General features: G+C 49.2%; 2 protein-coding genes, 2 long non-coding RNA genes and 1 pseudogene across 24 annotated transcripts; 2 read left to right on the top strand and 3 right to left on the bottom strand.

The window, feature by feature from the left end:
- Positions 1-19,364: 19,364 nt before the first annotated feature.
- On the bottom strand, positions 19,365-57,815 carry Tnk2 (tyrosine kinase non receptor 2). Of its 21 annotated transcripts, none has more exons than XM_076548729.1 (16): positions 57,512-57,691; positions 38,853-39,033; positions 36,549-36,619; positions 34,314-34,535; positions 33,377-33,529; positions 32,645-32,922; positions 31,991-32,117; positions 31,470-31,616; positions 31,291-31,385; positions 26,968-27,162; positions 24,519-24,610; positions 23,830-23,874; positions 21,781-23,141; positions 21,591-21,686; positions 21,295-21,422; positions 19,365-20,145 (listed from the first exon to the last, which is right to left on the bottom strand). In XM_076548729.1, the coding sequence occupies exons 2-16, from the start codon at positions 39,013-39,015 to the stop codon at positions 20,139-20,141; spliced, it is 3,180 nt and encodes a 1,059-aa protein (XP_076404844.1). In that variant the 5' UTR covers positions 39,016-39,033; positions 57,512-57,691; the 3' UTR covers positions 19,365-20,138. The 21 variants fall into 21 exon arrangements, with proteins under 21 accessions (XP_076404844.1, XP_076404845.1, XP_076404835.1 ...); XM_076548730.1 differs by lacking the exon at positions 57,512-57,691 and adding an exon at positions 56,841-56,988; XM_076548720.1 differs by lacking the exon at positions 57,512-57,691 and adding an exon at positions 45,079-45,202.
- Positions 56,252-57,118, top strand: LOC143268109 (uncharacterized). Its single transcript, XR_013043715.1, has 2 exons — positions 56,252-56,432; positions 56,882-57,118. It is a non-coding gene; the product is annotated as an uncharacterized LOC143268109 (long non-coding RNA).
- A 1,177-nt stretch (positions 57,816-58,992) lies between the features above and the next one.
- On the top strand, positions 58,993-63,009 carry LOC143268108 (uncharacterized). The gene is made up of 3 exons (XR_013043714.1): positions 58,993-61,321; positions 62,445-62,561; positions 62,660-63,009. It is a non-coding gene; the product is annotated as an uncharacterized LOC143268108 (long non-coding RNA).
- Positions 63,010-65,920: 2,911 nt separating this feature from the next.
- On the bottom strand, positions 65,921-69,629 carry LOC121821812 (ADP-ribosylation factor 1 pseudogene; annotated as a pseudogene).
- Positions 69,630-84,096: 14,467 nt separating this feature from the next.
- Positions 84,097-106,855, bottom strand: Tfrc (transferrin receptor). Its single transcript, XM_006974515.4, has 19 exons — positions 106,675-106,855; positions 101,449-101,506; positions 100,361-100,562; positions 100,009-100,207; positions 99,034-99,183; positions 98,737-98,836; positions 97,610-97,723; positions 97,164-97,262; positions 96,710-96,849; positions 94,796-94,953; positions 93,489-93,608; positions 92,569-92,654; positions 92,162-92,225; positions 91,653-91,720; positions 90,821-90,879; positions 90,600-90,681; positions 89,198-89,419; positions 87,771-87,911; positions 84,097-86,824 (listed from the first exon to the last, which is right to left on the bottom strand). Exons 2-19 carry the CDS (start codon positions 101,479-101,481, stop codon positions 86,582-86,584), a joined length of 2,280 nt encoding a protein of 759 aa, XP_006974577.2. The 5' UTR covers positions 101,482-101,506; positions 106,675-106,855; the 3' UTR covers positions 84,097-86,581.
- Between the last annotated feature and the right edge of the window lie 31,660 nt (positions 106,856-138,515).

Below are 138,515 nucleotides of genomic sequence, written 5' to 3'. Positions count from 1 at the left end.
CATATCCACAGCATACAAAAGGTTTATTCCACAGCAGGTGAGCATTCCCTGGGCTCTGTGCCTGTGCTGAGCAGTCCCTGAAGGAAAGTCCCCCTGGGCTGAACCTGAACTGAAGGAAAAGAGAAAGTCCCATTCTTTTCTCTTTCATGATTTATGCCTTGATCTGTAGAGTTGAAAACTCAAAACCCCACCATTATCTAAAAACAAACCTGGGTTGGGCAGCGGGAGGATTGATGCCAGATGGTGCAGCACTGGATTAGACATCTGGAGGTCCACTCCAGCAGCTGTGGGGACATCTGGAGGTCCACTCCAGCAGCTGTGGGGACATCTGGAGGTCCACTCCAGCAGCTGTGGGGCATCTGGAGGTCCACTCACTCCAGCAGCTGTGGGGACATCTGGAGGTCCACTCCAGCAGCCGTGGGGACATCTGGAGGTCCACTCCAGCAGCTGTGGGGACATCTGGGGGTCCACTCCAGCAGCCGTGGGGACATCTGGAGGTCCATGACCCCAGCTCTTGATGTCGGGTCTCTGCTCCCTCCAAGGGATCCACACCACCTACCCATGCTGGTCTGTCAGTGGGGGTCCACTTAGAAGCAAACATACCTCGAGGGCCCGGGCAGAAGTAGAATGGAAACTGTGAATATAATTTTAAATGTTCTATTAACCACATTAACTGTTTAAAAAAAAATAGGTGAAATCAGTCTTAATAATTCTTCTTTAGCCCAGTCTATCTAAAATATTATCATTTCAACATAGTATTATTTCAATTATTATCATTTCAACACTCATGATATAAAAATCCTGAGTGAGACATCTTATGCTTTTCTCACAGGGTGTCTTTGAAATCCAAGTGTATTTCACTTACACCACTCAGACTGGTCTAGCTGTATCGGATCCAAGTGACAACAGCAGCGGCCAGACAGGACGAAGGAGACCTTTGCAGTGCCCACAGCTGGAAACAGCTGGACGTGGTGCCCTGAGGACTGAGCATGTCCCCAGCTTGCTTAGCCATCTTCCCCCAGCGACCCAGGGTCAGGTGGAGGCTCCTCCCTTGGTCCCACTGGGACTTCTCAAAGGGCTGCCACTCTGGGGTACAAAAGGGCCCTGCCACCTTTCTCCAGTGGACCCATCACTGGAGAGTGATGCACCCCTGGGGAGTATGCACCCCTCACCCCCAGGCTGTTCACGGTCTTCTCTGCAGCCCCTCGATGTGAATTTGTTCAAAGTGAATCCATCTGTCGGCCAAACCAGGCTCTAGGTATAGAAGACAAATGTGGCTCCCGCCCCTGGGGCGCTCGGTCTCAAGGGAGCTTCTCCCCACACCTCCCACCCCCGAGCCTTCTCCCCTCTTCCCTTCTTGTATTTTCTTCCTTCCTCTCCCAGGCCTCACGCCTGATCAGCGCCGCCCCCCCCCACCAGCCATTCTACTTTAGGTTTAGTTTCTATTTCAGAGTTTGGCCTGGTCCCTCCTCATCCTGGGGAGGTTTCTGAGGTGTATGAGTCACTTGCCTCAAGGATCGCGGGGTGGCAGAGATGATGGGGTCACCAAGAGGATAAGGAGGAAGTCTGGACTGCACGCAAGGTCACAGTTCTGGAATGACCCACACCGAGCTTGTCCCAAGAACGACACTCCCCTAATGTGGGGAAGGACAGAAAGACTCCCCATCTCCCGCCAGCCTTTTGACTGAGGTCCAGGGTCGTGTGTTGGTGTCAACTTAATATCTGACAAGTACCACACACCCGGGGGAAGATGTCAGCGGATATTGGAGCAGGGAGAAGAAGCAGGCCGAAGCTGCAGGCACACTACCAATGGTGTCGCTGTGGCTCCACGCGGTGGCTGGGTGAGGGGCTCTGCAGGGGCCAGTGGGCAGAGAGCGTGGCTTCCGCAGCCGGCCATCGCCATAAGGAAACATTCCCTCTGAGTCTGTCCACGTCTTTACACTTTCCCAGCGGCTCGGCATGGCTCATGGTCAATAGCTAAAGATGTTGGAGGAGGTGGTGGGGACCTAAGCCAGGGCCTGGCACGTACTAAGCCCAGGCTGACAAGCTGAGTCTCCTCCACCTCCCGATAAACACTGTAGTTCTCTTAAAAGAGTTCAAGGGTTCACTGAGCCAGCGATCTTGCTGGGTCTATGGTACACGTGCAGCCTGGGGAGTCTGAGAAACCTGCCCTTGCCTCGTGTGTGAAGACAGAGTGTTCCAGGCAGCCACAGCCTAGAGACCCAGTGTTCCCAGCCATGACACCCGTGAGACAGCCGTGGGAAGGGACTTCAGACTACCAGGCCCTCTGCAGCCCTGTGAACCCTGTCACATGTTTGTAGAGTGGTGTCCTCCTCCTGGTACCTCCCGGGCAGTGACAGGGCAGAGGCATGCACAATCTTCCCTAACCATCAGGGCAACTGGCCACTCCTCTCTGCCTCCTCCTCCCCTCAGGTTCAGGCTTGCGTGGTAGTCTCAAGCCTCTCTCCTCTTCCTCCTGGTTTTCTCTCAAGCACTTACGTCCCCTAGCGTGATCTTCAGCATTAACCCCAACTTCATGACTGCTTAAAAGTTCCGGACCAACACAGCCAACCCTGCACTTTCACATACCCTCAGCCCGGCCAAACACGGCACCCTGGGGAAGCATGTGTTATCCCCAAGGAAGATGCACAGACAGCACACCCCAGTAGGAAAGCCCCAGCAGGGCACCCCCAAGCCAGGCATTCCCCAGCAGAGAACCTGTGGGAGCCCAGCTCCCACCTTTTCCAGGGTTCTTTTTTTTTTTTTTTTTTAAGATTTATTGATTGATTATGTATACAGTGTTCTGCCTACATGTATGCCTGCAGTCCAGAGGAGGGCACCAGATCTTATTATTACAGATGGTTGTGAGCCTCCATGTGGTTGCTGGGAATTGAACTCAGGACCTTTGGAAAAGCAGCCAGTGCTCTTAACCACTGAGCCATCTCTCCAGCCCTTTTCCAGGGTTCTTATGATGAGGAGAGATGGATAAGAAACTTTTAGATAGAAAGATAACGAAGAAGAGAAAGACAGAAACACAGGATAGCTTCAGGAGGACCTGGATCAAAACCCAACGGCCTCTTCTGTATTGGAGAAATTATTTTGGCCACTCCACATAGTTAAAAGGATATTTATTTAATGGCGTAACTCACAAATTAAGTGAAAGGTAGGTCGCAGGGTCTGGGGAAGGTGTATCACAATCCAGCGGTGTTCTCCGGAGCTCTGCACAGTCAACCTCCACCGTTCAGGGTCCCGGAACAGAGAGTGCACAGAGAGAGCGCTGGCCCATCCAGCTCTCGGGTCCCCAGGCGCCTCCCCTCGCCCCGCCTCGTAGGCGTGACAGTTGCCAGAGTCTCAATGGGGGTTGGAACTTCCAGATCCAAGCTGGAATGGCTACCCACTACATCTCCCCCTTTTTGTCTAAATAAGAAGGTTCTAAACTAATACAAGACTATATACAAAGGAATGGTTATCAAATATTGTCCAGAAATAATGAGGGATAATGACCTAGATAAGATGGAACTACAACCAATGCAAACAATATCAAGCAAGAAACACATACTAAAATCCAGAGAAGTATAGAGCATAGGTAAATGGCATGTTATAAAGATCATTCAAAGGTGTCCTATCCTAAAGAACCTGAATCTAATACTTAATATGTTCTATCTAAGATATTATATATACTAAGTTGTAACTATATATATATATATACATATATATATATATATTTCTATTCTTGTTTGAGGTATTATGTTTTTGTAACTCATTTAAAATTGTAATGGATAATTAAAAATAGATTAATAATTAGTCATCTAGGATAATCATATTTGTAGCCATGTTAGTTAAGTCTTCTAGGTATACATAGATATATTTCAGATAGATAGGTAATCTTCAAACACTTCATAGACCTAGAGAATATGGCATTTAAATAACTTAAAATTCTGTTGACGTGAGACATAATTGCTCCTGGCTGCACCAATTTGATCCGGAGAGAATGTTGGGCTTCTAAGACATTTCCATTTGGAAGTTTATCTTCTTGGCACAAAATGGCCTACTGGGCAAAGAACTGCCCTTGCCTTGATGGCTGACAGTACGAATGCAATGCTGTCCTTTCTGGACAAGCGGGACACAAGAAAAGCAACCATTGTACTCTGCCAAGACAGGGTAAGATGGTCTTTCAGAAGTCCTGCTTCTAAAAATGGTCTGTCAGATACTCTAGGCCTGTAGCCAATTTGGATGCACCAACAATGCTGAAAAACATTAGGTGACTGTCCAGGCTGCCAGCTGTCTTGGTCTACTCTTGCAAGATTCCCAAAAGTTGCTTGCATCCATCTACCATTTCTCAGGTACCATTATGTTCCTTCTCAGGTCTTTGATGTGGTTAAAGACTAGATAGTTATAATTTCCTCAGTTATGATAAAAGATAAGTTAGATATAAAACCTTAAACTCACAAATATAAGATAGATAGGACATCTTTAATATTGTAACTGTAATTCTTGCTCGATAATTGTTTTGTTATATGTAATTTTACCATGTTAAAGTTAAAACATTCCTTTTTAAAAAAAAGGAAGAAAAAGGGAAGTGCTGTGGATATCACTCTATATAAATAAAACACTGATGGCCAGTGACCAGGCAGGAAGTATAGGCAGGACAAGGAGAGAGGAGAATTGGGGAAACAGGAAGAAGGGGGGAGAGACACTGCAGCCACCGTCAGGAGAAGCAGCATGTAAAGACGCCGGTAAGCCACCAGCCACGTGGCAAGGTATAAATTTATAGAAATGGGTTAATTTAAGATATATGAACAGTTAACAAGAAGCCTGCCATTGCCATACAGTTTGTAAGCAATATAAGTGTCTGTGTTTATTTGGTTGGGTCTGAGCTACTGTGGGACTGGCGGGTGACAGAGATTTGTCCTGACTGTGGGCAAGGCAGGAAAACTCTAGCTACACTTCTGCCTTTTCAAAGGGCTTTTTATAACAATGCCAAGGAGGGGGGCAAAAGACCTCCCCCTTGCTAGATCAAAGCAAGCCACACAGCCAAGTGCAGACCCTTCCAAACACGTGGTAACCACACCCATGGTCAAATCATCCCCTTATGCAGCCCTGCTGGGTAAAGCAAGCTCAGATTCTCGGACCCTGAGTAGGTTCTCAGTAGGAAACCTCTGTGGGTCTCCACAGGAATCCCCAAGCAAGGTGCTCCTAGCACAGCACTCCAGCTCTCTGGCTCAAGCTTGTGGGAGACCCTCCAGCAGGGAATGTGCTTCCCTTGGCCTCCCGGCTTAGCCCTCTCCTCCGCGTCTTGGTGTTTCTCGTGGATACCTGCCAAACAGCCATCCTTCAAAACCTGGCTCAAGGTCAAGTTCATCATTTAAAGCACTGCTGTGGTCGAATCCTGGCGGCTTGTCAGGACTGCATGGAGCACTGTTTTAAAAAGGTCTGGCTAAGGCTGTCGTCGTAGAACTGGCCACCACGCCTGCCGATCTGAGTTCATGGAATCCCTGGTAGGAGGAGAGAACAGACTCCCACCACAAATTCTGACCTCCACACGTGCACTGAGACATGTGCACCACCTCACCACCAACCCAGAGAATAAACAAATAAATGTAGGACTGGAGAGCTGGCTCAGTGGTTAAGAGCATTTATTGTTCTTGCATAGGATACAGTTTCAGTCCTCAGCAACCTTTTGACAGCTGACTCCCAGTCTCTAGAGATCTGGCGCCATCTTCTGGTCTCCTAGAGTACTGCATGCATGTGGTGCACAGCCATGCATGCGCAAAAACACACACATTAAAATTAAGAAATCTTTAAAAATAATAATAAGTTTGACTGTCTCCAAAGAGACCGGCATCTCTGAGATGTGGTTTGACTGTCTCCAAAGAGACCAGCATCTCTGAGATGTGGAGCCCAGCAGTGGACTGTTTATCCTCAGGGTCAGGAACCACATGGAAGTATTTGGGGCAAGCTAGAAGAATCCCATTGCTCTAATTTAAGATGTTGCCATAGCTCAGTCTGGGAGGAAGGGACTGGACCTGCCTGGACTGAGTCTACCAGGTTGATCGCAGTCCTCGGGGGAGGATTTGCCCTGGAGGAGGTGGGAATGGGGGGTAGGCTGGGGGGAAGGGGAGAGGGGAGAGAATAGGGGAACCCGTGGCTGATATGTAGAACTGAATGGTATTGTAAAATAAAATAAAAAAAGATGTTGCCATAGCTCTTTCAACCTGAGTTTCCCCGTCTGTGAAAAGGAGCTTGTCATGGTCGTCCCCTGGGGATGTTCTGAGAGAGGAGGTCAGCATCCAGCAGTGGCCGAGTGGCTGGGTCTCAGCTGCCCTCTTTCAAGTCAGACACTGGCAGTAACAGGGAAGGTGTGGGTGGTAGCCATGCAGGGCCACAGGGCCCTTGGGGGGGGGTCTCCTGGCGCTCACATGCTTGAGGAGGACATAGACAGCAGAGAACAAAGACATCTGAGTCCCGGTCTTAAAGGATGTACGTGCTTCTTCTCTTCCTTCCGGAAGAGGATGTGAGAAGAATGCTCAGCAAAGATCAGAGGAATGCCCAGGGCTAGTGAAGGACCGAGGAGGAAGGTTGCTGGCAGCGTGCCACCTGAGCTGGACACAGTTTCTTCTGCTTCCTGGGGCCCACGTGGATTGTGAGAGCAGCCGACGGACGTACGATCTGGCTGCGGGCCTCTTCGGGTCCCTCTGCGGTATACGGACAATCGCCTCAGGGTGAGGCTGAGGAAGGGGACCTGAGACTGCTCCATCCACCCACCAACCCAGGCTCCGGAGGCCTTCAGAGAGGATAAACTAAAGAGAGGACACACACACACACACACACACACACACACACACACACACGCACACGCACACGCACACGCACACGCACACGTGCGCGCACACACACCTGTGCACCCGCACGCACATTGAACATGGATAACATCACCCCATGGGATGGGGCTCTGGATAAAACACACAACAGGAAGTGAGCAGATGGCCGGCATCCATCTCTTTCTGTTTCTTGACGGTAAATGCTATGTGACCAGCCACCGCATGCTCTGCCCACCAGGAGTGAGCTTTAACGCTCAAAGCTGACCCTAGGCATTTACCACAGCACCGAGGAAGGTAACCGATAGCTCAGATGAGGCGCCCGGAGGAGGCCCAGCAGCTCTGGGGCCCAGTGACCCCAGCTCCCTTCTGCCCACAGGAGTGAATGGGCCAAAGCGCAGTTACCCTTGACTGTTAGAAGGACCTGGAACAGAAACCAAGGGTCTGGCTGAAGGCCACCCTGGGTCCAGACCTGGCTTGCTCTCAGACTCATCAGCTGTGTGACCCCTTGAAGATGTCTGGGGGCCCAGAATTTTGGTTTTCTTAACCAAGGGGTGAGAAGGGCACTGGTATTTTAAGCTGCTGAGAGAATCCAGTAAATAGATGCAAAGTTCCGAGCGCAGGCAGTCGGAAGAGAGTACTCGTTCTTGGGGAGGGCAGTGGCCACCCCTAGGGGACAAGTTGGGAAATTCCCAGGCTATTTTTAGTTATCCCAATGCCAGAGACGACAAGAACAGAGCCCAGGGACCCCACAACACAGTCGTGCCTGAGAAGAAATGCCCAGCCGCCTACGTGTCAACGGAAGGTTTGGACGGTTTTTAGACAAACTGAATTTTCCAGGAACTCAACCATTGTGCAAACCGAGGGAGTTGTGTGTTTTGTTTGGCGAGTCACCAAGAGCTGTTGACTTCATGGAAAAATCTCACCCCTCCCTACCGCACGGCCGATGTGGTAGGGAGGTGACGGTGCTGGTGCCAGGCGTCCACGTCGGATCAGCAGTCTCTTGGGCACACCCATCGGACCTTCTAACTGTTCTTCACCAGGGCTTCCCACACTCTAAGGTGCACTCCCGGGGGTCTCGTGGGAACACAAAGTTCCCGGTGGGAGGCTGGAGGTGGGACACGGCCCTGGGAGCTGCCCGGGTCTCCACAGCCCGGTGTAGCGCACAGCCCGGTGTAGCGCGGTAACAGGTACAAGACAGATTTCATCAAAGGCGCTGCTTCCTCTCTTCCTCCTCTGGGTGACAGGCACCATCTTGGGTCCAGTTCCCCAGTCCAGCAGACAGACAGAGAGAGCAAAGCGCAGGCGGTTGGTTGGTGGGGTGTGTCTCAGAAACACAAGCAGGTCCACACCAGGTCCACACCTGCAAGATCCCACAGAGGAGGAGGTGGAGCTGTGAGATTGTCACAGCCTAGGCCTCAGTTGGTGTCCTCCCTCTGGAGTGGCCCTGGGGTGGCCTTCGGAGAGATCTCAAACTGAAGCAGGCGGCTGAGGCATCTACCGGTGTGGTAGTTTGAATGTAATTGCCGCCATAAGCATTATTAGGAAGTGTGGCTTTGTTAGAATAGGTGTGACCTTGTTGGAGGAAGTGTGTCACTGTGGGGGCGGGCTTTGAGGTCTCATGTGCTCAAGCCATGCCCAGTGACACAGTTCGCTTCCTGTTGCCTGCAGATCAAGATGTAGAACTCTCAGCTCCTTCTCCAGCACCATGTCTGCCTGCATGCCACCATGTCCCACCAAAATGATAATGGACCAAACCTCTGAACCGTAAGCCACCCCAGTTAGATGTTTTCCTTTCTAAGAGCTGATGTGGTCATGGTGTCTCTTCACAGCAAAAGAAACCCAAAGACAACCAACCACTGAAAATCAATGTCTAATTTCCTCCCACCCTGGGAACTCCAATTTGGTTCTCTTTGTGTGTGTGTGTGTGTGTGTGTGTGTGTGTGTGTGTGTGTGTGTGGTGAGGTATGTGTGTGTGGTATGAAGTGTGTATGTGGTGTGAGGTGTGTGTGTATGGTGTGAGATGTGTGTGTGTGGTGTGAGGTATGAAGTGTGTATGTGTGTGGTATGAGGTGTGTATGTTGTATGTGTATGTGTAGTATGAAGGATGTGTGTGTGTGTGAGGTGTATGTGTGTGGTGTGAGGTGTATATGTGTGTGTGGTGTGAGGTATGTGTGTGTGGTGTGATGTGTATGTAGTGTGAGGTATGTGTGTATGTGTGTGTGGTATGAGGTATGTGTGTGTGTGATGTGATGTGTGTGTGGTGTGAGGTATGTGTGAGGTGTGTGTATGTGTGTGTGGTGTGAGGTGTCTCTCTGTGTGTAATATGTATGCTGGCATGCCTGTGCAGACACAGAGGCCAGAGGAGGGGTTAGAATCTGCTCTATCATCCTTCACCTTATCTCCTTAAAACAAGGGCTCTCCCCAAACCTGGAGCTAGACCCTTGGCCAGCAGGACCTGGTATACCCTCCCCACAGCATTGGGTTATGGACATATGTGTGAACATGCCCTTCTTTTTTGTTTGTTTGTTTGTTTGTTTGTTTGTTTGTTTTCTGAGACAGGGTTTTTCTGTGTAGCTTTGGAGCCTGCCCTGGAACTCGCTCTGTAGCCCAGGCTGGCCTCGAACTCACAGAGATCCACCTGGCTCTGCCTCCCGAGTGCTGGGACTAAAGGTGTGCACCAGCGCTGCCCAGCACATGCCCATTTTTTTATGTGGGTGCTGGGACTCAATCCCCAGCCTTACGCTTGCACAGCAAATGTCCCGCCCCTCTAGGGTCCCTTCCCCATGCCCGCTTTGGCTCTCTGACCTCAGCTGAGGGCCGTCAGCACTCAGGCAAGTGAGGGGAGGGGTCAGATGAGGGCTGGGGCAGCACACCTGGCAGCCACTAGTTTAGCATGAATGTTATAGAGAGTCTTATTAATAAAAAATAAACCTGGGCCAGGTATTGCTTGAAGCTGGAAGATCAGAGAGAGAGAATAAGCCACAGCTACCTCACCTGGCCAACTTCTCAGCTGATCCTGTTTCCTCAGACTGGAAGCTTCTGTGTCCTCATCCCAATGGCTCTCAGCTGAACTGCTGCTTGAAAGCCTGAAGCTTAACCAGCTAAAAGCTTCTAGTTTGGTCCTCACACCTTATATACCTTTCTGCTTTCTACCACCACTCCCTGGGATTAAAGGCTTGCTTTCTGGGATTAAAGGCAAGAGTCACCATGCCTGTCTGTATCCTTGAACACATAGATTTCTGCCTCTGGAATGCTAGGATTAAAGGTGTGTGCTACCACTGCCTATCCTTTATGTTTAATATTGTGGCTGCTCTGTCTCTGACCCCAGATAAGTTTATTAGCATGCACAATATTTTGGGGGAACACAATACCACCACACACTAGAGCCATTTACTAATTTTTAAAATAGTTTATGGGGACAGACTATATCGCCCATGAAATCCCATCACAGCATAGTAAGGGTCTTTCCAAACAGGTGACAGGGAAAGGTGACATGGGACTTAACAACCTGAGAACCTCTGTGCAACCAATGGCAACAGCTCCTCGTAACAGAAGTGGGAGTTCACCAAAGGAACAAGAATTCATCATATCCAGGCACTGGGTTAGACATCTGGAGGCTCACTCAAGCCGCTGTGGGGGGGGGGGGGTGTGTTCAGGCCATGACCCCAGTTCTTGATCTTAAGTCTGAACCTCCCTCCAAGTGATCCACACCACCGACCCATGCTGGTCTCTCCGTGGTGGTCCAGTTAGCCACAAGGGGCCTAAAGCTCCAGGGAGAGGGGCTTTTCTCTGACCAGATAGATAAGACTATGGCTCAGAATCACGGGGATCCCCTCTGATTTCTCTCTGCCTTCCCTTTGCTGGGCCCCAGGGGAAGAAGTGCACAATAGGGCAGAGACAGAAGCCATCACTTTGGGGCCAGACAGGTAGGAAGCCAAGCTGGACTCCGGTGAAGGACCGCGACAATGGAGCTGCCCAAGTTAGGGACCTCAGAAAGGTGTGTAACCCAAGGCCAGTGCATGGCTCTTACCCCATCAGAGGGGCTGAGACGGGAGCCCGCATCCCTGATTGGCCACTGGGTGGCACATGTGTGAGACAGATCCAGAGAGATTAAGCAGACCTGGAAATGAAGAGACATTGGAACCACAGTTCACAGAGGCTGAGAGGAGGCATGTGTGGTCAGGGGTGTGGGAGATGGTTCAGTGATGGGGTGCTGGCCATGCCAGGGTAAAGACCCGAGAATGGACCCCAGATCTCATGTAAGACTCTGAGTGCGGGCCAGAGTGGCCTCCATGCCCGATGCCCTGAGCTCCATCCTGGGGACACACATGACGCAAGGAGACAGCTGACTTCAAGCCGTCCTCCACACTCATGCCATGGCGTGCCTACGTACACACACACATAGAGAACTCAATGTAATTTTAACAGATTTTTAAAGCTGGGCACAGCTGTATGCAGCTATGATCCCAACACCGAGGAGGCAAAGATAAGGGAATCCCTGGAGCTGAGTGACAGTCAGCCTAGCCAGATGGCTGGGCTCCACTCCAGGTTCAGTGAGAGACCCTGTGTTTAAAAGAAAAAAATGTGGAGAGACACTGAAGAAGATATTGACCTCTGGCACCCACCCACACATGCACACACACCTCCAGACACACACGTGAACACATACAGAGAAATGTGTGCCCTGAGTTACAATCACCACAAATGAACACACAAGAAAAGCCCTCTCCATGGGTCTTAAACGTGAACTTGAGTCTCAGAAGATAATAGGCAGGCACAGTGTCTACGTCCCAACTCAAAGCCACTTAATTTACATAAAGCCAGAGAAGTCTGGCATCTCACAAGGACAAACGTTTGACAGATAACTGCTCTAGATGAAGCAGATGTCCATTCCCCAACAGCCATGATGCCCATGCTCCAACAGAAGAAACACTCTCAAAGTGAACAGAAAGAGAAAGTTGCTGGACAGTGGTGGCGCACGCCTTTTATCCCAGTACTCGGGAGGCAGAGCCAGGTAGATCTCTGTGAGTTCGAAGCCAGCCTGGTCTACAGAGAGAGATCCAGGACAGCCAGGACTACACAGAGAAACCCTGTGGGGGGAGGGAGGGAGGGAGAGGGAGAGAGAGAGAGAGAGAGAGAGAGAGAGAGAGAGAGAGAGAGAGAGAGAGGGAGGGAGGGAGGGAGGGAGGGAGGGAGGGAGGGAGAGAGAAAGAGAGAGAGAGAGAGAGAGAGAGAGAGAGATAACAAATAAATGAAATATTAAAAGAAGTATAATCAATGGGAAGGGACTCCATGGCTATGGGGCAGCTGTGAACAAAAGTCATTCCTGAGTTAATAGTTGTACATAGTGCATGTGGAGAGTTGGACTCTTGCAGATCTGGAGCCCAATTATCTCAGGCTCTCTTGAGCTCCTTTCTAGGCAGTCATCGGCCTAACATCTGTATGATTGTGTGTCAACCACATGAAACCTTTGGTGATGTAGGAATAGACCACTAGCTTCCACCAATGCAAAAGCTAAGAATGTCTGCAGACAGCATCTGAATGCTACCGCAGAGGTCTCCTCACACAGCTATAAGCTGCCTACTTGAAGGTGCCTTGATGTGTGGCTTTTAAAAAAAAAAATCTGTAACTATATTTAAGAAAAAAACAAACTTCATGAAACTACTTTTAAAGACAGGACTGAGAGCTGGGGGACAGGAGCACATGACTTAAATCCCAGCACTCGGGAGGCAGAGGCAGGTGGATCTCTGTGAGTTCGAGGCCAGCCTGGGCTACAGAGTGAGTTCCAGGACAGGCACCAAAACTACACAGAGAAACCCTGTCCCAAAAAACAAAAACAAATACACACACACACACACACACACACACACACACACACACACACACAGCAGCAGCAGCTTGTAATTAATTCATACCAATGCCCTTACTTTTATAAGATAATACATACATATGTGCACAGATAAAACTAACATCAAACTTCAAGTAGTTTTCTCACTGTGCTCTGCTCACGGTCCCAATTCCACAACGGGGGGTTACGACAGTCATAAAAAGAACAACAAAGACAATACAGTGGACACCCATGCACCCCAGCGGAGTGGTACCAGGACTTCCTGGAGAGTGACTGCATGCTCCGGAGCCCTCAGCATCCCAGCACACGGCAGGAGGCCACGTGGCTCAGAACATCCCTCCTTCAGAGCCTCCGAACCTGTTCACAGAAACAGGCAGGATTCTAACGTCCTTTCTCTTTACCGGAGACCCTCGCTGATCCCCGTCTGTTACTAGATGCTGGGAAAACCCATTCCCTCCCAAGTTTCCCTGGGTTTAGTCCCCAAAGCACCCATGGCCCTAAGCAACAGGGTTTGGACTCTTTTTGGGGAAGGGGATTTCAAGACAGGGTTTCTCTGTGTAGTTTCTGTGCCTGTCCTGGAACTCACTCTGTAGACCAGGCTAGCCTCAAACTCACAGAGATCCGCCTGCCTCTGCTTCCTGAGTGCTGGGATTAAAGATGTACGCCACTACCACCGGCTAGGTTTTGACTCTTAATTTTTTTTTCTTTTTTCTTTTTTTTTTTTTCTTTTTTTTTTTTTTCGAGACAGGGTTTCTCTGTGTAGCTTTGTACCTTTCCTGGAACTCACTCTGTAGACCAGGCTGGCCTCAAACTCACAGACATCCGCCTGCCTCTGCTTCCCAAGTGCTGGGATTAAAGGCATGCGCCACCACCGCCTGGCTTTAATTTTTTTTTTTTTTCAAGACACAGTTTCTCTGTGAAACAGTCCTGGCTGTCCTGGAACTCACTCTTTAAATGGTTTTCTGGGCAATGACTTCATATAATCAAATGTAGCTCAAGAATGCAGTGTCTCTGTTTTCGGATAGGTGGCGCTGCCGGCACAAAGGTGCAGTTGCTTAGGGGTTCTCAAGGTGGGCTGCAAATATCATTCAAGCAACCCTTGATGCGCACAGAGCATCCAAATATATGGTCTGGGAGCAAAGTCACCATCTAATACTACCAAAAACGAAGGGAGACTTGTCTAAGAGACGTTTTAGAAATGGAATACATTTAAAGAAAAACCTCACGATTTAGTCCTGGATCTCATCATTTCGTCCAAAACTTGTCAGCCCTGGGGCGGCCTTTGAGAAGCACAGGAACAATTCTCCAAGTCCAAAGTTCTGTAAAAATTAACCTGCTTCAAATTAAAAACACCTTTTGCCTCCAAAGTGCAAGGGGGCTCGTGCTAGATTTCTCTTTCCTTTGGGCAACACTCGCTCCTGTTAAGCAGACCCATCCAGCGTAAAGAGAGATTCTATCGTCTCTGTCTGTAAAATAAAGGGAACCCAGCAGCTTCAGGACCGAGGCCTGGCATTCACCAGGATATGGGAAGCACCTTCAATCTACACCCCCAAACAGGAAGAGATGGGGCTCGGGAACAAGCCAGTCCACACTGCATGCAAGCTAGCAGGTAACCTCTGAAAGAGGGCTACCCCCACCCCCCCCTCACCTTTCTGATGTTTTTTTCTTATATACCAAGTCAGCAGTCACGTTCTGGGGAGCCACCTCGCTGTGCACACAATGACTACAGAGCATTCACCATCTTGCTGTGATGATGTCACCCTTTCCCAGGGGCACAGACTCTCTATTCAGCTTGTGTTCTGTCAGCAGGGCTGACAGATTGCCCAGCAAATCCTGAGTTGATTCCCCAGGTTGGTAAACCCAGATCCACTTCCGGGACACACAGAGATGCTGCACAAGCTAGCAGGTCGATTAGGCGGAAACCAACAGGAAGGCCTGGAGTTTAGGAAACACAGCAAGAACAGTGCACTGCTTTCCTGATCACACACACACACACACACACACACACACACTGAGCTGCAGCTGCAGCTGCTCTGGCGTCCTGCCCTGCAAAAGCCTTTCTGAAACACACTCTTAGTGAGAGTCTTACATCCTGGCAACTCACACAGCAGTCTTTTTTTTTTTTTTTTGTCTTCTTAAATGCAGTTGAAAATTGATCTATATGATATTTCTGGATGTAACAAAAGAACATTCTGTTGCCAAAAAAGGGTGTGGGGGGGGAGTTAAGGGAAAATGGGAACAATAGAACTCAGCTTGGTGCAGAACAGCTGACGTTTGATGTTAAGCTGCTGATTCCTAGGAACAGGCAGGATTCGTTCAGTGGGTGCTTTTCTGTGGCCCATGCATTAGACAACATGCTCCATCTTCCTGGTCTCTGGTCCCACAGCCATCTTCTCCAGGTAAAGTAGCTCTTCCCTCCAGAAGCTCAGAAAGGTGAGATAACATTTTTATTATTTTATGCCTATGGGGGTTTCCCCTGCATCCTCTGTCTGTACACCATGTATCTCCCTCATGCCTGCAGAGGCCAGAAGAGGGGATCGGATCCCCTGGAACTGGAGTTACAGACGGTTGGGAGCTGCCATGTGGGTACTTGGAATTGAATCTGGGTCTTCTGGAAGAGCAGCCAGTGCCCTCTCTCCCTTTTAAAGGTTTTATTTGTTTATTAAGAGTGTCACTAGGTAGCCTTGACTGGTCTGGACCTTAGTATGTAGACCAGGCAGGCCTCAAAATGCACCTGCCTCTACCTCCTGAGTACTGAGATTGAAGTTATGTGCCACCATGCCCAGCTTCCTTTTTAAAATTATTCCTGTGTGTCCATGTGTGAGTGTATGCACATGAGTACAGGTGCCTGTGGAGATCAGGAGAGTTTTGGATACACTGGAGCTAGAGTCACAAACAGCTGTACCAGCTGGGCACAGGCCACCAGTCAGTCCCTTTCTCAGTAACAGGATGGTGGGGTCTGAGACTCCATCCTTCAGAGCTTCCACCCACTGCGGTCTAGAGCCCCAGTGACTCTGAATGCTTCTGTGTGGTTGTTTTTAAATAGGTTCTTGTCATGTAACAGGAGCTGATCTTGAACTTGGTTCTGCCCTGAGTGCAGCGGCACCACCATGCCTTGTCCTGTCTTTAATGAATCCCAGCTGTCAGTTTACTTTTCATGATTTATCTTCTTTTTAAAGTATATACAATCTGTGGAATTCAAAAGGGGCTGCCTGGATCTAGTAGCTTCCTAAAAAAATCAACAAGAAACTGATTAATAATCTCACTTTTTAAAAGATCCAAGGCCAGGCGGTAGTGGCGCATGCCTTTAATCTCTGTGAGTTCGAGGCCGACCTGGTCTACAGAGCAAGTTCCAGGACAGCCAAGACTACACAAAGAAACCCTGTCTCAAAAACCAAAAATAAATAAAGCCAACGATATTAATAGGTATGTCATAGAAACAGAACATGAATGGCTTTCGTGTGTGTGTGTGTGTGTGTGTGTGTGTGTGTGTGTGTGTGAGAGAGAGAGAGAGAGAGAGAGAGAGAGAGAGAGAGAGAGAGAGAGAGAGACATGGGAAGGTCAGAGGTCAGCTTTCAGGAGTCAGTTCTCTCCTTCCACGATGGGTTCCAGGAATCAAACTCAGGTCTGCACAGTGAACGTCTTTAACCTCTGAATCATCCAGCTGGCTGCTCCTTTCTGTCTGTTTTTGAGACAGGAGCTCAGGATGCAGCCCAACCTAGGCTGACCGGGAACCTGTGACGATTCTCCTGCCTTGGCCTCCTGAATGCTCAGCTACAGGTATTCAGCACCATCCTGGCTCAGCTTACTTCCCACTGATGAGAATTCGAACCCAGGCTCACATGCTTGTGCAGTGAGCACTCTTATCACATCCTCCCCCCTCAGTCAAATCTCTTAAAAACATGTCCTTGCTTATTTTTATGTGTGTGAGTATTTTGCCTGTGCGCATGTGTGTGCACTGCAGGTGTGTGTGGTGACCACACAGGTCAGGTGTCAGATGCCCTGCGGGTGCTGGGAACTGAACCTGGGTCCTCTGCTGGAGCGGTGAATAGTTCTAACCACTGAGCCTTTGCTGCAGTCACCCACTCACTTTTTAAAAGTCTGCTTACTCCTAAGTGAGAGACGGAAATGAGAACTAGCGCCACCATTTGCCACAAGGCAGTCTGGGAAGGATCAGGAAGTTGTTGACCACATGGCCAGCTCTTGTTGCTGGTGTAACCACTGCACAATTCCGCAGCCTCCATCATCACCCTGGGGCTCGCTGCTCACCCAGTGCACTGCCAGTGGAGAACAGCCCACACATACAACCAGTGCACTGCCAGTGGAGAACAGCCCATACATACACCCAGTGCACTGCCAGTGGAGAACAGCCCACACATACACCCAGTGCACTGCCAGTGGAGAGCAGCCCACACATACACCCAGTGCACTGCCAGTGGAGAACAGCCCACTCATACACCCAGTGCACTGCCAGTGGAGAACAGCCCATCCATGCATACACCCAGTGCACTGCCAGGGGAGAACAGCCCACACATACACCCAGTGCACTGCCAGTGGAGAACAGCCCATCCATGCATACATCCAGTGCACTGCCAGTGGAGAACAGCCCACACTTACATCCAGTGCACTGCCAGTGGAGAACAGCCCACACATACACCCAGTGCACTGCCAGTGGAGAACAGCCCATCCATGCATACATCCAGTGCACTGCCAGGGGAGAACAGCCCACACATACACCCAGTGCACTGCCAGTGGAGAACAGCCCACACATCTACCCAGTGCACTGCCAGTGGAGAACAGCCCATATACCCAGTGCACTGCCAGTGGAGAACAGCCCACACACACACTCAGTGCACTGCCAGTGGAGAACAGCCCACACATACACTCAGTGCACTGCCAGTGGAGAACAGCCCACACATACACCCAGCGCACTGCCAGTGGAGAACAGCCCATCCATGCATACACCCAGTGCACTGCCAGTGGAGAACAGCCCACACTTACATCCAGTGCACTGCCAGTGGAGAACAGCCCACACATACACCCAGTGCACTGCCAGGGGAGAACAGCCCACACATACACCCAGTGCACTGCCAGTGGAGAACAGCCCATCCATGCATACATCCAGTGCACTGCCAGTGGAGAACAGCCCACACTTACATCCAGTGCACTGCCAGTGGAGAGCAGTCCACACATACACCCAGTGCACTGCCAGTGGAGAACAGCCCACACATACACCCAGTGCACTGCCAGTGGAGAACAGCCCACACATACACCCAGTGTACTGCCAGTGGAGAACAGCCCATCCATGCATACACCCAGTGCACTGCCAGTGGAGAACAGCCCACTCATACACCCAGTGCACTGCCAGGGGAGAACAGCCCACACATACACCCAGTGCACTGCCAGTGGAAAACAGCCCACACATACACCCAGTGCACTGCCAGTGGAGAACAGCCCACACATACGCCCAGTGCACTGCCAGTGGAGAGCAGCCCACTCATACACCCAGTGCACTGCCAGTGGAGAACAGCCCATCCATGCATACACCCAGTGCACTGCCAGTGGAGAACAGCCCACACATACACCCAGTGCACTGCCAGTGGAGAGCAGCCCACACATACACCCAGTGCACTGCCAGTGGAGAATAGCCCACACATACACCCAGTGCACTGCCAGTGGAGAACAGCCCATCCATGCATACACCCAGTGCACTGCCAGTGGAGAGCAGCCCACACATACACCCAGTGCACTGCCAGTGGAGAACAGCCCATCCATGCATACACCCAGTGCACTGCCAGTGGAGAGCAGCCCACACATCTACCCAGTGCACTGCCAGTGGAGAACAGCCCACACATACACCCAGTGCACTACCAGTGGAGAACAGCCCACACATCTACCCAGTGCACTGCCAGTGGAGAACAGCCCATATACCCAGTGCACTGCCAGTGGCTGTGACTGCTAAGAACTGCAAAGAGATGAACCAAATTCCTATGAAATTTGTCAAAGAAATTCAAGTTTAAGAAAGGGGGATTTGTGGGGGGTGGCTAAAGAGATGGCTCAGTGGTTAAGAGCACTGGCTGCTCTTCCAGAGGTCCTGAGTTCAATTCCCAGCACCCACATGGTGGCTCAGAGCCATCTATAATGGGATCTGATGCCCTCTTCTGGTGTGCAGGTGTACATGCAGATAGGGCATCATATTCATAAAATAAATAAATCTCAAAAGAAAAAAAGGGGGGGGGATGCCCAAGAACAGAAGATCAAGGCAGCTAGGGCAAGGAGGACGGGGCAGCAGGCAGCTGGGGGGGGGGTACCCTACTGTGTACTCTCCAGTACCTTCTGAATTCAGAACTATGTAAAAGATTATTCAAAGAGACAAACTTCAGAAGCTTGGGCCTAGTGAGGCCCTGGATGTTGTTATCTGTTCCTGACCTAGCTCCAGGTAACTGAGCTATCAGACTGTCTCCTGAAGTGTGTCCTGCCCTACAGAAACCGCGGAACAAAATCCCCAGAAGACTGTGACATTCCCAGACCAGATGAAGCAAGCTGGGCCGGCACTGTGAAGGTACAGGAACAGGCTCTCCCAGGCTGCAGTTCCTCTCTCTGCCTATAGGTGGCGGTAAAAGACTGCTTGCTCTGGACAGCAGAACCCCGTGGAGCCCGGCAGACACAAGCAAAGACCGGCAGGCATGCGCGTGTAACATAAAATAGAAACGGAATTTATTTCTCTGGAAGAAGCAGGTATCCGTAGCTGGGGGCAGCAACTTTGGCAACAGAGGTTGATGGGAACACATCGAACAGCAACAGGAAGAGCAGGGGTCAAACAGGAAAATACTGGTGCCCCTGGGGTCTCCTTCCGATCCCGGGGCCTTGCGGGGCCCTCTCTCTGCTTCTGAGCCACTTTGAGGCTGTTTCCGGGTACAAGATCCTAAGAGCAGCCAAGCCCACAAGTTCACAGTGAAGCCACAGGTCACATTCTGTCCAGTACTCCAAATGCCTACAGGGGCGCCCTGGAAAAGGGCCCAGCCCTTGGGAGGGCCTGCTGGATGCCGGCCTACCCTTCTGCGTGGCCAACACATCCTTCTTGCCCAAGTCAAGCCATGCTTCCTCGGTCTAGTTCCCCCAGGGCAGAGCCTGAGGCACACTCGAACCACCAGCCCAGCCTTGATCTGGAGCCAGAGGCAGGTCACACGCGGGGCCGGCCAGGCGGTGGCCCGTCTTGCCTTCACAAGGCTCCTTCCCACCTCTTGGCTGGGGCACGGAGGGCTGAACCAAGGTGTGCAGAACAGCGCTGGGTGGGTGAGTGAGGTGGGCGAGGTGGGGCCCCCGGCCCCCTGGGTCTCTCGGTGTCCACTGGGAGCAGCCCGCAGAGGTGGGTCCTCCAGGCCGGAGACGGGGCATCTCCCCACCCTTGTCCCACAGACAGGTTCAAGTGGTTCCTTTAGGGCAGACCGCCGCTCTCCGGACGACTGTCAGCGTCTGAAAGATGGAAATGGGAAAGTCAGGGTCACTGCCTTCAGGTACCACGGAAAAACCTGGCATTCTGGGCAACAGTTTTAGAACTTACTCTCGAGTGTCTTTTTTTGATCAACTCTGACTTAAGAAAACAGTAGTGCTGTGTCCTGGGGTATCTCAGGACAACAGGAAGTCCCAGCTCCGCGGGATGCAAATGAGGGACAACCAGCAGCAGACACTTCAGCAGAGTGACCGGACCGCACAGTGTGGGGGAAGGCCACAGGCCTCTGCCAGTGTGCTTCTGATAGGTTCTGATTCGAGTGCAGAGTTACACTGTGTAAGAGCAGCACAGACTGGCAGAGCCGAGGCGCCTGCCTCCCAGCGCCCAGTGGCATTTTGCTTCCTGGGATGATACGGGCTTCACTTCCGCCCATTTCACCCCTTTGGGGCTTGATAAAGGTTTCAATTACTGTTAATCTGTGTGCTTTATTTTATATGAGTACACATATATAGACTTTTAGTCAAGCAATGAGGTCTTCTTTGGATGTTTATTCCTCCAAAAACATTAACATACATGGAGATGGAAGTGAGAGGGTGTGTGTGTGTGTGACTGCGGCATTGCACATGCCACAGAGGGTGTGGAGAAGTCGGAGGACAAGCCCAGGTGGTGGTCCTCGCCTTTCTTCTTGGGACAGGGTCTCTGTTATTTGTTGGCTACTGCATGCCAGGCTAGCTGGCCCCTAATCTTCTGGGGCTCTCCCGTAAGAGCAATGGCTCAAGTTACATGCCCGTATTTTACACAGGTGTGGAGATTCGAACTCAGGTCCTCAAGCTTATACAGCAAGCACCTGATTCGCTGAGCGATGTTCTCCCGGGACAAACCAGCACGTTAGACAGAAATATGATAAAGGAGGTAAAACTACTTGGTTAAATAGCCATCGTGAAGCTTGTGGGCAGCTAGGCACTCGGGAAGCCGGCCTGCACCGACCAGGTGCCCAGGTGACTCCTCCATTCTTCCATTCTTGAGAAAAGCCCGCCTCTGGGGCCCTGCACCTGCCCTCTCCCCTACCAGCTGGGGACTCCCTGCCTATGTGTGCTCTTAGGAGGGTAGACAGGCTTTTCCTAACAGCGGGACACCCCGAGGACAGCCCTCCTGCGGAGGATGGGACTCACTTGTGGTGGGCAGGGCCACAGGAACCCAGAAGGTGGCAGCCAGCTTGCTCCAGGTTCCAGTCAAACATCTCCAGCACTTTGTGGCACTCCACCCGTGGCCGGAGACCCAGCCCAAAGAGCTGTTCCACCTGAGGAGCAGAGGGTAGTGGTGCCATGGGACACCCGGGGCGGAGGGGCAAGGGGTCCCGGACCAGAGTCGGGGCACAGGGGCTTAAGAGTCAGCAGGGAGGGTCAGGTTCAGCAGAACCAGCTTTCGGGGCCCCCTGAATGCCAGGGCAGGCAGGCAATGATGGTACCTTCAGATACTGGGCAGCCCTCTGCACGCTCCAGCTGTGGCTCTGCAGGGCCGCCTGGCACTCCTCTGTGGTCACCCCATGCACCATGGCCTGCAGCTGGGCACACCCGCCCATCAGCACCACTCGGGCCCACTCCTCTGGGTCCCTCAGACCCCTGCCCTTCCCCCCTTGAAGTGAGCCTGGCACTCACCATCTGGATCTTGTCTGCTGGCCGGGCAGCCTCTTGCCCATCCCCTGGGCAGCCCCTCTGCGGCAGCCGAGCGGTGGCCCTCGGGGCCGGGGGCCGAGCCCCCGGGTTGCTGTTATTGGTGGAGAAGTTGGCCTTTGGGTCTGGGGCAGCCTGAGGCATGGGTCGGACCGTGGCAGTGGGGGCGGCGGGGGCGGGGGTACTGGGTGGGGGCAGCAGGAGGGGGGGCACAGGCTCTTCGGGGCTCTGGGTCTCCCGAAGGAAGCGCTGATAGCGCTCCAGGTAAGCAGGGCGCTCGGGCAGCAGGTAGTAGTGAGTGCTGCTGACCTTCCTGCCATCGCGGACAATGGGCAGGATGCAGGGGCCAGCCCGCGGGCCGGGGGCCTGGATCACTTGTGGCGTGGCATACTTAGGGTCGGAGGCGAAGCTCTGGGTGGTGGGCATGGGCTTTCCAGGCGAGCTGGAGAGCCGGTGCGGTAATGGAGAGCTGCCAGGCGGCACAAGGGGGCTCGGGGTCCTTGAACCTTGAGGGGACAGGGGTTCCCGGGGAGGCACTCGGGGAGGGGAGGCAGGTCCAGGCCACCGGCTCGCCTCTTCCTCACCCGGGGGAGCCGGAGATAGCTCCACACGTGGACGTGTGGGCCGAGGGGGGATAGGCACCCGGGGTGGCACCTGGGGCTTGTCATCGCCTCCTGGGGTAGGGGAGGGGGTCAGCGGGCCAGCGGGGACCTGGAGCTGCCGCATACACTCCTGCTGCAGGGCCTGGAAAATCTCCGCCGTCTGGGCCAGGCTGGGTGGCTTGGCGCCGCCACCCTGCGGGGGAAGGAACAGGTTGTCCTCCAGGGCAGGGGGCAGCTGCGCCTGCGCCTGCTCGGGCACAAAGGCGTAATTGGTCTCGCCCTGGCTCGGCCCGGCAGGGAGCCCTGCGCCCACGAGCGTGCTGTTGATGGAGCAGACCTCAAAGTCATCCTCATCTTGGGCCACCTCGTCGTAGGCAGGGGGCGGGGGCAGCGGGCGAGCGTCCCAGTCTACCACGGGCGTGGGGTGTAAGGGCCGGGGCAGTGCCCGCGTCGGGCTCTGGGGGGGCGTCTTGTCCAGCAGGGAGCAGGCATCCATGGCCAGCTGTGCCAGGGAGGGTGCACAGGGCCGCGGGGCTGGGACCGCGGGCTCCTCCCCGAAGTCGATGAGCGTGACCTCGCCCCCGCCGCCGCCCCCGCCACCGCGGGCTGCCTTGGTGCCCGGCACGCGGGCCGAGGGCTTCGCCAGCCACAGCCCCCGGGGCAGGGCCGGCTTCCTCAGGCCCAGCCTCTTGAAGTCGCTGGCCAGGGGGTCTTGGTCCTCACTCACAGGGTCGTATGTCGGCTCTGTGATAAAAAAGGGAGACCCCGATGGGGAGATGGTGTCAGGTGTGAACGGGCAACGAGGGGAGGTAAGATGTGCAAAAGAACACCAAGAATTCCCCACCAACTCCGCACTGCCAACTCCTACAGGTTCGCCTCTGCACCCGAGAGCACACCTGACCCTGCTCAAACCGGACAGAGCCAGCTCTCTGCCCTCAATGCAGGCTGGAGGGACCCCCGACCCTACCTAAGCGAGAGCAGGCCACACCCCACTCACGCCAGTCTCTGATATCCCCTCCCTAACGCGAGCCCTGAATTCCTTGCTCCGGGCCCCCGGTTAGTAACCCCTCACCCCGACTCTAGGGTGGCACACTGTGAGAGCAGGGGTGGGCCAACGGGAGCTCCCCTCAAAGGACAGAGCTCCTGAGAGCCTCCACCACATCCCAGACACCGCCTCTGCAGGTCTGAAAGAGCGTAAGGCTGGCCGAGCCACAGCAGGGCAAGGTCAAGGGGGGGGGACCCCAGGACCACACGTCTCTGAGGGTACGGATGGGGGAGGCAGGCATGCCGGGCCAGATCAGCAGCAGAAGCTCACAGCACACACCCGCCTCCCCTGCCGGCCGCTGGGGCTCTGTACCTTCCAGAAGAGGAGAAGTGAGAGGAGAGGGAGGGCAGGGGCGGGGGCCGAGGCATCCTGAGCAGCCCCACTTACTCTGAGTGAAGATGGCAGGCTGAGGTGGGCGAGGTGGAGGCTCCCCTGTAAGAAAGGCCATGCGGACAGAGGAGGCAGAAAGGAGGTGACCAAGCAGGACAGAGATGGGACGGGAGACAGAGCCCGACAGAGGGAAGAGTTGAGATGAGAAGGGGGGGGGGAGGGAGAGACAGGGAGGGAGAGAGAGGTGAACAGGAGTGAGCGAATGCACAGAACCCAACTGAAGCTGGGCGGTGGGAGGGGATGGGGAGGCAGGATGGAACCATCGTTCCAGAGTGACAGGCACGGGACCTGGGAGGTGGATGGGGCTCCTGGCTGAGAGATGGAGCCCAGAGTGGGGTGTGGGGTGTTGGCCTGGCAGAGAGGAGCATGATTAAGGCAAGTGAGGGGAGCCAGGATCTGAACAGGCCGGTGAGGAAGGAGGTGGAGGAAGCAGACTGCAGGGCCAGTGTAGACCAACCCAAGGATCCCCACCTCAGCGGCGGCGGCTGCGGCGGATACAGCGGATACAGCTGCCTCTCCTCTCCTACCCCACGCCTAGCCAGAGCCAGGGAACCAGCTGTCCCTCCTTCTGCTCTGACCCAACTGTGCCCAGAGAAGAACAGCAGGCTCGGGGGGACCAAGGCAGGGACCTCTCCTCGGCAGCCAGCGAGGTGGGAACACCAAGGAATGGAAGTTAGGGCTCTTACTTTTCACCCTTCCCAGATGCTGGGCGGGTCGGGAGGTGCTCAGCTCCACACTCAGCAGGTCAGGAGGGTCCATGGGGTTTCCCAGATACAGTCTGTTGGGAGAGAACCAGGTCAGAAGGTGGAGGGCGGGGCTGGCAGAGACGCTCTGGCAGAGGGATGTGGGGCCCATTCCCTAAGGCCAGGCCAGAAACAGCAGCAGCAAAAAAACCTTCCTGAGTGTTCAGGGGACAATGCAAAGACGAAGGCGGACTTGAGAGGAAGCTGAGACACAAGCTCCCACACTCCTGGTCTGGGGTACCGAGTGTCCCTTCAACCCGAGGTGGCTCCCGAGGGGAATGCACACCTGACCCAGGCTGAGAAGCCTGTGCCTTACAGGGGCACACCCGCTGGCATACTCTTGTTCTTCAGACCCTCCTGGGAGACGGGAGAGAAGCACCTGCTGCCAGCCCCTAGGAGGGTGGGCAGGAAGCAGCTTCCTGCTGAACCACAGGAAACGGGGAGGAGGCAGAGCTGCCGGGCAGGCACCCCACTCACCCCAGCCCCTACGCCAACCGCCAACCGCTAACGGTCAGGATCTGGGATCTGGGACTTAAGTCACCAAAGCTGATTAAAGCCTGGAAGAATGAGGCTGGGCTGGCTAAGGCACAGCGGGAGTGGGACAGAGGGTGCAGGCCTCTGCAGGGAGGGCCTGGCCTCCCCTCCCTTCCTCTCCCCTCCCTGCACTTTCACAGGCCCTTACCTGGTTCCTGTGAGACAGAGGACCCAAGGAGAGCCCTCTCTAAGGGCCTGATGTTCTGGAGTGTGGGGTATGGGAGAAGAAAGGCCTAGTTCACCACACTCTCAGGAGGAGGCCGCTGGAGAAAGGGCCACAGAGGCATGGAGGGAGCCCTAGCAGGAGAGCTGACAGCCTACCTGGTGTGGGCAAGGTACCGTGAAGTGCCTAATTCTGTATTTTCCCCAGATGGCTCCCGGTGGTCTCTTTCCCTAAATGAGACTGTGAATCCCAACCCCCCCCCACACACACACACAAACACAAGCAGAGTGAGCTCTGGGGACAGACTGGAGGCACGCTGCTCCCTAAGTTCCCCCAGGCCTGTGCCCACTTCTGGGCAACAAACTCACTCCTGCCTGGACCTGTACAGACATGAGACCTGACCTCACAGGTTCAGGGCTCCAGAACTCTGGAACCCCCTGAAGGAAAACGCTGCTTGGAGGCAGGTGTCTCCCCGTGTGCCAGAAGGTGGTGCCTCCTCTGTTGGGTGACAGGGAACTTTTTAGCAAGCAACAAACGAGTCCATCCTTGGGATTTCCTGAGCCTGGTTTTACTTACAATGGAAAACTACGCACAGACAGACACACGGCCCCACAGATGTGACAGGGCAGTGCTGGGCAAGAGAGAAAGCTGGAGGCCCAGCAATACGCACCCTGCACACCCCCCCGCCTCCCCTCCCCCCCACACCTCGGCCCCAGTGCACCCCTGGGCACGCACAGCCACTCTGGGCCCTCCTCCGGCACTGACACCTTGTCCCACCCCAGCTCCAGAGCCTACTCTCGTCTGGTAGGTGGCCTTCTGGCACAAAAGCAAGAGGTGAGTAAGATGTGCGGAGCCCCGGGAGGATGGTAAGGCTGAGGACCCGCAGCGGGGAGCGAGGGCAGGCAGCGAGAATGCAGAAAGGATCTCTGCTCACGCGCGTCCCAGACACCTGCACATCTATTCTCAGGTAAAAGCCGCAACACACTGTGCGGGGCCGTGAGGTCTGCAGCGTGCGGCTCCCCTCTGCAGAGACAGCATGCAGTGCCGGACCTGACCCCCACGCCCTCTGACCCAGAGGACAGGAGGAGGCAATCACACTGCACAATGGCAGAGGAGAAACACCACAATCCAGACATGTATGTGGTTCAAGTGCCACACCAGAGGCAGGGTCCCTGAGGACAAGTGATAAATAAGGCCCAGGGATGGGAAAAGCTTGCCTCTGTGCCCCTGCGGCCGGCAGCCTGTCGTGAGCGAGAAAAGCAGCTGAGGACGGACGGGAAGGGCTGTGCGCATGTGCGTGGCCGGAGGGCCAGCATCTGTATACGCCTGGGTTAGGAAACCGGAGTACGTGTGAGCATCAAGGTGTGGTGACCCCTTTCTGCAGGTGACCTCACTGCCCCAAAGCTCCCCACTACAGGAAAAACTGGGACCCCACTTGGTTGGGAAGGCCAACAAGGTAAGGCCTTAACCACCCCTGGCCTTGGGAATGACTTTGGGGATGCTCTTTGCCGGCCCCTAGTGCTGCTTGCTTTGAGCAAGCCCTTTAATTCAGAGCCTCCTTACAGCCTTTACCTTTTTAGTAACGGACAGCGCCATCTTTGGGATCTATGAGAGCTTGTGTGTGGTGTGGTGAGGGGCCCCTCATCTCAGGAACCCAGGACCAGATCAGGTCGGTGTCTCTGTCCAGGTACTTACTCATCAATCTTGTCAGGGAATCCCCAGCAGTGGCGGGGGTCACTGTCACCGTGCCCCGTGTGGATAAAGCTGTTCTGTAGAGGCTGGCTGATGTCCTGGGCCGACAGGCCGGCCACGGAGGTCACCACATTTCGAGGGAAGGGTCCCACACACAGCGTCCGGGTGTTCTGACCACGCCACCAGTAGTTCTCAGCCCTGTGTGACAGAAATAACGCAGTGAACACCAGGTGTGGAAGAGGAAGTGACCCCAGGCAAAGGGACCCCTCTCATCCCAAGGTCCCTACTCATGGACGCTGGCTACCTTGGCAAAAGGTAAGCACTGAAGATAAGACCTCAAGCTCAGCCCACACACCAGTCTACTCTGCCCGACAGCAATCCCATAAGCTGCCACTCCCTGAGGAGGGCCTGGCTGTTTGCTCAGCCTTACCCTAAGCTCCTCTGGGTAGGTCAGGTAGCTTTTCCAACAGTCTACAAATAAGGAAACAGATTCCAGCGAGTGTCGCACATGACTAGCCTATTTACCAGCATGATCGCAGCAGACCCAGTATCCAAACCAACTGAGTCTGCAAAAGCAATTCACTCTCACGATACACCTGTTTCCTTCCTACAGTGGGGGCCTGCCTTGGTCCCGGGGCCACTAGATTCACTCTTAAGCAGGGTTCTAGAAATTTTAGGTGATACATGGGCCAAAGGGAGCCCCATGACTTTGGGAGCATGCCTTCCAACTACTATTCAGCCCTCACATGCAGACCTTCAAGATGTAGGAGTACATGGAGACCCAGGTCTTCTCTTCTCTGGGGCCTGGCACCACCTGTGGGCAGGGCTGTGGGGATCCAGCCTTGCCACCTCCCCATCTTCTCAGGGTGAGGCCTACTCTCTTGTCTCACGAGAGGGGTCTAGGAGGGAAACTCAGATTTCCCTGGTGTGGCAAATCTTGAGGATCTTGGTCCCTCACTCCTTAGACAAGACAGGAGCAAGCCTGTGTCTGATCCGGTCTAAGCCCAGGCTGAGGCCCACAGAGCAAGCCAGCAAGCCGGAAAGAGCAGAGCTCTCTCTCTGGACACTCCACATGCCCCGCAGCTGACTGCTGGGGTCCCTGCGTCTGCTGCTCACACCAGAAGATGTGGACAGTCTGGGGGAAGGCATCGGTGCTAACGGTCACGCTGCTGGGACAACATACCCACACCACCACTGCCTGCCCTGTCCCCCCACCTTTACATCATCTGTCCCACAGCCAGAAGGGCCTCCCGTGGAACAGCCACAGCAGAGGGGCTGGGGGGGAGCGCTGGGCAGGGCCACGGCGGCCTTCTGGTCACTAAGGCTGCCCCGCTGGCCCACCACCAGCCACAGCAACCCTGTGATCACTCCCTGCCTGCAGGCTAGGAAGGGCAGGGAAGGAAGGAGGAGGACAACACCCTGAGAAGGAACAATCTCCTCCGAAAATAGCAGAGCCTCTCCAAGGGGAGAAAGGCTCCGCGACACACAGAGCTGCCCATGAAAAGCACAGGGCGGCCATGCCTGCCCAGCACCCAGGGCTGTTCTCCCAAGGCCAGCGGCTCCTCCACGGGGCAGCCCTGCCCTTCCCTGGCTGCCAGCCCTCATCTCTGCTCTGCCCACCTCCTGAGGTGTGCTCTGTAACTCAGAGAGGCCCCAGCAGAGCTGGGAATGTTACCCAAACATTCTGCTCACAACACACACACACAACCCTACCTTGTCCCTTCTGAGGGCAAAGCCCGACCGGGTGCCTTCCACCCCTCCAACCACAGGAAGTGGGGGCTGGAGGGCAGGCCAGGCCAAGAACCTACAAATGGATTTCAAAACCTCTGCCCCCGCCCAATACCACTTCTGAAAAAAAACACACAAAAGGGCAGTCAGCCGTCCTACCTCCAAGTAAGACCCTTGAGATAGGCCCATCATCATCTGTATCCCCAAGTCTGTCTTCATGTTTATTTTTAGGGTTTTTTGTTTGTTTGTTTGTTTGTTTTTGGACAGGGTCTATGTAATCCTAACTGTCCTAGAATTCACTCTGTAGACCAGGCTGGCCTCAAACTCACAGAGATCCTTCTATCTCTGTCTCCCAAGTGCTGTCGGGGAGGGGGGGGGGAGTATGCGCCACCATGCTCCACATACCTCCCAAAGCTCAGCTCACACAATACCGAGGTGTCCTCTCTCTGCCCCGTACCCTGAGAAGGACTGAGCTTACGGGAATCTGAGAACTGGGACAAGCTGCATCCTAGAGTTGCAACTAGGAAGCGTGCTGAAGACAGCTTCGGAAAAGAGAAAGACAAGGAAGACAGGCCAGAGGCAGAGGAAGAGAGAGCCGCGCGGACAAACCCAACCCAAAGAGAGGCCCTCAAAGCCCATGCACCTGGAGACATGGAGACCAAGGGGGCAAACAAACAGAGCAATCCGGGGGTGAGAAGGCAGAGGAAAGCAGCCCCGGTAACCACAGACACACAGGCCCACTCCTAAGGCTTGCTGGCTGCTGCTGCAGCCTCACCACCCCCCCCCCCACACACACACACCTCCCACCTCCCGAGCAGTTCCAGGGACCAAGCTGGAACTGACAACTCAGAGGGACGCCTTCTAGGAGCTGAACCATGGGCGGTGGCAGTACCAGCAGCTGAAGCCATCGGGGGCAGGAGAGCCTGGAGCGGAAGAGCAGGGCAGGGTGCCCCCAGGACAACCTCCCAGGAAGAGACGCTCGCCCGGCTCCTCCCGCGGCCTGCTCTGCTCTCCCTGACCCAGGGCACCGCTTTCAGGGACACACAGGAAGCTCCTGTGTTACCCCCAGGGAGCACAGGCTCCAAGTGGACGCAGGAGACAGTCTGGCAAAGAAGACTTGAGGGCCACAGGGGCACAGAGGGAGCTTTCGGCTCCTGGACGTGGGAATGGTTACAGGCCAACTTCTGGCGCGAAGGCTCCGCCGGGGACCTCCAAGGAGGCCCCTACCCACCCTCAAGTCTTCCTGTCTCCAGCCTACTTCCAGAGCGCTGTCTCTTAGGCCCCTCACTCGCCCTCAGGTCCAGACCCCCATGTGGTTCCTTCCTGCCTCCAGGTCTCTCCTAGCAGCTCTTTTCTTTCCTGTATCTCTGCCATCTCCCGTCCTCTGTACCTGCTGGATGTGACGTCATTCTTGTCCCGACACGAGGGAGCCCCGGCCTGTGGCGGTGGGACAGGGGCCACCGTGGACACAGGCACACCTAGCACACCCAGCTCCAGGGCCCATTCCACTGGCTCAGGCTGGGACTCACCCCACTCACCGACCCCAGGAAAGCACAAGATAAACCTGAAGGACCCCCGCCGGCAGTGGCGGCGGCACCTTACCCATTCTGAGTCAGCGGAAGGGAGCACAGGGAATCTCCCTCCCTTTGCCACACTTTTCTTCCTGGTCCTCAACACTCACCCACAGTGCTGAAGCACAGACGCCCTACCCCGCCCCCCCCCCCCCCCGACCAGTCCCTCAGACACTCTGGGGATGAGATGACTGGAGGAAGGACCAGCAGAGGGTAGGGCCCGGGGAAGGTTCTGGAACTAGAACCATGAGTGATGCAGGTAGGAGGCTGAGTCAAGGGATGTGGCTGACAGGCGCTTCAAGGTGGTCAGACACACAGCAGTCCTCACCAGGAAGGCCTGGAATGGAGTGGGGGCGGGAGGTCCAGGCAGTGGAGGGAGGGAGTCCCGTGACTGGGAAACCCGGGGGGGGGGGGGGGGGGGGGGGGTGTTGTTCAGTAGGAGGCATGGAAAGCTGCCAAAAGGGCTAGGCGGGGCAGGGGAGGCTGCTTGGGGTCTGAGGCACCAGGGTGAGCAGCCAAATTTCCACGCTCCTGGGCATGGCAGCTCACACTCACAACCCAGTACCTGGGAGGTAGAGGCAGGAGGATAAGGCATTTAAGGCCAGCCTGAGCTACATGAGCCCTTCTCTCAAGAAACTGGGAGTCAGGGGAAAGAATCCTATGTGGAGTCACCCGAGGGGAAGAAGAGAGGCACTCGAGAATTCTGGTGCTGGCCTCCAGCTCTGAGGCCAGCCTGGGCTGCAGCCTGGTCCTCCACACAATGGCAGTTTGGCCCTCTTGAAGCCAGAGCTGGAGCCCAGTGGGAAAGGGCGGCGGCGGCGGCAGCGGCGGCGGCGGCGGCGGGGTGGGGTTAGGCAGGGAAAATCTGTCCACACAGCTCTCAACAGTGTGGGGTCCGTCACCTCAACTCTGCCCGCCCCTGCCTTCATGCTGTCAAGGGACTCCTGGAGGCAGCAGGGGCCCGTTTATATATAGCCCTCCAACTGTGCCCTCTAAGAGACGACCCCAGTGTAGACCACAGCCTTACCGTCCCTCGATGACGGTGATGACGTCATTCATCTGGATGTGCAGCTTGTCCGGCTCCTCAAAGTCCTGAAGGGCCCGCATGTCAGTGGGCTGAGCCTGGGGGGCAGAAACGGGCCACTGTCCGGTCCAGGCTCGGCCTCCCATTACCCCCAGCCACTGTGGGCAGATCTGGCCCCTCACCTCCAGCAGGAAGTCCCGAAGGGCCACAAACGTGGGTCTGTCCTCTGGCTTGTGGGCCCAGCACTGGACCATGACGTTGTAGATGTCCTGGGGGCAGTCCTCAGGCCGGGGCAGGCGTTCCCCTTCCTTGTCAATCTTATGCAGGATCTGCCAGCCAGGGTGGTGCGGGGTGGGGGGGTGGGGGTGGTTAGGGGAGCAGAGCACTCACCTCTGCGCTTTCTACCTGCCCCGACCTGACCTACAGCTCAAGATGCTGCCCGACATGCCCGTCCACCATGGCACAAGTTCTGGGGAGGCTCTGTCCCCAGAGTCTGGGACCTTTATTTCCAGCCCCCACCCCATGCTCCCACCCCCATATTCCTCTCCTGTGACATTCTCTCGGCAACCCTTGTCTTGGCTAAAGCTCTCAGAAAAGAATCCGTTCCAACAAGGTCAGGCTGGGAACTGGGGAGGGCTTACTCCCCCACACCCCACCCACGGAGAGCCCACCCCTGGTCCCCTCACCACCCCGGTCCCCTCACCTGGCTGCCATTGAGGCCAATCCAGGGCTCCTGGCCATACGTGAACATCTCCCACAGTGTGACCCCAAACATCCAGGTGTCACTGGCATGAGAGAAGGTCCGTGTCTTCAGGCTCTCAGGGGCACACCTAACAAAAGATAAGGTTTTTGGGGACCCCTACCGGTTACCCCCTTTAGCTACCTCTGGCACCAGGAGACCCTATGATCTAAGCAAAGGATCAGCCCAACCAGGGCCCAAGGCAGGCCAGGTACCACCACACTAGTCACAGCCCTCAAGGGGCAGCACAACTATCCCTGTCTGCCGCCAGCTTGACCTAACACATCTACTGACCATTCTTGTCTGGCTACTCTCTCTCCATATGTTTGAAATTGAACAGTGAGTCCTCCAGGAAGCCTTTTAGTACCCTACCAAGTACCACGCCCTTTGGATCTCACGAGCAGTTACCCTAGTACCTTCCAGTATCCCCCTGGAGAGTTCCTTGATGGACGTGCAAACATGTAAGTACACAAGAAAGGCATCCCGGCCCAGAACAGGTAAGGGCAGGCCAGGGCAGACACAGTCCTGTGGTGGGAACCGGAGTCCCCACAAGTCTGGGGGTCTACTGAGACTGGGGTGGAGCCCAGGCCCTACAGGCCAGCAGCACCTGCCCCTCACCAGGCAAAGGGCACCTTGCGATGTTCTTGCATGACGTAGTGGTCATCGTTCTGGGGCAGAGCCCGCATTAGTCCGAAGTCCCCGATCTTGACCAGGTCACGGGTAGCCAACAGCAGGTTCCGAGCAGCGAGGTCCCGGTGAATGAAGCGCTTGGACTCCAGGTAGCCCATGCCCTCGGCCACCTGCACGGCGTAGCGGCTCAGAGTCCCCAAGAGGAAATGACCTTGGTGTTTCCGGAGTCGGTCCAACAGAGATCCCAGAGGTGCCAGTTCCGTCACCTGAGCTCAGCCATAGGACAGAGAACGAATGAATGTGTAGATCTCGACCCCACTCCGAGAGCCAAGAGTTCCAGTCCTTTCTGGAGGTCTGCCATGGCCATACTCAACGCTCCTTCCTGACCTGTCTGCTGAGAGCCACGAGTTCCACAGCTTGCTAGGCCTGTCCCTCCAGCCATCCCAGGAACTTGAGACCCCCAAAGGGGCTCAGACTAGAAATTCCAAAGACCAACTCCAGTTAACAAGCACCAGAAAATCTAAAATGACAGTGCTGGGCAGGACCCTGGGAAACCCCTTGGCCACACGTGGTGGGAGACCACAGCAGGCAGGAGGAAGAGCACTCCTGGAGGCCCAGAACCTACAAGTTGCTCTCTGACACCGCCCCCCACCCCGACACCCCCCACCCCGACACCCCCCTCCCCGACACCCCCACACACACACCCTCCCAAGCACTCACCATCTTCATGGGCGGTGTGAGCACCACACCGTACAGGCGAATGAGGTTCCGGTGGTCAAGTGTATGCATGGCATTGACCTCCCGGATGAAGTCGTCCATGGCCTCTGGCTGGCTCAGCACATCCGGCTTCAGGCACTTTACCGCCACGCTCACCTGCCGGACGGAGCAGGAGGAGCAGGGAGTTAGTTAGGCCTTCCACGGTCCCCAACAATGAGCTAACGGCTGCTCAGTGCAAAGATCCCTGTCTCAGACCTGTTCACCTGAGTGGGTGAACATGTCACCAGTTTACATACTCCGCTCCTGGCATGGGGACAGCAGCTGACTGGCCTCTAAAGGTCATTAAATGCAGGCCTCCTCTTTCTAGGAAAATTCCCAAGTTAGCAGTGACAGTGAATCAAGAGAGATGCGCAGGCTGGGCGGTGGTGGCGCACGCCATTAATCCAAGCACTCATGGGAGGCAGAGGCAGGTGGATCTCTGTGAGTTCAAGGCCAGCCTGGTCTACAGAGCGAGATCCAGGACAGGCACCAAAACTACAGAAAGACCCTGTCTCGAAACCCCCCCCCCCCCAAAAAAAAGATGAGCAGTCTGGAGACAGCAGTAATTTGATTAACTAATGTATCCACAGAACTGCAGGTTGCCACAGCAGCCTCCCTGGGGAAAGGGGGTGTATCTTCAATGAACCACCCCAACACCTGCGAGGGGAGGGGAGGGGAGGGGAGGGGGGAAGCAGCGCGAGGCTCTGTTTCAGTCCGCAGTCTGGGGCCGCAGACCACCGGTTTCCCATTTTTTTCAGCGGTCAATCTTTCACCGTAAGCAAACTATTTTTAGACTTGAAAAAAGAAACCACCGTTCTTGGTTAAACCTGAACGTGGCTGGGCCGGGAGGTGAGTCAGCGGTCTCCTGCAGAAGGGGGGATGGGATGGGCCCCGAGCTCACCGTCCTCCCCGCAGGGGCATCCCATTCGCCCCTGCGCACCACGCCAAAGGAGCCGTCCCCCAGCTTCTCCAGGAGGCGCAGGTCCTTCTCACTGATGAGGCAGGTTAGGCTCTGCAGGGTCCCCTCCCCCGCCAGGCCCCCCGGGGTGGGCGAGGGCTTCCGGAAGGTGCTCTGAGACTGATGGGGCGGGAACTCGGCCTCCAGCCGCTTTCCACTGAACACCTGTTTGAAAGCAGCCAGGAGCCAGATGGAACTCAGGGCCCCAGGGGCACTGGGTCCCACCCCACTGGCCGGCCTCAGACGGCTCCTGGCCTGGCCGAGCTGCCCAGGAGCGGCCTGTAAAAGGCCCACGCTGCCTCCAGTGTATACCCACAGCTGAAGCCTCGGGGCAGGGGTCAAAAACAGATACCAAAACAGCTGGTGGCCGCAGGGGCCCTGACTGGTCTGTGAGGACAGACACAGCACAAAGCCCTCTAGGTACACCCCAACGCCCCACCCTCGGTCTCCAGCTCCTCCCCCACCCTACCCTTCCCTTCCTGAACCTCTTATCCATCCCAGAGTCTTGCCCCAGCACACAAAAAGAGGGTAGGAGCCCGAGGGGCCCTCCAAACACCTCCCTGTCCATTTTTAGCCCTGGCCCCTTCTCCGGGTTAACCATTTGGTGCTGTCTGTCTACTCTCTCTGGGGAGTCGGCTGCCCTTCATCCTGCCCTGGGGAGAAGATAATTTTAGTCTGAGGTTGAACCATGAGTGTGGTGTGTGTGTGTGTGTGTGTGTGTGTGTGTGTGTGTGTGTGTGTGTGTGTGTGTGTCCTGCCCTGGGGAGAAGATAATTTTAGTCTGAGGTTGAACCATGAGTGTGTGGTGTGTGTGTGTGTGTGTGTGTGTGTGTGTGTGTGTGTGTGTGTGTGTGTGTGTGGTGCAGATGAAGCCAGTCTTTGCTGGAGAAGGGCCTGGGAAGACAGCTGGGCTTCTGGAGGGGTGCCTAGAGGCAGGGGCTGAGAAGGAAGGAAGACTAGAGGGTCTCTAAGGCCTATTTTTAAGAAAGAAGTGCCAAAGGTCAAGAGACAGGAAAAGGACCGTGAGCAGACCTGGCCATGGTAGTCTGGCCTGTCCACCTCTGCTGGGGCATCCAGAGCTCTAGCCCCAGGCTACACACTCTTCTCACCTCCCTACGAGTTAGTCGGCCGGCCTTCCCTGCGTGTGCTAAGGGGCAACTCGAATCTGAGGACCTTTCTGGACTCTGTTCCTTCTTCCCAGTAACTAGACTTCCTAATATTTGCTAATAACACTCAGCTTACAAGATCTACCTCGGCCACTGCAGCCAGGAGGGATCCTTCCCACAGCCCTGCAGGGTAAACTGTGTAATGAGGCCAGTACTGGTTTCCTGAAGACATGGCCGTTTGGAGAGGGTCACTGATCACCCAGAGACCTACTAGGAATCGGGGATAGATCCAAAAATCCCACACTGCTTTTCCCTTCTACCGTCAATCAGCCCGACACACTCATCCTTCACTAAAACCTGGGCAAAGGCCCAGGCTTGTGTCCCCAGAAAAGGCCACAGGCTCTCAAGAGACAGCCCCTTTGCCAAACTGCAGCCAGGAAATTTCTACTGCCCAATCCCTGACCGGCTGCTCTGTCTGTCCTGCTCACCCCCCACCCCAGTTCTGAGGCCAGGAGTGGGGCGGGAGGCCCCGGCTGCCCTGCTTCCTCTCTCATTGTCTTCCAGACAATGGGCAAAGTTCCACTGAGTCACACCAGGGACTCACAACACCGCAGACCTAAATTAGGATGGGTGGGGGAAGCTGTGGGGGAAGGAAGCTGTCAGCAGAACCAGATGACCAGAGGAACCTGGAGACCAGGGAACGTGGGGGACATGGGGCAGGCATGGCAGAGCCGAGATGTCCAGACTGTCCCGGCCACCCACCCTGGACGCTGGCCGGACTGGCCAAGGAAGGAGTGTTGTCAGTAAGTCCCCGCTCCCGCACACAGACAGACTGTGAAACCCTCACTGCACACAGGCTCCTCACGTGTCCGTCTGTGGCGCAGACAGACACTTAGCCAGGCAGCCCCACAAGGGCCCCCCCAGATAAAAGCCTGGAGGAGGGCGGGCTGGACAAAGTGTGAGGGAACTGGTGAGATTCTACCTGCTGGGGGACAGGAGAAGGTTCCTAGGCTGCCGGCAGGGTGAAGCCTTTGGGGTGCCCCCTCCACTCCCACACAGCTTGCTCACACACCTTGCTCATCCACGACTTGCGTTTGCACACGGCCTTCCTCCTCTTCACGGCCTCCCACAGACGCCTCTGACCTGCAAGGAACGACAGTGAGCCGGGGCTGTCGGAGAACCCACACTCGCCCCCAGAGACTGCTGTCCGCCTGGCAGGCGGCTTCCTCCGTCCCTAGGGTAGGCCCACCACCAGATACCGCTCAACACCACACCACACCACCAACTAACTCAGTCAGCTGCTCCACCAACCAGGAATTTCGTTCACCCAATCCATCTCTGCACTCTTACTTCCGGAGGATTCTCCAACTGGGGGGAGGTATTTGTTCATCATGGTGGCCAATTACCTCTCCAACTCTCCAGACACATCAGGTAAAGAAATAGACAGAGTTGTCTCCACTCTAAGGCTTACCCCATGAAATCTCCTTGCGCTACTGACATGAGACCCTGAGCTGGCTGGTTTCATGTCCCCACGACACAAGCTAGGGTTATCAAAGAAGGACCTCCATTGAGAAAATGCCTCCTGAAGATCCAGCTGTAGGGGATTCGCTTAGTAAGTGATTGATGGTTGGAGGGGCACCCCTGGGCTGGTGGTCCTGGGTTCTATATGAAAGCAGGCTGAGCAAGCCATGAGGAACAAGCCAGTAAGCGGCACCATGGCCTCTGCATCAGCTTCTGCCTCCAAGATCCTGTCCTGTGAGCTCCCGTCCTGACTTCCTTCAGTGATGAACAGTGATGTGGAAGCGGAAGCCTAATAAACCCTTCCTCCACAAGCTGCTTTGGTCACGGTGTTTCATCACGGCAATGGTAACACTAAGACAGAAATCAACTATCCAGGCCAAAAGTGGCTTAAGTTAGTGTCATTTTATTAGCTTATAAAACATTTGGCTATTTTGAGTCAAACACATTAAGGTTTCTTTCTTTCTTCCCCCCACATCCCCTCCACCCCGAGACAGGGTTTCTCTGTGTAGGTTTTGGTGCCTGCCCTGGATCTCGCTCTGTAGACCAGGCTGGCCTCGAACTCACGGAGACCCACCTGGCTCTGCCTCCCAAGAGCCGGGGATTAAAGATGTGCACTACCACTGCCCAGCCTCACATTAAGGTTTTTGATTATGTTTTTTGAGACAGTCTAGAGTAGCCCAGGCTGGCTGAATTTGCTATGTAGTTGACGGCTGGGCTACTGACCCTCCTGCCTCCACCTCCTGAGTGCTAGAATACTGGTGTTTGCCACTACACCCGTGTTAGCGGTGCCGCTCTCCAGCAAGTGAGTCCGCCGCAGCCCAAGGAGTCCCAATGTTCCACAGAGAACTCCAGGACTTCTAACTGGGCAACTGGTAGTTTTAGATTAGAAAGAACGAAAAGATAAAGTTTCTGTGTGTTAGCAAGCCATCTGAGAGGTGTTCTTTAAAAGATTTTTAGATTTTTATTTAGGTATCGCGTGTGTCCGGGGCTATGTGTGTGCCTTGCGTGAGCGGGTGCCCATGGAGACCAGAAGAGGTGTCAGACCCCCCGAGCTGGCGTTACAGGCAGGGACAAGCTCCCTGACTTTTCACAGCACACGCTTTCGAGCACGGAGCCACCTCTCCGGCCCCAGCTAAGAGCTCTTGTCTTACACCTTCCTCCCGGTAGATCTTGGCATGGACCCCACTGGTATTCAGAATGAAACAGAGGAGACTCCATTCTACACTTACAAAAGAGTCACAGGAAATACATCCCACGTGTATCTGATCACACACAGTGGGGAAGGGCTGGGAAGCAGACCCGGCAGGCAGAAAAGGCCTGCAAACCCAGCTACCGGGGAGGCAGAGACAGGAGGAGCAGGTTCATGGTCTGCTGAGGCTACAGAACAGGTTCAAGGCTACCCTGGGTAACTTACTGAGATTCTGTCTCAAAAAAACACCAAGTACAGAAAGGACTAGAGCTAAAGTTCAGTAGTGGAGCGCTTGTGAAAGGTCCTGGGTTCGACTCCCAGTACCTCTTTGGAAAAAAAAAGGGGGTGGGGAGGTAGGGAGTCTGGTGATGTGCTCACTGGCAGAGTGCCTGGGTAGCACAGGCAAGACTAAATTCAATACTCAGCCCTGGGGGAAAAGCCAGAGAAGGTGTATGGAATTAACCCTGAGCGGCCATTCCCCTCTAATTCCAACTCACACACTGACAACTACAAACCATTCCCAGGGGACCCTGGGACCAGCACCTCTGCTGACACCTCCCACTCATCTCAGGGGCCATGACAAAGAGATTCTTCCTGTGCTGGACCACGCTAAAGACACACAAGGCAAATGGTCAGAGGCTAAAACAAGGCCCACAGGCTACCTACCAGGCCGGCCCATGCCAATCTTTTCCAGATCTTCGTTCTTGACATACTCAAAGTGGGACAGGCGGGTGATGTTGAGGTCATCACGGAGCCTCAGGAAATACTGCTGTAGCTGCACCTCGGACAGCAGCTCCAACAGCCAGCCTGTCCCCTCCTCCGGCTGCATGCTGCTGCTCCCCAGCCTCTGTGGGAAAGGAAAAACAGCTGAGGGGCCAGGGGATGTGAGCCGACGGCAAGAGACCTGCACGTCGATGCCCTTGGTTCGCCCACGTTCGAGTGAACTCAGCACTTGCTCCCTAACCCAGCTGAGATGGGGCACTGATGGGGCAGCTGATGGGGCACTGATGGGGCAGCTGAGATGGGGTCTGCCCCAGACCAGAGCAGTCAGGAAGCAAGTCTTCTTCCCAAATCTGTGCTCTCTGGTTGAGGGAACTAAGATCAACCTCTACGCCCAGGGACCTCGGGGAATCACAGGCCCTTTGAAACACAGATTAATAGTATCAGCCATCTTACTCCTAAATTTTCATTTAAAAGTTGGGGTGGAGTACAATGGCCCTTTGAGATCCGTCCACTGGACCCCTCATCAGACAGACCCCACAGAAAGATCTCAACCCAGTTCTCATTGCCTGACGTCACCAGGCCTTCCCCACTGATTCACGGGCAACATCCAGGTGCCTAAAGGTCCGTAAGAAGAAGACAAGAGTGGGAGACGTGGACCAGAGAGGGTTTTCAGACACCCAGTAAATGGTACCAGATGTCTGAATTTGTATGACTTCCTATCCTCAAAAACATTTTTGGGATGGTAACATTTGCACACAGTAAATAATCAAAACGCATAGGGGTCCTCGTTCCCTCTCTGGCTGCGCAGCTACCTAGCTCCCAGTCCCCAAAGCCAGCTGCCAGTCCCCAAAGCCAGCTGCCAGTCCCCAAAGCCAGCTCCCAGTCCCCAAAGCCAGCTGCCGATGTCTTCTTTGATTTTTCGACACAGGGTTTCTCTGTGTCACAGCTCTGGCTGTGCTGGAACTCGCTTCATAGACCAGGCTGACCTCGAACTCACAGAGATCCGCCTGCCTCTGTCTCCTGAGCACTAGGATTAAAGGCGTGCGCCACCACTGCCTGGTGCCTCTATGTATCCTTTTAAGTGAAAATATCCACATGTTACCCATACGACTGTTTCTCATTTTTCAATTAACAGTTCATCTTCTCGACTTTTAAATTTGAATGACGCAGAACAGTACAACTTTGAAATATGTGTGAGTGCACACACAGTCTATAAATAAAATGTACCTGCAGGCTACAAGCAGCCAATGCTGAGGGACCTGTCTGGTCTATACTCTCCTGGGTCCAGAGGAAAAGGCCAAGAGCACCTTCAAAGCTACATCGCCAAACCCATCCCTGTCCAAGGCACCTGACAGTGAAGAGCTCTCCCAGACCACTCTAGCCTCACCTCAGTTCCTGAGGAAGAAGATATGGAAAAGGTGGCCAGCTTGTCTAGTGAGGGGCCAGGTGACCTGCTCCTGAACATGGCGCACTCTCAACACAGATGTGGTACGTGAAATGGGCCCAGCAAGAGCCTCCTGCCCCCACAGTTCCCCGGGGTCCTGCCGACAGAGTACCAGGAGCTCAGACTTTCCCTGCAGCTCAGGGCAGCAGGAAGAGGAACCGATGGGAAGGACAAGCCCTCAGTTCAAAGCCTGGCTCTCCCACCGAGGAGAAAGGCCAGGCAGCCAGCTGGGCGGGTGGGTGGCCTCCAAACTTGAAGCTGTAACCCTTTATTTGGACGACTCTCTAAGGGCTGTACCCTCACACAGAGGATATTTTTGTTTGTCACGGTGGGGGAGGGGGCTGGTGACATTTAGCAGGTAGTAAGGGGATAAGAGCATGAGTTATTCTGCAACACACAGGACAGACCTGAGCACGCAGATTCCACACACAACTTAGGTCACACAGGTGAAAACCGTTAGGATGATCCAAACCTAGACACAGATTCCATTGTACATTTAAACATGAAAATGCTTTTTTGTTTTAATGTGGCCTGATTTTCCTGGAACTGTGGGAACTGTTTACTGGGTAAACTGAGGAAACGTCTACTATTCGGAATATAGCAAAAATGCCCGCTATCTGGATAAAAAACAGTGAGGATTATCTCAAGATGTCTCTCAGCGGCTCTCCTGGGTTTGGCCTCTTTGCCCCCTCCTAATTCATGACAGAATACGCAAAGTGTCACAAACGATGTCCCTCCTCTCTCTCCTCGTAGTACAGTTGGCACCATGTTTACCGACTCTACGTATATACTTAATATGTAACATTTCTATTGATTTTATTTGTGAAGGGAAACAAAAAATAATATATTAATACTTCAAAACTATCGTTATGGGGCTGGAGAGATAGCTCAGTGGTTAAGAGCACTCATTGTTCTTCCAGAGGACCTGGGTTCAATTCCCAGCACCCACATGGCAGCTCAAACTCATCTGTAACTCCAGTTCCAGGTTTTCTGACCCCCTCTTCTGGCCTCCTCTGGCACTGTGCACACACGATGCACAGACATACAATGCAGGCAAAACACCCATGTACATAAAATAATAATATACATAAAATAATAAAACGAAAAACCTAGAGTTACTATGGCAACTCTAAACATTGAGCCGCGCTGACTCGTTCATCCTCAGCCAAAGCATCCGCCTGCAGACAAAGTGTGTCGAGGAAGCGGAGCTGCACCACGCGTCCCACAGTAAAGCCCAGAGGTGCAGTGAAGGATCACTGGACCCGGCGGGCTCCAACCAACGTCCACTGCCTCGGCCCCGGAGCAAAGTGGCCCCGCTGGCCATGTGGCAGGGCTTCAAGATGAGGGGCAACAGGCCCCCGCCAGGAGAAACAGCCATGGGTCCTCCTCTCCTCCCACACCCTCAAACCCTGGGGCTCCAGGCCCCCCATTCCCTTCTCTAGACTCCAGGTAACGGCTAAAGTCACACCCTGAACAGTCGGGAGGGCTCAGCGAAACTCAGGGGCCCTCCTGAAGCTACTTAGAAGGCACAGTCCAGCCTGTCCCCCTTCCTTGACAGACCAGCCAACACACCTCTCTGCTCAGCAGGACACCCCCCTCCCTGGTCCCCAACCCAGGGACAGAGCAGCTGGGAGGAAGGGAGGGAGGGAGGGAGAGAGGGCATGACGCCTAGGAAGAACACTGGCATCCTGGCGAAGACAAAGGAGTCAGGTGGGGGGGTCTAGTCCCGCTTCTACTGCTGAGCCCAGTGTGACCTCCCCTATGTCCCCTTCCTGCCCAAGCTCCTTTGTCCATGAAGCACGGGGCATTAGCGCAGTGACTCCCAGCTCAGACGGGCTCCAGTTCTGTGTGTGGAGAATCTGCACCAGCTGTGCATGACACACGCCATGGCCTGCGTGTGCGCACGCACTAGACTGACCACACACACACACACACACACACACACACACACACACACACGCCCAAGACCGAAGGCAGCAGCACTTCAGCCTACACTCCCATCAAGCCTCGGGAAGGTGTTCCTCAGCCCTGCCTGCTCCTCACGCCTCTCTGCACAGTGCTGCTCCTGGGGGGCTAACCATTCCCACAGCCAGTCCAACGCCCGCCCCCAGGCCCCCACTCACTGTGTACAGACGTCGCCGAAGCCTGGCCAGGAGAGGAAAGGAGAGCTCGAGGCCGGGGAACCGACGGGCCGCCGGCATCTCCACCAACTGAAGCCCCTGAGCAAGTCGAGGGAGCTATGGCCTAGATGTGAAGTGGGCGGGCAAGGGCCTCCGCTTCGGAGTGTTCTGCTCTGCCCGGAAAGGAAAGTGGCCAGGCAGTGGGGGAACCTGTCCTAGAAATCCCCCAGACCCCACACACCAGTGGGGAATGGGAAGAAGGATGGAGGGGTGGCCTCGCTCCGCAGCTGGTCGCAGGCAGGGTCCCCTGTCCTGCCTCCTCTCCTGTGCAGAGCTCAGAGCTCTAGTCCTACCCCTCGGCTTCCCCCACTGCCTGCTTGCCCGCCTGTCCTCCTTCTTCCCTCCCTCCCTCCCTCCCAGCTGAGCGGCTCTGACACTGGCTGAAAAAAGACCTTTCTGAATCCCTGCCAGGAGGACAGCAGGAATGGGGGGGGGGGACTCTCCCTCCTAGCATGGCCCCACTGACTCCCCACACACAAGGCTCCCCCGTCTCTGGCTTCCACTGCCAACCCTCACGGTTGCAGACCACTCCTGGGATTTCAACGTGGGGGCTCTTACCAAACCAGCACATATAAGAAGATGATACACGCCCCCAGAAGGGCTTTTCTGGGTCTATGGGGACCTGAATGTAGCCTGAATTGGGGGCTTGGATTCAGTCTTTCCTGGATCCTGCTGCAGACAGATCCTTCAAAGACACCCCCCCCCCACGTCCCAACCTTGGCTGGGTGTCTCCTGGCTCAGACCCTACTGTGGTCCTGTTACCCTGGTGCCCGACGGAAATAGGGAGGCCGGCAGCCGGCCAGAGCGGGACAGCCCAACCGAGAGAGGGGGGTGGTGAGAATCTCCACCCCTCCCTTGGGACTGAGTGCCTTGTGTACTGCCCACAACAACCAGGGTGCCTACTCCCCAGCTTAGCTGGCAAAGATCCAGCTAACGACAAATAAACAAACATGTCCCAAGCCCTCTACTGAGATACTCCTACCCCAAGGCTGTAGGAGCTCAGGCTGCAGGATATATCTTGTCCAGCAGCACCGCACACATAAAACAGCCTCAGCTCAAGGGACCCGGAGGCACTCCATCAAGCACCCCGGGGGCCCCCATATTCCTACAGCTGACAGATGGTCCTTTTGCCCCTCAAGGGTGCCAGCTGCTCTACACCCCCTCGCCACGGCTCCCAGATACACCTGACAGCTGCAGGAAGTCCTCTTCTGCTCCCCAGATCCCAGCACGCCGCCCCCCCCCCCCGGCATGTGTAAGGATCCCCTGTTTCTTGTACACTGTTCTCTTGTCCCTTCCCCAGCTGGCTGCCAGCTCAGGGAGCCACAGCTGGCTCATGGGAGAGGCAGCTGAGGGCGAGAGTTTGGGGAGTCAGCATCCCAGACGCTTTCCAGGATCTCTTCCAGTGTTTGAACTCCCTAGCTAGAAAGACAGCCATTTCCTATGCTTGTGGGGTTGGGGGGTACCCCCAGCACTAGCCCTCCCCCACTGCAGTCAATCATACAGAGATTGTGGATTGCCAAGCACAGCCTCCCTTCAGGCTTAGCAAATGATCAGGGTGAGAACTGAGGTCAGAGCTAACGTGCAAGGCAAGGTCAGGCTGAGGATACACGGACACTGCCTCTCTCCACAGGTTGGCTGACCACACCCTCAGACTGGAGAAGGCTACAGCCCATCCTTCCCCGTAAGATAACACCTGAAGCAGACCTGGGTCTGTCGGTAAATTAAACAGGTTTATTTCCTCTACCGCAAGCTGAGGCTGATCAGAATGGCCAATGTAAAAACTCTAGCCACCCCAGAAAGGCATGCCCCAAATCCACCAGAGCCCCATGCCTGACCCTTTCCTCGGGTGTCTAAGTAAGAACACTTGGCAGCTTACCCAGAATCCAGCTATGGGAGACTCGAAGAGGGGCAACATACATACATTGCAGGGTCGGAAGCCAGATCAGTTAGTTCCTGGACCTCTTCTTCCTCGCCTGGGAAAACAGCCCTGACCTTTCTGTCTCAACTCCCAGGCACATTCCCCTTCTCCTGCCAGCTACTGCCCTCTCCCGGCTAGGAAAAAAAGTGCTTCATCTCCAAGGGGGAGGAAGCGGCCCCGCGAGAAACCGTGCCATTTCCCAAAGCACACAGGGATATCAGGATTGATACACATACTCAGCGGGCCAATACACGGGACCGCCCAAAACACAGCCTCTTCCCATAAAAGAGTGTACCCCTAGGCTCCATACCCGCAATGCAGAGAGCCCAAAGGGTAGCTTATTTGGGCCCCTAGGGATCCATGCTCACTAAGTCAGATACCAACATCAATAATTCACCACCACCATCACCTCAGACATATCTGTCACACACACAGAGACACACACACACCCCTCTCTGCACCCAGCCTCCTAGCCCTAGGGATCTGGGAGGCGGAGGGGAAAACGGAGAGAAAAAAAAAAGACAGGCACCCTGGACTCTTCCGAAGCTCTTGCTGCAGAGCAGAGCTGGGCCCACAAATCACAAGCAGATGGGGCCTGAGCTCCAGGTATCTCGCCATCCCCGTTACCTGCGGTCCCTCCTCGCCCCCGGCCAGGCGCTGGTAAGCAGATCTCTCCCCCATTGGACCCCAAGTCCCACGGTTGGGGCAGGGAGGGAAGCGGTGCTCCGCGCAGCCCCCGCCCCTCCAGCGGCACGGGCGGCGGCGGCGGCGGCGGCGGCGGCGGCGGCGGCACCCGCAGCGTCACCCCCCTGCGTCCAGGGGGGGCGGGCCGCGAGCATCCTTCAGGAGGGGAGGGGCTGCTGAAGCGCCTCGGCAGGAAAGGCTCCAACCCTGGAACCTGCGTGAATTCCAAGGACTCGGGTCCACAGCCAGCAGGTTGTCACAGCCTCCAGTTGTCCAGCCTCCTGTGGGCACCCCCCTCCCCGCAGCCTCCTTCCCAGTTTCTAGTCGTCTCTGTGTACAGTTGCCCCTCGGGCAGCTAACCAGCAAGCAGGGGCAGCCGCGACCCTTAGGGAGCCAGTGCTCCACCCTCTCTGACTTCAGAGCCACGGCTCCTCTCAACTTCAGGACGCCTCCAGGACTCAAGTTCCCGAGCCACCCATCAGGATCTCGGGGATCCAAACACTCCGGTATTCAATAATACAGGGGTCACCTAAGAAGCCACAGAAGCCTGTCTCCTACTTCACCGAGCCCTTCCCAGCAATCTCGGGGATTCAAACATCTTCCACCCGCCTCTACGCCCAAGTCTACTCCACACCAAGAACGCTTGACACCCACCAGCTGGGCACACCGACAAGTTCTAAACTCCCTAACCCACTCCTCATCCAGTCATGGAACTCACATCCCCGTCCATCTATCTGTCTGTTCATCCGCCTCCCCTCCCCACACCCCACACCCCACACCCCACAGGCAGGCTGACTGCCCCAGACTCAGGCCATCCCACTGCCCTTAGCTCTCCGGGCACGCACAGGACCTGGGCACGCTAAGCAGACCAGTGCGCAGGGGCCAGACTTGTGACTTCAGAGTTGGAGAGCCAGAGCTGGGAAAGGTTGCTCTCTGAGCCCTGGGGTGAGGTTATAGCCAGCCAGGTAGGAAACGCCAGTTCTCCCTCCAGCCCAGGTCCCCAAGGTAACACACACGCGCTCGCACACGCATACACCCCCTCATTCCTATGGCATCTGAGGCATCCTCTGACTCCTTCCAACCATGTATTTAGAGCTCACAAGAGCTCAGGGCACTCTCCTCCTCCCTCCTCCCTAGGATGGGACAGAGAGAAGAGAGATGTTTAGATACCCCTGCAATCAGTCCCAAGGCAAAGGAAAGAGAGCCTAGGAGGGCATTTGTGAGTTCCCAGCAGGCTTGCTCCTCACACAGCCCGTCTTGGAGCAGCTATGGCAGGAGGGGAATCTGCCAGGCCCCGGGTTCTCGTCTACGTGGAAGCTCCTTGGTATCTTATCATAGCGATGGCAGAAACTAGTCTTGGGAATGAAAAGCGGCAGCTCCAGGGGACGGAACAGCTACCAGAATCCAAAGTCAGCAGGCTGCTGACACAGCAAGGCTGAGGACACCTTGCCCATCCCTTTTCGCCCAGGCAGGCTGAATGCAGGTCTGATTCAAAACCATTCTCCTTCCTGCTCTCCATCTCATCTCCCAACACTCTACTGTCCCGGGCTCCCCAGAAGCCAAACACCTCTGAGGGCTGGGGAATCCAGTCCACACAGGCACCCTTACCTCGCTTCACTCTCCCCTTTATATCGCCACACCACAACGAAAAGGAGCCAGCCCACCTGCCCAGCCTCTCCAACAGCGCCAGGGAAATCACAAATCCACACTGAGAACCAGACGTGACAACCAACTTCCTGCCGAGAGGATTTGGGGTTCCCCCCCCCAAAAAAAAACACCTACCAGATTCTTGGCTATATCTGCCAACCCCACAACCAAGATTCCCCTCGCCCCTCTTCCTCTCCAGTAAGCACAGGAGGAGTAACAACATGTTGGGAAAGAAATGGAGGCCACGGCTCCTCCCCTAGCCCCGGCCACGGGATTCTCTGGCCTCCCATATGAAACTCACCAGGTCAGATCTGCTCACCTCACCTCTACGTACGCAGGGCCCAAGCTTCTGGACCAAGGCCAGACCGGTTCCCCTCAAGACCTCAGCCCGGAGGGTACTGTACCCAGCAACCCCACACCTTCAGGTCAGCGTGGTATGACATCACTGCTCCGAGGAGGCAGCTGGCCAGAGGCCAAGGAAGAGAAGGGAGTGATTCAGACACACACCATGACTGTCCACACCCTCTCCATCTCCAGGACAAGGGGCCCACTCACTCCCAAAGCGCTGGCCAGCTGAGGTCCTGCGGTTGGCCAGGCTGAGTGGTTTTCCCTAAGGATATTGGGCCCACAGACCAAGGCTAGACTGAAACCTCTCCATCTTCCTTCTTTTCCTTTTTTTTTTTCCAAGACAGGGTTCCTCTGTGTAGCCCTGGCTGTCCTTGAACTCAGAGATCCACCTGCCTCTATCTCCCAAGTGCTGGGATTAAAGGCATGCGCCACCACCGCCCAGCTCACCTTCCTTCTTTATTTTTAAAAAATATTTCACTTGAAATCTAATTAATGAAATAATGTTTAAAGGAAAATTACAGAATATTTTAAAGCATACACAGTATTAGGAGGTGCATTTCTAACTTTTAAGACAGACTGTCTTTATAATTACTTCATCCTTTTTGAATAACATTCATTCTCCGAACTCTTCCCTGTATTCCTTTTTTTTCCCACTGTTATTTTATTTTTTAGAACCCACTAAATCCAATTAGCGCTGCCCACATGCTCATGGGTCTGAGGCCATCCACAGAAGCATGGGCAACCAACCAGCGGCCACACCCCAGCGGAAAAAGACCCTCCCTCCCGATCAGCTGCTATTATTACTCTCCTTAACTGTATTTCTGAAGATCCGAGACCTCGCCCTTCCTTCTTTTCTAAGAATGACTAATTTCCTCATCCCTAGGTCCCACTGCCCCCTGCCTTCACTGCCAAGCGCCTGCACCTCCCAACTCCTCCGTCAGAATTAACACAGTACTTCCAGCAGGATGCTGCAGGCTACCGTGAGCGCGGCACGGCCCAACCGAGCGAGGCTCCACCCCTGCTAACTCCCGCTGGGCATGCCCACCACTCCTCCTGACAGCAGCAACTGCAAGACCTGCCCAGCATCCCAGGGGCAAGCAGCACAAACCAGCCCGGGGCCGGAAACCACACCCCCACCAGCAGCCATGACTCCTCCTTCCCCCAGGCCACCAACCAATCACACACTTCAGCCTCCTCAGCACCCCGCCCCCCCCCACCAAAGGGACCCCACATTGAAAAGTTCTCCTTTGTGATACTCAGTCTCTTCAACAAGATGAACCCCTACGTATCTTTAAGACCCCAATCAAATGCTGTCATTTCTCTACGTCCCAAATGGCTGCTCTACCAAGCCCCTTCGTTTTATTGAAGGAATGCATATCAATAAGAGAAGAAAAACATGCGAAGAGCCCAGAATATTTTTAAAAATGATCCATCATGGGTCTGGATAGATGGACGGCTCAGTGGTTAAAAGTGCTGGCTGCTCTTCCAAAGGACCATCGTCCAATTCCTAGCACCTACATGGTGCTTACAACTGCTTGTAACTCCAGTTCCAGGGGATCTGACGCCCTCTTCTGGTCTCTGTGGGCAGTGCACTCATGTGATGCACTGTGCAGAGATATATGTGCAGGCAATTCACCCATGCACATAAAATAGTATCCACCATATTCCAGTCCTTACAGAGTTAGTATCTGTGTAACTCTTTGGTTAGTACACAATTCTCCCGAGATAGCCATTTGCACAGGCTTCTAATGTGGTTAGTACCTGGTAAAAATAGCCAGAATCCAGCAAGAGACATGGTCAAGAGAGCTAAAAAGGACGTTGGCCTTCGGACAGACAATGGAGAAAGATGGGCTCTTTCCCCGAGAGCCGCTGCACCTGGCTGCCCAGTGGACACCGAGGACAAGTCTGGTCAACACCCCCTCTCTCCCTGCCTTGGCTTTCCCTGTCCCCCCCTCCACACGATGTAGCCCTGGCTGGCCTTGAACTCTGCCTGTCTCGACCTTCCAAGCGCTGGGATTTACAGTGTGTTACCACCAAGCCCTGCTCCTCCTCCTCACCGTTTTCGATCCAGAGAAGAGAACTCCTTCATGGGAAGAGAGGCTGTCAGTCATTTCAATACTTCTGCCCTAGACCCACTGAACTACTTTGCTGCTAACATAACCATTTCAGACCCAAGGGCAACTCAGCCAGAGAGAGTCTGAACCAGACTTCACAGAAGAGTCTTCTTACCAGACTGCAGGGAAGCAGATTGGGGTTCAGAATGCCATGTGGTCAACCCTGTGGAAGCCTCTATCTATCAGGCTCCCCAGTCTTACTGGGGGACTGGAAAGGGGAGAACTTAAGAGTGTCAGGGGGAGACAGTAAGGTACGGAAGCATCAGACGTGGAAGCCCTCCCGTGGTGAACCCCCTCCAACTGAGGGGGAGAGAAGAATCTACATCCTCAGCCTGCATTGAACACCCACCCACCTGCTGCTCTTGCTTATGAAGTAATGGGCTGTGTGCTCCACCAGCTAAAGAGAAGCACATCAACCCTGCTGTCCACAGGTTTCCTAGATCCTACAGTGCCCCTACGGTCACTACCTTAGCAGTGTGTGACCAGGGACAGATCCCTACAGCTGCCAGGCCCCAGTCCATATGTGACACACACACACACACACACACACCGCTGCCCCCAGGGCTCGGATACCAACCTGCAGACCTCTCACCCACTGTCCTGTCCAGGCACCCTGATGGCACCAAGACCCAGCACTGGCTCCAGGAGAAAGGGGGGCGGGGTCAGAGGACAAAGCCGTCAGCCACCGCCAGCTCTTCCAGGGCTGGGCAGGGCCACCCAGCTGGCCACCCTGCCTACTTCTGGCTCTAGCTTTGCCCACCCCACTCCTTCAGCAACAGCCCAGAGCTGAAGAGGCCTATTGTTGGGCCCTCGCAAAGTACCGGGTAAGGCAGAGGACAGCAGCAAAGCTGCACCAGAGCCGTGCACCGTGGAACGCTCACCGTGGAACGCTCACCATGCACCGTGGAACGCTCACCGTGCACCGTGGAACACTCACCGTGCAGCGTGCACCACCCACACCTTCAGACCAAAGCCCCAGCAACCCCAATGCGGGAGTGGGAGCCACTGCAGGCTTGAGGTCCCAGGAGAGTCTGGGAGTAGGAGAAGCATCCGGGTACTTCAAATCCCACTGCATCCTGCCTGTCTGATCACAGGCAAACTGAGATTCTGAATGGGCAAGGGATGTGTCTGGTCCAAAGCATGAAAGGAGTCTTCAGGGGTGGCTACCAAGAGAAGAGGTGAGGGAGAACGTAAGAGGCAGCCCCGGAAAAAGAGGTGTGGAGGGAAGGGCTAAAAATGCTCAAGGGCAAGGTTGTAACTAGTTAACCTGGTGTAAGAACTAACAGACCTCTTTTTTGTTCTTCTTTTTCGAAACAGGCTTTCTCTGTGTAGTTTTGATGCCTGTCCTGGATCTCACTCTGTAGCCCAGGCTGGCCTGGAACTCACAGAGATCTGCCTGGGAGTGCTGGGATTAAAGGCCACCGCCAGGCTTAACAATACCTCTTGTCTACCTTCCCAACACAAGCCACCAGGTGACCGGCCTGCCCTCCACTACCTGGCAGAGTCCCTTCCCTCCCCACAGAGAAACACACTAGGTCTCTGTACAGTATCCCAGGAGGCATTACTGACAACAGGGAGAACCCCATCTCCAACAAGGAGAGCACACAGAAAATGCCAAGGGGACGGACGGCTCCCTTCTCTGCCTGCTCCAGAAACCTGGGGCCGCCATGCTGGCAAAAGACAAGTGATGTCTTCTGGACTCCGACCAGACCAAGAGCGATGGAAAAACACCTAAACTAAGGCTTCCAATAAACGGCCTGCTCAAGTCACCACAGAAAACTGTCAACAAGCCACCCTCAACAAGCTACCCGACACCAGAGTCCCCATAAACTTCTTCCTCGATTAGAAGCAGACAACAAAAATGTACCAAATAATCAAGGAAAGCCTCTTTGTGGGAGAAAACAAAACGCACACAAAAAAGCAACTAGGAAAAAAAACAAAACAAAACACAAACAAGCTCTGCAGAAGAAAGCTCCAGACAGATAACTCGCAGGAATATGCTCAAACTGATAAAGTGTATCCACAAAATAAGAACAAGATTTTTTTGTTTTTTAAACCAGGGAAACAAAGTATCAAAAACAATTGGGCTATGGAGATCACGCAACCGTTAAATTGCATGCCCGCCTCTCAGCCTGGCCACCTAAGGGCGATCCTCAGTCTGACCCCAGCAAAGACATCGGGGAAGAAGTATCAACTTCACATGTTATCTTCTGACCTTCACATACTGCCTGTGTGGGGGGGGGGGAGGGGGAAGGCCGGGCAGTGGTGGCGCACACCTTTAATCCCAGCACTCAGGAGGCAGAGGCAGAGGCAGGCGGATCTCTGTGAGTTCAAGGCCAACCTGGTCTACAGAGCCAGATCCAGGACAGGCACCAAAAACTACACAGAGAAACCCTGTCTCGAAAAAAACAAAACAAAACAAAACAAAAGAAAGCAAGCAGACAGTGGGCTAGGGAGATGTCCGAAAAGTGCAAGGACCTGAACCTGTACAAAGAGTCTGAATCTCCCAGAACCCACTTAAAACCAGGCAAGGGAGCAAACTCCCAGTGCCCCTACCGCAAACTGGGAGTAGACGGGGAACCCTTGGACACTGTGGGCACACACAGCATGGCACAAAAAGAAACCACTGTCTCAAAATGAGGTAGAAGACTAGGGTTATTCTTTAATCTTCACACATGGACTATGGCACACGCATGCATGTCCACACTCTCACTCACACACATACATGAAAAAAAAAGAAGAAAAATAAAGCAAACCAAAGTCAACAACAGATACCGTCCCAAATAACAGGCAGGCTCACAGCAGGCATTCCTAAGTACAGATCACTGTATCTTAAATCTAATATACTCAAAGTCACAAATGTAGGTCCTAACTTCACAGATACAAGGTCAACTCCAAGAAATTTTCTGCATTTTTTTTTTCTTTTTTTGGTTTTTGAACACTGTTTCTCTGTGTAGCCCTGGCTGTCCTGGAACTTTCTCTGTAGACCAGGCTGGCCTCCAACTCAAGAGACCCACCTGCCTCTGCCTCCCGAGTGCTGGGATTAAGGGCTGAGTGAATTTCTAACAAGCTCCTGAGCGATGCCGTAGCCACTGGTCCATTAACTACCATCTGAAAGCAAGGCTCTCTAAGCTCTGGAGCAGGGGGTTGTCTAGCTGTGCATTAAAATTCCCCGGGGTGCTAGAAAATGTCACCACTAAGGCTCCATTCCCTAGGATTCTAATCAAATTGGTCTAAGCAGTCTTGAAGACTCTTCGAATGGATCTGAACTTGGGCTGAGAACCACAGCTCTAGACAAAACCTGTAATTGTGCCAATCATTTGTCCTGGCCAAACCAATCCATTTCCAAATACTGCATCCTTTGTTGACATGGCACACTTTCTTTTTAAATGGACATTAGTGTTTTGCCTGCATGTATGTCTGTATGAAGATGCCAGGTCCCCTAAAATTGGAATTATAGACAGTTGTGAGCTGCCACATGGGTGCTGGGAATTGAACCTGGGTCCTCTGGGAGAACAGTCAGTGCTCTCAACTGCTGAGCCATCTCTCCAGCCCACACATGGCACACTTTTTAAAAATACTCTACACATCATGAAAATAAGCATACGCTTACAGACCTACTCATTCAGATAATTCTAAATGCTAAGTCTCATTAACATCAGTGGAGAACTCATATCAACATGCAGAGAAAATGATTCTGAGGATTTCCCCCTTGTTACATTCCCACATTTCTCCTGAATTTTCTAGATAACTTTTTAAAATGTAGATGTCTAAGTCTCAGGGAGTCCCGGCTTTCTGGGAAGAAGACAGCTTTCAGTGAGCCCTGGATTATCTAATGAGACAGTACAGTTTCAACAGCTCCTCATGCGCACAAAAGACCGGAATGGCTTTAAACTTCAACACTCTTACGGTTTGGATGGCAAGTGTTCCCAGAAAGGTTCCTGTGTTCAAGGCCTGGTCACCAGCTTGTGGAGCTCCGGAGAGGTGGCTGGATCATTTAGTGTCTGACCTAGTCAGTGAATTAATCATGTCACGGGGTCATAATGTGAGGACGTTAGCTAGAGATGGGCCTGGCTAGAGGGATGAGGTCACTGCCCCCTTCCTGCCTATCTTCCTACCTCCATGAAGTTGGAAGTAAAGCTCTGCCATGCCTGACTGCCTCACTAGAGGCCAAGAAGCCATGGACCCAGCCAAGCCCAGACTGAATCCATCACTGAAAGTGTTTCCTCCCTCAGCTGCTTTCCTTGGGTATTTATCACAGTGATAGCGACTAAACGTAAGTGCAAACGATTGAAACCTAAAATACAATGGCTCACACCCTCAAGATATGGAAGGGAAGCAGTTTCTGACCTAGATCTCTTTAGCCACGTAACCACCAACGGAGTAAGTGTAGGCCGATGTGGTCTCCATCAATGGCTCAGGTTCATTCCTTCCTCTTCAGGACGCTAGAGGATGTGTGCTACCAAAACCATCAAGAGGAGGAAGTATGGTTTCAACAGGAAATGTCACCCACGGGCTCTAGTGTCCCAGCACACGGTCCCCAGGCAGTGGGGCTGTCTGGGGACCTTTAGGAGAGAGGGCTTGGCTAGAGAAAATGGGAGAATCACAGTCCCGACTCCAGTCCTAGTGTTCCCAACTTCTTGGAGCAAGCCACATCATATGGAAGGAGATGCCTGCCCCATCCCCACCCCCACCCCCACCCCACCGTGCCTTCCCCACTCCCAGGACCAGCTGTATCTCCTGAACAATTGCAGCAGTCAGCCAGGCAGTGGTGGCGCTCCCCTTTGATCCCAGCACTGTGGAGGCAGAGGCAGGCAGGTGGATCTGAGTCTGAAGCCAGTCTGGTCTACAGAGTGAGTTCACCGTTGTGGGGCATTGCCAGATGCCCTGTGTCAGTCAACGATTACTGGGTTTTGTGTTTGATTTGTTAATGTGAATTACATAAAATTATATATGTGTATATGTGTGTGTGTGTGTGTGTGTGTGTGTGTGTGTATATACGACACAGAGAAACCCAACAACCGTTCTGATTAAAACTCTCACCAACAGGCACAAAAGAAGAGTTTTCAAACTGATGCATTTTGTACATGAAAAAAAAAAAAAATCCCACAATTACTAGCACACTCAACGGAGAAGGACTTAATGATTTCCTCGGGGATCAGCACTGAGGTGTCTATTCTTCCACACCAGCTGATACAGTCATTATGACCAGGCAAGAAAAGGAAACAGACTACAAGCACAGAGATCAGAAAGGAAAAATAAAACTGCCTTTGCTAGCCGATGACATGAAGACTACCAAGAAAATGCTGTGGACTCTCCAAGAAAGCGAAAAGCTGCTAGAACTCAGTCAGTTTGGGGAGGTTTCAGGACCCAGGCTCTGCATTAACAGTCACCATGTGTGGTACCCATCTGGAGTGTCAGCACGGAGGCAGGGCCGAGAACTGAAAGCCAATCTGAGTTTCATTTCTGGATCCCACAAGGGGCAGCAGATAACCTAATCCAGACAGTTGTCTGACCATCACACGGGCACCAGGTTGGTTCAAAGTCATCCTCAGCTATAGAGAGAGTCTGAAGTCAGTCTGGGATACATAAGATCCTGTCTAAAGATTAAAAAAAAAAAAAAAAAGAAAGTGTAGCAAGATGGCCCACTGGGCAGAGGCATTCGCTGCCAAAACTGACCACTTGAGCTGGATTCCTGGACCCGCATCATGGAAGGACACTGACTCCCAAAGGTTTTCTCTGGCTTCCACACGTATGAACACACACATTAATAAATGTAAATAAAATTCAATTAAAACAGCAAAGAGAGAGGATGAGAAAGGGAGGGAAAGCAATTAAAATTCAGGCCACAAACTACAAGAAAACATCTGCAAAATTATGCGTCTGATAAAACATTTATATTCTGAATATATTCTTAAATTCTTTAAAATACGAGAAAAAAAACCCCAACAACCGCACAATGGGTAAGTAATGTGACTAGATACTCCATCAAATGAGCACATGAAGAGACGCCACTATTAGTCACGAAGGGAATGCTAACTCAGGCCATATCAGATTCACGCCACAGACCTCCTAGATGTCTAAAGATAACACCATACAATGCGTGGTAGGTTTAGAAAACTGTCCAACCACTTTGAAAAACAGTCTGTCTAGTAGGTTCGGGGTGGGGGTGGGGTTGTTTGTTTGTTGAGCTGGGGTCCTGCTAAATTGCTCAGGCTGGCTTTCAGCCCCTGGGCTCAAGTAAGTCTCCTGCCTCAACATCCCAAGTAGCTGGGGTTACAGGTACATACCATGGCCAGCTAGTTAGTTAGTTTTTGTTTGTTTGGTTTTTTTGTTTTGTTTTGTTTTTTGAGACAGAGTTTCTCTATGTAACAGTCCTGGCTGTCCTGGAACTCAATTTGTAGACCAGGCTGGCCTCGAACTCACAGAGATTCACCTGCCTCTGCCTCCCAAGTGCTGGGATTAAAAGGCATGCAACACCACCACCCAACTAGTTATTTATTTTTAACATTATTTTCTCATTTGTTTCAATTTTTTAAATTTATTTTTAACTGGTTTGTAAAAATGCAAATATGGTAGTTATTAATGGAGTTATGTGATAAGTCTTGAAGTCCCTTGAAGGTTAAATGTTCACCTACAATATAATGCAAGCATTCCAGGCCTAAGAACTGACCTGGGATAATAAAGCATACATCCACACAAAGACTAACACATCATCCAAAGAGGATCTATCTGTAATACTAAATCTGAAACCTACCCCTCACCGGGTACATGGATATAAAGACGATGCCCATTCGAGACTGATGAGCCATGACAGGGAATGAACTAATGATACATGTAACAATATGAGTAAGCTTTGAAATAATGATGCCGAACCAAAGAAGCCAGACTCTAAAAGGTCAGTATTTGATTTCCATTCCCACAAATGCTAGGTACTGCCAGCCAGAGAGTGCCCAAGAGCAGACCAGTGGCTCTCTTTCCGTTCATGCAAAAGTTCGGGAAAGTCAACCTAAAGTTAAGTGTGCAGACGTAGGCTCACACATATGCTGAGAGCTGACTTCTCTCTCCACTGAAGCCAGTGAGGCAGAACCACTCTGGTCATTCCAGGAGCACGGGGCACCATGGAGACACAGCAGCTAAACTTCCGGTGTCAGGCTGTTTGAGGCACGGGATGAAGCCGACAGACAGGTTGGGCTTGCCAGAGCCGGCAAACTGGCTCCTCCACCGGTCCTAGCCACCACCACCCCTCCTTCTGCCCCCACAGGGGAACCCTATCTCCACCCAGGCTGGTTCAGAACCGGGGTATGGGAGTCATCTGACTCACAGGCACACACGGTGGGCTGGGGCAGAGAGATGCCCGGCTCTGAGACAGCAACTCTGGATTCATCCCCACTGGTGGGGCGGAGATGCCAAGACCTCTTGACAGGGACAGACAGACTGTAAGCTGTCAAGTAAGCCCACCTGGACCAGGAAGGGGCTGGAGGCTTCCTGTGTCAAAAAGAAACCAAATCTAGCCACTGGCCCTAGCCCCTGTCGGCTCCACCTCTAGGCTTAGCCAAGAACAACCCCCGGGGCTGGGTAGGGGTGTGAAGAGACCTTAATAGGATACCACAGCCTCCTATCTGCCCCCTTTCCAGAGCGAGGTCAAGGCCTGGGGTACGGAGGAGGCAGCGGCCGCTGGTACACTCCATTCAGAGATGAAGACCTCACCAGTTGCTCTCGGCTTCTCGACCCACCCTTGGCTTTGGGCCCACAGCATAATCAACCGTGTCAAAACCGTGTGGCAGGCGCAGGTCAGGCTCGTGCCCAAGTCACTACTGGCTGCCACCCTCACGTGACCCACAGGACTACAAGATAAGGCACTGATAAGGCAACACGGCTCACTTCCCTTTTCTGGAGGGCTTGGGGCTACCGATGGGAGTTGCGCAACATCCAGCTGTTGTACAGAGGCACACCTACCTCCGCCGGGCCGACAGACGGAGGGGACGACTTCTACCCCGCCACTTTAGCCCTGGGGCTACCCTACCCTCCCTTCCCTCCGCCACTCAAACGGTCTCGCATCCAGTCTAGACTTGAAAAAGGTGACTCCTCCACTACAACAGCTGCTAGACACAATCGTGGGGCGGGTGAGGGGGAGAGGGAGGGGAAGGGGGAAGGGGAGGGAGACGAGGAAGAAGGATGCTCCCCCGGTTGCTCAACCTGAGAGTAACAAGCGCCCGTCTGGAGCCCACATACTCCAGCTGGGAACACAGCTGACCTTTTCTCACCTGAGTTTTCAGCTGCCCCGAGACAGACAACAGCTTCGAGGATGCTCAGACTTGAGGTAGCAGAGAGGATCCTGCAGGCCAGTGCCTGCCCTCTGGCAATGGCTTCCAAAGGTCAGGTTCACAGCGGTCTTCGGCTCCCCAAGCCCCGACAACCTCCCCCAGCCCCTACCCCCTCCTGCATTACTCTTGGCCCCGGAGGACTCCTGATGCCAGCCAGCGAGGGAGCTTGCAGATTACCACCTCCTCCGCCGTCTGCGCCTGCGGGTCCGGTGTCCCTCTTGGAATTCCTCTCGCCCTGGGGACCCTTTACCGTTCAGATACGTTTCCTGAACAGCCCACGCGACCTGGCCCTCCTGCACCCCGGGCAGCCAATTTGCTTCCTGCACCCCCAAGCGCCCCTCTCCTTCAGGCCCCCGGGGCCCCACGGGCCTGGCCCTTCCCAGCACCTCGAGTCTGTCCCCACCTGCGGGGGATGCTCCCAGGACCACCGCCTCCCTGCCTAGGTGCCCGCCGCTCTCCCAGCTGCGCCCGTCCGAACTTTCGAGCTCCTCCGTGTGCGGGCAGGAGCCGTCGGCCAACTCGGGCAGCTCCTCGGGCTGCCGCAGAAGCCTGCGTGGGCTGCCCTCCCCGCGCTCCTGCACCCCGGCACGGGCCTCGCCGCGCTCCTGCACTGCGGGGCCGCCTCCCCCCTTCTCCTGCTGCTGCCTGCGGGGCCCCAGGCCCTCCTCCTGCGCCACCGGCCCGCCGCCGCCGCCGCCGCCGCCGGCCGAGCCCGTCCAGCGCGCCGGGCGCCTCCAGTCCGCGGCGTCGGGCGGCCCCCACACCACCCCCAGGCTGGGCTCGTGCCCGCGGCCGCCCCGCTCCTGCACCCCCAGCCCCACGCCGCCCTCCTCCTGCACGGCCGGACCCACCCCGCCCTGCTCCTCCACGCCGAGCTTCAGCCCGCGGAGAAGCTGCGGGCCCCAGCTGAGCCGCCCGACGCGCGCCGGCTGCTGCTCCGGCAACGCGGGGCTCAGGCCGCCGCGCTCCTCCTGCGCCCCCCGCCGGCGACCCCCCGAGCCCGCCGCGCCGCGCACGCGCCTGCCCCCCAGAGGCCGCGCGCTCCCGCCCCTCCAGATGGTGCTGCCCTGCGCGCCCCCGCCCCGCGGCTTCCGCCTCGGCCCCGAGAGGGCTGCGGGGGCCCGGCGTCCCGCCCCCCGCCTCCGGCACTCGACCTCGGCCACCCGGGCGCCGCGCCGCAGGTGCTGCGGCCCCGCGAGCCGGCGGCCCTCCAGCCGGGTTCCCAGAGCCCGCGCGCGCCTGCGCCGCCCCGGGGGGGTGGGGCCCACGGGAGTCGCTCCGCCCTCTTAAAGGGTCCTGGCCCTTTATGGCACACACGCACACGCACAGGCACAGGCGCGCGCGATACTGAACGAAAGGTGAAGCTCAAAATGAGGAGATTGAAGTCCTAGAATAAGAATCTGAATTTAGCAAGAGGGAAGGGGAGGGGGAGGAAAAAAAGACACATTGAGACAGGGGCTCACGATGCAGCCCAAGCTGGCTTCGAACTTGTGACGCTCCTTGGCTGCTGCCTCCTGAGTGTTTGAAATTCTAAGTGGCGTTTCAGCGGCTGCGCGTTTACCCTATGGGAGTGAAAATTCACTTCTACCTGTTCCTCAGTTGTTTCTGCTTTAATCTAGCAGCCAGGCAGGAGAAAACAAAAACAAAAACAAAAAAACAAATGGACCATTACCTGCATTCTTTCCCTGGGACCAAAGGACAAGGGAACCTTGGGTAGAAACTGTCCCCAAGCAATGCCATCATCCTCCCTTCCCACTCCTCCCTCTTGGGTCCTCTCTTGCCTTGCATGTGCATAGCCCTCCTCTCCCCAGAAGAAAAAAAACAGAGCAAGATCCCCAATGCCAATGCAGTGTGATCCTAACCCAATGGAAGCAGGCCTAGACAGTAAGACCTAGAACCCACAGGCTCAGTGCCACTGAACCCCACGATTGTCTCCACCTCATCTATAAAGTGGCCATAATAAGAAAACTAGGATGAAGGGTCAGCCATCAGGGCAGGGGTAAGCAGCTGTCCCTTTGTGTGGGGGACACCCCTTGACTTTCCACTCCTTTTACAGCATTCTAAATTCTCAAGAAAAGCTGGCCCTAAATGATTAAGATGTGGACAGATAACCATACTTTAGGTTTACAAATTCCACATTCGGTGACCCTCAGATAAAGGCAAAATATGTAAGGCCACTCCTTATTCAGCCCAGTGTTTCACCTAACAAAAAGCATCAAAATGCTGTGAATTTGAACTTGCAGAAACGCAGTATGTCTAAAGAATTACAGGAACTAAACCCCAGGCAGTCAAGGTCGGATGTTCCATAGCCAGAGGAGAGAGAGAGAAAGAGACAGAGACAGAGTACAGACAGACCCTGGGTAAGTTCTTCCTGCTCTTTACCAGACCAGGACCTGCCCCTTTTCTCTTACAAAAGCTCTTTTGTGCCGGTCAGGGGTAGTGCACACCCTTGATCCCAGCACTCAGGAGGCAGAGGCAGGTGGATTTCTGAGTTCGAGGCCAGCCTGGTCTACAGAGAGTTTCATGACAGACAGGGCTATATAGATAAACCCTATCTCCAAAAACCAACAACAACAACAACAATAATAATAGCTCTTTTGCGCACTTAATCGTTTTGGGGGGACAGTAGTTCCACTCATCTGATCAGAGGGTAAGCATTTTAATAAGCTTGATTTTTCTCCCCATCAGCCCTCCACTCTGAGTGTTGACGGCTTTCAGGCTGGTGGGCTTGGTCCTGCTCTGTACTTATTTGTCCAGCATGGAGATCAAAGGTTATAGCCAAGGAGGTGGACAGTTTGCACAACCGGAAAGGAGATGAGGTCCACGTAAGCTAGTCAGGGCCTAATCTGCGTGGATTTGGGTCATGGTGGCTTGCTCCGTGAGGTGGACAGAGAAACATGCTGAATCATTTAATCTCAGCTCATTTGGTGGAGACTTGCCCTGGAGCTGAGGGGTGAATATTCTGTATCTCAGCTAGGGTCTTCCCCCTTGTTGGGGGGGGGGGGGGAGAATTCAATGAGTTTGGTAGAAGGAAGCAGAGGGATTCTGTCCCCAATCTCCCTCTCGCAGTAATGACAGTGGCTAAGATTTACAGAGCCTATGAGCTTAGCCTTGGCTCTGCATTATTCTCATCTCCGCCCACAGCAATGAGGCTGCATTGCATTCTCGGTTTCCAGGGATAGCGCTGAGACCTCCTGTGATGAAGCGCGGTCTTCTGAATCACTCCGTCGACAGCAGTAAAGCCAGAAATCACATCCAACTGTCTGACTCCATCATCCGTTCTCTGAACCACTCAGGCACAATAAAACAACGCCAGTGCAGGAGCTATATACCTCGGGAAAACACCGGGACTCACGAGATCTTCGTGGTCAGTAGATGCAAACAACCGATTTGGCCAAAATGCCCCTGCCGGTAAATCCAGCTCCAAATCAAACAGGGCAAGGGGTCAGTGCAGCTCCACCCCAAAGGTCCTGATGAGGGATTCCTTCTCTCAGGGAAGCTCACCCTCCCCTTCTCCCATCGCCCCTCCAATCGCCCTCCAGAGCAAGATCCGCGCCCCTCACACATCCCTAGAGCGTGGTTACCTGGAGCTTCAGATCTGAGGGTACCGGAAGTCCTCCATCCCGCCCTGTTCGCCGCCAGAGCCTCTAGTGCGGGAAGGGCACTGGGAGATTTCTCTGAGGCCGTCTCTGTCTGCGGATCATCCGACCATGGCAGTACAAGTGGCTGGAGACTGCTCCTATCACCAGGGTAGCTAAGAGCATAACGGAGGAAACGAGCTTCAGATCAGAAGCCGAGGGAGGGCTCGGGAGACTCGGGAGGTGCCTGACCCAGACTCTTCCCAGGCCTGGAACTTGAAGGGAGCTGCCGGCAGCCTAGTGACTCGGCAGGGAGAAGGGCTTGTCGGGTCTAGTTCAAAATAGAGGGTGCCAACCTGCTCGAGGGCTGTGTTGGTGGTTCCCTGAAGAATCTCCGCTGAGACAGTTGCCCCGCGGGGCGGGCAAGAAAGCAAAAGCAGGGTGGCAGGCACCCTGGCTCACACCTGCAGACAGACACGCAGCCAAGACTTGGAGGAGGCTGTGGAATCATTGCACCAAGGCTTTGTGTTTTTTGTTGTCCCACCCCACCCCCTGACTTTTCTGATTAGAGTAAGGTTGTAAAACGATTGTACAGCAGCAGGCGAATTAAATCCAGTAAATATGGGTTTGTTTGTTTGGTTGGTTTTGGTTTTTCGAGACAGTGTTTCTCTGTGTAGCTTTGGTAGCTGTCCTGGATCGCGCTCTGTGGACCAGGCTGGCCTCGAACTCACAGAGATCCGCCTGCCTCTGCCTCCCGAGTGCTGGGATTAAAGGCGTGCGCCACACACACCCCCCAGCCTGGGTTTGTTGTTGTTGTTTAATCAAAGGACAATAAAATAGAAATACCAAGGTTGGAGAGATGGTTCAGCTAGGTTAAGACCACTGACTGCTTTTCTAGAGGACCTGGGTTCAATTCCAAGCACCCACATGGTAGCTCACAACTGTCTGTAGTTCCAGTCCCAGAGGATCTGACGCCTTCACACAGACATACATGCAGGCAGAACATCAATGCACGTTTAAAAAAAAAAATCATTTAAAAAAAATAGAAAATACTCAAACAGAGCTTGTTTTGACTTTTTATTTAAAATACAAAATGTACAAAAATGGATCCAGAGACATCCAAAAGCTTACATCTTTCTAAAGGGCATTCACATCAGGGTCCCGGAGTGTAAGCAGCTCCCAAGTCAGCCTTCCTGAAGCCGTTTCTTAATAGAGGGATTTCCTAATCTTCCAGCATGCCTTTCGTATTCGTGGCTTATTTTTGACTTCCTGACGCTCTCCTTTTCCCACCCCAGCAGGTTATAAACTCCACCGCAACATGAATTTTTGTTCTATGCACACGCGGTTGGAATAATGCCCAACACAACGGAGATGCCAGGAATGTCTGTGGAATGGATGAGCGTGTATCATAGGTAGTGAGCGTGGTGTTTTTATGACATTTTTGATTCCTTGTACATACCTGTATGTGTTCCGCACCTTGATGTAAAAATCTGTTTCTTTCTGTGTGTAGGTCACCATGAAAAACTTTGGACATCCACTGCCATGGCACGGATAATCCAACAGCTATGAATGAAGGGAATGGTATACCGGCTGGAGCAGGGGTTCCCAGTCACCTGGGCATCTTGTTGAGAGAGGCAGGGTTTGGATTCAGCAGGTTGGACAGGGAAGCCGAGGACTGACATTTCTATCAAACTTTCAGGTACTGGTCCACGGAGGGAGGCGGGGAAGCATGTATTTTTATTTTCAATTGTTTTAGATTTATTTATTTTATGTGCATCAGTGTTTTGACTCTGTGTATAAATATGTACCACGTGTCTGCCTGGTGTCTGAGGCGGTTAGAAATAGGCATTGGAAGCTGGGCGGTGGTGGTGGTGGTGGTGGTGGCGGCGGCGGCGGCGGCGGCGGCGGCGGCGGCGGCGGCGCACGCCTTTAATCCCAGCACTCGGGAGGCAGAGGCAGGCGGATCTCTGTGAGTTCGAGGCCAGCCTGGGGTACAGAGTGAGTTCCAGGACAGGCTCCAAATCTACCAGAGAAACCCTGTCTCAAAAAAACAACAACAACAAAAAAATGGGCATTGGATCCCCTGAAACTGAAGTTATAGAGGTTTATGAACTGCCATTTTGGTGCTGGGAGTAGGAAATACCGTAAACTGCTGAGCCACCTCTCCAGCCCATATCACACACACACAAAAATAATAATAATGTAAGCAATACCGCATACCCTAGCATAATTAAATTATGATCTCTGGCATAGAATTCAGCATCTCACGCCTCAATGAAACATTTCACTATCACCATTAGGATAAAAATTTACACTGTATCAAGCTGATAATAGAAAAATAAATAAAACAACCTCCCACTCCCACTCCAGAAAAAAAAAAGAATTCAGCATCTCTGGCTTCTTTTTTTTTTTTATGCGTATGTGTGTATGCATACACACAAATTTACACACATGGGGACTCGAGGGACAACATGTGGAGTTGGTTCTCTCCCTCTGCCATGTGGATTCAGGGGTGTATGGGTTCCTCAAGCTTGGCAAGCTATGCCTCTATTCCCAGAGCCATCTCACTGTCCATCTCTATGGCTTTTAAAAGCTCACCAGGTGGTTCCAGCATGTTACCAGAAATGGACAGCGCTTGGTGAAGCTGGGTAGGGAGGTAGAGAGACCAGCTATTTTGGTCTTTGTACCCTATGCCTGGAAGTCCGAACTGAGTTCCCTGGGAAGTGAAATGCTGGTATCAGAGTCAATGATTGGACTGGACAAAAGCAAAGGATTTTGGAGTCAGGAAAGGGCCACTAGAAGAAGGTGAAGGAATCTGACGATTCCACAGGTGCGGAAGTATCTGCTAACCCAGGCCATATCCTCCCAGAACCAAGAACAAACGGTGCCCTCACCTATCACTAGGTCAGAGCTCCTGGGAGCCGCTCAGCGGGCCCTGTTCACACACCCCCGGGGAATTCAGTTTTCAAAACCTTACTAGGGCATAGGGAGGAGCAGTTTGCCGCCAGCTTCTCCCACGTGCCTGCCTCCTCTGCCCAGATGGAGTAAGAGCCAGCAGAGTCGAAAGATTATAAACCCTGAGGTCAACATGGGCTATGTTCGTAAAGGAAATACCGAGGAGTCCTGAGTCCTGACGCCCCCTGGTGGACATCTAGAGTTAGGCTGGTGCTCCACCAGCTGTCCAGTTGTGGTCCAGTTGCTTGCCTGACTTACAGTAAACTGGGTGTGGTGAGCCCTGCCTGTGATCCTAGCACTGGGACGTAGAGGCAGGAGGATGAATTTAAGGTGATCCTCTGCTACACGGGGAGTTTGAGGCCAACCTGGACTACGTGAAACAGTGTTTCAAACAAAACAAAACTACACGATCAAAAACAAAATGACAAAAGACTGCTGGAAAGTCAAGACTAGCAGCCCCCACTGTTCCGAGTGGCAGCGGTGAGGTATTTTTTTTTCTCACCTGTGCGCCTTCCTGAAGCTCCTCTCTTTGCTCGGCTTTTCCTCGATTAAAATGGAGACACTACACAAGCTTTTGCTGCGTTTCTCCTTCTGCCCCAATGGTGCCCGTCCCAGGCCAGCCCGTTCTTAGAGTCTCTTTTGGCTTCCCTCTCTAGTTGAGGAAGCTTGTTTCCACTATCCACCCTACTACATCTGAGGTAACTAGGCTCACACATGTAGCTCTCCCTGCAAGACACCCTTGGCTACCTCCTGGTACCAGTGTTCAGCTGACTGTGAGGCATTTCTCTTTGGTCACGTGGGGTCTGAGGAGTTAGCAACATCCCAGACACAAATGCAGCATCTCACCCCACCCCAGGCTCTCTCACTGACCCAGAAAACAGACTGGTTTCTGTTTGTTTGTCTGTTTTTGTTTTTGAGGCAGGGTCACACTCTGTAGTCCAGACTGGCATGGAACTCACAGAGATCCTCCTGGCTCAGCCTCCCAAGTGCTGGGATTAAAGGCGTGCGCCGCCACCACCGCCCGGCTCAGACTCTGGTTCTTGGCAGCCTCTTTTAGCCATTTCTTCCTCCAGCACCACAGCAGTGCCCCAGTTCCACAGGCTTCGAGCCTTCGAGTACTTTGTTTCAGTACACCTCGAGAGAACCTGTGTCCCAAGCCCTAGCTTTCTCTAGGGCGGTTTTCATTCAAATGGTAGCCACACACCTGTGACGCACCAGATGTGACATGCCAGATGTAACGTGGAGAAGATGCTTTCACCAGCCCAGCCAGCCTGTTTCTCAGATCCTCTCTCAGAGGATGTGAGGATTACAAGAGATAATACAGTGACATCTACACCCCTGAACTGTCATTACCATGAGTGTTCTCTAGATGACCTTGCTGACTTCAGACGCTGGGCCTCCTCGTTAATTGCTGGTTAATCTTCCTAAAACCTTGGTTTCATCACATCCCCGCTCTTACTTAACGACTTTATGGCTGCTCCCTAGTCATCCCTGTGTGTTTGGTAAATCACAGCAAGGTAAGACCTACAGGGATTGATTCATCACAGGAAATTAGGTACCCAGAGGTCAACCGTGTGAAAATCGAAGCCAGCACAGGTCTGTGAGTTGCCACACTGCTTCCAGAAGACAAGGCGATCAGTGTGTCAGAAATCAGGGAGGGGATGGTGAACAGCAAAAGTGAGGGTGTTGACCTATGACATCTGTGACAGGCATGTCCCTAATAAGACAGCAGGTTCCTGGTTCCTGGAATGTCGCTTTAGCCATCCAAGATGACTTAGTAGCTTCAAGTGGTCGGGTGGTAAGACCAAGAGGAACATTAGCTGGGGCAATGAGGGCAGATGCTCAGGTTTGGATAGCTGTCTGCAGGGTAAACAGAGTGATGCAGGTTACCAGAGGCACCTCTAGGTTATTGAATGAAGAGGAAAAGATTGCAAAGGTGTCCTGTCTGCCTATTGGTTGATTACTAATTGTTTACTGAAATCAGTGGAAGGGTTCATGACGATGCCCAAGTAAACCAGTTCCGAGGTTTGCTGCTGTGGAATCATCCCTTTGTGCACTGTGAAGATTTGTCACCCGGATTGGTTTATTAAAGGGCTAAATGGCCAATAGTTAGGCAGGTAGAGGTTAGGTGGGACTTCCAGACAAAAAGAGCGCAGGGAAGAAGGAGGGGAGAGTTACCAGGAGACGCAGAGGAAGCAGAAGATGAGCATGCTATGCTGAGAAAAGCTACTGCCACTGCCACATGGTAGAGCGTAGAGAAGAAATATGGGTTAGGGCTGGAGAGATGGCTCAGTGGTTAAGAGCATTGGCTGCTCTTCCAGGGGACCTGAGTTCAATTCCCAGCACCCACATGGTGGCTCACAACCATCCTTAATGAGATCTGTTGCCCCCTTCTGGTCTGCAGGCATACATGCAGACAGAACACTAAATACATAATAAATAAATACATCTTAAAAAAAAAAAAAAGAGCTGGGCGGTGGTGGCGCACGCCTTTAATCCCAGCACTCGGGAGGCAGAGCCAGGCAGATCTCTGTGAGTTCGAGACCAGCCTAGGCTACCAAGTGAGTCCCAGGAAAGGCGCAAAGCTACACAGAGAAACCCTGTCTCAAAAAACAAAACAACAACAACAACAAAAAAAAAATATGGGTTAATTTAAGTTGTAAGAGCTAGTTAGTAACAAGTCTAAGCTATTGGCCAGGCGTTTATAATTAACAGTAAGTCTCTGTGTGGTTATCACTGGGAGTGGCTTGATCATATATGAGATCTCAAAGGCCACTGCCACAGTGACACACTTCCTCCAATAAGGCCATACCTATTCCAACATGGCCACACCTCCTAATAGTGCCACTCTGTGTGGCTGGTGGGACAGAAAACCCTGCCTATAGTTTCCCTGCTAAGTGTAACAGCTCCAGCTTCTTAGATGCTTAGTATATACAAAAGAAAAAATTAGAAGTCATCCTTGGTCCATGTGGTGGTTTGGAAGAAAATAGCCCCCATAGGCAATGGCACTATTAGGAGGTGTGGCCATGTTGGAGTAGGTATGGCCTTGTTGGAAGAAGTGTGTCACTGTGGGGGTGGCCTTTGAGGTCTCATATATGCTGAAGCCACTCCCAGTGACAGAGTTCACTTCCTGTTACCTGCAGATCATGATGTAGAACTCTTAGCTCCTTCTCCAGCACCATGTCTACCTGCATGCCACCATGTCCTTCCATAATAATGGACTAAACCTCTGCAACTGTAAGTGGGCCACCTCAATTAAATGTTTTCCTTTCTAAGAGTTGCTGTGGTCATGGTGTCTCTGCACAGCAATAGAAACCCTAAGACAGCCAGTAAATCAGACTCGCTCAGACGGAGGGAAGAAGCTACTTCACAGGTAGAGCGAGCGCACTCAGAGATCTGGCCCCGAGTGGACTACCCTCCCAGCTTGCATATGTTCATGCAGGTGAGACTCGGGTCTCCTGGCAGCATGCCCAAGTGGATCCAAGAGCAAGCTGGAAATTCTGCGGCCCAATCATTCACCAATCAAAAACAAGGCTGGGCCCTGCACCCCACAGAGGTCTCCAGCTCACCCCTGGGTGACCATGTGAGCATGAATACAAGCACCGTGCTATAGAATGCAGGTGACTCAAAGACAGGCCAGTCACGAGGGCGCCATTGTGACCATGCTGTGGATGGTAGTTAATTCCCACAGGGAAATAGCTAATCCCGTGGACTAGCTCCAGGCTATACAGCAAAAGCTATGCTAGGCACAGTCCCCCTTCTGTATATTCAAGTTTTCTTGTCTGCTGTAGCAGAACCCCAGACCTTAGCACAACTGACTCCATGATGGAGGTACCACTCAGGCTGTAAAACCCAGCATGTAGACAGCACCACCTGCCAAAACTAAAACAAAGACCTACTCCATCAAAGGCCACATAGTTCTGGGAAAGTCTCAAAATGTACTAACCTTGCTTTTTAGCTTCTGTAGTTCTGCTTCTGGCTAACTGTTCTTGTTAACTGAAGCATGGCAACCCAGAACATGATTTTGTGCTTAAAAGCTCATCGTGAGAAAGGCTTAGGGATACCCTGGGATACTGAACACCTGGCCAGCTAATAAAGACTTCCTATTGGCTTAAATCCATGTCTGAGCATACTTCTCCAGTGAATACCCTACAACATCTAGCATTGCTTTATTTCTATTTATTTATTTGTTTGTTTGTTTATTCACTCATTCTCATCTATTTATTTGAGACAGGATTTCTCTTTTTGTAGTCTTAGCTCTCCTGGAACTCACTGTGTAGATCAGGCTGGCCTTGAACTCACAGAGACCCTTCTGCCTCTTTCTGCCCCTCAAGTGCTGGAATTAAAAGCATGCTGGACCATGACCAGCTTTTTAGCATCGTCTTACAGATTTGTTTTCATTTGTGTGTGTGTGTGTGTGTGTGTGTGTGTGTGTGTGTGTGTGTGTGTGTGTATTTGCCTACAGAGTTCAGAAACGGGCGCTGTTATCCCCTGGAGCTGGAGTTGTCTGGCAGTTGTGAGAAGCCTGGCAGCTTCCACCGCAGAGAGCAATGAGCCTTCTTGACTGCTGACCCTTCTCCCTGGCCCCTGGTTGTCTTGTCTTTTTAATTATTATTTTTTTTAATGCATGGAGTTTGGTTCAAAAAAACAACCAGCAAACAGCTTCCCATACCAATCTTCAGCCCATTGGCTCCCAGAGGCCAAGCACTCAGACCCCAAAATCCCTTTTGGGCACCAATAGTGAGTTGACTTTGCTTTTTACAATAGAAGAAGAAGAAGAAGAAGAAGAAGAAGAAGAAGAAGAAGAAGAAGAAGAAGAAGAAGAAGAAGAAGAAGAAGAAGAAGAAGAAGAAGAAGAAGAAGAAACAGCAGCAGCTATATAGTAATGCATGAGCATACCTAAAACTGCCTCAATGGACCACAGAGTCACATCATTTGCCACATGAAAAGAGAGCAGAAGACAGAGAGGAGGATGTGAGGAAGGAGCAGTATGGTTCCCGAGCTGGCCAGACAGCTAGTCTGGTCCTTCATAGAGCCCAGAAACGCTGGTGGCACAGGTGATCTGAATGTCCCTGTCCCCGTGGTGCTGAGAGGGGAACCCCAGCCTAGCCGTGATTTGGGCCACGTTCTTGGCATTGTGAGGTCCTGCTGGTTGGCAAACACCAGGAGAACAGCATCTTAGAGCCCGTCCTTGGCCAGCATTCTCATGGACCTCATTCACACACTCTCTGCCATTTCTGTCGAAAGATCAAATGTTGAGTGTTCTGGAAGTAGGGGTACCACATTAGCGGGACCTTGTCCTGAAGTCACCCGCATCCCACACAGTGAAGATGATGTTATTGTACTCAGTGGCCTCCAGGTGGAACCCAGCAATGGGAATGGTGGTCCCTATTTCAGCCAGCTTCCATTTGTACAGAGCTGCTGTATTTCCTGCGGTAGTCAGGCCTACCATGAGAAGGTAGGTGCATTTCATTTTGCCAAAATGGCCCTTGAAGAAGTTTGCAAAGATATTCCCCATGCTTGCTATGGTGGCTGTTCTTGGTTGTCAACTTGACTGTATCTGGAATGAACTACGATCCAGAAAGGCAGGGCACACCTGTGAGAGATTTTCTGCTTGGTTTGAAGTGGGTGAATCCACTTCTAGTCTGGCCCTTTGAGGTAGGAAGAAGACCCACACCTTTATTCTAGATCTTGAGGCAGGAAGACACACCTTTAATCTGGGCCACACCTTCTGCTGGACAAGGACATGGAAGAAGGAAGCTTGGCTGTGCCTGCGTGCTCTTGTTAGCACAACCATTCCTTCACTGGCATTGGAGCGGACTTCTTCAGGATTCCATCATCCATTTCCCTGAAGACCAGGGAGACATCCACCCTCGAGGGACGACTGAGCAACTACTAGATTCTTGGATTTTCTGTTCACAACTAGCCATTGTTGGGTTAGCTGGACTGCAGTCCATAAGGCATTCCAATGAATCCCCTTTTTGAATAGAGATTCTGTGACGCTAGAGAACCCTGACTAACACTTGTGGACAGGTGGAGGCAACATTCATGAGGGACCTCAGAGGCTGCTCTGAGCCAGGCTGGGGCTCTTGTCCCAGGTTGTCTTTGTGAGGCTACTTGAACTCTAGGTAGCTGAGAATGACCTGGAACTTCTTAACCTCTTGCCTCCTACTTCTGAGGGCTGGGTGTACCATCACACCCAATTTAGGAATCACTGGGGCTGGGTACCAGGGCTTCATACATGTCAGGTGAGTGACGCCCAGCCCTGCCCCATATAGGACAAACTGAATCTGGGCTTACAGAATGAAATACTCTTTTACATTTTTTTAAAGGTTTATTTTATTTTATGTTAATGAGTTGTCAGAACACAGTCCAAGAATGGAGTCCTGTGAGAATGTTGAGTGTTTGGGAGAAAACTCCAAGAAAACAAGAGTCTTGTGACCTCAGTTTCTTCGGGACACAGAATTATTCTTGGAATGTGTTTTCCTGCTCCTCCAGGTGTAGCGGACAGGAGTGAGTTTACCTCAGCTGTTGTTAGTCATGTGGCTCTGTGGGAAAACATGTTTTTGCCACGTGTGGCTTGTCCTTGTGACTGCACACCTCCTCACTCAGGTGGTTCTTCTTAACCCTCAGAGTATGAATTGTTGATGCTCTGAATAAAGTGGGCTATTGAATGAGACTTTAGTCCGCCTCATTTTCAGGCCCCAGTCTCCCAGGTTCATACCACCAAACGCATCCGTAAACATCAAGTGTTTTGCCTTCGTGTATGTCTGTGCACCATGTGTATGTCTGGTGCCTAGGGAGGTCAGAAGAGGGCCTTTGATCCTCTGGAATTGAAGTTAGGGACGGTCGTGAGCCGCCATAAAGGTTCTAGGAATCAAGCCCAGGTCCTCTGCAAGAGCAACAAGTGTTTTAACCAATCGAGCCAGCTCTCCAGACCCAAACACACACTTTTGAAAAGAATAATTTTATTTGATTATTTGGGAATTTCACATCATGAACCCTGATTACACTCACTTCCAGATCCTCCCATGCCCACCCCCTTACCTTTGTGACCTCCCCGGCCCCCACCCCCTCAAAAAAAAAAAGCCACGTCCAATTTGAGTTACCCATATACTGGGTATTTATTTTTGACCACTGGAGCATGGTCAAACTCACCATGGCCGGCCCCTTGCAGATAACTGAGTCCTACCCCGCCTGTACCCGTGACAGATGCCATCAATGTGGAGCTACACTTCAGCATCCTCATCCCACTTTCTAAGAGTTCTCTTTGATGACTTCCTGTTTAGGCTGTTACTTTATTTGGGGGTGGGGGTGGGGCTGGGTTAGGGGTTATCACAGAAGCCTTCTATGTCCCTCTTTCTCAACTGTGCATCTGCAGTCATCAATATCACACCCAGAGTCGCTTCCTTGCCCTTTACAGTCAGCGGGAGCAAGGACCGCGGACATCCATATGATCTCCGGCATCATCACGTGCCGTGGACCACAACATGGTCTCCGGTGGCGGTACAGAACACAGACATCAGCACGGTCCTCTGCTGCAGCACAGGCCGTGGACACCATCATAGCCCCTGGGGGCAGCACAGGCCAAGGACATCAACATGGTTTCAGGTAGCAGCACAGACCACAGATATCCTCATGGCCCTTGGTGGTTGACATTGGCCACAGACATCAACTTGGCCCCTGGCTGAAACAGGACCACTGACCCAGACACAGCCATAGGCCACAGCACTGCCCACAGACACCAACATGGCCCGCAGGTTGCTGCACAGGCCACTCCCATTAACATGGCCCCTGGCTGCTGTAGGACCCTGGACGTCCACATGGACCTCAGGCTTCAATATGGTATCTGGGGCAACGGACCACAGATACCAACAATGTGGCCTCCAGGTACAGCACGGACCATCGAGGTCTCCCGAGGAGGTCCAATCCAGAAAATGGACCCTTCTTCATCTTGGACATCCTGTCAGTGCCCAGAACCAGGGCAATTGTGTGGATGGGCAGCGTGTTGGGGGCCAAGTCTGCAAAAGATCCAGGCTTCTGTATACCACCCTGTCGAGCATACTCAGCAAGGACATGTCCCTCATCCACTGCAGCCTTCTCTTACACAGTCACCCCAGTCCAGTCTCTAGGTCAGCCTCTCTCCACACGTTCACCGCTCCGCTCTTCCATCCTTTCCACCTCTCCATTCGATACTTGTTCATCATAGTTGTGTTAGGAACTGCAGTGTGTCACATAGTATCTGCTTTTGCCCAAATGGCTTCTGCTTTGTTTTTTGAGACAGGGTTTCTGTGTGTAGCCTTGGCTGTCCTGGATCTCACTCTGTAGACCAGGCTGGCCTCGAACTCACAGAGCTCCACCTGCCTCTGCCTCCTGAGTGCTGGGATTAAAGGCATGCACCACCACTTCCCAGGGAAATAAACGCACTTCATGGCTGTGGTGGTCTGAATGAAAATGTCCCCCCACCCCCACCCTCTAGGCTCATAGGGAGGTGTGGCCTTGTTGGAATAGGTGTGGACTTTTTGGAGGCAGTGAGTCACCTGGGGGCAGGCTTTGAGGGTTCAAATGCTCAAGCCAGCTTCAATGCCATGCTCTCTTCCTGTTACCTGCTGATCCAGATGTAGAACTCTCAGCTCCTCTCCGGCACCATGTCTGCCTACACGCTGCCATGCTTCCTGCCATGACAATAAGGAGCTAAACCTCCCGACCTGTAAGCCACCCACAATGAAATGTCTTCCTTTATGAAGTTGCTGTGGTCATCGCGTCTCTTCGCAGTGGTAGAACACTAACTAGGACCATGGAAGACGGTTTGTTTCAGTTTCTGTTCCCCACATACCCTCTCTATAGAGGTGATGGGGAATAGAACCCAGGACCTTGTATTGTACACTCTACTACTGAGCTATGCCCCTCGCCCAGGAGAGGAGTTTTATGTTAGAACAAGAAATGATCTGTCTCAGAGAGCATTAGCTCAGCCCCGCTTCCTACATCAATGAAGAAATGGACGTCCTGAGCCTTAGGGAAGGATTCTCAGTCACGTGATTGAACTTGGATTGCAATCTCCACAAACCAGACACAAATCCGGAGCTCCTTCTCTCTACCTGTCTCTGTTGTTTTCTGTGGTGGTTGGAACTGAACCTCAGTGAGCTGGAATATTTCCTGTGTCCCTCCCGGCCCGTGGTCAGGACAAATCTCTCTCACCCACGACTCATAGCCGATTATAAAATAATCACTCAGAGGCTTATATTAATACTAACTGGATGGTCTATGGCGGGCTTCTTGCTAGCTAGCTCTTTCAACTTAACCCATTTTTATTCATCTATAAGTTGCCACGTGGCCATGGCATTATGGTCTGCTGGCATCTGCTGCTCCTTGGGCAGTGGCTGGCATCTCCTCCTACCCTTCTTTCTCCTTCCACGAGCTCTCTTGGATTTTCCTGCCCTGCCATAGGCCAATGCAGCTTTATCTATTAGCCAATGAGAGTAGCAGATATCCACAGCGTACAGAACGACATCCCACAGCACCTCAGGCTTCACATATGCTAGCCAAACGCTCTTCCAGAGGAACTACATCCACAGTCCTACTGCCCACCTTCTCACTCAACTTTCTCTAACACACACACACACTCACACTCATGTGCATGCCAAAGCTAAACTACAAAAAAAATATACAGAATGAGGCACTAGGGAGTGTGGGAGCCCGTTCTCGGGTTCCTCGTGGCTTTACCCAGCAGGTCCGAATAGAGGATGATCAGGACCACCGGCCTGAGTGCAGGTGTCTGAGATGGTCTGCACTTGGCTGTGCTGGGGGAGGAGGTCTTTTGCTCCACCCCTTGGTGTCTCTATAAAAACCCTGGACCAGAGACAGTCCGGGCCCGTTGGAATAGGTTCCAGGCCCTCTCGAGGCTATCCTTTATTTTCTATCTGTTTATCTCCGCAATAAATCCTTCTATCTAATATTTCCTGCTGCTCGCACTCAAGAAAACTCTGGGGAGCTGTGGGGTTGGTGGGTAAACACCCCACAAGGGAGATACATCAGAAAGCAGTGCTTGGAGGACCTAAATTTGAGTCACATGATCCATGTGAGTAGGAGGAAGCCAGGCACAGTGGCATTAAACAGTAATCTCAGGGATGGGGAGGTGGAGAGCGGTAGATCTCTGGGGCCCCGCCTACTTGATGAGTACCAGGCCAATGAGAGATTGTGTGGGAAACAAGGTGGGCATGCCTGAGGAACACCGGAAGTTGTTCTCTGGCTTCCGCATACACACGTATGCACCAACACACACGCACACACATGAGCACACTGCACACATACACATCATGCTCATACACATATGAGAACTGTCCTCCACAGGCTCAGGCATTTGAACACTCGGTCCCCAGTTGGTAGCACTGTTTGGGACGTCCTAGGAGGTGCAGTACTGCTGGAGGAAGGCGGTCACAAGAATGTCACTGTGTCGCTGAGGTCGGGCTCTGAGGTTATGTGGCCTCCCCCACTTTTAGCTTGCTCTCTTTGTGCTCACAATTGGGGATGTTCTCTCTCAGCCTGCCCCACACACACACCCCCGCCACCTGCTGCCATGCCTGGTCATGATGGACTCTTACTGGGATGGTTCTTCTTTTTTTTTTTTTTTTTTTTTTTTTTTCGAGACAGGGTTTCTCTGTGTAGCTTTGTGCCTTTTCCTGGTACTCACTTGGTAGCCCAGGCTGGCCTCGAACTCACAGAGATCCGCCTGGCTCTGCCTCCCGAGTGCTGGGATTAAAGGCGTGCGCCACCACCGCCCGGCTCGGGATGGTTCTTCTTGACTGTCACCTTGACTACGACTGAATTAACTAAAACTCAAGGGCTAGGCACACCTGTGAGGTGTTTTTTTTTTTTTTTTTTTTTTCTTAATTAAATCCTTTGAGGTGGGAAGATCCACTTTTAATCTGGACACACCTGCTCCTGGCAGCCTGTATAAAGGATGTAGCAGAAGGAAGCTTGCTCTTTCTTTGCCTGTTTGCGCTCACTCTGGCTAGCACGTCCGTTCCTCACTGACATTAGAGCCTCTTCGGGGTTCCAGTGCACACTGAAGGCCAGCTGAGACATCCAGCCTCATGGACTGGACAACTACTGCACTCTTGGACCTTTCATTGGGTAGAGAGCCATTGTTGGACTAGCTCGACCACAGCCTGTGAGCCCTTCTAATAAATCCCCTTTTTCTCTCTCTATAGATTCATTCTATAAGTTCTTTTCCTCTAGAGAAACCTGACTAGTAGACTTACTCTCTGAAACCAAATAAACCCTTCTTTCTTTTTTTTTTTTTAAAGATTTATTTATTTATTATGTATACAGAAGAGGGCACCAGATCTCATTATAGATAGTTGTGAGCCACCATGTGGTTGCTGGGAATTGAACTCAAGACCTCTGGAAGAGCAGTTGGTGCTCTTAACCACTGAACCATCTCACCAGCCCCCCACCCTTCTTTCTATAAGGTGCCTTGGTTGTGATTTTTTTTTAAATTTATTTATTTATTTATTTATTTATTTATTTATTTATTTATTTATTTATTTATTTTTTTCCAAGCTGAGGACTGAAACCAGGGCCTTGCGCTTGCTAGGCAAGTGCTCTACCACTGAACTAAATCCCCAATCCCAAATTTATTTTTACATACATTGGTGTTTCACCTGCACATCTGTCTGGGTGAGGGTGTTGGATCACCTGGAACTGGATGGAGTTACAGACAGTTGTGAGCTGCCATGTGGGTGCTGGGAAATGAACCTGGGTCCTTTGCAAGAACAGCCAGTGCTCTTAACTGCTGAGCCATCTTTCCCAGCCCCTGGTCATGGTATTTTATCACGACAACCAAATAGTAATTAAAACACACACACACTTTTTAAATGAAAAAAGTAGGGGGAAGGGAAGTCAAATATTTTAAGAGACTCCTGGGAGTTTATAGAGAGAAAGTATTTATGGCTTAGTCTTTACTTAGAAGACAAACACTTTTCTGACTGAAACACACCTCCCCCCCTCCCCCCATACACTCTATCCTCACCCCCCACACCCCTACCCACACACATACAAATGTACACACCCCACCCACACACCACAACCTCTCACTCTCCCTATTCCCCACCACACGTACCTCATTTCCCTGACACGCACATCCTATCTCCCCCCACACACACACACAGTGACTATGGTTTTATTTATTTATTTATTTATTTATTTATTTATTTTTATTTATTTATTTTTTTTTTTTGGTTTTTTTCGAGACAGGGTTTCTCTGTGTAGCTTTGCGCCTTTCCTGGAGCTCACTTGGTAGCCCAGGCTGGCCTCGAACTCACAGAGATCCGCCTGCCTCTGCCTCCCGAGTGCTGGGATTAAAGGTGTCGCCACCACTGCCCAATGGTTTTATTTTTCAACTTGGAATCTTTATGGAGATTTACTTTGATGTAGGAATTCAAATAGGCATACACCACCTTCCCCTCGGGGTAACCGTCAGCTCTGCCTTGTGTTAGGTTACAAACTCTGGAAGCACCGTTAAGTGAGGCAGAGGGGGATGACGTCACAGCTGAGGGAAGCCATAGAGAGGCTCACATGGGGTCTGTGGCCGAGTGCAGTCTTTGCCCGGCACTCTTGGAATGGGGAATGCCAGTGGACACCTGTAATCCCAGCAGTACCCGGGAGTCTGAAGCAGGAGGATTACCACAAGTTTGAGGCCATCCTGGGCTACAGAGTGAGACCTTGTCTAAACAAATAGGAACCTTTATCTCTAGACTTCTTTTCCCTATCCTGCCTATAGATGACAAGAGACTCACCATGTGCAGCTGGAAACTGAAGGTTTGGGGGGCGGGTGCAGGGGAGGAAATCAACAAACCCTACTCAAAGCTGTGAACGAATGATAGCCTCCAGAGTGAATGGGCTAGGCAGCAGGCTAGCTCCCTTGGACCCAGATAACCAATAAACAAAGTTGCAATTCCCTAGAACAGTGGCTCTCGATCTTCCTAATGCTGTGTGGGGACCCCTTAACACAGCTCCTTGGCTGGAGAGATGGCTCTGTGGTTAAGAGCACTGGCTGCTCTTCCAAAGGTTCTGAGTTCAATTCCCAGCAACCACAGGGTGGCTCCCAACCTTTTATAATGAGATCTGGTGCCCTCTTCTGGCCTGCAGGCATGCAGGCAGAACACTGTATACATAATAAATAAATGAATCTCAAAAAAAAAAAAAAAAACCACACACACACAGCTCCTCCTGTTGTGGTGATCTCCAACCATAAAATTACTTTCCTTGCTACTTCATAATTGCAGTTTTGCTACTCTTATGAATTGTAATGAAGTAAGTGAAAGGGTCATTCAACCCACAGGTTGAGAACCATTGCCCTAGATTAAAAAACCAAGTTTCCCAGAAACTCCTCTCTAGAGAGACAGATACATGTAAGAGTAAGACCTGCAGATACCAGTGCCCCGTGAAGTGTCAGAGCCTGCCAATTACTCCACTGAGGGGTTCTCAGGGAGACAAATGCAGATTACTCTCTCTCTCTCTCTCTCTCTCTCTCTCTCTCTCTCTCTCTCTCTCTCTCTCCCTCCCTCCCTCCCTCTCAGATAACCAAACTCCACATACTTGGGGGTAGGGGGAGGAGGTTCACACCTTTGGAAAAGGAAAAATGAACCAACTCAGGGAAATCAGCGGCTTTAAGAACAGGAGAAAGCAGCCGGGCAGTGGTGGTGGCGCACGCCTTTAATCCCAGCACTTGGGAGGCAGAGGCAGGCGGATCTCTGTGAGTTCGAGGCCAGCCTGGTCTCCAAAGCGAGTTCCAGGAAAGGCGCAAAGCTACACAGAGAAACCCTGTCTTGAAAAACCAAAAAAAAAAAAAAAAAAAAAAAAAAAAAAAGAAAAAGAAAAGAACAGGAGAAAGCCTCGAAACTATATTAATATTGAGTGATGAAATAAAACTGCATCTCTGTGACAGGAGAATACGTGGGTGTCAAAAGCAATATTCAGAGAGAAAAGCGTTCTTGAAAGTTAGAATTGCAGTAGCAATACTTTCAAGAGGGAGTTAGAAAATAAGGTTGAAAAACTCTCCCTGGAGTAGTTCAAGTCAACAGAGACAAGGCTCTGAGGAGTGAATTAACCGAGTCAAACAGCCCGGCATGCGAACAGGGCACCCCAGAAAAGCTACGGTCATAGAAGACGTCGTAATCGCTCATGGAAAATGTCTCCAAGACAAACGGTCGTGGTTTTTAGGTTTGCTTATTTATTTTTATGTGTGTGGGCGTTTTGCCTGCAGGTTCCTATGTGTTGCATCATGCATGTGTGGGTCCCGTTCCTCTTGAAGGTCAGAAGAGGACATTAGATTCCTTGTGGGCGGTTGGAATCAAACCCGGATCCTCTGGAAGAGTAGCCAATGCTTTTAACTGCTGAGTCATCTTTTCAGACCCAGAAAAAATATTTTTAGAGAACTACCAAACCAAAACAGGTGTGTGTGTGTGTGTGTGTGTGTGTGTGTGTGTGTGTGTGTGACTCAGGGTTGAGCGTCTGTTTAGTGTAAGGCCCTAGGTTCAATCCCTAGAACCTGAATAGTTAGGAGTCAGAAATGTAGAGGACTTTTCAATAATATAATAAAGAAAATAGCACCAATTACTTTAAAATATTACCTTCAAGGTAAAAGTATATATCCAGCCAAAGTTCATGTTTAATGGAAGTCTTCTTTTAAAGATAGACAGTCAGGCATGCCAGCCTGGGCTAGGCATGCTGGTCTGAGGTTAGCCTGGGCTATAGAGAAACCTTGTCTCAAAACAACCAACCAATCAACCAAACAGAAGACACACAAGATCTATAATGTTTACATTCCATTCCTCATGGCCATCTCTCATATTCCAATGAAACAACACAAACACGTCACGACTCTATGGCTATGTACAGGGACCCTGTCTCAAAAAAAAATACTGCCGGGCGGTGGTGGCGCACGCCTTTAATCCCAGCACTCGGGAGGCAGAGCCAGGCGGATCTCTGTGAGTTCGAGGCCAGCCTGGGCTACCAAGTGAGTTCCAGGAAAGGCGCAAAGCTACACAGAGAAACCCTGTCTCGAAAAACCAAAAAAAAAAAAAAAAAAAAAAAAAAAAAAAAATACTGATGCGGTGGCCCACATCTGTAATTCCAGATGAACTTCAGCCAAAACCCCATTATTACCTGACCTCTATAAGCCCCTACTTTACTTTACTTTATTTTATTTTGGCTTTTTGAGACAGGGTTTCTCTGTGTAGCCTTGGAGCCTGTCCTGGAACTCACTCCATAGCCCAGGCTGACCTCGAACTCACAGAGATCGGTCTGCCTCTGCCTCCCCAGTGCTGGGATTAAAGGCTTGCGCCACCACCGCCCGGCTAGCCCCTACTTTAACTGGAGGGCATCCACCAGACCCCGGAAAGTCTCCAGTGCAGTTACACTTGTAGAAGGCCGCTGAGGAAGGATGGGAGAAAGGCTAACGGTAAAGCTCTTAGGACCTAAGTTCTCACCTTCCCAGTGCTGTGACCCTTTAATACAGTTCCTTGTGTGTGGTGACCCCATGGTAAAATTCTTTCATTGCTCCTTTATAACTAATTTTGTACCGTTCTGAATCATAATGTAACTATCTGATAGGCAGGATATCCAATATGTGACCCACCCCCCAAAGGGATCGAGACCCACGGGTTGAGAACCACTTAAAAGTTTTAGGTACTTTTCAGCAAGCTCCTTTCTCAGGGGACCTGGCCATCCTTTCATTCAAGGGATTCTAGATCTGTAAAATGACTTGTCTGGAAATTGGTTCACGGGCTGAGATTCCCTCTTGTCACGGCTCCATGTAGCCTTTTCTTTTATTTGCTGGAGAATTTACTTGCTTATACAGATCAAACAAAAAATGCAGTAGGCCTCTTCCCTATTTCACACTTAGAAACACCATGACCGATTAGTCAGTACCAAATGTCCACAGGAGTCATGCCACCATCAAAATCACTTTTCCTGTGCTGGCCACCATGGGTCAGGCCATTATGGATATTGGCCTATGCTGCCCACTATGAAAACTACAATCATCTTGCCTTTGGCCATCCAGGGCAGCCAGCCCACCTGGAACCCGCTACCTCAGGGTCCAATTAAACCCATTGCATTGAGTTCATCGAACTGAGCAGCAGCATCTCTAACCCTAAGGTCTGGCACAGGAAAAGGGAGACAACCAAGCTCTTCAAATGTGCTGGTGCAGGCTGGAGAGATGGCTCAGTGGTTAAGAGCACTGACTCTTCTTCCAGAGGTCCTGAGTTCAATTCCCAGCAACCAGAGTAAGTTCCGGGGAAAGGCGCAGAGCTACACAGAGAAGCCCTGCCTTGAAAAACAAACACGTGCTTGTGCCTCTCACCATTTCCTATCTTATAGGATGAGTGAAGGGCGTGTCTTCTGGGCCTTCCCATTATGAAGGATTAGGTTTTATACAGCATACCACTCTAGCATTGCAATTTCCCTAAACCTTAAAATCCCTTCATCATTGGTCCCTGTCGGGACTCCTGGGATTAAAGAAAAATAAGGAAAGCTGCCTGACCAAGGTGTCTCTGAAGATTGAAGAAAAGGAAATAGAGCATGTCCTGAAAGGCAAAGCTTTCATTGGTAATATCCTCGCTGCTGGACTGCCCTGAATGTTTCCCTCACCCCACCTGCAAGTCTCCAGCTGACGTTTGGCAGACTGGGCAGTCTCCATTGTAGTGTATGGATTCATTGGCTTACTGCTTTTACTCATAAAAATGACTGAGTAGCTGGGTATGATGCCTGTAATCCCAGCACTTTGGAAATAGAGGCAGAAGGATCAGGAGTTCAAGGCCATCCTTTGCTACATAGTGAGTTTGAGGCTGGCCTGGACTACATAAGACACTTTAAAAACAAAACCAATGACCCTTTTAAAGTACTATTCGGTACCGTTTCCACTTATGCACCTAACCAATGTGTCTGCAAGGATATACAGACTTGTGTTAGGATAAAAAAAAATCCCTTCATCAAGCTGGGGCTGGGATGGTGGTGGTGCACACCTTTAATCCCAGCACTGGGGAAGCAGAGGCAGGCGGATCTCTGTGAGTTCGAGGCCAGCCTGGGCTACAGAGTAAGTTCCAGAAAAGGCACAGAGCTACACAGAGAAACCCTGTCTCGAAAAACAAAACAAACCAAACAAAACCAAACAAAACCAAACAAAACCAAACAAAACCAAACAAAACAAAACAAAACAAAACAAAGCAAAAAAATCCCTTCATCAAGCCGGGTGGTGGTGGCCCACGCCTTTAATTCCAGCACACAGGAGGCAGAGCCAGGCGGATCTCTGTGAGTTCGAGGCCAGCCTGGGCTACAGAGTGAGTTTCAGGAAAAGGCACAGAGCTACAGAGAAACCCTGTCTTGAAAAACAAACAAAAACATCCCTTCATCAACACTAAGCCTAGGGATACCAGGCATCTCCAGTTGATTTTCCTTAATCAACCAGTTAAAAAAACTTTTCATACCATTTTTAACTGTGCAAATTTCCACATTAAACCTAGACTCTCCACTTAGTGGGTCCTTATCAATAAGCTCAGTCTGACCCAATTTTATGTTCCTTCCACATTATCCCACACCCTTAAATGCATTCCCACACGTTTTCTCCAGACTTCTGCTTGAATGCATTAGAAAACTCGTTAAGCTCCTTAGTAGTACAGCACACCTCCTCATGGACCACACTTTCTACCTCCCCTCTAGGAGCCTGCTCGGCCTTAAGTCTGTTTATAGGTCCAGAGGCAACTACTGGTGGCCCTCAGTGACATGAGTATTGTCTGGCATCTCCTTCAGGGACAATCACTGCTGGTCAGGCAGACAATGAAGGGTTAATTCCCTCAGGTAAAGGCTGGGAGGGTAATACTTCAGGGGTTGGGCTTGAGGATAGGGATTATCCTGGGGTGAGATAAAGCATTGAGAATTGGGGAGTCTCCGGCCTCAGTGGGGTCTTCCAAGCCTGTATCCTATTACAGCATCACGTTCCTTACCAACCAATATATGTACTTGAACCACTGACACCCTCCAAGGCTGGAACTTGAATTTTAATTCAGCCAATCTTATTGAGAGTTTCAGTTTGATTTTTCTGAAACGAGCTATTGTGGCTTCTGTAGAAGTTTCTCCTTCAGGGCACATTTAGACACCTTTAGACTGTTTATGTGTATCTGGAGCCTAATCAATTTTATCAGCGTTCATTGGTGTTCTTCCTCACTGTATCTTGAGATGCTAAGAAGCTAGTTAATTTTATCATGGAGCTCATGCTTTCCTTTATCATTTTATCCAGAAATGCTGGGAGCAATCAGCCAGCATCGTTATTTTCCCAAAAACCGTCAAAAGTGCCATGCGTGCAGCCACCCAATTCCTTGCTTCTCACAATAGGCAAATCAGGATAATCAAATGCATTTGTCTCCATGCTTTGTTCTCCAAGCTTCTAGGAGAGGCTTCAGTAACTGTTGGTGTAGGCTTCCTGGAAGCTTGCCAGGAAGCTTACCTGGCATACCAGAATGCCTCAACAAAGTAGGAGAGAAATTCCAAACGCTGTCCCTCCACCTCCACGTGAACACGCGCACACACTCTTTCTTTCTACATCACTAATGAAACCAGCAGCAGCAAAGTAACTGAACAATGGCTAACTTCGATGTCAACTTGGCAGGATTCGGAATCACCTTTGGGTGTTATCCATGAAACCATTTCCTGAGGTTGCCTGGAAGACCCAGCATGAATGTGGGTAGCATTATCTTATGGATGTTGCCCAAAACTGATTTATAAAAAGGATAAAGGATAAAGCCAGCTGTTGCTACAATTCTTCCCCTGGGGAAGATGAAAGCATCTATCCCTCCTAAGGTCCGGACCACAAACTGTGGTACCATTTCACCAAAGTTCACTCTGGAGAACCATTGAGTTTATTTGGTTTGATTACAGAGCACAGGTGAGAAGTTACTGGAGTACGGATGACCCCCAAATGCCACACCTGTCTTCACTCAGCTGAGATGACTTTCCTATCGGTCCACAGAAGCCCCCCTTCCCTAGTCTTTCCCGATGAGCCTCTCCCCAAGGCCACCTGGAGTTAAGGCAGTTGCAAACAAAGCCTGCAGGGAGCTGCTGGATACTCAACGACCCTTCCCACCCCTTTGAGAGGATGCCCAGCTGGGGTGATCTTTTCCGAGTACAGCTTAATGCTACAAGATGGTGGCTGTCCTGAAAGATACTCCTAAATGCCACCAGCTAAGCACCAGCATTCACTTTTGAGACAGGGTTTCCCTGTATAGCCCTGGCTGTCCTAGAACTCACTGTGTAGACCAGGCTGGCCTCGAACTCATTCATATCCTCTTGCATCTCCCTCCCAAGTGTTGGGATTAAAGGCGTGCACCCCCATCACCAGACTTTACGAATTGTAGACTAGAGGCAATATGACGGGACACCTCCCACTCTTACCATGCCTCCCTTTCCTGTTATGATAGATTGCCACAATAGCACAGAGCAATAATGTGGCAAAAATTTTAACACTTTGGGAACTAGACCGGCTATTAATGGAATGGACTTTTAGAATACCTATTTCTGTTTTATGTATGAGTATGTTGCCTGCTTATATGCCTATGGACCACATGCACTCAGTATCTGTGGAGGCCAGAAGAGGGCAACAGATCCTATAGGGCTGGAGCTATAGGTACTTGTAAACCAAATAGGTACTGGGAACAGAACCTGGGTCCTCCGCATGAGCCGTCAGTGCTCTTAACCTGAGCCATCTCTCCAGCCTCCAACTTTCAGACCAATTTGTGTTGCTTTGGGATCTACCTAAATACACTCAAGACAAGGAGCTAAGTCAGAATGTCTACTGATATTATAAATGTCTTTGCCTGGTAATGATGCAGTTCTCTGCGTAACTACCCACTCTGGTGGGAGGCTGAAGGGGGACAAAGATGTTAGGAGTCCATGGGAATCTATGCCCAGCTTCGCTATGAATGAAGAGTCTGGCAATTCAGTAGATCCAAGCATTTTATTAAGTCAGGTAAGGAATCTCCACATTGTTACATACCGGCTTATCCACTTCTAAGGGCATGTCTACAGACAGTTGAGCGTAGGTTGGCAAGTCCCAACGTCAAAGGACATTCAAAAGCTACCACAGTAAAGGTCATGCAAACCCTAAAGCCGTGAATCATGACAACAGCTCACTCTATTCTTTTCAAATTCTACATTTTAACCAGAAAGAATCTGATAGGTTATTACTATCAGATACACATTTTACCCAAGAATATTAAACCTCTTACCAACTTATAGCTTTGATTAGAAAACAGCCCTTATCATGGTAAAGGCTATTTTTATGACTTATGGCAAAACCCATGCCCTTTATTCATGTGCCTTGAAATACCAATAAGGTTATATATGATGATACTCAAATATTGGTACAGAAAAACACTGTGAAGATGAAGGAGGTTAACTCAGTGAGGCTGTAAAATAGCCTGGTCGTGTAACTTGGGTGAGTGGTGCCGAGAACCTTGAGACCCTACCTAGTGAGTCTTATGTGGCAGCTCTGAACTGCCCCATGACAAAACTGATTAGGTGCAGATGGCTAACTAGTCCTTGCTAACGTGATCTTAAATCTTGTTCATATAAGCAACATTTATAGCTACCATAGCGATGAGCAGTACATCCAGATCCTTGTGCAAGCTTTGTTTCCCAACACCCTTTACCTCCTACTCCCTACCTTCCAAAATCCCCTTACTTTAAGCCAACAATGGATTCAAACCTGCTTGAACTACATTTAGGAAATAACATGCAAATAAAGGGAGATAGTTCAACTCATTTATCACCAGCATACATTACAAATGTATGCTTCTATTCCATAAACAGAAAATCTTGAGAAACCAGAGATAACAAAACACCCACATTAAATTGGGGGGAAAAAGGATCTTGGAAATGATTTTGTTGTCCAGCAGTTGAATATACCCACCAAATGCTTAATGACGTTTCTGCAACTAAAGCTAAGGAGTTACGAGAAGTTGGGAATTCATGTTAGATACTAACGATCTTCAAGCTTTGAAGATGTCATTGCATGAAGAAAATTATGGGAAACACTGTTCCCGATAATTATGTACACCCTTAGTGTAACATATGGAGATCACTGTCTCCGATATAGACACTGTGGTAGGCAAAAACTACCTTGTTCTTTATACATTATGGAAGACACTGCTCCCGATAATGTGAGTTAAGTTTGTGACAAAGGTACTGGAAATTTTGCAAAATTGAGTTTGAGTTACATCTTGAATAACTGAGCTGTAAAATTCTGCATATGTAAGTACTACCACAGCCTTCAAATGGCATTTATCTTTTAACTTGGCCACAACTCACTGCACCTAGGAGAACTATCTTTTTTTCTGGACAGTTAAAAGTCTGACTGGATTAGGAATCCCTCGTTACATCCAATTCTCTTCTAGTTCTTGTCTAATAACCCGTTGGCTTGTGACTTTCTCCTAAATCGGCAAGTGCTGACCATAAGTGCAAAACTTCCAGTATCTGTTGGGTCTTATTAGCAGATGCTGCTTTATTAAAAGAAAACGACAGTATAACTGTCATAATTATGGAAGGCACTGCTTCCGATAATTATCTTCTATAAAAAAAACACTATTTATAGTGAACTCTGTCACTGATAAATAAACAATAAATATCTCAGTGCCAAAATGATAGAAAGCTTCTCCCAAAGACTTAACACTTTGGCCAAAACTTGGCAGTGTGTTCTTTAAAGTCTGACAAACTGAGTCTAAAACTTGTTCTTTTTCAGAAAATGTCAGGAAAAAAACAAAACAAAACAAAACAAAGAACTAAACACTACTGGGCAGATGCCAGGAGAGAAAATGTGAAGTCTTTGGCTTCTGGTTTCCTCATCACAAATAATGTAAGGTTAACCAGTAAGGCCTATTCCTGTAGTAAGCAGACAAACTCTCATCAGCAGAAGGACCTATGTCAACCCCCTGGCAGACATACCCATCTCTTCTGAAAGTAACTGTCTAATTTAGGAAATGGAAACCAGATAATCCTTAAGGGCACACAGCTCACCTGGAGAATCCCAGTGAGAATCAGATGAAGATGGGGATCACACCCAGATACCCCGTTGACCCTCAGCATCCCTCTTCCTCAGACCTCAAAAAATACTAGCTGATGCCCTCAGGACTAGAGCAATGTTCTTACAACTGGTTCCGACATTTTCATGACCATAATGCAAAGAGGAAGTTATTATAAAGGACTCAAAATTCTAAAGATAATCTGAGACGCTATCATAAATGGAAAGTGTTATCCACTGGAACTTGAAGTGTAGGTCCAACCCTGCACTAAAAGCTGCTGCCTAAAGACATTTAGTATCAAGATTGGGTAGAATTCTAACATTAGATTTGAGCTCTAATGAAAATTTAGCACAACCAGTACAAGTCTAGAAACAGACTACCCTGCCCTTTTACTTATGTTACATTTAAAACTCATTGTCAATATCCCAAATGTCACCAGAGAGGGCATTTGCGACTCCCTGAATAGTCCAAGTAGCTAGGGCCAACTGGTTTCTGAAGAGTGTTTCATCAAAAGCACTAATATTTCTCTGACGCAACTTCAGGTTCTCCACTAAAGCTGGCAGAGTGTGAGGGCCAGAGCCAAAGAAGATGTGTCGGAAAGGAAACTCTCTTGGAGAGACGTAGGGAGACAGGAAATGATATTCCACCTACAAGACAAGGACAAAACAGCTTACACAGTGCTGTGACTTGAGACTACTCGTTCTCCTTTAAATTGTCAAACTCCCTCTACTGAGACTATGGGAGAGCAGTTACATTACTATCTATCACCTAAGTCCAGACTAAGTTTCAATTCCATTACTAAAAAGGGTATGGAGATTTTTTAATTAAAAAATTTATGTACCCAAGCAGGGTGCACCAACTGCTTGCCTTGGGAGGCAGAGGCAGGTGGATCTCTGAGTTTAGGCCTGTATGAGTTCCAAGACAGCTAGTGCCACACACAGTCGGATCGGTCCTCTGTCACCTTTAAAAATCCTGGGATCTACTTAGGTAACTAAGCTTGCACAGTAGCTGCTCTTACCTGCTGAGTTGTCTCTTTGGTTTTGGTATGGTTGGTTGTTTGAGACAACGTCTTGCTTTATTATAGGTATGGTTGATTGCTATGCATATCTCCAAATCAGATCTACTTGCTTCAGTGCTAAGATTAAAACCGTACACTACTACACCCAGCCTAACTAACATCAGTCTTGTAATACATCCAGTTTCTTCTGATTATGGCCAAAACTCATTAAAGATTTCTTCTGAAAAATTGCTAGGGATGGATTGGAGAGATGGCTCAGTGGTTAAGAGCACTGGCTGCTCTTCCAGAGGTCCTGAGTTCAATTTCCAGCAACCACATGGTGGCTCACAACCATCTTTAATGAGATCTGAACTACAGGCATACTTGCAGGTAGAACACTATACATAATAAATAAACCTTAAATGTTTTTAAAGCATAAAACACAAGATTAAATGTCTCTTGCTATTTCTAGGTTAGATATTACTTTGAGCTCATGATACAAATTAAAATCTGTGTTCAATTCTAAAGCAGCAAAGGCTGCGACTGCTACCCACAACTACCTATTTTAGTTCCTTCTTTCCTAAGAGTATACTCACTTTCATAATACGGTCATTGATTTCCCTCATGACAAATCTGTTTGTTTTCTCAGCATTGTGGAAGTCAGTCGTTAGTCTAGATGTAGCACGGAAAAAGTCTCCACGAGCAGAATACAGCCACTGTAGACTCAGACCCATGGCCTGTCAAAAACAGGTTCAGTTGTTCATTAGATGCTATGATTCTTTAAAGGTAGGGGTCACATACTCTATAGCTCAGGGTTAGCCGGCACTCACTTTGGTTGCCCAGGCTGGCCTAGAACTCCAGGCAATCCTCCTACCTCAGCTTCTGAGTGCTGGAATTAGACACGAGCCACCCCACCCACTGTAGAAATTGTATTTCTAAAAATGTCACTGTATATAACTTCCCACTTTAGATTCGACAATTACTAATTCTCAAAGGACTTACATGTAAATTCAAGACCCAAAAAGCTACATTTTTAAGCCCCGTGCATCAGAGGCTGTATAAACCATGGTAATAAATTCATCTTTGAGCCAGACAAGATAATTCAATTGTCTATTCTTAGCCTCATATAGAACCTAATAATTAAGAAAAGCAGGCTGGAGAGATGGCTCAGAGGTTGAGAGCACTGGCTACTCTTCCAGAGGTCCTGAGTTCAGTTCCCAGCAACCACATGGTGGCTCATAACCATCTATAATGAGATCTGGCTCCCTCTTCTGGCCTGCAGGGATACATGCAATCATTGTATATATAATAGAAAAAAAAAAGGAAAGAAACATAAATGGTTTCCAGTTTAATTCCCCACGGGGAAAACGTCCAACACTTTGATATGCACTTGAAAATTTTTTTCTAAGTTCCATTTTCTGAAGTTTGTTTCAAGAAAGCTCCAGTCACTGTTTAAGGGGTTTAGAAGATTGGCTCCTAGTTCTGACAGAGGCAGAAGCAGGCGGATCTTGAGGCCAGCCTGGTCTACAGTGAGCTCCATGACAGCCAAAGCTACACAAAGAAACTCTGTCTAGAAAACCAAAAACAAGTTATCTGGCCAAGAATTGCAATGGTATCTACTGGTGTAGGATGATAATCTGTAGGTTTCTCTGTGTATCCCTAGCTGTCCTAGAACTCACTCTGTAGACCAGGCTGGCCTTGAACTCAAAAAGATCCACCTGCCTCTGCCTCTGCCTCCCAAATGCTGGAATTAAAGGCATGCGCCTCCCCGTCGGTCTAGGAAAATCTTTTCATACTCTAAGGGAAAGCAAAAGGCTGCTGGAACTGGTGGTACACAGCTGTAATTCCAACATTTGAAGGTTGAGACAGAGGATGGATCCAAGTTCAAGGCCAGCCTGGGCTACAGCAAGATTCTGCCGCAGAAACCAACCATAGACAGTTGAATTGGTAGATGACAGTGGTTCTTCCCAGGAGCTGATGGAAGCAGCAAGGAGAATAAAAACACTATAAATTCGGGGCTTACCTTGATGTCTGCTCTGAACTGGTTCAGATCCTTCACAAATGCCAGTATTTTGTTGTTATACATTTCATAGTCCAGGTTCAGTTCAATTTCATGGGTAAGTTTAATAATGAACTGACCAGCCACTTCAGCTGCTGCACGAACCATTTTGTTCAGCTGAGGAACTTTGGCAATCAATTGATCATAGGTATCCAAAGTAGTGCCCAAATAAGGATAGTCCTCATCCTAGAAGACAAAGAAAGGCTGTTTATTGTACTAGGGGGAGCTGAGAGAGCAGAGGCCTTACCTTCTGGGTTTACCATCAAGGCAACAGAGCATGGAGACTCAGCTTCTGTTCCCAGAACCCACATTGACCTACACACACACACACACACACACACACACACACACACACACACACCAGGCCAAACATATGCCCACAAACACAATAATTCTTAAAACAAATCCAGTAATGTCAACCTCCAAATGCAGGTGTTTCATTATTCCCTAGACTTTCCAAAGTCCACTTAGGTCCTAGCCTCTATGGATCAATAACGGACAATTTCCACTCTGGCTCCCCAGATGCCGGGATCTCCTCATCCTCGTCCAACGGCCATTTCTGACTCTTGCACAGCAGGACAAAACCCTTCTGTTGCCTTGGCTGGGCCGTCAGTGCCTTCTCAGCGGCTCTCATGACAATGGGGTCAGTTCAACATCGTCTCACAGTTAACTTATGCTTTGTTTGGTTGTTGCTTAAAAGAACATTTCTGGGGCTGGAGAGATGGCTTAGTGGTTAAGAGCACTGACTGCTCTTCCAAAGGTCCTGAGTTCAATTCCCAGCAACCACATGGTGGCTCACAACCACTTGTAATGAGATCTGGCGCCCTCTTCTGGCCTGCAGGGACACATGCAGGCAGAATACTGTATACATAATAAATAAATATTAAAATTTTATATATATATAAAATTTCTGGCTGGACAGTGGTGGCACATGCCTTTAATCCCAGCACTGGGGAGGCAGAGGCAGGCAGATCTAAGTTCAAGGCCACCCTGGGCTATAGAGTGAGTTCCAGGACAGGCTCTAAAGCCACATAGAGAAACCCTGGGTTAGTAGAGAGGTGGGGCATACGAATGTCTTGTGTGTATAATATATGCTCTGTATGACAAATGTGTGTGGCAAAAAAAAAAAAAAAAAAAAAAAGAACATTTCTCAATACCTAGAATACATTCAATAGGTATCTAAGAGTGTTGTTCAACAGATCTTTAATGGAAATATATCTGTGCACTAAAAGAAACTAAGTTAAGCTAATGGCAAGTCAATTATAATTAATAAGGAAGCATAAAATAATTACAAGTTGAATAATAACTGAGAAATTTGGTTTCAAAGTTATTATAAGACCTAATGAAAACACTACTGACTTCTTACCTCACAAAAACAAAAAGAAACTGCTGGGATTCCAGAATATGCCAGAAAAGGGAGAGCAGCATTGTCAAGGGAGAGCGGCTCACTGCAAGGAGAACAAGAGCAAACTTTAGCAAGCATTCTGAACAGGAGCCCACCAGGTAACACCCCTCCCCTGATAACCAGGTCGCTGTAGCGGAGCTAGCCAGGCTAAGTAAGGGCAATGTTCATTCACTTCCACTTACACTTTGTTAATCCAATTGCTGTCTTGATAGAGAGATTTCCCATTAATAGGATGCTTTACCTGTGAAATGAGAAATAGCTCATTAAAACCTAGTTTTTCTGTACTTAATTCAGGCTCGCCACTAACATTCTTTTGTCTATAAATACTTAAAATCTCAGCTACCCACGCTGTCCACACCATCAGTCCCTTAGGCAAGGCTGAGTCTCCCGAATGCCGGCCTTTCTGCTTTCTTGTGATAGTCCTTTAACTGCATCTTATATGCGGCAGATGCATCATTTTAAGCCCCTCTAAGCTGCATGGATAGGCCCGTCTTCTTTCTGTTCACTTCTTTGTCGCACATCTGAGACTGCCAGACTAACCCAGCAAGTGTACTACTATCTTGTTGGAGACTGGAGCAAGATCAGTATCTAGTTCTTTTCCTCCATCTTTAATCACCCCGGGCATTCTCTTCAATGTAATTGAAGAGATTCAATATTCTCTGTAAATATTCTCTACAGCATATTCTTCCCTCATTCAAAACTGTAATTACCTTTTTCCATGGGTATTTTCTCTGGTGTTATTAAGTCCTTCTGAACCTCCCTTAGCAGTCTACTTATAATCTCCTGTGAGGGCCTAAAACAGGTCAGGCCTGAGGACAATAATCCTAAAGATGATGTATTCTGAGAATCTTTTAGATACTCCATCTCACAGTTCAGCAGACTGAGGTTCGGTAAGCTGGGCACATGAGTAATACTGCTACAGAATTTACTTTCAATTCCTATCATTGGTTACTGATAACACGGTGTGTTTTGTTTTGACAAAAAGTCATACAATTGTATAACTAGTATACTCACATCCTGCATTGTCTTCCCAATAAGGGTATATAACAGAGGGCTGGCAGAAACCTTGAAGTTGCTAGTACCTGTAAAGAAATTACATTTTTAACATTTTTCCCTTTCTAGACAAGCAATTTTCATCAATAATTCTACAAGTATGCCGCCGGGCAGTGGTGGCGCACAGCTTTAATCCCAGCACTCGGGGAGGCTGAGGCAGGTGGATCTCTGTGAGTTCCAGGCCAGCCTGGTCTACAGAGTGAGTTCCAGCACAGCCAGAGGTACACAGAGAAACCCTGTCTCGAAAAAAGATCAAAGGTAGTCAGCCTTAAAATGTGTATTCCTTCAGTGGTGATACTACTATTGATCTGAGAATCATGTTGGATATATGATCTAGAAAAGGCATTTATTTATGCAGATTCTATAGTTTGATGGATTGTTTAGACCTGGCTATGGCCAATGTACACTGCAAACACATACCAAGTGCTACTTACAGTCAAGTCTGCTGTTCCCTTGGAAGGGATACTTACCAAGGACAACTTTATCCAGATTAATGTAAGTGAAAGCTTTCAAATGTAGAGACGAAAGGTATCCCTAGAAGAGAGGAGACAGTATTACATACTTGTACCTAATTAATGTATACATTAAGAAGCATCAACCTTTCACAGATAGGTACTGATCTACTTTCCTTTTTTTTTTTTTAAGATTTAATTATTATGTATACAGAAGAGGGTGCCAGATCTCATTACAGATGGTTGTGAGCCACCATATGGTTGCTGGGAATTGAACTTGGGACCTCTGGTAGAGAAGTCAGTGCTCTTAGCCTCTGAGCCATCTCTCCAGCCCAAGGATCTACTTTCAAATCTACACTGAGACCTAGGTAGCTCTCTCTCTGGAGGACAGCTTAGACTCACTCTGGACACAGAGTATGGCGTACCTCGAGCCACTCGGTGGCGCCCACAGCTCCGAAGTCTCCTGCACTCCAGCTAGCAAAGATTATGCTTCTGCTGGGCTTAAAACCCCCTGGAAGGAGAAGAAAATCACCTTAGGGGGGTTACAGACGGGTGGATGCCTGAAGATCAAGTCAAGATTCAAAACCCAGTAAGGACAAAATCCTGTGAGTCAGTGTAGGACAGTGTCTGTGTGTATGTCTGTAACACTGAGTACATGGCAGGGCGCACAGTATTGGTGGTTACTCCCTGAAAGCTGATGAGTTGCCGTATTGAGTACTCTTTCAGTACAATCTGCCTAGAAGCGAGTTACTTAAAATACGATTTACCTTATTCTGAGACAATCTCCCTTGTCCGGGCTCACTTTAAATTCACAAGCAACATCCCTGCTTTATTTAGGCTCAAGCAGATATGACTTCAATGCCACAAAAGGCGTTAAGTTTTAGGAAGTCTCTAGAGTATGAACTTTGTGACAAATCCTTTAGGCAGTACATGTTCCACAGGCCACCAACTGCCCTGTTTCTATTTTCTACATTAACATATTCTGTATAAAAGCACTTTAGACCTCAATTAAGAAATGTAAGATATTGGGTTTGCATGCATGTGTCCCAAGGTACATGAGAGAATGTCTTGGAAGTAGAATTATGAAGTTGTTAACCTTAGCACATTATATAAAGATATGGGGGTTATTTTCAGGTAAACTCAAGACCCATGTTAGTTTGGTTTATCTTTCAATACACATTGGGCTAAGAATTATGGCTTAGTATAATACTAAATACTACTCAGTGTTTCAAAGAATTAGATGATCACTAGTTCAATAATGACACTTAATGGAGAAACATTACAGGTTAAAATTCAGCAATGTAGAATGTAACTGATAGAATTACATAGAGCTTTTCTATTGTACCTCTTGAGACCATATCTGAGAATAATTGAGCAAGTCTCAGCAGAAGACCTGTTCCCACACTGGACTTCGCAGCACCAGGACCCCAGGCATCTCTCTGGGCTCCTACTACAATGTAACGGTCTAAAAAAAAGAAAAAAGACAACACACAATCACACTTTTTATTCTGAGACAAGGCCTAACCAATTTAGGATTCTCTAACCTCAACGTCCTAACACTGGGATTATAGGTGTGCTACCATGTCCAGCTTTTTTAGGTTTTTAATTTCAAAATGGTTCTATTAATGAAATCTACAATAAGCATGTCAGGTGTGAAGGATAAAAGCCTAACTTCAGATGACTTAGGATGCCAGGGGTTAAAACAGGACAATGACTCCCTCCCATTCATGCTACTGCTCTTTAACCACATCAGCAATTTCCTGTCAACTGAGATCCAAGGACTGCCCCTATTAAGGAAGGGTGGCTGTGTTTAATGTAGGTTAATGTAATCCCTGGGACTGTACCCTGTTCACTAATCTATTAATACTAGTTATGCTGTTTTTATGCTACATGGACAAAACTAGATAGTTTCAGGCTATAGCTCCTAACACATATATATATGACACCATATATATATGATCCCTTAAGAAAACCACTCATAAAAAAGAAAAAGCCGGGCGGTGGTGGCGCACGCCTTTAATCCCAGCACTCGGGAGGCAGAGCCAGGCGGATCTCTGTGAGTTCGAGGCCAGCCTGGGCTACCAAGTGAGCTCCAGGAAAGGCGCAAAGCTACGCAGAGAAACCCTGTCTCAAAAAACCAAAAAAGAAAAAAACTGCTTACTTATGAAGCAGAGCTTCTATCTATAATGGTTAGTTTCAACAAGCTGATATCGCAAGGCCTTGATATCTTCTAATACATTTAATCTAAATAATCAACTTTAGTGAGGGAGACAGCTCAGTAGATTAAATGTTTGCTGCCAAGCCTGAGTTCGATCCCCAAGCATTAATGCCCAGGACCCACATTGACACAATTCCTGCAGTTTTTCCACTGACTTCCACTGCTGTGGCACCCATGCATCCACACACACATGAAATTTAACAGACATTTTAAATGACTAGAGGAAGATACCTGATGCTTAACTCTGGCCTACACATATGCATACATGGCCATCTATGTGTGTATGTACACAAATACACAAACTTCCCTTTAGGGCAAAGGAGATTTAGCACCTCACAAACCCCAGCCAGGCCAGCATCCCATCCCTGCTCCCTCCTCTAAGACACCCCTAGAGTAAGCAGACCAGAATGGAAAGTACAAGGCAGAGTCTGTACCTGGTTCCTCAAAACCTTTAATAACTCCAAAGATGTTAAGTATTCTCGTTTCTTTCAGCGCATTGTTCACAGCGAGCTTCACATTTTTGTTCTGTCTCAATTCCAGCCTACATGAAGAATCTATGTTCCAATTAGAAGGACAGTTTCCTTCCATGTTCCTAGAAACAGAAAAAGAAGCATTAGCATTCTGAGCTAGCCTTTCTTTCTCTGTTTTACAAAATCTGTTACCTGTCCAGAAATGTTCTACATTAAAAGCTATAGTTTGCTATGGATATCGCTCTATATAAATAAAACACTGATTGGCCAGTGACCAGGCAGGAAGTATATAGGTGGGACAAGGAGAAAGGAGAATTGGGGGAACAGGAAGAAGGGGGAGACAATGCCAGCCACCCGCCAGGACAAGCAGCATGTGAAGACGCCGGTAAGCCAAGAGCCCCGTGACAAGGTGTCGATTTATAGAAATGGGTTAATTTAAGATATAAGAACAGTTAGCAAGAAGCCTGCCACGGCCATACAGTTTATAAGTAATATAAGCGTCTGAGTGATTATTTTATACGTGGATTGTGGGACTGCGGGGCTTGGTGGGACCTGGAGAGAAGCTCTCCAGCATCAATAGTTAGTCTGCATTTAAAATACATAAAAAAAAGATGGATCTATAAGGAAGGTCTCATAGGAATCTGTTAGTACATTTTCATGTTTCCCAACCCTTTAATCCCAGCACTCGGGAGGGCAGAGGCAGGTGGATCTCAGTGAGTTTGAGGCCAGCCTGGTCTACAGAGTGAGATCCAGGACAGCTAAGACTGTTATACAGAGAAACCCTCTTGAAAAAACAAGCAAACAAAAACAAAAACATTCCTGCGTTGATTTTAAGTATCTTCACCTAGCCAACTCATGTCATTCAGTACTGGCTGTTCCAACATGTCCGAAGCATCTAGTGCTTCACTGAGCCCTCGCTACATAACAAATAAGTGGCTCCTTATTTGTGGGCCCCTCATTCATTAATATATTTTTTTAAGTAAACTGAAAACAAGATCAGAGGGGTTAGAATAACTTGTTCCGTGTTACACAATGAGCAAGAGCTTGAAACTGGATATAAAATAGGTAAGTATGAAGTCAAAGAAGTATAATGATATACTTTTTTGGAGAAAGGATCTCTCACTCACTCACTCACACACTCACTCACTCACTCACACACTCACTCACTCACTCACACACTCACTCACACACTCACTCCGAAGCCCTGGTTGGCCTGGAATTTGCTCTATTGATTTGGCTGGCCCTGACCTCAGGGATGCACTTGCTTCTGCATCCTGACATCCAGAGTGCTGGGATCAAAGGTGTGCACCACCATGCATAGCTCAGGTCCTATTTTTAGAAGAGGTAGGACAACCAGAAAAAGCATTACCATACTCAGCAGACTGTCACTAGAATAACTCTGTGTCGCTAAATGAAAACTGAGACCTAATAGATACCACATGGGTTTAGATGTCAGGTCAAAATGAATCCCAACATATTTTCTTTTTCTTTTGAGACAGGGTTTCTCTGTGTAGCTTTGGAGCCTGTCCTTGGAACCAGGCTGGCCTGGAACTCAGAGATCTGCCTGGCTCTGCCTCCAGAGTGCTGGGACTAAAGGTGTGCGCCACCACTACCCAGCCCCAACATATTTTCTACAGGAACTAAACAGGAAGTACTTAAGCAAACAGACCTCATGAATTGCTCACTGGGTCGACTGAGTTTTCAAGTCTCTTATCAAGATCACTTTATCGAGGAAAAAAAAACTCTAACTATCAGATAACTATGCCCAAATTTCCAAATGTGAACAGACAACTGTTTATGTTTATTTAATCAACTTAGGCTATTAGCATTCTTGCACACTTACAACCTTAGCAGATTAGAGCTTTCAGACACACTTACTGAAATAGTTTTTCGGCAGTCTCTCTGGAGATTGTCTGAACAGGTATAGTAGGCAATCCTGATGACTGAGATGGAGGAAACTGAGTGTGATTGAAAGATGGAAAGCCAGGTGTGTACGGGTCTCCGGTTCCTAGATGAGCCTAGTGAACACAGAATAATTAGTTCCATCCATAACTCAAGAAGTTGCCCGTGTGTGTGTGTGTGTGTGTGTGTGTGTGTGTGTGTGTGTAGGCTATAGCTCAAACTATTTAGCAACCTAAAGCCTAAGTCTAAGGATTTCTATAAAATGTAGCTTAAAATACTGCATCCAGACAGATTTCAATTTAAGGTACTATTAATAAAGCATTCAGCAATTATCTTCTTCCTGCCATAAATCTCCTGAGAGGATCTGAGAAAAGCACAGTAGATGCAACGCAGGAACATCCAGAGAACATTGACTCCAGAAATAACTCACATGTCCAAAGAGTGGAACGTCTGCCTTAACAATGGGGAATTTAGTCCTGTCCATGTATATCAAAACACCAATTGCATTAAAGCTTTGGGCATTTGCAACCTAAAACAGAGAAATGCAGGACATGAAAATCTGTTCACACAAAATGAAAATAACATACTGGATGGAATTTATGCTAAAGAGCAAACTATTAGTAAGGAATCTTCACCTGGGAAGAGCACACCAATTAATTATACAATGCCAAATGATCAGCTATAAACACATACATACAGGAATCATACTGACTGAGCAAGTTGTATCTATATTTAGGTGCACACACACACACCAAAAAAAAATTATGCAAACGAGGCCATGAATAGAGCAAAGAAAGGCATATAAGTAGATTTGAAGGGAATAAATGGAAGGGGGAAAATAATCCACAAAAGTAACATTAAGACCAGTGTACTTACCTTTTCTGCAAAAGTGATTTTCCCTGCTCTAACAATCACTAAAGATCCATTCACAGCGTATTTTAAATCTTCAAAGTCTTTTTTAGTGCCAAAATTAGCATGGACCAGTTTACCCTAGGATAAAGACATTAGGTTTAATGAGGAATGTTGTATCAAAGCTACTATAATCTGACAGACCAATCATAAGAAAGGAAATGGGGGGTGGGTGTTGATGTGCACGCCTTTAACCCCAGCACTTGGGAGGCAAAGGCAGGCAGATCTCTTAGTTTGAGGCCAGCCTGGTTTACAGAGTAAGTTCCAGGACAGCCAGAGTTACACAGAGAAACCCTATTTCAAAAAAGAAAGAAATTAAGAGGAAAAAGGCAGGGGGGGGGGATGACAAAAATCAAATCCCCAACTGATAATTCTAAAGCAAAATTAAAGTGTTATTAGAAGTAAAAATCCAAGATTTCTGGCCTTGTTTTTCTCTATCTCACTCTGCCTTTACATTGCTTCAGCTATATCTAGGGTAAGTATATACCAGGATAAACAGAAACAGATAGGTCAGGCATGGAAGCACTAATTACATATTTCCACATCTGAATCTCAAACTAAAAACATACAGGACAAAGGTATGGTGGATGCTGTGTTCTCCCATTTTTTAGCTTGACAGAAGCCAGTCACCTGAGGGAGAGACCTGGACTGGGGAAGCCCCGCTTGCAGGCATGTCTGTGGGGCATTTCCTTCATTTGTGATAGGAAGATATAAAAAAGGCCTTTCCTTAGGTGGGAACATGCTTGAATGTGTGCACATGAATAACAGCAATACAACAGGACCAAGAGCTAGGGCAGTGGTTTTCAACCTGTGGGCAGCCACGACCACTGGGAACACATTTATACAGTATGCTTCATAACGGCAGCATAGTTAGTTATGAAGTAGCAATGAAAATTTTATAATCGGGGTCACCACAACATGAGGAACTATTATTATTAAAGGGTCACAGCATCAGATTTAAGGTCTTGCAAAACAAAACCAGGACCTTGGAATTTATCCTATGGTAATGGAAATCCTCATCAGTTAATTTTGCCTGGTTATCTAGTTTCCTCAGTAGAGACATCAGAAAAGTCACATGTGTTATCTTTACTTACAGTCACTTCTGCAGCTTTACTGTATGCCACATAACCCTCAGGATTCTCCAAGAGGTTCAAGGTACCACTTTGATTTAGGCTCACGGAGTTTTGAGCAATGCTACAAGATAATAAAAGTTAAAGCCATCCTTGAAGAAAAAATTCAATAGTGTTAGTACACAGAGAATAGTCTGCACTGACTGGCATAAGAAAACTGATCTAAATTTTAACCTTGATTTTCATTTTGAAAGTCTGACCTACTTTACAAATCTAAAAAGCAGTTACCTCTATAAAATAAGCTACTATATTTCAACATACCTGCCTTTCACCTGAATCTTCACATAATGTTCATCTCGCCAGACTTTGCTGAGTTTAAAGTCGTGGAACTGATTTTCAATATAATAGGCAAGATTTTCATCTTTTTGAGATCCAGCCTCCCGAGGGGTATATGTATTCTGGCTCAGCTGTCTGTAAGAAAATGTCTTTAGTTTTGAACAGAGTTTCTATGTATCCGTGGCTGTCCTGGAACTCAGATTAGCCTGCCTCTGTCTCCCAAGTGCTGAGACTAAAGGCGTACACCAATCAACTAAAAAATGCCTGCATTAAAACATCTATTTTAAATAAACATTTTCAAGGGATCAATCAAGCAAATTGTTTTAAAAACATCATCCTTCATAGTCAAGATAAATGAACTATGACTCAAAACTACTGGATTAAGTTGTTACACAAATAAAATATACCAATGCCTTAAGTAACATATTCCTTCAAGCTTGTTTTAAAAACAAAAATCTATTACCATGAAGATTCCCTTAAAACCCTAGTCTAACGGGTGTATTTTAGGGAATGACAGACAGGTTCTAGGAGACCTAACCTAGAGAACAAGCAAGGTCAAGCACTCTAATAGTATTGCTCCCACATACATACAGGTACAAATCAAGAACAATTTGAAAGAGGGCTAGAGAGATGGCTCCGTGGTTTATAGCACTTAGAGCTTGTGGGCTCTAAGCACAGTGTGCTGCAAACACAGGCAGACAACACTCATACACATAAAACTTAAAAACCTATATTTACAGAGACTTTAAAGGGAACATTAGAACAGAAGGAAACCTGACAGCCCACAAGAAACTACAGCTGACAAAATGATTCTGAAGGAAAGGCAAGGAGACCTTCCAGATGAGTTCTGATTCCCTGTCAGCAAAGCTCCCTACACTCAAGGGCAGGGGACACTCTTTTCAAGTCTGTCCTGCTCCCATAAACTGTTGAGATAACTGAACTTGGCAAGGTGAGGCTTACCTGATAGTGTCGGTGAACTCTATAGTGTCCAGTTTCTCTGACAACATTTTTTTGAGGTCTGCCCAAAACAAACGCGAAGGCTGAGGAACCTCTTCTTCTGGCTGGAAGCTTTGAGAACTGTCTGTCTCCGCGTCCTCCGGTCTCACGCAGTCTTTCTGTCCTCCACGTTTACAATAGCCCAGGTAGCCGACCATAAATCCTAAAGGCAGAGGATTGAGAGCTAAATTCAGACTCCATTTCTAACTTACACCTCAACACTTGAAAAATGTACAAAGCATCTCCTGGCCTGAAATAAGACTTCTAATAGTTCATTATAAGAAATACTTCTGAATTTCTTAAAAGACATTCTTACCAATCAAGAAGAAGATGACTATTGCAATTGCCGCATAGCAGAGTCTCCCATTAAACTTCCTGGGTTTTCTGACATTGGCCTTCATGTTATTGTCAGCATTTTCTTCTTCATCTACAGCCAATTTCATCTCCACATGACTGTTATCTCCATCGACTTGCCGGGCCAGGCTGAAGCGGGTGTACGACAACGGTTCTCCACCAAACTGGTATTTTTTTTTTTTTTTTTTTGAAAAGGAAAGAAAGTGATACAAAAGTATTAATACATTACAAGAGTTTGGTCATATATTCTGTACATAATATGCTATGACATACATTCATAGGGAAAAAAAAGCTACCCTTTCCAACTAATACTTTTCTTTGTGCCCAATTCTGTCAATGGCAGATAAAGGCTAGCTAACAGCCTTTCTATTCTGTAAGTTTCCTATAACCTTTTTAAATTATTTTTTAAAGAGATGGGGGGGGTTTCACCATGTCACTCAGACTGGCCCCTGAACTCAGAGGCCAAGCAATCCTCTCGACTCGGCCTCCAGTGTAGCTGAAATTATCAGCACACATTTTTTTTTTTTTTTTGGTTTTTCGAGACAGGGTTTCTCTGCATAGCTTTGTGCCTTTCCTGGAGCTCACTTGGTAGCCCAGGCTGGCCTCGAACTCACAGAGATCCGCCTGGCTCTGCCTCCCGAGTGCTGGGATTAAAGGCGTGCGCCACCACCGCCCGGCTCAGCACACATTTTTAGTTCTACTCAGCTACATAATCTCTCCCCAAAGAGCCAAAGCTACCCTGTAGAGTATTTCTCACAATGAATCTTAATTAAGATGAAACATATTTGTGTGTGTGGGTGTTGTGATACCTGCCTCTATTTTCAGCACTTGGGAAACAAAGATTGAGTTCAAGGACAGCCTAAGGCTACACATACCCAGCAAGACCCTGACTCAAAAACACAAAAAGAGTATGCCTTTCTTTTGTGGGATCTGTTATGCCTTGAGATGTATAATAATGCCTGGTGAGAATTTGGGGTGCTCCTTTCTGTACACTGGTTGAAGTCATGTTCTTTTACTACATTTTTACAGATGGATGACAATCAATCTTACCAAGTTAGAGATTGCTGATCTGGCTTGATCCATGATTCCAAGCTGCCACAGGAAGCACCTAATATTAGGACAGAGAATTAATGAGAGAGAGAAAGAGAGATCACTGCAGATTAGTGAGGGCCTTCCATTACTATGCTATGTTAATTACAATGCATCAAACTTTCTCCTAAATATCCCTCTAGCTTTTGAGAAAAGCTTTGGGTTGAGTTTGAGCTAGAATCTCACTATGGAGTTCGAGCTGGCCTTTAACTGTGTCAGCTTCTCAGAACTGAGATTACAAGGATGAACCATATCAGTGTGCCCTTGACATTGACAAACAACCCAGTGTAACCCTGGACTGCATGTGGCACTGAGTTGGATAGCAGAGGGAAAGCCACAAAGGACAGGACTGGGACCTGGGACAATTAAGAAATCTGAATATAGATAATATTAGAGTCAGGGGGTGTGGTAATGTTCTAGATCATTGTTCATAGATTAAAAATTGAAGAATTGGGCTGGAGAGATGGCTCTGTGGTTAGGAGTATTGGCTACTCTTTCAGAGGACCCTGGTTCAATTCCCAGCACCCACATGGCAGCTTACAATTATCCATAACTCCAGTTCCACAGGACCTGATACCCTCACAGATTAATGTGCACACAAAATAAAAATAAAGTATATTTGGGGCTGGAGAAAAAAAAAATTTTTTTTGCTGGGCAGTGGTGGTGCATTCAATCCCAGCACTTGGGAGGCAGAGGCAGGTGGACCTCAGTGAGTTCCAGGACAGCCAGGACTTTGTACAGAGAAACCTTGTCCCAAAACAAAACAGAAAAGTCGAAGAATCTAAGAATTGAGAGTCATGATATCAACCTGATGATGTACATGACTTTACTCCCAGCACCTGGAAGGCACAGGCAATTCTGCATTCGAGCAATCAGCCAAGGCCACACAGAAAAACCAAACCAAAAAAACCAAAATGTAAAAAAAAATTAGTTAGATTACCATCGATATTAAGTGTGTTTAAGTAATCAAAAGAAAAAAGTATGGGGTGGCAACTCTTTCAGAGTTTTACTAAGTTTACTAAGTTGCCCAAATTGGCCTTGAACTCTCTGCCTCCAAAGTGGACTGCAGGGGTATACTGTGCCAAGATAAATACTTAAACTTGGTATCCAAAGGGACTAATTCAAAGACAAACTATCACCTGGGGGGAAAAAATTAAAGAAAACTCAGAAACTAGAGAATTAAGTCAAGACTGTCATTCTCTAACAGCCCTGGAAACAGGCTGTAATCACAGCTCCTGGAAGGATGGGGAGAAAGAATGGTGAGTTCACCACCAGCCTGAGCTACATAGTAAGACCCTGCATTCCAAAACAAACAAACACACACACACACACACACACACACACACACACACACACACAAAACCAAACTAGTGGTGGTGGCGGCGGCGGCGGCGGCGCACCTTTAATCCCAGCACTCAGGAGGCAGAGGCAGGTGGATCTCTGTGAGTCTGAGGCCAGCCTGGGCTACAGAGTGAATTCCAGAACAGCCAGAGCTATTAAAGAAAAACCCTGTCTTGGGAGGGTGGGAACAACAACAACAAAAAAACCAAACCCAAAACTTCTAAGTTATTCCCCAGCATTCTTGACTCCTCAAAGCCATGTGTAAGTGATCAGACCAGTTCTCAGAAGCACAATCTCTTGCTCCTTCTGTCACTGAGCTTATCACTACCACTGCACCAGAAACATCCAATTTCCAGAGCCAGAACCAGAGAGGCCCCACCCTGAACCAATTTTAATCATCCTTTTCTAGGAAAAAACAGCTTAGACTTTTTAATGCTTGTCTGAAATAGTTATCCGTTCCTAGACTACTTCTAGTCTCCCAAACTACTCTAGTCTTAGGTTGACATTTAGCTTTGCTGATTTAGATTTACTTAGGATCCAGCCAAGGAAGGGTGCTTTATCCACAGTAAGAATTCCACTATTTCACTATTGAAGTGATAATGCATTTAATTTAAAAAGTGCCCTAAATAAGACTGAGCAATTTTGAGTCTGAACGAAAACTGGCTGGTGGTATTAATGTCTACATTTGGTTTTGTTTAATTATAATCCAAGTACACCCCCCCACAAACACAAAAAAAATGTTATTTCTATTTTAATCTACAGAACCAAAATTAAGAACAAAAAACCCAAGTCACAGCTGGGCAAGTGGTGGAGCACGCATTTAACCCCAGCATTTAGGAGGCAGAAAGGTTTATCTCCATGACTTACAGGAGAACCTACGTCTTAAAAAAAAGTTGAGGAAATTTCCTTTTAGCCCCGATTACTAAACTCTGTATTTGTCAACACCAGAGTAGTTCCAAAGTAGCCACAAAATGCCAGACCTCAGGTAAAATAAACCCAGTTATTAAGTTTTATGTGCAAAACTTAAGTCACTCACTTAAAATCTCATATTTTAATCTCATATTTGATATCGGATTCCTGTATAAAGTTTTATTATAATCTTGAACAAACAATAACCTCAGGAGGACCCACAACACAGCTTATTTTTAATTTTAATTTTTTTTTGTTTTTTGGAGGCAGTGTTTCTCTGGTAACAGCCCTGGCTGTTTAGGATCTCATTTTGTAAACTAGGCTGGCCTTGAACTCAGAGATCCACCTGCCTCCTGAGTGGTGGGATTAAACCACTGCCCAGCAACATAGCCTTATTTCTAAGAACCTTTTGAATTTTCTTCCAAGTTAAGTCACTGAATTTATATTCTCCAAGCATGGCAGACATATAACAGCTAAAACACCATTTCAACTATAAACTGCTAGCTGTTAATGGGCCACACCTAAAAACAAAACAATTCTCATTTGGCTTATTACCCCAAGTTGTCACTAATACCAACAATCTTTGACAAGAGACAGTTAATCTTGATTATTCTCACATTAGCTATTTATTACCTTTGTTCCCTAAGACTAGGAAAACTATTCAATTCTAATGGTAAAATTTAAAAATAAAAGCATAGTCTCACGTTTTGATCCATGACCTTAACTTTTGCACTGTAAGATGGTAGATAAGCAAAGATATTAACCAGACTAATCACAAACAAATGATTACCTTGAAATCTACTTTGAGCCATTTCAAAACCTGGACTCTATAATTAATAGAGATGGTGGGTGGGGACAGAGGCAGAGTGAGATACCAAAATATTATTTCACATATTCAAAGGGAGCAGTAACTCTAACTCCTTTTTCCATGAAAGTCATTTATTTGTTCTGACAAGCACACCTCATTAGATAAAAAAAAATCACTTTCAAAACCCTTGAGCTCACATGAAGTTCCTGAGGACCTGTTCCAGATCTTCTGTCCCTTGTAAGCTCACTGCCCACTACCTTCAAAATTAGACGGCACCCAGTTCCCCACTTCACCTGGCTGCCTCTGTTCTTTGACATTTAAAAAACAAGCGTAAAACACTAGTCAAACTCTGTAGGTGTATATACTTAGAATGACTTGTCAAGAGATGGAAAGGTCTGAGTTTTGGCTTTTTGTCTTTATACAGCTTCTTACTCTTTACCCTTAGCTGACCTCAAACTCAGTGATCCATCCGCCTCTGCCTTGCCCAAATGCTGAGATCAAAGGTGTGTACCACCATGCCCACCTGTTAAGAGCCTAACTTTGCTGGGTGTGGTTGCACACGCCTTTAATCCTAACACTCCAGGCAAGAGCAGGTGGGTCTGAGATCCAGGCTACCCAGGAGTTCATAGTGTGACTCTCACTGGGGAAGGCTTTATGGGCTTGAAATGAAAAATCAGAAGAGGAAATAGAGCTGGCAGTTTTTCCATTTCCATATAGCTTTCTGAAAAGCAGCCGAAGGTCAGAACCACTTGAGGTCACTTAAGTTTATTTTGTATAGCACTCATCTGTAGATACAAACAGTTCCACAAGGCCAGAGGTTCCTCTGCAAGTAACTTTTTATTGTTGTTTAATTCAAGGTTAGCCAAGAACCTTGCTCCATTATAGATAAGCACATTGGCCCAGGCATAACTGCCTAGCCTTAGGGTGGAGCTAGCCAGACTTGATCTCTCTCTATCCATAGTCAACACGGGCTATCTTCAACCCACCATTCCTTGACAGCATTCCCTTAAAGTTATGCTATATATAAAACTCTTAAAAAAATATTTGATATCGGATTCCTGTATAAAGTAAGTTTTATTATAATCCTGCACAAACCATAACCTCAGGAGGACCCACAGAGGTACTTTAGAGAGGCTAAATTCCATTTTCTTTGGAGATAAAGCCCTGAATCAGCTTAAATGTCTTTGTCAAAGAGGTCATATTTCACAGTTCAGAGCCAACTGCATTAGCCATTTAGCATTCCAAATGCATTTAATCCTTAGAATAAAGGTATCGGGTGCCGAGAATTTCTGTAAGACGGACTATTTCCCATTTCAATCCTCATATTAAAAAAAAAAAAAAAAAAGGCAAGCAAAGAAACTAAACAGTCCAGTCCTCTGGATAAATAATGCAAGATCATTTCAAGCACGGGGCAAAGTGTGTTAACCGACGAGTGTGCAAATATAATTCTTGCCCTCAACCACTATTTTAGAGCTGTCCAACACTGTGAGCACTCTTTCTATTTCTAAATGGCTCTTACAAAGATGTCTTATGCCTAAGGTCTCTCAGCTTGAGGGCTACGAGCGACATCCTTGCAAGGTTGCAGATCTAGTCTGCCCTGGAAAATGAGGTTCCACGCGCAGGGCCAAGAGGCAGAACCTGGCAAGAAAGCCCCAGGGGGGTGCCGCAGTTCCCGTGCGCGGTTCTTGGAAACACCCTCAATGCCCAGGGCAGTGGTAAGCGAAGAGAGGACAGACAGCTTTGTCCTTTTCAGCTGTGGACGCCCGCCTGCGAGGAGCCCCAAGGTCACCCACGTACCCCGACAGCCGTTCCCTGGGGCGACTTCCTGGAGCCGCCGCCGCCGCCACCACGTGTTCCCGGCGGAACAAGCCCGCGCCGCAGCGTGGTGGCCCTTCCACCCTCGGACCCGCGGCCTAGGGCGGCCTGCGGCGCCGATCCGGAGGGCGCCGGGGACAGCGGCTCCCCGGCCACCCAGCCACCCCGCTGCACCTGCCACTCGGGCTCCGCAGGTCGGCGCAGCCTCCCTGCCCGCCGGCCCTGACCTCTCGCTCCCGCCCGCTCGCCCGCCCGCCCGCAGCGAGCACGAGGGTCCGCGCCACACTGCCAAGCGCGCCGCCGCCGTCACTTACTCGGAGGCGCCTCTGCAGTCCGCGATGGTGCCACCCAAACTCCGCACGCCTTCTGCAGGGACCGCAGCCTCCGGACCCAGGCTTATAGCCCGGCCCCGCCCCCCTGCCGGCACGCCGGCCTCTGCGTCACTTCCTGCCGCACGTACACCTACCGAGGTGCTCCCCGCCGGGGCCCCGGAGGCGCGGTGCGCGCGTGCGCGGCGTTCAAGAGGAAAAAGGCGCCAAGGGCGGCAGGTGTCCCGGGAGCGCCCGCGATTGGCTCGTCCTCCCTCCACCGCACCCCTCCCCCGCGGTGCCGCGGTCGCTGGCGGGTCGCCCTTCCCCCCCACCCCCTTAACCTTGACCGACAGCCAGCCATGCGGTACAAGGTCAGAAGTGTTAGCCTTTCCTCCAGCACGTTCCTGCTGGCGGGGCAAGTGGGCATTGGCCTCCGCTGCAACCACGTCGTGAAAACCTGTTTTGCAGCCTCAGAAAGGCTTGAAAAAGGACACACTGCAATGCACAGTGCAAATATTATTTTTTTTTTTAAGGATCTTCACAAGCAGCACTTGCACCAAGCAAGTTCGCTTTCTAAACGGAGCCGATGGGAGGGAAAAATAGAAACCAATGATAAGACTGTAGATTAACTCGCTCGTTTATCACCATTATTGCTGTTAGTGGATCCTTGCAAAGCACAGCAAATAAAAGTTCAGTTAAGGCTGTAAACATTCACACCCTTTTCTTCCTATCTGTAGTTTACTGTCCAGCCTGAGATAAGTTTACAAAGAGCTATAACGAGAGTGTGCCCTAAACCACAAAAGGATTACAGATAAAGGACTTCCTGGTGGAGTCTTTAGGGCCCCTGGAAATGTCTTTTAAAGTGCTACTTCTCAGCCTCCGGTTTATCCGCTCTAAAATGCAGCAGGTATTTAGGATTTGCTAACTGCTGGTCCCTTTGCACCCTGCTCATGTCCAAACTGTACTACTACCGAAATACATAATAATTTTAAAATCCACAGCACCAGCCGGGTGGTGGTGGCGCACGCCTTTAATCCCAGCACTCAGGAGGCAAAGGCAGGCGGATCTCTGTGAGTTCGAGGCCAGCCTGGGCTACGGAGTGAGTTCCAGGAAAGGCACCAAAGCTACGCAGAGAAACCCTGTCTCCAAAAAACAAACAAACAAATAAACAAACAAACAAAATCCGCGGCACCACTGCAAATTGGTAGAAGATTGACTTGGGCTAGCCACTGAGGAATCTCTTTGAAATTAAGACAATAAACTGACATGGTGTTGCACGTCTTTAATCCCAGCACTCCGGGAGCAGAGGCAGAGGGATCTCTGAATTCCAAGCCAGCCTGGTCTACAGAGTGAGTTCCAGGCCAGCGTAGGCTACACAGCAAGAACTCCTATCTCCAAAAAACATATCTAAACAATGATGGCATTTTGAGGTGAAAATCTTTGTTTCTGTTTCATTTAAATATATATTGTATCATATATATATAATCATTTTGTTGTGTATGAGCCTGGGTGCTCATGAAGTCAGACGACAACATTTGGGAGTTGGTTCTCTCCTTCCATCTTGGGCAGCCTGGGGATCAAACTTAAGTAATTTACCCCGCTGAACTATCTCATGAAAAATCTTTTTTTCTTAAAGACTGGGGTCTTATGTAGCCTAAGCTGGTCTTGAACTCCGGATCCTCCAAGCTCTGTCTCCCAGGTGCTGGGATTACAAGCATATGCTACCACATCCAGGGTACTGAAGATGGAACCCAGGGCATCCTGGCTGGTAGGCAAGCACCCTAACAACTGGGCTGCACCCCGGCCTGTGACCAAAATGGGTTTAGGAAATATTCATTACCATCCATTTCTATTAAATTGCAAATAATAGTTTTTGTTGGTGGTGGTTTGGTATTTGGGTTTTTTATTTTGTTGTTGGTGGTGGTATTGGTTTTTTGTTTGTTTTGTTTCATTTTGTAGGTCTTTTTTTTTTTTTCCTCAAGATGGTTTCTCTGTGTAGCCCTGGCTGTCCTCCTTCTATAGACCAGGCTGGCCTCGAACTCAGAGATCCACTTGGCTCTGCCTCCCGAGTGCTGGGACCATAGCTGCACTCCACCACTGCCCAGCTACAAATAACAGTTTTATATTAATTAATGAGACAGTAGAGTGAGCACCAAAGAGGCTGTCATTTTTTTCATGTTTTTATTAGTGATAGTGGACTTGATGTAATTACATCTTCCATCGACCCTTTTGACTGGAGGTTCACAGGCTCCCCCTCCTCGTAACTTCAAGAAAATGAATGTGAATTCCTCTTTCTTGTAAGCCTATTTATACTGAGAAACAAGTTTCCTTTGCCTCCTATTCTATACAAACATTCATTGTTTTGTTATCATTATTAATAGTTTTTTCTCCTCCCACTTCAGGAGGCTCAGTAGTTTGCATGCTTACAATGAAACATGGTTTGGTTAGCCATGTGTAATGTCCAATGCCTTTAATCCCAGCATTTGGGAGGCAGAGGCAAGTGAATCTTTGTCAGTTCAAGGCCAGCCTGATCTACACAGAGACTTCCAAGACAGCTAGAGCTACATGGTGAGACTGTCTGGGGTGGGAGGTAGGACAGACTAAACATGGTTTAGGTGATTTTTATTTAAAGTGTCCATTTTCAAAAGCTAACCTTCCTGGCCAGGCGGTGGTGGTGCATACCTTTAGTCTCAGCACTTGGGAGGCAGAGCCAGGTGGATCTCTGTGAGTTCAAGGCCAGCCTGGTCTACAGAGCTAGTCCAGGACAGGCTCCAAAGCCACAGAGAAACCCTGTGGGCAGAGTGGGGGCGGGGGGACCAACCCCAAAGCCAGCCTTCCACAAAATGCTTTTAAAAATAAAAAACAACAAAAGAATTCTTACAGTTCCTCAAAAAGATGCACAGGACATAATGTCACATAGACTAGAATTTTCACAAATTGACTGAAACCAGGCTTGGTGGCACACATCTTTAATCCCAGCACACTGGAAGAAGAGATAGACAGATCAATGGACTTGCAGGACAGCCTGCTTGACTTAGCTCTAGATCAACCAGGACTATACAGCAAGACTTTATTAAAAAAAAAAAAAAAAAAAAAAAAAAAAAAAAAAAAAAGCTGGAGATCAACAAGATATGTACAGTTTACTGAAGGGAAAAAAAATCCCACGACCTTGAGTTTGGGGGATAAAGAATTTAAAGCCTGGAGGGTCCAAATACTGGAGTTCTCAAGTCCCTTAAACCTTGAGCCATGATGGCTTTCTGTGGATTTAATGAGCTAAGGCAGGTAAAAAGCTACTGAAGCCGGGCAGTGACCAGGCACACCTTTAATCCCAGCACTCAGGAGGCTGAGGCAGTTGGAACCCTGAGTTTGAGCCCAACCTGGTCTACAGAGGGGTTGCAGGACAGCCAAGACTACACAGAGAGACCCTGTCTGGAGGGTGGGGAGAAAGAGGAGGAGCTATTGAAAATGACTGGCACAGAGTAGGATCTAGTCAGCATAGGTAGAGGCAGTTTGGGGGGTGTATTGGGTCAGGCAAACATGGAAGATGTCTGCAGACCTAGGAAGGATTTGGACTCATGAAGAGGAAGAAAGAAGGCATTCCAATGGAGTGCATTCAGTTGGACACTTCAGCTCGATCCCGAATGATCTGGAAAGCCCTATTCCTGTATCTCTCTCCAACCGGGTGGACTCAGTCTCCGAACAAAGGAAAGACATCAAAAAGCCCAGTTCCGCATTCTTGGCATTGATTGCGGTTTCCTCCCCTGAAGTTGCCAGCCACCCACGTCTCCGCCCAAAGCTTTTGACCATACTTGGGTGGACACATCATCACCCCTTGCCTACAACCTATAAAGTCTCCCTGCTTCCATTTGTGGGGGTGGCTTCTCCAGCCTTGATCTCTGGGACGGGAGAACCCATCTGGGAGGTGCTTTGCTCAAATAAATCTGTTAATACTTTTTCAAGTTGGGCTTGATCTGACTTACAGCATCAGTGGAGAAACTTATTATGGGGCGCAGAAAACCTATTAGAGTGCAGCTCCACTCTGAGGCAAGAACCAGTTGGGGTTAAAACTCTACTCTAGGAAGGAGAGTTGGTTCAGCTGCTAAAATTACTAGCTGCTCTTCCACCAGAGGATCCTAGTTTGATTCCCAGCATCCAGCAGTCTATACAGAGGTTCACACCCATCTGTGACTCCAGTTCTGGAGGCTCCAGTGCTCTCTTATGACCTCCTCTACCTGTACCAGGTGAGGATGGTATACAGACATACATGCAGGCAAAACACCATAAACATTAAATATTTTTTAAGTGGGGCTGGAGATGTGGCTCAGTGGTTGAGAGCACTTGATGCTCTTGCAGAGGAACCTAGTTCAGTACTCAGCACCCACAAGATGACTCTCAACTGTCCTTAATTCCAGTCAAATGATAAAACGTTTAGAAGATCTGATCTTCTAAATTCCTCTGGCAGACACTTGGGTGGTACCCACACACATGCAGGCAAAACCACTCAGACACACAAAAACAAAGTAAATACTCAAAAAAGAATTGTAAAATAAATGAATTCATTTTTAAGAATTTCACCATTACCACCTATCTGTTTCCTCCAATGTATTTGAGGGGAAAAAATGCCTTCATTTATTACTTTTTTGTTGTTGTTCTGTAACCATAAAAACATCAGGGAATTGTTTGCAGAGGAATGTGTTATCTGGGATAATTAGAATCTGTGCCTCTTGGTCACTCATATTTGGTTCAAAAACAAACTCTTTTCCCTTTGAAGTGAGAGCTGTGTTTTGTGCAAGGTAACAGCATTATTATGTTTTGAGTAATGCTGTGTGATGGGAAAAGATATGTAAAGAATTAGGGTGGGGGTCCTGTAGCACTGAGAAGGCAAACAGCAGACTATGTCCTTAAAGGTCAAAAAGACAGATGTGGTGTGTGTGTGTGTGTAACAGTGGAATGCTATTCGGCCATTAAAAATTAAATCCTCTCAGGCCAGGCATGGCGGTGCACATCTTTAATCCCAGCTCTCCGAAGAGGCAGAGACAGGAGGACCTCTGAGTTCAAGGCTATCTTGGTGTACTTAGTGAGTTCCAGGATAGCCAGAGCTACATAGAAAGACTTGTTTCAAAAAATCAAAATAACAGTAAAAAAATGAAATTCTATCATTTGCAACAACACGGATGGAAATCGGAAGTCGAACGGTGGTTACCCAAGCCTGGGAAGAGAAAGGGAGTTGGAAAATGTTGATCACTAAAGGCTGAGGTCCAGTTAGACAGAAGCAAGGGGGGCTGGGGAGAGGCTCTTGCCACCCAGATGTCAGAACCCACATCAAAGCTGGGTGAGCATGTGGCCTATCTGTAATCCCAGCTCTTGGAAGCAGAGATGCAATTCCCAAGGCAGAGTGGCTAGCTGGACTGGTGGAAGAACCTAGCTCCAGGTTCTATGGGAGAGAGACCCTGTCAGAAAATCAAGAGGAGAATGCTTAATCTCTGGCCTTCATACCCATATGCACATGTGTATGTGCATCTAGACACACGCATGAAAACACACTAATGCACACACACACTACTACATATGCACATGAGAAAATGTTTTAAGAAAATAGAGCCAGACAGTGGTGGCACACACCTTTAATCCTAGCACTCGGGAGGCAGAGCCAGAGCAAAATCCAGGACAGCATCAAAACTATACAGAGAAACCCTGTCTCGAAAAACCAAAAGAGAGAGAGAGAGAGAGAGAGAGAGAGAGAGAGAGAGAGAGAGAGAGAGAGAAGGAAGGAAGGAAGGAAGGAAGGAAGGAAGGAAGGAAGGAAGGAAGGAAGGAAGGAAGGAAAGGAAAGAAGGAAAGAAGAAAAGAAAGAAAGAGAGGAAAGAAGGAAAGAAAGAAAAAAGGAAAGAAAGAAAGAAAAAAGGAAAGAAAGAAAAAAGGAAAGAAAGAAAGAAAGAAAAAAGGAAAGAAAATATAGGAGCAAGGAGTTTTAGTGTGATCTCACAGTAACATTCAAATAGTAACAATAATCTCAAGTTCCAGGCCAGCCTGGGCTACACAGGGAATTCAAAGCCACTCAGGAACACATAAGCTTCTAGAAAGGATTTTGAATGTTTTACCATAAGGACAAAATGAATGTTTAGGGAGATCTGTTTAAATTGATTTAAGCTGGATGGCAGTGGCACATGCCTTTTATCCCAGCACCCGGGAGGCAGAGGCAGGCAGATCTCTGTGAGTTCGAGGCCCACCTGGTCTACAGAGTGAGTTCCAGGACAAGCACCAAAAACTACATGGAGAAACCACTGTCTTGAAAAACAAAACAGCCAGGCAGTGGTGACCCACGCCTTTAATCCCAGCACTCGGGAGGCAGAGTCAGGCAGATCTCTGTGAGTTTGAGGCCAGCCTGGGCTACCAAGTGAGTTCCAGGAAAGGCACAAAGCTACACAGAGAAACCCTGTCTCGAAAAAACCAAAGAAAAGAAAAAGAAAAAGAAAGGAAAGAAAAGAAAAACAAAACAAAGCAAAAAAAAAAGTTTTAAAACATTACATGCCATGCAAATGTGTCAAAGCATCACAAGGTGCACTTTTTATGTTTTCCTGGATGGGTTAAACATGAATTTAATTTTAAAGACAGCACGCAAATGTTGAATATGAACAAAAACAAGGCATAGTCTTTGACAGCCAAATGAACAAACTGAAAGGCTTGAGCTGTCTTCATGGAGGCTCAGCCGCGATTCCATCTTGTTCCAGCGATAACTTAGACTCCAGTTAATATGTCGGGACAAAGGGAGGCCAGAAAGGGGTGTCGTTAGTTTTACTTATTTATTTTGCTCTTGTTGTTTTGAGACAGAGTCCTTTTTTATAGCCCTGGCTGTCCTCTAATAAGCTATGTAGACCGGGCTGGCCTCCAACTCAGCAATCCTCCTGCCTCTGCTTCTGAACAATGGGATCATGACAAGTGTCATCCCACCCGGCTAGTCTCAATGTTTTTAATGTAAAAGTAAAACCGAACGAAAATACTTTCTCCTCCTCAGTCCCTGCTCTAAAAAAGAACCTTTGCTGCTTTGCCCTACAGAGCAAAGTCATAATACGAATCTCACGTGAGCTACAGACGAGGTAGGGAAGGCACTGAGAACCCAGATCTGCCAGGTGATGGCATACAGAGGGGAAGAGGGGAAGGCTTTGAACTTTTGTTTGTTTTGTTTCATTGCTATTTGATTTGTTGTTTTTTTTGTTTGTTTGTTTTGTTTTGGTTTGGTTGTTCAGTTGATTTGGTTTTTTTGAGACAGGATCTTTCTGCGTAGCTCTGGCTGTCCTGGAACTCACAGAGATCCACCAGCCTTTGCCTCCCTCCCAAGTGTGGGGATTAAAAGCGTGTGCCATCATGCCTGGCCTGGCTTTGAGGTTTAAAACACTAATCTGTTTGTGTTGTGTATATTTTATTACAATAAAAAAAAAAAATACCAGGCTGAGTGTGCTGGCCCATGCTTTAGTCCCAGCACTGAGAGGCAGAGGCAGGCCCATCTCTGTGAGTTCAAGGCCAGTCTGGTCTGTATAGTGAATTCCAGGGCAGCTAGGGTTACATAGTGAGATCCTGTCTCAACCCCTTCTTGCCCCTTCAAAAAAAAAAACCAACCAAACCAAACCAAACCCAAATAGCATATGTCCGTCCACTTAATAATGTTCCTTATGGAGTAATACAGCTGCTCAAGTCAATGGTAGAATCCCTTCGATCAGTGTTTCTCAAGCATTTTTAACTATGCTCCATGGAAAAATGCCCATCTTCTCTCACAACCAGTGAGTGAGTGAGTGTGTGTGTGTGTGTGTGTGTGTGTGTGTGTGTATGTGCGCGCACATGAAACTGAAATAAAACTTTCATGACAACACTCATACTATGTACATATATACTGAAGTTTTCTACTCTCTTCATGATAGAGATTATAAAAATGCTGCTTCCCACCCCCCACCCCCGATTCAGTGGATTTCCTGGCGGGCTGTGTGACCTGTGTACGAAGACATCAGGCGTTGGTCCACGGCCTTCTTTCTCTGGAACAAGCCTTCACAGGGAGCAGAATAAAGGACTTACTCAAAGTGAAGGTTTCTCCCTGGTCCTCTGCCCAACTCAACACGAAGGCTTCTCCCTGGTCCTCTGCCCACCGCGTCCACTTTCTAGCACCCAGCACTTGAACAAATATTGATTTAGGTTTTTGAGTTGGGAGGCCGAGGCAGAAAGCCCAGATGCAGGAAGCCTTTTGAAGGCTCTCAAGCGGAGACACGTGCTTTGGTTGGTGACAGCGAAGCAGATCTTCCTGGAGCCCTCTAGACCACGCTCACCCACAGTGAGTTCTGACCACAGCACCTGGGTAACATGCTGTCTCCTTTTTCATTTTCCGTGGACTCAAAGCCCAGGGAAATAGCTTTAGATCCAGACTCGTAAAACTAAAATGTGGAACTCTGCTGTTTGGGAGCAGGATGGGGTCCAAAGGACGGCTGTGGGGTTATCAGTTCATACTCTTGCTGGTGGTACTGTTTCCCCATCTTTTTTCCTCCTTCCTACACTAACCTGGAACCCTTCATTTTCCTGTCTTTATAGTAATGACCACATTATGGTCTTGTTTCCCCAGGGCACAGGGTAAACTTACTTAAGAAGATAAAACAGAAGCATTATCCAGACTAATAGGAAGGAGTCTGCCCCCACCTTATAGTAAAGTCCAAGGTTATTTAAGTGGGGAAAGGAGGTAATTAATTTTTAGTTAATTATGAGGATGTTTATATTAACTAATATAATGATGTGAAGAGATAGGAAATGAGATTTAGCCACACATGGGCAAGACAGAACTAACTTCATAATAGAATTTTCAGTTTGGAAGGAACGTTAACTCATGTGTTGGCCTTGATCTTAGTAAGTGCTCAATAAACGAAAGTTAAATTCCTTAAATCCCGGCCAAGCAGTGGTGGTGCACGCCTGTAATCCCAGCACTCGGGAGGCAGAGGCAGGTGGATCTCTGTGAGTTTGAGGCCAGCCTGGTCTACAGAACTAGTCCAGGACAGGCTCCAAAGCTACAGAGAAACCTTGTCTCGAAAAACAAAAGAAAACAAACACAAAAAATTTCCTTAAAACCAACTACTTCATCCAAATGAGTGACTAGGGTCTCTCTTACTTCCCCAATGAGAGTAAATCTGTAATTGCTCATGAGACAATCCCTCTCAGAGTCTTGGGTAGTTTGAACTGTGTTGTTGTTTAGATATGAAGTACCCCCCCCCACCAAAGAGGGGGATGTTCCTCATGTGTTGGAGGCCTGGTCCCTGGCTGATGGTACTATTGCCAGGTGATTGGATAGTGCATTAAGTTCATGAATGGATGAATCTATTCATATGTTTGTTCGTTTGGAAACTCCAGCTCACTCTTGCCTGATCTGGAAAGTCCCATCCCTCTCTGTCTCTGTCTCTCTCCAATCCCTGCCCACTCAGAGTCTCCGAACAACGGGAAGGCATCAAAAAGGCCAGTTCAGCTTCTTGGCTGCTGCAGCTTCCTCCCCTGAAGCTGCCAGCACCCCAAGTCCCCACCTAAGCGCTCACCTTTAGACCATACTTGGGCACAACCCCAGCTTGTGGTGGCCACGTCATCACCCCTCGTCTACAGCTTATAAAGTCTCCCTGCTTTAGTTCAGGGGTGCAGCTTCTCCAGCCTCAATCTCTGGAACTGGAGAACACACCCAGGAGTTGCTTTGTTCAAATAAACATGTTGTTATACTTTAAAGGTATGTACGTACCACTGCACCTGACCACATGCTGCTTTTCTGGAGGATCCACATGCGATCCCCAGTGATCCTCTCAGGTGGCTCAGAACTGCATGTGACTTCAACTCTAGGTGTCCCATATCCTTTTCTAGCCTCTGAGGGCACTGCACTCACATGCACTCACGAGCGTGCGCGCGCGCACACACATACACACACACACACACACACACACACCTCATATATATACATAATTTAAAATAACAATGATGATAATGATGGAAAAAATCTAATCTCTAATCTATTGGCTGAGAACATTAACAGGTTTTCTGCCCGCACCCCCCATAATAGTTTTCTCTGCCAACACAGTAAGCTCAATCAAGCTGAATTTAAAAAGTATAAGAACAGGTTTATTTGAGCAAAGCAGATCCTGGGTGAGTTCTCCAGTCCCAGAGATTGAGGCCGGAGAAGCTGTAGGCCCAACCTAAAGCAGGGAGCTTATATAGGTTGTAATCGAGGGGTGATGATGTGTCTGCCACAAGCTGGGTTTGTGTCCAAGTATGGTCAAAAGCTAAACGCCTTAGGTTGGGACTTGGGCGGCCAGCAGCTTCAGGGGAGAGAGCTGCAGTAGGCACCAAGAATGTGGAACTCCCCGGCCCCAGATGAGGACCGCACCCAGGGCCTCTACCACTTTACCAAAGGGTAAAGCACTCTACCACTGAGTTAAATCCCCAACACCGGAACTGGGTTTTCTGGTGCCTTCCCTTTGTTTGGAGATTTTCTGAGTGGGTGGGGTTTGGAGAGAGAGATAGAAATGGGGCTTTTGGGATTATGCAGGGGCGAGCTGGAGGTTCCAACCAACCAAACATCCTTACCATTAAGGACAATAGCTAGGTGTATTTCTGTGAGTTTGAGGCCAGCCTGGTCTACAGAGTGAGTTCCAGGACAGCCAGGGCTACACAGAGAAACCCTGTCTCGAAAGAAAAAAAAAGAGGACAATAGTTAAGATTTATCAAGATATACTATGTGCTGGCATCATAAGGCCTTAAACATGCTGGTTCATGTAGTCCTCGTCACAATTCTTAGAAATTAAAACTGATATTACCAGGCATGGTGTTATGGAATATTATTATTATTATTATTATTATTATTATTATTTTGGGTTTTTTGAGACAAGGTTTCTCTGTGTAGTTTTGGTGCCTGTCCTGGATCTCGCCCTGTAGACCAGGCTGGCCTCGAACTCACAGAGATCCACCTGGCTCTGCCTCCCGAGTGCTGGGATTAAAGGCGTGCACCACCATTGCCCAGCTTGGAATATTATTCTAACTAGGCAAAGGTGTGTTGCATTTGTTGATGCTGCATTTGTTTAATGATGTAAAGATGTGTTGCTGTTTCACCTTGCCTGCCTAAGGCACCTGATTGGTCTAATAAAAAGCTAAATGGCCAATAGCTAGGCAGGAGAGGGATAGGTGGAGTTGGCAGGCAGAGAGAATAAATGAGAGAGAGGAGGAGGAGAGAAGAAGGGAGAAAGAGAGGGACAGACTCAAGGCCAGGAGCCAGGCAGCCGTCAGCCAGCCATGGAGAACAGTGAAAATAATATATAGAGAAGGAAAGAGAGGCAAAAAGCCCTGAGGCAAAACGTAGATGAAGAGAGACAGGTTAAGTTATAAGAGCTAAGATGAGGCCAAACATTCATAACTAATAAGAAGTCTTCATGTCATGATTTGGGAGCCGGTTGGTGGCCCCAAAGAAAAACCTGCTACAGCATGACAACTGGCATCACACAGAAACTGAGCAATCTGCCTGAGTTAAAACAACCGGAATTCAAACCCAAGCAGCCCAGCTCCTGAATCTCCACAGTTCCCCTCCCGACGGACCCAACCATGATCTAGACTTCAGCATCACGTGTTTCTAAAATATCAAAAAGCCAGTTTGGCTTTTCAATGTTCATCTGCTCTTTTGTCTATCTGAATTTTCCTGCCTCCATCACTGAAATCTGATGTCCTGATGCTTATGGCAGACTGTGTATCATATGGTCGGACATTGACTAGACTGAGAGGTCTTTTGTTTTTATGTTTGTTTGTTGTTGAGATTAAGAAGAGGCCTTTGGAAAGAACATTGTAACTTGGTATAATAGGGGAAAATGTATAAAGAAAGAGGCTGCTTGGCTCAGCAGGGTGGCCAAGTGGTTAGAGGCGCCTGCCTCCAAATCTGACTGCCTGAGTTTGATTAAAATTTATTATATATATATAAAAAGAAGAAGCTACAAGAAGACAAGGAATATAAATCCCAAGTCAGCAAATTCAATGTGCAGGAAAAATACTGAATCATCAGAATTTTTTGGTTTTCTTGGCCTAACATGCATAGTAGACAAAATTTTCCTGTTTGGAAAACGGTTCTGCCCAAACTTTCATTTCTTAGACATGGAAATGTGGTCAAGGAGGCAACTTTGTGGTGGTCACATCTGGGAGGGCTGGCCTGGCTTCCTCTGGTTCATGTCACCTGAGTCCTAAATGTGGGAAGAGTTGTCTTCCATGGCTGGAGTTCCCAGGCCTCAGAGTCAGCTCATGTTAACCAAGTCCCTAACTATCCAGGGTCAGAGCTGGATGCTCCTGTCTCTGTCCTCCGACAATTCTGTAAGTTGGGAAGCTTACCCATTTTATAGAGGGAGGTGATACAATTACTTTGACTATGATTATCTTGCTATACAGCAGAGCCCAACTTTAAGATTCTTTGAAGTCTTGATATTCTGTCTTAAAACCACATTTTTGGGGAGGGTGGGTGGGTTTTGAGACAGGGTTTTTCTGTGTAGCTCTGGCTGTCCTGGAACTCGCTTTGTAGACCAGGCTGGCCTCAAACTCACAGAAATCCTCCTGCCTCTGACTCTGAGTGTTAGGATTAAAGGCGTGCACCACCACCGCCCGGCCTTAAAACCACTTATGACTGTATACCAGGTACTGGATTATTTAAAAGCTATTTTGAAAGACAAAAGATTGAAGCTTTGTTTTAATCCCAGCACTCAAGAGGTAGATCTCTGTGAATCTGGGGCCAGCCTGGTCTACAGAGCTAGTTCCAGAACAGCAGGGCTACACAAAGAAACCCTGTCCCCCAAAAAATCAAATCAAATCAAAACAAAACGAAAAAAGAAGCTTTGTTTTCACTGTAGAAGGATTTACAGCTAGACTCCTGTCTGAGTTTTATAACTGTGTTCATCTTGGGATTTTGATGACAGGGTCATAATTAAGCTCCTAAAAACAAAACAACATCAACAATAAAAAAACTCAAGTGAGTCGGGCAGTGGTGGCACATGCCTTTAATCCCAGCACTTGGGAGGCAGAGGCAGGTGGATCTCTGTGAGTTCGAGGCCAGGCTGGTCTACAAAGCGAGATCCAGGACAGCCAGGGCCATTACACAGAGAAACCCTGTCTTGAAAAACCAAAACAAACCAAACAAGTGAACAGGTCAAAAGTGCGCCTAGGGTAACGCTCCCAAACGCTGCCTAGAAGTGGCCTCCCTGCAGAGGGATTTATAATTAGCTTAACTAATGAGATGAAGATCCATGCCTTCTAGCCAAACCGTGGTTAAAGGCAGCCAACATGAAGTATAAGCATGACAACACAACTCCAAGCTTGCTTAAGATTACTGCTTCTGGAATGGCTATGATTAAAAACACTAATAACAGTCAGTGTTGGCGAGGATGCAGAGCAAAGGGAACACTCCTCCACTGTTGGTGGGAATGCAAACTTGTACAACCACCGTGGAAATCAGTATGTCAGTTTCTCAGAAAACTGGGGATCGATCTACCTCAAGACCCAGCCATACCACTCTTGGGCATATACCCAAGGAATGCTCAATCATACCATAAAGATACATGCTCAGCTATGTTCATAGCAGCACTATTCGTAATAGCCAGAACCTGGAAACAACCTAGATGCCTGTCAACTGAAGAATGGATGAAAAAAATGTGGTACATATGCACAATGGAGCACTACTCAGCAGAGAAAAACAATGACAGCATGAAATTTGCAGGCAAATGGATGGAACAAGAAAAAATCATCCTGAGTGAGGTAACCCAGACCCAGAAGGACAAACATGGTATGTACTCATTCATAAGTGGATTCTAGATATAAAGTAAAGAACAATCAGACTGCAACCCACAGAACCAGGGAGGCTATGTAGCAGGGGGGACCCTAGGATGACTGTGGCTTATAATAAGTTTTGGTTTTACTCAATTGCTGGGCAAGCCTCAGTGAAACATTTCACAATTAGGATAAGAATTTATACTGTATCAAGCTGATAATAAAAAAATAAATTTAAAAAAGTGAAAAAGAAAAAAATTACTGCTTCTGGGTGCTGGAGAGATGACTCAATGGTTAAGAACACTGGCTGTCTTCCAGAGTACTGGGGCTCAATTCCCAGGGTTCAATTCATATTACACCTACATGTAACTCCAGTTCCAGGGGATCTGACAGCCTCACACAGACACAATGCAGGCAAAACACCAATGAAAAAGAAAATACTGCTTCTACCTGATAAAGTGGCAGGAACCTTCAACCCCAGCACTCACTCAGGAGACAGGCAGGTGGAGGCTGGCCTGGTCTGCAGAGTGCATTCCAGAATAGCCAGGGTCGAATAGTGAGACTCTATCCTGAACTCCCCCACACCCCAAAGAAAAGAAAGAAAGGAAAAAGAAGGCAAGAAGAAGTTTGCTGCTTCTGAAGCTGGGTTCCAGTGAGATCTGGAGCTTTATTTATATGCCTCGATTCTGTAATAAAGTCAAATCCAGTTATTGTGAGCGACACCAGCAGCGAGAGCTGAAGGGAGAGGATGCTGGGAAAAGGAGCCCATCCTCCTGAGCCCGCCCGCTCTCTTCATCCCGGGAGAGTCAGTCCAGCTGGGGCTAAGAGGGAGCTCCCTCGCCTTGACTTCCAGAGACCACAGAATCCCTGCTGAAAGTGCCTTTCCACAGGGGCCTGACTCCAGCCCAGAACGCCTTAAACTTTAATGTGCACCTAGGGCTCTGGCCCTTTGTAAAATGCAGATTCTGCTTTAGAAGGTTAAGTGGATGGGGCATGACTTCGCATTTCTAACGAGCTGATGGGTGAAGCCTGGGCTGCAGGGGAAGGAAATTACATTAGCTGCTTCTCATTCTCCCCACAGACAGAGCACACTGGGTGGCCAGCTGGCGTGGTATCTGCCTGGCAGCTATTTTTTCTTAGCTGTGTGACTATTATTCTAAATGTTTCTTGATGACTCTGGCAATTCCTGAGGCTATCCCACTCTAAATTAAACAAAGCCCCCTTAAGACTTTTGCTGGGACCCTACCGGTTACCCAGCAATCGGCTACCCAGCAATCCACCTGTCCTAATTCTTGGGAGGATTTTTTTTCTCCTGAGAAGACATTAGATCCCATTCTGAAGAACACACTGGTTCGCTTGCTCTGTACAAACTAATAAAGTGGCCTTACAAATCAGTGTTCCATGCCCTAGAGTAACAGATTTCGTGATAACCTTGACTGAACTAATAAAATGGAGTTTCTGAAACCAGAGGAACACCCGTGAACATCAAGTGCCCTGGAAAGAGCTTCTGACTAGGTAGTCCCCACAACTCCATGCTGGAACCACTCCTGCAGACAGGCCACGGGCTAGAGCTAGGGTAGGATTGCTCTAAAGCAAATACCTTCAACATCCAACCTCAAAGAAATAAACAACAACAACAAAAATCCTACTGGGAAACAAATACCAAAATCACTATTTCCCTACCCCCACCCACTTCTACAGTCACAAGACCAGAAGGAAGCAGAGCCTGGAGTGATCCCCACATTTGGAGAACTTCGATTGAGAGCCTGGGTAAAGATCCGTGGAGTCTGATACCAGACTCTGCCCACTTCCTCTTTTCCAGTTCTCGGATTCCAAGTGAGATCTCTCATCTGGGCAGTGGTGGTTCATGCACTCCTTTGCCCTCAGGAGGCAGAGGCAGGCGGATCTCTGAGTTCGAGGCCAGCCTGGTCTACAGAGGGAGTTCCAGAACAGCCAGGGTGGTTACACAGAGAAAACTGTCTCAAAAATAATAAGGCCGGGCGGTGGTGGCACCTTTAATCCCAGCACTCGGGAGGTAGAGGCAGGTGGATCTCTGTGAGTTCAAGGCCAGCCTGGAGTATAGAGTGAGTTCCAGGAAAGGCGCAAAGCTACACAGAGAAACCCTGTCTCAAAATAATAATAATAATAATAATAATAATAATAATAATAATAATACAAATAATAAATAAAATCTCTCAGGCAGGGAGGGTGAGTACTAGAACTTCTCACCACTCAGCTCTTGCCTAGAACAGGCTCAACGACTATCCTTTCATGAGACTCTAATCAGCACTTTTGTGGTCCACCCAGACTTTTCCTACCCCAGCCTATCTGGATATCTCTGGGTAGTTAGCTCCTGAAGGTCCAGCCTTCGGCCCAGGCCAATTTCTCTCTGGATGCTGGGCACAGCCCCTGGGCTGGGTCCAAATCTGTGTCGAGGCCTGAGTGGCAGAGGGCATCTACCGAGTGCTTGCGTGACCTGCAGCCACTACCTCTGTCAGAGACTGTTGCTAAGCCTGAGATGGCTCTGGGGCGATGTGTCCGGCCCCTACTTCCTGTCTCAGAGATGCCTCTGATTTTCCTCTTGTTCACAGAACAGACTCTTTGACTGAGAATGACTGTGCCTTCATAGCCCGTGGTCCCATTCTTCTCTCCCTTATTCACTGGTGTTTTGATAAAGTATCTGTCAGATATCTACTGTGCAGCAGGCTATGTTGAACCCTAGTCATAAAGAGTGTCTCCTGAGTAACCCTTCAGCTCTCTCTGATGAAGTGTCTCAAGTGCCAACCAGGGAGAGGTCTTTCCAAAATGTGCCAATCCTGTCCCGCATCAGAAGCATTTGGGATGTTAAGATAAAGCATTCTTGTTTCATGAGTAGACGTCATAGACAAATGGCCATTATAGAAGTCCACTAAAATCTTCTATAATGACCCTGTTTCCAAGAGCTTTTGTAGAAACAAACTAGCTACGAGATGTCCAAACACCACACGCATTGCCTAAGGGAAGGTATGTGATGAGCTGAAGGCCAGATACCACAACTGCCATTCAGGTCTGTGATGCTTACGGGATTTTTCTCTGACTCTTGTGACTTTCTCTAAATTCCAGAGCCTTACTCTCAGGTGCCTTGGGGATGCAAATTCAACCTGCCCCAAAGACAGCCCAACATCCTGCTCCCCAAGGCTGATACTCCTACAACCTGTGTCTTCTGCTTCCATGTTTTGAAGGTTTAGGGGGAAGTCTTTACAGTCCTGGGGCCTCTTCCTGTAGCCATCTCTAGGTTTTCAATAAATGTTTCTTGAACGGAGCTCCTACGGGCCTGGAGTCAAGTCCTACAGACTCTGTTGGTCAGCAACGTCTTCAGATCAGAGGCCCTGAAGGGAGAGACTGTCACAAGGTTGGAGGCTGCTAGTGTTGACCAACAGTCCAATATCTTCATTCTCTTGGGGAGAGTTCCAACTTTCCACAAGGAAATGAAACATTGGCACATCCTGTTTTGGTACTTCAGCCTGTCATCCCAGGACACTTCTTGAGAAGTGCAAGGACATCATGGCTTGGCCTGGCTTCACATGGCCCGGCTTGTGTTGTATGATGGATTCCCTCTGCAAGACGACACCTCTGAGAAGGAGGCTGAGGCAGACCAGGAGGACTTCAGCACCCACCCCCAACTCCCACCCCTGCAGTGGAAACGGTATTCAAGGCAGCTTTGGGACCAAAGGAACCTAGTGTGGGAACTCATTTTAAGATCTCTACTTGCCTTGGAAATACTGATCTGAGCACTTAAGCTCTGAGGACTTGCTTAACCCTTCCCTGTGAAATGGAAAGAGTGCGTCTCCGGCAAGTTTGAGCAGGGCCATTGAATCAGACAATAGTGGGACTTTGTTCTACATCTCTCCTCATGCTCGTCTCGACACCTGTCAATCATTGGGATCTCCTTAAAGCCAGAAATCTCAGTGTCATATTTACTTGCTCCTACCACAGATGTATCTTTTTTTATTTTGTTTTGCTTTGAGACAGGGTTTCTCTGTGTAGCCCTGGCTATCCTGGAACTCGCTCTGTAGACCAGGTTGTGCTGGAACTCACAGAGATCTGCCTGTCCAGTGCTAGGATTAAAGGCGGTGCGCCACCACTTCAAGGCTAAACTAGTATAAATACTTTAAAAAATGGAAATAAGCTGGGCAGTGCTGGTGCATACCTTTAGTCCCAGCACCCCCGGAGGCACTGTGAGTTCAAGGCCAGCCTGGTTTATAAAGCAAATTCCAAGACAGCCAGAGCTGTTACACAGAGAAACCCAGTCTCAAAAAACCAAAAAAAAAAAAAAAGTTATCATTATTATTATGGATATTATTATGGATTCAGTGAAGAAAGACTCTTTCCTCCCTACAATAGCAGTCCTTAACTGTTAGCACAGTGGAACGATTGTCCTTGGGTTTAATTTCAATGTTGCCGTTTATAAAATTAAAGGCTCCATACCTCTTGTCCAGCCACACCCTTACTTTCCCAAAGTATCCCCTAACCTTAGATCCATTAGCACAGGAAAGATTAGCAAAGAGCCATAAATTTAGATTCTGGGACTAGCTGATAAATTGCACTATCCCGCTTTCTGCTGCTGTGATAAACACCAGAACCAAAACCAACGTGGGGAGGGAAGCCAAGCTTTATTTCATCTCAGAACTCCCAGGCCATCAAGATAACTTTAAAAATATTCACGGATTAAAAGTATAGTGTAAGCGGGCCGGGTGCGGTGGCGCACATCTTTGATCCCAGCGCTCGGGAGGCAGAGGTGGGCAGATCTCTGAGTTTGAGGCTAGCCTGGTCTACAGAGTGAGTTCCAGGACAGCCAAGGCTACACAGGGAAATTCTGTCTCAAAGAAGAAAAAAAAACCATAAACAAAAAAAAAAAAAAAGTTCTTGTAGGTTAAATGGTGAATGTAATTCAATCCTGAAGATTTCAAACTGTAAATGGTGGGTGCCCCAAATATGTTTAAGAGTTGGGTTATTTTTTTCAAGGGCGGGAGATGGCTTAGTGGATAAGAGCACCTGCTCAACAAACCTGAGGACCTGAGTTCGAATCCCCAGCACCTGTGTGAAAACCTTGGCATGATTGATGTGCCAATAACCCCAAATTCCAGCTCAGGAAGGGACTGTGCAAAAGCAATAAAGCTGAGTACTACAGGGGAGGACACAGACACACACACAGACACACAGACACACAGACACACAGACACACACACACACACACACACACACACACACACGCACGCACGCACGCACGCACGCACACGCGCGTGCGCAGAGGAAGGAATGATCTTTGTTTGTTTTTTGAAACAGTCTTGGCTGTCCTGAAACTAGCTCTGTAGACATGCCCCCCCCTTCCCACCCCCGACCTCACCTCCAAAGCTTCTTCTTTTTTTTTGAGGGAGGAAAGGGTTTTATTTGTCTTACATTTCCACATTGTACTCCATAATCAAAGAAAATCAGGACAGGAACTCAAACAGGACAGAAACCTAGAAGCAGGAGCTGGTGCAGAGAGGGGTGCTTCTTACTGGCTTGATCCTCATGGCTGGCTCAGTCTGCTTTCTTAGAGAACCCAGGACCACCAGTCCATAAATTACTAATCAAAATGCCTTACAGGTTTGCCTGCAGCCCATCCCACCCTCCACCCCCCACCCCACCCGCCCCTCCAAAGCTTCTTTTTAAAATAATACATTTTTGTTTTTTGCTTTTCTTTCCTAGTCATCCATTAATAACCATTTTGTCAATGGTAGAGAGACTTTAGGATGCTGAAAAAGGAGGCCAGTCAGTTGCTTGGCACTTAGAATGTATATAGTGGGTAGATATTGATGGCTGTTTTAAAAATAATTTGTGTGCTTTATATTTGTCTGCTGGAGATCTGAGAAAAATATACGATGGTTTTATCCTATAGACAGTGGCCATCATCTGCTGACATTTTAAGACTTAATTATATATCTATATCTATATCTATATATATATATATATATACAATTTATTTTTATTTGTGTGTATGTGCCTGGGTGAGTTTATGTGCACCATGTGTGGATGGTGCCTGAGAAGGCCAGAGGGCATTGGGTCCCCTGGAACTGCGTTGTGAGCCACCGGATGTGGGTGCTGGGAACCCAGCTCTGGTCCTCTGGAAAAACAGTAACTGCTCTTAACTGCCAAGCAGTCTCTCCAGTCCTTATTTATGGATTTTTCGAGACAGGGCTGGGGTTAAAGGAGTGAGCCACTATGCCCGGTCCCTCTCGTCTTCTTGTTCGTTTGTTTTTCCAGACAGGGTTTCTTTGTGTGGCCTTAGCTGTTCTTGGCTGTCCTGAAACTTGCTCTACTCTGTGGACAACATGTCTGGAAAAAAGAAAAGAGAAAGAAAGAAAAAGAAAAAGCCAGGTGGTGGTGGCATATGCCTTTTAATCCCAGCACTCAGAAGTCAGATCTCTGAGTTCCAGGACAGCCTGGTCTACAGAGTGAGTGAGTTCCAGGACAGCCAGGGCTATACAAGAAACCCTGTCTTGAAACAAAACAGCAACAAAAAAACCAGAGAAAGAGAGAGGGAGAGAGGAGAGAGAGAGAGAGAGAGAGAGAGAGAGAGAGAGAGAGAAGAAAAGAGGAAAAAAAAAAAAAGAGGAGCTAAGCAGGGTCATTGGATGCTCACCTGAGAAGCCAATCATTCCTCCCAGCTGGTAGTAAGCAATTAGGCGTGCAATTAGGCCCTAATTATATGAGACCTCAGGTTTTCTTTCTCCGTTTCCCACAGGAGAAAGGCTACCCCCTTTGCTGTGGGTACTAGTAAACACAGTCTCACCTGCTGAGGTCAGACCCGGGGCTCTGTCTGCCTTCTGCATCTTTAAGATGCCTCAGAGACCTAACAGCTCTGCTCTTTGGCAACGCCCCTCCATTTAGTGAAACAAGGATAATTCCCCGGACTAAAAGTCACTGGGTTCCAAGTTGTTTTTCTAGACTCTTGCCTCCCTGTCCCGTCCATCCCAGTAATGGCCACCACACCACACAGATGCTTAGCAGTCACCTGACATTCTTGAACCCACTACCCTACCTCCCTAGCCTACCCTCGAAGTGGCTGACCTCTGGCCAAAAAGGAAAAAATTTCAGTTCCCATCTCTCCTCTTTTCTGCCTTCTAACCATCCTAGCCCCTCAGCAGGTGACAAACTGTTTGTCACACCAGAGACCCTGGTTAGAGCGTTCCCCCTTTTATTAGCCTGTGTCATGGTTGAGTTATTGCTCCTGGTCTTTCTCTACCTTACACTTGGCAGTCTTGGGGTGAGGGTGAGGTCCCGTCTGTGGGAACTCCGCTCTATTCCTTCCCCTCTCTACCCTCCTCGCTCCTTGGACCCCTCCCCCTCCGGTGACTCCAGCGCCCAGTGCTCCTTTCTTTTGGGAAGAGAGCTCTATTTTCTCACTCTTCTCCAGTCATAGACCAACAATCCTCTAAGATGCTCAGAGACTCTCTTTTGCCCCATCTCGTCACAAACGTCGCCAGCCCAGAGACCAAAAGGCTCGATTAAACCCACGTGTCTTGTGTTCTGCTGTCACTCAGGAGGCAGAGGCGGGTGGATCTCTGTGAGTTCAAGGCCAGCCTGGTCTATAGAGTGAGATCCAGGACCGGCACCAGGCTCCTTCCTCCTCAACAGTCACTGCTGGCCCATCATTGGTGCATTTGACTTCCACATTCGTGGGGACCCTGGAGACTTCCTCCAGCGCACCAGAAAGTGGGCCAAGATCCCGTCCATTCAAGCCTTTGTCTGTTTCCATCCATCCCCGCCTTTCTGTGTGTCCTGCTCGGACCCTCAGGTCCTCTGCAAATATCCTCCCAGGCAGGCTCCCAGATCGGATCCCCCTCCTCCTCTCAAATCTGACCCTGCTCCTGCTTTCCCTTTCTCCCTGAATTGTGAGTCTGCAGTTCCCCTCTGTTGCTACAGCCTCCTCCCTGCCCCTGCCTCCTCTATCCTGTCCATCCATCCTCCACAGGCCTGGCCCTAATACTCAGCCCGCCCACCACTCGGCCAAACCTCCACCTGTCCCTCCCTCCCTTTGACAGCGCATCTCCTGTTCATATTCACCTGCTCTTCCTACCCCACCCCACTCTTCCATCCCACCAGCTCACCAGCCCTGAAGGTCCCACGTACCCCCATTTCCTCCCTGCCCTGACCCTCCATTTCCCTTACTGCTGCATTTCCAGTGGCCCCTCGTTAGTGGCTCTTGCCTGATCCCTGTGGTTCTCCCCCGCACCCGGCCCCACCCCCATCTCTGGGCCCTTGCCCTCACCTGAGCTTCTGCCTTCCATTCCCCTGGTAGGTCTCTGGTTTCTTCAGGACCCCTGTTCACTGGTTGATGGACTCAAATTCCCAGCATTGGATGAAGGACTCCTGACTAGTCTTGGATCTGAGTCTGTTACCCTGGTTTTAAGATGTTAGGATCTCATTGTACTCTCTGAATTTGCCCCATCTCCAAAAGGATGAACTGAGGCTCACAAAGACGTTTGTCTATTATCTGTCCCTTTTTCTGGGGGCCCACTTAGCCAACAAAACACTCCCTCCCCAGTCTTGCCCAAGCAAGGATTCCAACCCTCCAACCCTTTGAACATCTTGTTCATAGTCTCTCTCTCTCTCTCTCTCTCTCTCTCTCTCTCTCTCTCTCTCTCTCTCTCTCTCTCTCTCTCTCTGTGTGTGTGTGTGTGTGTGTTTTGAGACAGGGTTTCTCTGTGTAGCTTTGGAGCCTTTCCTGGAACTTACTCCATAGCCCAGGCTGGCCTCGAACTTACAGAGAGATCTGCCTGCCTCTGCCTCCCGAGTGCTGGGATTAAAGGCATGCGCCACCACCGCTGGGCTTGTTCATAGTCTTAAACTTTTCTATTTGAAGTGTGAGATCAAATTTAAAAATCTATTCTCTCTTGTAATACCGTTTGGCCACAATACCTTTGATAAACAACACCTTTGAAAAACGACGCAGCCTCTGGCCAGAGAGCCGTAGTTTTGACTCTGAAATTCCTAAAGACCTAGAAAAGCTCATACAACAATGTGGGAAGTGGTCCGACCACCATCCCAACAGGCCTTTCTTCTGTCAGCCGTCTGTCCTTCTCCATACTGGAGGACACGTTCTCCTTCCCAGCAGGGGATGCACCCTGGGCACACTCCATCCCTCCCATTGAGTTCTCTCCTGGGCTCCTAGCCTATCAACAGCTTGTAAAACCAAGATTCTGGAAGCTGAGGGATGGTCACAGGAGTCCCAAGTGGCTGGGCGGTGCTGCGGCAGCGCAGGCCTTTAATCCCAGCACTCGGGAGGCAGAGGCAGGCGGATCTCTGTGAGTTCGAGGCCAGCCTGGTCTACGGAGTGAGATCCAGGACAGACACCAAAACTACACAGAGAAGTTCCGTCTCCAAAAACAAAAAAACAAAAAACATACAAACAAAAAAACAAAAACAAAAACAAAAAAAGTCCAAAGTGCCATCTTCTGGCACTTCCTGTTACAATTGGATTTCATTTCTCTTCATCCTATGGTAAGGAATAAGGGTGCACCTTCCTTGGGTTGAGATTGTGAAATTTCTTCTTACAAGCTTCTGGCCACTTTCTCCTGCCGTGTGTGTGTGTGTGTGTGTGTGTGTGTGTGTGTGTGTGTGTGTGTAATGTGTTCTGGGAGCCCACATTGCCATGTAATAAGGTCAATGCATCTCCTCCAACACTATCATGGTTGGTTTTAATGTCACATTGCCACAAATTAGAATCACTGAGTAGGAAACCTTACCTGAAGGAGTGTTCTGATTGCTGATGTGGGAAAACCTGCCCGGATTGTGGGCACATCTTCTGGGAGCAGCCCCGATAAAAAGGGTAATTCCAAAGGCCTGCTTGGCCCTCCCTCAGAATTAGTGTGCCCAGTCGCTGCTGATGCTGCTGGTTCCTTTGCTGATAGCAGACCAGCAACATTTGCTGCCTTCCTCTTGGACTGGGGACCAGCCTCTCTCCAGGAACCTCCCTGGCTTCCAGTGTCAGGTTAGGACTACTGAGGCACCCTGCCTCATGGACTGAGTAACTACAGGTTGTCGCCCCTCAATGAGAGACAGCTATTGTGGGGGCTGTTTCCACTGTTTGGGCATCCAGCCTTGAGGACTCACTACTAGGTTCTCAGCTTCTCAGATGTGATTTTGCTGCTGTTACTGTTTTAAAGCTGACAAAATAAATTCTCTCTCTCTCTCTCTCTCTCTCTCTCTCTCTCTCTCTCTCTCCCCCCCCCCCTCTCTCTCTCTCTCTCACACACACACACACACACACACACACACACTCCGTTGATTCTGTTCCGAATCCCGGCTGATACAATCAGCTTTTGATTTTGAGGCATTATTGTACCCACTGAGTTCTAAAAGGAACTTAGAGAGTCCTTGCAGCCATGGGAGATCTCACAAGACCCTTAAAATCAAGTGTCCCCTGATACACCCCGGAGGAAGAGGACTGGTTTTTGCCTCTTGTCCATCCCTGCTCTTAATGCATGACCCTGCTGAGGATAAGACTCCTGGACAAGTGTCTACAGGTTATGAGAAGGACCAGTACTGAGCCTAACCAGACAGCACTGGACTCCAGAGCGAGTCTCCAAATAAGCTGGTAAACACATTCGTTACTGTTACAGTGTCTTCTGATGTTACAGAAAGGACAGAAAGGAAAGGGGAACCAATTAGAGAGAATAGAGAATGTTAGAAAGATGAAGACTGAACAATTTTTTGGATTTCCATAGAATGAGAGATTATTCTTTTTCTGAGTTAAGATGGCTGGTTATTTTTAAAAATAGGGCTGGGCAGTTGGTGGGGCATGCCTTTGATCCCAGCACTCTGGAGGCAGAGGGAGGTTGGGCTCTGTGAGTTTGAGCCCAGCCTGGACTATAGAGTGAGTTCTGAACAGCCAAAGCTACACAGAAAACCCTGTCTTGAAAAAAGACAAAAACAAACAACAGAAAATGTAAAGTACCACACTGCTGCAATTAACCTTCTGGGTATTCATAAACGGTACTTGGAGACCTATACCTGTGAGGACAGGGGGACGATATTTTGCCCCTTGTCCTCCAAGGTCAGCTAGGTCCCTCAGGGGACTCTGGTGCATCTCTCAGAAGATAGTGCAACTCTATTGAGTCACCTGTCCTCTTGATCAGAGAGGCCTAGAGGTTGGGTTCCAACCACTGTACCTTCTGCCAAGAGGAGACTCCGGGAAGATGCCCTCAGTGTTTCCAGAGGAAGTCAGGAGGAAGCGGCTCATGTCAGAGGAGGAAACCACTGGTAAAGAAAAACTAAAGGAGCCAGGGTCTGGTCCCAAACCCAGGGGACTGCTGAGGACTAAGCCCTCAGCTGGCCTTGACAACTCAAAAATGTTTATTTTGGGGTGTGGTGGCACACACCTTTAATCCCAGCACTTGGAGAGGCAGAGGCAGGGGCAGGTGAATCTCTGAGTTCGGAGCCAGCCTGCTCTACACACTGAGCTTTAGGCCAGCCAAGGCCATAGAGTGAAGGAGAAAGAGATGTAACCATCATTTGGTTTTTAGGTCGGAACTGTAGTGGGTCTGTTCCTCTTACCTGCAATGTTGAAGTCGAATCAAGATTGTGACTCTCCACATCTGGGTAGCACTTTGTTTATCAAGAATAGAATCAATAGTGAGAAATAAATGACATTCCATATGCATTTAAGCATGGTGTCTGGGCTGTATGAGTCCTTGGATTGTTAACAGCATATAAGCTTTGGTTACCTTTCACCGTCGATTGTTGAAGACTAGTCAGGTGGCCAGAAATAAACATTTTCTTTGTTTGTTTTATTTGAAAGAGGGTTTCTCTGTGTAGCCCTGGCTGTCCTGGAACTCAGTCTGTAGACCAGGCTGGCCTTGAACTCAGAGATTCACTGGCCTTGGCCTCCCCAGGATTGGAATCATAGGCATGTGCCACCACTGCCCAATTCCCTTTAGCTAGTTCTAAAACTGGATCAGAAGATAAACAAATGAATCTGGAGAATCTGATAGTAGCAGAAATGAAAACATTCTTCAAGCCTGGTCATGGTGGGGCAGTAATTCCAGCACTAGGGAGGCAGAGGAAGGCAGATCTCTGTGAATTTGAGGCCAGCCTGGTCTACAGAGTTCCAGGACAGCTAAGTCTATACAAAGAAACTCTGTCTCCAGCAAAACAAAACAAAACAAAAAACAAATAAAAAGGAAAGCATTCTTCAAACAACAAGATAGTTTCCAAGTGTGGTGGTATATCTTCTATATTACAGTTCCAGGTCAGCCAGAGCTACATAGAGAAACCCTGACTCAAAAAAACAAACACAATAACAGAAACAAATGAGAGCTTACTAATATAAATAAATGGTTGGCTAAATAAATATATGAAGAATAGACATGTCTTTGGTAAAGAAAGTTCCCAAGCAGGGCCTCTCTGGATGGGAGCCAAAGCCGGGTCACCTTTGAAAAGCTTAAGGGTAGGGTTTTAGTCTGTTTAACTGTGCGGAGATGCAGTTTGAAATTCTCCCTGGCCTGGGCATCGTGGGTGTGTGTTTGCTCATCCCTGGAGTGGCTACTGCATATGCCCACAAATTCACTAATGGAGAAGAGAAGAAAGATTTGCCTGACTGCCATGCGGATGGGCTTTGATGGAATGAGATAGGCAGGTCTGGTGACGATTGTTACTATGTGTCCAGGAGCTTGAAAGCTTGGAGAACATTAAGGAGAGCATTTTCTGGACTAATGGAAAATATACCTCTATTGAGGTCATCTACTTCTGCTAGGAGAATCTGCAGTATATTATATTCTATGCAGCATGTTGTGTAATGCTTGATAAAAATGAGATAATGAGGCTAAATAGTGCTTTACCCCTGTGGTTTTTCTCTCTCCAGCTCCAAATCCAGGCTAATGAGAAAAGTATCAGACAGACATCAACTGAAAGACAGTATAAACCAACAGCTCTCAACCTGTGGGTCCTGACCCCTCTGCCAAACCTCTGTCTCCAAAAAGTATTTACATTAAAATTCATAACAGTAGGAAAACTACAGTTATGAAGTAGCAACAAAAACAATTTTGTGGCTGGGGGTCACCACAGCACGAGGGACTGGATGAAAGGGTCACAGCACTGGGAAGTTGAGAACCCCTGCTATAAACTCACCAGGGACTGTAAAGATGGTTCAACAGTTAAGAGACACACTGGTCTAGTACGGCACCAAGTTTGATTCCGACTGCTCCTATCAGTCCGCTCACAAGCGTTCCGGGGAACCTGATGTCTCTGGTCTCTCAGGCACTTGCATACCGCTAGTGCGTGCGTGCACGCACAAGTGTGCACACGTGTGGATGTACATGTAAATGCCAGTGCCCTTAAACGCCAGAAGTGTCAGATCCTCTGGAGCAGGAATTACAAATGGTTGGTTGTAAGCTGCCTGATGTAGGTGTTAGGAACCTAACTCAGGTCCCCTGGAAGAGCAGTAAATGTTCCTACCCGCTGAGACATCTCTCCAGCCCAATAGATGAACTTTTAAAAATTAAAAGTCTCGGGGTGATGGTGGCACACGCTTTTATTCCCAGCACTCAGGAGGCAGAGGCTAGCCTGGTCTACAGTGTGAATTCCAGGACAGCCAGGGCTACACAGAGAAACCCTATCTCAAAAACAAAAAAACAAAACAAAACAAAAAAAAAACAATAAATAAATAAATATTTAAAAACAAACAAAAGAAGGCTTGTCACAGAGGCACATGCCTGTAATACCAGCACACAGGAGGTAGAGGCAAGAGGACCAGGAGTTCAAGGCCAGCCTGGATGATATATGATCCTATCTCAAAAAACAACAAGATAAACCAAAATTAGAATGAGGTAGAACTCTGCATTGATAACATATCACATTCAAAGTATGTTCAGTTAAAAACAAGCAAACAGACGAACAAAAATCCAACTGGGTCAGCGAGGTGGCTCAGTGGAAAAGCGCTTGCCACAAATGTCTGGGGAGCTGAGCTCCATCCCCAGAACCATGAGAAGGTGGAAGGAAAGAACAGACTCCTCAGAGTTGCCCTCTGACCCCCATACACATCTTTTTGTTGTTGTTTGTTTGTTTTTCTAGACAGGGTTTCTCTGTGTAGCTTTGCGCCTCTCCTGGAATCCATACACATCTTTATTCAATAAAAATGAATAGTAGTCGGTCGGTGGTGGCACACGCCTTTAGTCCCAGCTTCTTTCGAGAGGCAGAGCCAGGTGGATCTCTGTGAGTTCAAGGCCAGCCTGAGCTACAGAGTGACTTCCAGGAAAGGTACAAAGCTACACAGAGAAACCCTGTCTCAAAAACCAAAACAACAAAAAATGAATAGGAATCTTTGTGGTGCATGAATTATGACACAATTTTCCAAAGCAAGCTGTGATACAGAGTATTTAATACTATTACGTTTCTATTATGGGGACGATAACAATTTCATGTTCACATATTCTTTGTTTTTGAGAAAGGGTTTATCTGTGTAACAGCTCTGACTGTCCTGGAACTCACTTTCTTGTAGCCCAGGATGGCTTGGAACTCAGAGAGATCCGCCTGCCTCTGCTTCCCGAATACTGGGGTTAAAGGCGTGTGCCACCACTGCCCGGCGAAAAAACTATTTAAAAAAATTATGTGTCCTTTCAGGAATAAGTTTAAGAATATAGCTGGGCGGTGGTGAGTTCCAGGAAAGGTGCAAAGCTACACAGAAAAACCTTGTCTTGGGAAAAAAAAAAAAAAAGAATATGCAGCTGGGCCGGGTGGAGGTGGCAATACATGCCTTCTATCCCAGCACTCGGGAGGCAGAGGCAGGCAGATCTCTGTGAGTTCAAGGCCAACCTGGTCTACAGAGGGAGTTCTTCCAGAACAGCCAAGGCTACACGGAGAAACCTTGTCTGGGAAAAAAACAAAACAAAAAACCCCACATAGATTCTGTCTTTGGCCTCCCCAGGGACCCTAGGCCTAAAATACCTTCATTAGAAGCAGAGCCAAGTGGATCTCTGTGAGTTCGAGGCCAGCCTGGACTACAGAGTGAGATTCAGGACAGGCATCAAAACTACAAGGAAAAACCCTGTCTCAAAAAAAAAAAAAAAAAAAAAAAAAAAGAGTTTTTGTGTGTGTTGCTAGAGGTCAAACCCAGGGGTCTAGGCATGCTAGGCAAGCTCTTTCCCAACCAAGTTAGAGCCCAGCCCTATATACTTTTAAAAATATCATTTTGGTTTTTTTGAGGCAGAGCCTCTCAATGTATTCCTGGCTTTCTTGGAGTTTACTATGTGGACCCTCCTGCTTCTTCCTCCCAAGTGTTGGGATTAAAGATGTGTGCCTGGCTAAAATACCTTTTTTTTTCTTTCTTTCTTTCTTTTTTTTAATTACAATAGGAAATCTGGTGCTATGTGACTGCAAGGGATTTTATAAACTTCTGACTAAACTTATGCACTAGTGTCTCTAAAATAAAAGGAAGTTTTCCTATTGACCAAAAAAGGAATTTCCATAACCGGCTCTCCAGATTCCAGTGTAAGAAACTTTGCAGCTCAGTGGAGCTGGAGGGCGACCATCGCAGGCTCCTGGAAGGCAGGCCCTGAGGTTTACCCACGTCTGTCTGTGTATAGCAAGCCTGTGGTCAAAACTACAAGGAAAAACCCTGTTCTTAGACACCCCTCTGTGTTTGCTCTGGAGTAGGGGCACACTGTGAGGTCCTGAGAAACTTCTGTAGACCGCGTAAAGTCTGGGATGACGAGCAAATAACAAAATAAGACGAGAACAAGAGGCCAAGGTTCAGCTTAGCACGGTGTGAGAAACTTCCCTGTCTCAGCTCTAAGGAAGTAAGTGTGGGAATCCCCAACAGCCCACAGAACCCGTGTGAACGGCTCTCATGTGAGAAGACAATGAATACAGAAGCTATGAAACACACCGTGTCTCAACAGAGCATCATGATTCAGGACATTAGCGACCCATTGTTCCCCCCCCTCCCCCGCGCCCCCAGACAGGGTTTCTCTGTGTAGTTTTGGTGTCTGTCCTGGATCTTGCTCTGTAGCCCAGGCTGGCCTCGAACTCACAGAGATCCACCTGCCTCTGCCTCCCGAGTGCTGGGACTAAAGGCGTGTGCCACCACCGCCTGGCTTCTTTTTTTGAAACAGGGTCTTTCTGTGTAGCCCAGGCTGACCTGGAACTACCCAGGTAGCCCAGGCTGGCCTCCAACTCACCATTCTCTTGTCCCCCTCCTCTCAACTTCTTATTCAGGCCTTTACTCCTAGATAGACCCACAGTTGATAGGAAATGAAATCTTGTAACTTGAAATTGGAAGAAGAAAGCTGGATGGGAACAGAGGCAGAAGCAGGAGGATCTCTGTGAGTTCTAGGCCAGCCTGTTCTACATATCAAAGTACAGGACAGTCAAGACTATAGAGAGAAACCCCATGTAGATAGATAAATAGTTGGATGGATGGATGGATGGGTGGGTGGATGGATGGATGGATCGATGGATGATGGATGAGTGGATGGATGGATGGATGATGGATGAGTGGATGGATGGATGGATGATGGATGGATGGATGGATGATGGATGAGTGGATGGATGGATGGATGATGGATGGATGATGGATGGATGGATGGATGATGGATGGATAATGGATGGATGGATGATGGATGGATGAATGGATGGGTGGATGGATGGATGGATGGATAGATAGATACACAGACAGATTGAAAAAAGAAAAAAGCAAGAAACAAGTTTTGTTCTTGTTTGTATAATACTTGTGCATTAGCTAGCACAGACACTATAACTAATACAGCAGGGAAGTGATGCTCCACCCCATGTCACTGCAAAGCAGCAGTATCGTGGTTTAAGGACATAAATGTGAAGGGCTGGACAGAGAAGAACATGTTTCTGAGTCTAGTGGTGTAGGTTTGTAATCCCAACTACTTTGGAGCCGGAGTCGGGAGGATCACAAGTTCAAGGCCAGCTTGGGGAACTCCGTGAGACCCTATCTCAAATTAAAAGATTAAAAGAGGGGTGTGTGTGTGTGTTGGGGGAGGGTGGCGATCCAGTACACGAAGTGCTTGCTTTGCAAACACGAGGACCTGAATTTGATCCTCAGAACCCATGATTTAAAAAACAAACAAACAAACAAAAAAAAACAACTACTTTCTCCTCTGCCACGGCAGCCTCCGGGAAGAGAAGCAGGAGAGGAGCCTGGCCCGTGACCCACATCCAACAGCTCCGTGCCAGGAAAGGAAGTTTGTCAGCACTGAGCCCTCTACCCCCTACCTGAGCCGAATCACGTTGCATGTGGAACAATTTCTCTGTCCCTGTAACCTTGACCAGAGGCTGGCCCTGGAGAGAGCCCTACAGTATTTCATGGAGCCCAGAACAGTGTGCCTGCTGATCCAAAGAAAGTTTCTGGCCGGTGCAGCTGGCAGAGACACTGCTACTGTTGCCCAGTGCATCCTGCAGGTGCCCCAACAGGCGCATGCCTGATCCCCGGGCTGGGGTCGAATGCCTTTGGCATTGATTTCACCCGGAGTCCTGCATTGAGACAGCATTTTTTTCCATAGGCTATCGGGCTTTGCCTTGTCTGAAGCTGTGGGTCTCTTTGTTTGATGGTTTTCTTAATCTCCTTTGCCATATGACAGAAATTGCAGCTGGAAATGTTGCCGTTTCCTGGTAACCACAGATGTAGTTCTGTGTACCCAGTTGTGGCCCCAAACTGCAGAGTTAGTGTCATGGAAACGTACATTATTTCCCAAATCATTTCGTTACATAAGGAAACACCAGTTTTTGCTGTGCTTTATCCTTGTCTGACTTTGGACCCTTACAAAGAAGATGGCGCATTCAGCAAAGGCTGTCCAGGGCAGAGGGAGGTGTGGCAGTTACCTCGTGAGTGGCCTTTAATCCCAGTCAGTGCTCCAGAGGCAGAGGCAGGTGAATCTCTGTGAGTTCAAGACCAGCCTGGCCTACATGGGCGCTCCAGACCAACCAGGACTACAAAGGTAAGATCCCATCTCAAAACAAACAAACCAACAACTCATTAGACCCCCAACACTTTTCCATAC

Source organism: Peromyscus maniculatus, chromosome 12 (genome assembly GCF_049852395.1).
Source record: "Peromyscus maniculatus bairdii isolate BWxNUB_F1_BW_parent chromosome 12, HU_Pman_BW_mat_3.1, whole genome shotgun sequence".
Lineage (NCBI taxonomy): Eukaryota > Metazoa > Chordata > Mammalia > Rodentia > Cricetidae > Peromyscus > Peromyscus maniculatus.
The sequence above is the reverse complement of the archived record's forward strand: the minus strand, read 5'-3'. Positions and strand labels throughout refer to the sequence as shown.

Bases quoted from the DNA above. Each gene is read 5' to 3' on its own strand.
- Tnk2 (XM_076548717.1), bottom strand. From the start codon at position 42,554: ATGCCGGCGGCCCGTCGGTTCCCCGGCCTCGAGCTCTCCTTTCCTCTC. The intron at 32,118-32,644 runs GTGAGGGGCAGG...ATCTTTTGTTAG, and splicing joins CGCAAGGTGCCCTTTGCCTG to GTGTGCCCCTGAGAGCCTGA. The intron at 23,875-24,518 runs GTAAGAGCCCTA...CCTTTCTTACAG, and splicing joins GCATCTGGGAAGGGTGAAAA to GGGAGCCTCCACCTCGCCCA.
- Tfrc (XM_006974515.4), bottom strand. From the start codon at position 101,481: ATGGATCAAGCCAGATCAGCAATCTCTAACTTG. The intron at 100,563-101,448 runs GTAAGATTGATT...AAAAAATACCAG, and splicing joins GATCAGCAATCTCTAACTTG to TTTGGTGGAGAACCGTTGTC. The intron at 94,954-96,709 runs GTAAGTGTGTCT...TTCTGTTTCTAG, and splicing joins ACTGCCGAAAAACTATTTCA to GAACATGGAAGGAAACTGTC.